The sequence below is a fragment of the Phoca vitulina genome, unplaced genomic scaffold (assembly GCF_004348235.1).
Source record: "Phoca vitulina isolate PV1807 unplaced genomic scaffold, GSC_HSeal_1.0 scaffold16, whole genome shotgun sequence".
Classification (NCBI taxonomy): Eukaryota; Metazoa; Chordata; class Mammalia; order Carnivora; family Phocidae; genus Phoca; species Phoca vitulina.
In genome coordinates this window covers 7031051-7175229 of record NW_022589719.1, presented here as the reverse complement: position 1 = coordinate 7175229, position 144179 = coordinate 7031051, and the positions used below count along the sequence as shown (strand labels likewise).

The 144179-nt window shown below is 38.4% G+C and overlaps 2 protein-coding genes and 1 pseudogene across 3 annotated transcripts; all 3 read right to left on the bottom strand.

Moving 5' to 3' along the window:
* Positions 1-26424: 26424 nt before the first annotated feature.
* BBOX1 (gamma-butyrobetaine hydroxylase 1) lies at positions 26425-86061 on the bottom strand. Of its 2 annotated transcripts, XM_032414419.1 has the most exons (9): positions 85748-86061; positions 85214-85503; positions 77177-77604; positions 75568-75682; positions 59662-59860; positions 40640-40745; positions 35872-36068; positions 28638-28804; positions 26425-26975 (listed from the first exon to the last, which is right to left on the bottom strand). In XM_032414419.1, exons 3-9 carry the CDS (start codon positions 77393-77395, stop codon positions 26815-26817), a joined length of 1164 nt encoding a protein of 387 aa, XP_032270310.1. In that variant the 5' UTR covers positions 77396-77604; positions 85214-85503; positions 85748-86061; the 3' UTR covers positions 26425-26814. The 2 variants fall into 2 exon arrangements, with proteins under 2 accessions (XP_032270310.1, XP_032270309.1); XM_032414418.1 differs by lacking the exon at positions 85214-85503.
* LOC116638945 lies at positions 61641-61770 on the bottom strand (annotated as a pseudogene).
* Positions 86062-127010: 40949 nt separating the features above from the next.
* On the bottom strand, positions 127011-129853 carry FIBIN (fin bud initiation factor homolog). Its single transcript, XM_032414799.1, has one exon. It carries the CDS (start codon positions 129113-129115, stop codon positions 128480-128482), a length of 636 nt encoding a protein of 211 aa, XP_032270690.1. The 5' UTR covers positions 129116-129853; the 3' UTR covers positions 127011-128479.
* Positions 129854-144179: the final 14326 nt, after the last annotated feature.

Genomic DNA, 144179 nt, shown 5'->3' with positions numbered 1-144179 from the left:
GGTGGCTGAAAGAAAATTGGGGGCTGAAGACCTTTCTTTCTTTCCAGTGTCTGATGCTCAGTTAACCCCTCTTTCCCTCTGCATTTCTTGCAGTCAGTAGCAGGGGCCATGTTTATCACTCTGCCTCCTTGCTTCTACCCCTTGGTCAGGACTGGGAAGAGGGCAGCATTATCCTACCATCCCAAATGACTAGACCAGGTGATTCCTGCAGGATCTCCCAGGAGAGCCTAAAGTACTCTGAGTATTTAAAACACAGGAAATTTAATGCGGGTAATTGGTTATACAAGTGATAGCAGAGCTGCAAAGACTAAGAGGGCAGGAAGGCAACCCAGGATTAATAATAGCAAGAAGTCATTACTACCTCTGGGCTTGAAGGGACAAAGGGAGAAGGAGGTGTGACCTGAACCCAGGGGCTAGGATCACCAATCAGAGCTTGGAACCATAGAAACCCTGACAGCAGGACCTGGAGCCATGGGGAAGATGGATTCCCTCCCTGAGATGCCACCCTGGCAGAGTAACAGGGGGAAATTCTCTGGCTTTCCCCTTCGTTGGCTCTCCAATCTTTCAATAAAGCCTTCCATTGTCCAAACTCACCAGAAGCCAGCTGACAGGGATCCTGGGAAATACCAGGCCCCTGGCTATAGAGCAAAGCAGAGAAGGGCAAATGGGTCCAGGAAAAGTACAACAGGCGAACATCCATACCAAGTAAGACCAATCCAACATTTTCTCCTGGGAATTAGGATGGGCTACGAAAGCTAGTGTCAGTTGCTTTTGAATATTGTAGCTGGGAGGTCCTACAGAGCTAGATTGTGGTCTCCTGTTAAATGTTTTTGCTAAAAGGGAGACAGTCAGCATGGAAAGAGTAAAGACAGGGGGGAGAGGGCTGAGTGAGGGAGAAGATAATAGAAAGGTGTATCTAAGAGGATGAGGGAGAAGCAGAGCTGTTGGTGGTCTTCAGGTACCGGGAGATAAAAGTAGGAAATCAGGGCCTGCCAAAGGACTAAATACTTCAAATAAAAGACAAAGCACAGTAGGAAGTAAATAATGCTTGGAGTTTCTCTATCTTTGATGGGGCTTCTAATTTTAATTGGGTATGGCTATATTCTATTCCAAAATGGAATGAAAACAAGAAGGCCAACAATTTTGTAGCATCTAAACCTGGTGATACATTTAAAAGAATTATACAATTTTTTTGATCACTGTTGCCTTCTAATAAAGTACTTATTAAATACAGACATTTTAAATAAAAGTAAAAAGGGAGTATCTTTGGGCACATTTGGGCTGAATTTTTATCCATTTAATCCAAAAAATATAGAAAAAAGCTAATATCTTCTATTTAGCAGATTTTGCTCTGAGTTTTCTAGGAAACTCAGCACCTGTAGAGAAAGTATTTTTTAATTCATTGTATAATAGTCTACTGAGAAAAGTCAATTAAAGGTGTCAAAGTATTAACCATAAAATGTAATTGTGAAGTTTGCAGACAATTTTATGAAAAAATTAAAGAAAACATTACGTAACACAAAGTGTTCGGTAGCATACCAGTGACACGGTATTAGACACAGGTGTATGTTCCAAAAATATTCTGCTCATTTTTTTAATGTTCATATTGTCAACTTAAGGAAACTTTAAAAATTATTCAATGTACACAGACATATGTTATCTTAACTTTTTAAAATGAATTAAAAATAGTTTTAAAATGAATCTATTTTAGGGGCGCCTGGGTGGTTCAGTTGGTTAAGCAACTGCCTTCGGCTCAGGTCATGATCCTGGAGTCCCGGGATCGAGTCCCGCATCGGGCTCCCTGCTCAGCGGGGGGTCTGCTTCTCCCTCTGACCCTTCCCCTCTCATGCTCTCTGTCTCCCATTCTCTCTCTCAGATAAATAAATAAAATCTTTAAAAAAAAAAATGAATCTATTTTATAGATCCAGTAATGCAATAAAAGCAGTTTGTTGATCAGTAAATAAATATTAAAATAAATAATCAGACCCACTTTTCCCAAGGAGCAGTCAGGCTCAGAATACTCTTTGTGGACTCTGAGCTCCCCAGCAGCACCTCTGAGGGGAAGACAGAGCTTCTCACCTCCTACTTCCCTTAATACATCCTTGTGGACATTTTATCTCCCCAGTAGGAGGGCTTAAACTCCTATTTCTCATTGAGACTCTATATTGTACTTCATGTTCATTCTTCACCCTGACAGCAGACTGCTAGTAATTCTTCCTAACATTTCAGAAATTACCTGTAGAACAAATCGGTTGGTCCCCGGAGGAGAAAATATTGTACTCTTTCTCGCTTGGATCACAGGTTATTCCTGCAGATGATATCCTTATGCTTTCCAATTATATGTTAGATAACCAGAACAGATAAAACAAACAAACAAAATAACTCCAAGTAGGAAACAAAAAAGAATGTTAAAGCAGTGAAAATTATAATAAAACAGTCAGGCTAAAACAATCAAATGAAATTAAACCATGGTAAGGTCCTAAAAAGAATGAAGACAAGAAAGCAGTATAAATAATAATAAAAACACAGAGTAGACCAAAAACAATGAAAATACGGTAAAAGAGTAAAAATGAAAGGAACAAAAGATTCAAAGAATAAATGAAGCCAAATGAGATAGAAAGTAAGTTCAGGTTTTGATTTATAAGAACTAAATTAGTTGAAGATTGGATGAGGACTCGGCCACATTAAGAGTTCTTTGTCTCACCCTGTCATGAAAAAATAATCTTGGCCTTGGGTGCCTGGGTGGCTCAGTTGGTTAAGCGTCTGCCTTCGGCTCAGGTCATGATCCTGGAGTCCCTGGGATCGAGTCCCGCATCGGGCTCCCTGCTTGGCAGGGAGTCTGCTTCTCCCTCTGACCCTCCCGACCCTCCCCCCTCTCATGTGCTCTCTCTCTCATTCTCTATCTCTCAAATAAATAAATAAAATCTTTAAAAAAAAAAAATAATAATCTTGGCCTTGCTGGCTAAGCCCGACCTGGAAATTCTAGAGCAAGACTCGGGATAGAATGCTAGCGCAGGGGGCCTTCAGGGCTATGGGGCGGATGCCAGAATGCCCTTTAAATCTATGAAGAGAAACCTTCTCTGAAGCCTAACTGACTATTTAGATCACAGATCATGGTACAGTAAATGGTTCCTTAGAAGAACAATCTAGGCCAATCTCCTTTGTATAGACTTGCAAACTAGAGCCTGTGTTGAAGAAAACAGTATAATTTCAGTGATGGGAGTGGATAGATGGAGACATAGAGGACCTTTCTTGGCAATACCATCTGATTAGGAAGCCTGTCTAATTGAAGAAGATCTTATCCTCAGCACCTTTTTAAATAATCCTTTTTCTGGCACCTGAAATTTTTGGAATTGACACAGGTTTGCTTGATATGCCTGATGACCAGTTAGCCCTTTTGGGATCCATTCCCTGGGCTGACTAGATTGGTTGTAGCTGCACAGCTGAGATGTGTCCAAGAACAGTGGTTTCCCATCAAGGACACAGGAAGCCCTGCTGGCCTGGGGTGAGTCAAGGCTGATGCAGAGGAAGGGAGTGGAGGAGGATAGTCCTGCAAAACCCTTGGCTGGGTTTGGTGGAGCAGATGGAGAAAGCTCTGAAAAGGGGAAAAAAATTGCAGGAGCTGCGATGATCCTGGGCCAGCCCCAGCCTGGCTCAGCTGCTCAGGTAGTGCCAGGGATCTCTGCACAGCTACCTCTGGGAAAGGGGCCCCAAGCACAGAGCTAGTGGTGGGTTAGGACATCTATGGTAAGACCCAGGGGTCTGCAGGCCTCTTTACTTGTGACAGTTCTGGAGTGAGGGACTGTATTCATTTCCTATTACTGCTGTGACAAATCACCACACACTGAGGGGCTTAAGACAACACAAATTTATGCTCTTACAGTTCTGGAGATCAGAAGTGTGAAATGAATCTTATGGGTCTAAAATCAAGGTGTCGGCAGGGTGAATTCCTTTTGGAGATTCTAGGGGAAAATATATTTCTTGCCTTTTCTAACTTCTAGGGACCACCTGCATTACATGGTTTCTGGCTCCGTTCTCCATCTTCCAGCAAGGTGGTGTCTTCAAATCTCTCCACAACTGGCTCCCCTCCCCTTCTCCTTTTCTGTTTCCCATGAGGCCTTCCTATTCTAACCCTCCTACTTTGCTCTTATAAGGGCCTTGGTGATTACATTGGGTCCACTTGGACAATCCAGAATAATCTCCTCATCTCAAAATCCTTAATTTATCAGAGCTGGAAAATCCCCTTTGCCATGCAAGATAGCACATTCACAGGGTCAGGGGATTAAGATGTGGATGTCTTTGGAGAGTCATTTTTCAGCCTACCACAAGAGCTTCTATCACCTGTCATGTCAGGAGACGGCGCAGTGTCCTTGCAGAAACGCCCACATTGAAGATGCCTATCGTCAGCTCCTGGTCCTCACCACTCTCCTGGTGGGAGGTGAAGGCAGACACAGCCTCAAGACTTCAGTAAAGGGTGAGTTATTGAGCCAGCTGCTTTAGGGCTAACACGGGACTCCACTTTCTTTTGCAGTTCTCTGCAGCTTAGGCCTCTGGTTGCTTAGGAAGAACAGAACTAAAGTTTGGCTGTAAAACTTTTTAGTACCAGACATGTTCATTGAGCAACTGTATACTCAGTACTTTCTGGGTACTGAACACTGGGCTGGAGAACAGAACCGGTGAGTAAGACCGATTGCTCTAAGATTTTATTGATTTTGCTTGTTGCCTCCCCACATGCTAGAATCTAAGCTACATTAGGGCACAGATTTTATATTATTTACTACTAAATGCTGATGCCAACTTCTCAGGGGTTTTGATGGTAAATTCCCAACAAACTTTTGCTGAATTAAGGAAAGATATGATTTTGACCTTAGTGAATGTGTAATTCAATATACTGGACAAGAGGTTGATAAATTCTGGCCCTTAGGCCAAATCTCATCTACTAATTGTGTTTGTAAATAAAGTTTTGTTGTGTCACTGCCATACCCATTTATTCAGATATTGCCTTTGGCTGTTTTGTGCTACAATGGTGGAGTTGAGTGGCTACAACAGACTGCATAGTTTGCAACTTGGGGCTAAAATATTTACCATCTGGGCCTCTACAAATCAAGTTTGCCATCCCCTGGGCTGACAGATAAATGGTAACTGCTTTGAGTATAAGATCTATGATAGGAAATATAGGATGCCTTTGGTTATTCTTGGAGTGTCTCATGCTCCCAAGGTTGTGTCTTCAGAGAGGCCCTTTAGGGTATCAGTCAGCTGTCCACAGTGGTTGTCATGAAGGATCCATTGCTTCAGTCTTCATGGTCCCTGCAGGTTTATTGTTTCATCACCCATGAGAATCTTTGTTGAGGTGGGAACTCTAGCATCTAGGATCTAGATTCCCTGTATAGGCCAGTCTGCCTTCCCATCCAAGATCTCTCCACCTTCCTGCTATAAGGTGGGGGAGTAGGGCTTGGACTCTACTTCTCCCTTCTCCCTTCCCTGAAATGTCTTATGATTATTTGCTATGACCTCATCACTTCTCTCTTTCCCTTACCTTCCAGAGACTCTAATATAATCTAATGTCTTCAAAAGGTTTAGATATTTACAAAAAACTTAAATTTCTAATTTTTTCTCATCAGAATCCCTAAGGCAAGAAATTGCAAAGTTTGGTTGCTGGTTTGGAAAAGGTATTAGGTAGAAATGGTGATAACAAAAAAATACTGCTATTTTGGGGAATTGTCCTGCCTTATTTGCATTGCTAAGCTGTTGGACTATATCCTGAAAGCAATAAATTTTAAAGAGAATCAAGAGAGAATGCTTTTAAGGAAGAGAGTGACAGATGAGCTAAGGTGATCATGCTCAATATTTAATAGGTGGTGTATGCAATAACCATTCCAACAACTATTATGGCAAGATGGGTACATCTTGGCTGAGGATCAGCTGGATTTGTATGTTGGAAGTTGATCTAGCTGTCAAGGGCAGAAGAGATGGGAGGCATCCCTCCAAGATTAGAGGGAGGCTAGGGAGGAGAGTATTACAGTAGTGTAGGAAACAGATGATGAGGCCTCTACTTGGAGAGTTGCAATGGGAATGGAGGGGGAGTGTATAGCAGCTAACTTGATTTTAGGTGTGGAAGCAAAGGGGTTAGGTGAATGATAGATGCTGAGACTGAGGGAGAGGGAAAGTCATGGATTGCTTATAGGGCTTGGGTGAGGGGGTGGCTGATGGAGTTAGGAGACAGTGTAGAGAAGCAAGCATGAACAGAGGGGAAGATGGGAAATTAACTTGGCTGGGGGATCACACCTTCTGGCTTACCTCTGGAGTCCTTCCTTTAAATGCTTAGTGAATGACTTAGGCATCCCAGGAAAGAGAAGACCCCTTATGCAGGAATGGCAGACATCTTTGCATCAAGGGAACCATTTCGTTCTGTGCAAGCCCAGCCCAGGGGGCTAGGAAGGGGGACCTAAATGTTTACTAAGTCATTTTTTTTTTGCCATCCTGCCAGCATTTTTGTATGTAGATTTTATTTTATTAAATATGGAGTCCTCCAGTCTGAACTCTTTCTCCTCTATTTTAGGTCCAGATAGTTTTATGTAGCATTTAAAATCACATGAAATCACACACACACAAAACCCTTTTCCATTCTGATTCTATTAGGAATTATGTTTTGTTTTGCTTTTTTTCCCTTCCAAAATAAGTTTTCCAAACCCCATAAAATACAACACACGACACATACTGGTTTCATTTACTGTGATTCTACAGAAAGATTTCCTGACCGGACAATGCAGATAAGGCATGTGGCAAAATTGACATTTGGCCTATATTTTGTTCTAACCCCAAATATCATGAATAATCCCTCTCCCATAAGGACAGTATCTGACAATAGTAAAATGGCCGTTTTTTGGCTATCAAAGTATGATCTGCCATAGAAGCAGAAGGCAAAGTAATAAAAAGGGAATATTTAAAAGTACTTTCTCCTCCCTCAGTGTCCCCACTTCCCCATCCTGTCCTTCTCTTCCTCCCTCTGTTCCTCCTCCTCCTCATCTTCCTTATTCTCATGGGAGTAAGCACTGATGACCATACAGTAGCCTAAATACGCTTTTCAGCCTAGAGTTCCCAAAATAGAAAATAAGGAGAGGTTAAGGGTTGCATTTATGATGGAAACTGTTAAAAACTTTTCCAAGTAAAATTTAGTTTTTCATTCAGTCCAAATTCTTTTTCACTTAAGTGGTTGGATACAACTTAGGATCTCTTCAGAGAGTAAAGTAAAATATTAAAAAGTAAGATCCTTCCGGTGATTTAACAATACAAGAGCCTACTGTCTTTGTCTTTCCATTAGATCCATAGCCAGAGGATAGATGTGCTGAACGTGTAAATATGCTTTATAGACCATTTGTTTTTATTTTTTTAATTAATAAACTGAATTTTTTAAAGCAGTTTTAGGTTCACAGAAAAATGGAGCTGAAAGTACTGAGAATTACTGTCGCTCCCTGTACTTACACATGAGCAACCTCCAATACCACAAGTGGTGCATTTGTTATAATCCATGAACCAACATGGAGTCATCATCACACAAAGTCCGTAACAATTTACATCAGAGTTCATGCCTGGTGTTGTACATTCTATGGGTCTGACAAATGTATAATGATGTGTATCCACCACTGGAGTATCACACAGAAAACTTTAGCTGCCCTGAAAATCCTCTTCCAGAAACACCTTCACACACTCACCCAGAAATAATATTTTACTAATTGTCTGGACATCCCATGCCCAGTCAAGTTGACACGTGAAATCAGTGATCACAACAATATTTGCTTTAAACATTTATATGTGTTTTAAAGACATTAAGAAAGGAAGCTCATTTTTCAGTTTACTCTTTTTACAATTTTGGATACTTTTTGCTCATTCTTAAACACTTGTATTTACCTATGCTACCAAATCCTTTCAGTCTGAAGAACTTCTTTTAGTATTTCTTGTGTGGATTTGCTGGCAATCTATTCTCTCTTTTTTTTTTATGTTCTGTTAGCCAACATATTGTACATCATAAGTTTTTGTTGTAGTGTTCAACGATTCATTAGTTGTGTATAACACCCAGTGCTCATCCCAACACGTGCCCTCCTTAATACCCATCACCCCCCTTCCTTCTGTAACCCTCAGTTTGTTTCCTGGAGTCCAGAGTCTCTCATGGTTTGTCTCCCTCTCTGATTTCTTCCCATTCAGTTTCCCTCCCTTCCCCTGTGGTCCTCCGTGCTATTATGCTAAGTGAAATAAGTCAGGCAATCTATTCTCTTAATTTATTTTACATGAAAGTGGCTTTTTTCACTTTGATTCTTGAAGATATGTTCATTGGATATAGAGTTCTAGGTTGACAGTTTTCTTTTAGCAATTTAAAGATGTGGTCCTTCTGTTTTTTGGTCCCTATAATTCTTGATAAGAAGTTCATGGCTATTTGAATCCTCATGCCCCTTTATGTAATATGTTTATCTCTGGTTGCTTTCAGTGTTTTCTCTTCATCTTTGATTTCCGTAGTTTATGATATGCCGAGATGTGATTTTTATTTATGCTCTTCCTGTTTAGTGTTTGCTGAGGTTCTTTAACCTGTGGATCAGTATTTATATATCCTCTACTATATTTAGGAATTTTTCAGTATTCTTTCGTCAAATAGGTTTTTCTTTCCGTTCTCTTTTCTCCTTTTGGACTGAAATGATCCATATGCTATCCATTTCCTTGTTCTTCACATTTGAATAATTTTGGATTGTGTCAGGACTCTGTATACTGTTTTAATGCTCCAAAGAGTGTTGATATTCTAGCAGGCAGCTAACTTGGTGAAACTCAAACTGGAAAGTCTGTCTTAACTGTGGTGGAAGTTTAAATCTCAGATTAATTCTTTCAGTTCTAGGTGAGTCATTTGAGTGTGTCCAACTCATAAAGTTCAGAGTTCTTACACATAATTTGGGGCCCCTCTTTCTTTAGACTTCTTCCATCTGAGATTGCCTCTTCCCTTTCTGGTACCTGTGGTTTCTCTGGGATCCACTACTCAGTTCATCCGGTGAGCAGGATAGAGGGGTTTCTATCAGAGGGCCAGTCACCCTGCATCATGTTGTGACTGCAGCTTGTCCACAGGCCAAAGAAGCAAAAATGGAAAAACTCATCCTCTTCCAGTCCCTCCTCCCAAGCTCTAATATCCCTTCAAAATTTGATTCCTCTGCAGAGACCTTGGGTAGTTTTTCTTTTTGACTCTGTGTTTTCCCATGTTATGGTCATCTGTTAAAGAACCGTTTTGTTAGGGGCTTACTCTACCATAGAGAAACGTCACTTCCCTCCATTTTGACTACATTTTGTTTTTCATTTCTTTCTTCAAGGGTTCACTAGATCCTGCAGCAGGTTCTCAGAGCACCAAGAGTCACAAGGCATAGGAATTAAAATACAGACTTTGGGGTAAAAAGACTAGATTTGTACAGTGACTCTCCACCTTAGTCACCCAATGACCTTGGGCAAGATATTTACCATCTGTTTCTTGACCTGTTAAAGAATAATGGAAAAACATAGTGTGGAATGCTAAGCAGAGCCTTTCACACTAGAGGTACTCAGGAAATGCTAGTGCATCTCACTTTCGGTAACTCCATCCACTAAAGGAGATTATGTATATCAGATAAATATAATGCAAAGTGAAATAACTTGATAGAGGGCTATACAGAGGAGCAATGAAGGACCACCTCCCACCATATGAAAAGAAATGGGAGAGCTTTCTGAAGCTGAGTTGTTATTTAAAAATTAATTTGTAGTTTTTCATGTTTTCTCTGTAATGTCATTTGTTAAATCTTTGGCAAATATTTTTTCAGTCCGTCATCTGACTTTTGTCTTTATTTGTGTCGATGTTTGCTATATAGAAGTTTTATGTTTTTGTGGTCCAATCTTCCCCTTGTCTTCTAGGTTTTATATCTTGTCTATGAAGTCTTCGCTACTCCCTAATTATAAAATGCTCTCTGATAGTTCTTATTGTATGTTCATATTTTGTACATTTATTATAACTCCAAAATCTGTTTGAAGGGTTTTGTGTGTGTATTTGTGCATGTGCATGTGTGTGTATGCGCACGTGTGCACTTGTGCGTGTGTGTGTGTGCATAGTGAAGTCTTGTGATAGAGATAGTCTGAATTTAACACTTTCAAAATGAATGGCCAATAGTTTTCCAATATTGGAAAGAACATCTTTCCCTATTGGCATAAAATGTCACTTTTATAATAAATAAAATTCTAGCTATGTTTCTGGACTCTACGCTATACCATGAAACAGTCTTCAATTCTTGGGCTAACATCATGGTTTCTGCTACTACAACATAGTTCTCTTTGACATCTGGTAGGATAGAAGGCCCTTGTTCTTCCTTTATTCTGTTTTTAATGTTCTTTGCTATTCTTACACATTTTATCTTTTATGGAATTTTAGAATAGCTTGTCAGAGTTCATAAATGATCCAGTTGGAGGAGACAACTGGGTGGCTCAGTCAGTTAAGCGTCTGCCTGCTGCAGCTCAGTGCATGTTCCCAGGGTCCTGGGATCAGCCCTGCATCAGGCTGCCTGCTCAGCGGGGAGTCTGCTTCTCCTCTCTCCCTCTGCCCCTCTTCCCTGCTTGTGCTCTCTCTCTCTCAAATAAATAAATAAAAATTAAAAAAAAATGATCCAGTTGGAATTATGGTTCTAATTTCATTTTATTATGAATTAATTAACTGGAACAGAACTGACATACTTATCGCATTGAACTTTTACACTCAGGACCATCATTTATTTTTACATTGTTTAGGTCTTTCAAAGTGTGTTAGTAAAGTTAACATTGTTTTTTATTTGAATCTTTCACATTTGTTGCTAGATTTATTTATTCCTATATATTCCAGGTTTCCTTTTAAATTGCTTCCTCTCATTGGTATTGCCAATCTTGTTTTGGCAAGATTTTATTTGTCTCAGAGAAACTGATTTTTTTTAGTCATATAAGATTCTGTTATGCTGAATAATATGGTAACATTAATTCTAACTAGAAAAAAAGTACTAGATTTAGAATCACAAAAAGTGGGATTGTGCCCCATCGCTTCTCGACCTTTTGGCTAAGATCAAGTGAAGTGGGATTGTGCCCCACTATTTATTATATATAAATCATTTAACATTTTTTTTGTTGCTCTCCGTTCTCATCTGTAAAATGGGAGTAAATATTTTAACTTCATACAGGGTCATTATAAATATCCAATAAGTATCCATTTGGGAATATGCTTTATATTAATGTAAGTTATCAGTAGAATTCTTACTTTTACTAAAATCCTTGGATAAAAGGTAAGAGTCAACACTTTTATGGATTTAAGAAGCTCTGGGAGATTCCTATAACTGAAACAACCCTACATGCTACAATATCCTTGTAAGTTAAAGAGAAATAAAAAATTGGCTGAAAACTTTTTCAAAAAGCCCATTAGAACCACTGCAGAGGTATATTTTGAGAGCTCCAGGTTGTAGAATAGCTCTCCTTTATTGGACACCTTCTATGCTTGAGTTTACACATATTATTTAAATTTACAAGATAGGTATTATTACCTCCATTTTAAAGATTCTTTCCTTTCTCCTTTCAAACTTACTGAAAAGTTGCAAGAATAATAAAAAGGATTTTTGTATAATCTTAACTCAGATTCTCTAAAAGTTAACATTATCTATTTATATAAATGTTTTAATTATTATGTTTGCCTTTTTTTTCTCCCCCCTCCACATATTTAACCTATAATTGTTATAATTGTATTATTATTTTTCATACTTTAGAGAAAGAACAAATTGAAGATGTAATGCCTTATTGCTCCTTAATGGAAGAACCTCTCCTACAAAATTGAAGAACCCTCTCCTACAAAATTACTGGACCATTGTTAGAGGCAAATAATATTGATAGAATACTACTATTCGAACACAGAGCCCTTGGCCCATTGTCTCAATAATGTCTTTGTAAACACATCCATTCTTTTTTCTCTAGGATCTAGGATCACCTGTTGCATTAAATTGTCATATCTTTTTAGTCTCCTTCAATCAGGAAGAGTTTTTCATTTTTTTCTTTGTCATTCATGACCTTGACATTTTTGAGAAGTACAGGCAAGAAGTACAAGTGCTTTGTAGAATGTTCTTCAGTTTGGGTTATCTGATGTTTTCCCATGTTTAGATTAATGTTATACACTTTTCCTTTGACAAGAATAGCACAATGATGCTGTGTTCTTCCTACAAGGAAGCAGATGGTGTCTATTTGAACCATCACTTTGGATGTTGACTTTCATTACTTGGTTAAGATGGTGTCTGCAAGATTGCTCTACATTAAAGTCTGCTTGATATATATTGTACTTTTTCATTAATACATAATTATATTAATAAGTAATTAATAAGTGTTTTATGGGCAGCTATTTTGAGACTATGTAAATATTCTGTTCCTCAACAAATTTTCACCTACTAGTTTCAATATTCATTGATGATTTTTATCGGAATCAGTTATTACTATCATGGCAGTTTAATTCCATTATCTCTTGCACATGATTAATGGGCATACTGAAAGGTGGAACTTTCCATTCACCTCCATCTATTTATTTATATTAGTATGGACTCTGGAATTACTCTTATGCAATCTGTAGCCATAGTCATTTATTTGAGGTTCAAATTGTCCCACATTTGGCCAGTGGAATACCTTCAAACTGGCTCTCATTTATTTATAGAATTTCAGTTATAATGGGGCTTATTTTTGCCATCCTATTTTAGTTAAAAAAATTTACTGTATTGTCTTTTTTAGTTTGATCTAATCTCCCTAATGATAAATTTCCTAATCCATTCTTAGGTGAACTCATCCTGCTGTTTGTCTCATATATTTTACTCTTTATTTCAACAACTATGTTTTTTATATGTTATTTTCCCTAACTTTTTTTTTAAGGATTTTATTTATTTATTTGAGAGAGAGAGAATGAGAGATAGAGAGCATGAGAGGGGGTAGGGTCAGAGGGAGAAGCAGACTCCCCGCTGAGCAGGGAGCCCGATGCGGGACTCGATCCCGGGACTTCAGGATCATGACCTGAGCTGAAGGCAGTTGCTTAACCAGCTGAACCACCCAGGCGCCCCTTTCCCTAACTTTTTAAGTGAATTTTTATTATTGCTTCATATTACTATTATCTTTCCTTATCTCCTTAATGATACATTTTCATGTTTATTCTAAATTATTGGCCCCTTTGTTCTGGCTGGTTCTTTAGTTGCTGCTTTGCCTCTCTTTCACAGTGGTCATATCCTTAGGTGAATTGTTATTTTGTCTTGTGAGATCACATTGCCTAGAGGTAACAATTACTCTGGAAATGAGTGTTAATTAAAGGCTAAGGCCAGGCCTTCATCTCTGTCCACCTCAGTGAGTTTGTGGAGGGAAGAATGACGTCTTGCATCACTTTTAACTCTTAGGAAAAGATAGCATGGTGAGGAGGTGATGGTTATAGGTTGTAATATTGCCAATCCTGGGGATTTTGGAGGTAGAGGGTAGGATCTGGGCAGTGGTATCCATTTTCAATAATTCTTCACCCGATTAAGGCTTTTGAGCTAACTCCTGTCACTCTGGCTGTCATTGATTTGGGTGCTGAAGGAATAAGCCATGATTTCCCCAAGGCTAGCAAGACTGAGACAAGAAGGGAGTTAAAAAAGATTTTCCCCAATGGATCTCTTCACTGCTTTCCAGACCATTTCCGGCCCATGCTGCATTTACCCATTTCCTACACAACACTGGCCAAGATAGTCATCTTTCTCTCCAGGGCTTCTTGCGTTTTCTTGATGATTCTGGGAATCCACATTTCCCCACTTATGTCTGTGGTTTTATCAGGTTTGACATTTGGCAGGGAGCCAGCAGCAGCCCTTGCTGGTTTGTACTCAGACAAAAAACTTGCAAAAATTTGCTCTGTATAGTCGAATGGCTATAATTTCTATTTTATAACTTCAGGTTTTCAGTGCAGATTGTACATGCAGTCTCCTAGGTTTATTTTCAGGATTTTATTCTTTAAAAAATATTGAAGTCATTCATCTATCTATAATTTGTTTTTGTGGATGGTGTAAGATCGCGATGGGGAAATTTCTATGTTTATTTTTCCAGAAAGATAGTCTGCTGTGTCATTATCAATAAATAATCCATCCTTTTACTTAAGAATTGAACTATCAAATTTGTCAATACAATAAATTCTTTTACATGGTAGGTTTTATTTCTGGATTCCCTATTACATTTCACTGATCTGTTTGGCTATTTCAGTACCAATACCATAATGAATAGATTAAAGAGGCTTTGTTATTAAGGTCTTGAACCACTAGCAGCTCCCCTATAGTTACTCTCAGGACTCATTCTGTCACAAAGGATGAGACACATATCCAGAGTCACCAATGCTGGCTATGGCTCCCTATTTTAATTGGAAATACTTGTTGGATCACTTTTTGTGTGTGCCAAAATACGAAGGATAAAATCTGCCAAAAATCAGCATTCAGTGTAGGGGCTGTCTGGTTTGGTTGGTTTATTAGATAAGTAAATCATACTCTTTTCTATTTTTTTTTAAATACCACACTGTTTTTTAAAATTAATTTAAAAGGCTACATAATTGATGGTTGCTGCTAAAGGAAAGTAAATGGCATCTTAGTCTTCCTTAAGAGGTTTTCCATTTGGATCCCGGTTCAGTTTCTTCAGAACATAATGCCAATGGGAAACAACGTGGTGGTGGTTTCAGATGTGGTCTTCAGACTTGAGATCAGGTCTTCCTTTGGTTCCTGGGAAAGAAGGTACATTATTCCTCACCACCAATACTTTTAGTTGTATCCAAGAAAAAATACAAGACTTTCTGCAGATTGTTAAATGTTAGCTTTCACTAGAGTTTCATAATTGAATTTTTGTTGAATCCAATATTTCAAAGACATTGCCTAAAATTTTAGAGCAAATTGTATAGGGGAAAAATAGAAACCACTAAATAAGTTTTCTTTAATGTGCATATTTATATTCATTGCATCTTTTCTCCCATCTGGTCCTGCCCTACCACTGGTCCAAGAATTAGGTCTCTCTATGCATGACTTAACTCAAAACAACTAGGATTGCAATTTTGCTCCAGTGTATTAGAAAGGAAATGCTATGATTTATGTCTTACAATGAAACCACGTATCTATATGCATTGCATCTTCTCTACCCTGCTTCCCCACCACCAGCTGAAGAATTAGGTCTCTCTGTGTATGATTTAACCCAGAACAACTCTGGTGGTAAGATCTATAATTTTGCATAAATGTATTAAAAGGAAAACCTTGTGATTTGTGTCTTTAAATATATAATGGACACTATGCAGCTGGGTCAGCACTCTGATATTTCTTGGAGAGAAATCATAGCAGTATTTGGGTTCATCAAGCATCATTGACAGTGATTGTTTCCATATGGCTTCCTGAGAATGTAAAGCTTAGGCAGGGCCACTACTTACATCATACATAAATAAGCCAAAAGCACCCTTTTTGCACTCTTTGTAAATGTTTTCTCATTATATTCATTTCATCAATTTGAGAACATTTATAACCAGCATCTTCCTGGACACATCATAGGATGACCATTGGAAATGCCACTTTCTCCAAAAATGAAGGAAAACATTTCCTCTCTTCTACCAAACGTGAAATTTGAATTATTTTCAAAAGAAAAAAAATCTATACCCAAAGATGATACTTTGCTTGTTTAATCAGCAACTAATCATTGAGTATCTCCTGGCTCCCACATATACTGCGTATTGTGAACATAACAATGTCCAGGGGAAAAAAGATCCCAGATAATTAATTATGCAGAAAACCCTTTGATTACAGTGATGGTAAATGCTTCCAAGGAAATGTTCAGTTTTTAAGGAGAGTTGGTGACCCCTAATAATATACAATAGGGTAAAGAGACTGTTTTTTGCTACTGATGTACCAAAGGAAAAGAAGGGAAGTCTTGAGCAAGGAGAATGGAGCAAGTGCAGTGGCTATTAAAGGTCCCAGGGCCCTTTTCGGTCAGGACTGGAATGCTTCTTTGGGATCATGTGATCAGAACACTGTTTCTGAAAGTGTGGTCTATGGGCCACCTACAGCCCTATCCCTGGGATGCCTGTTAAATGTCGAGATTTGTAGACCTAGCCTACTGGAACCAAATGGAGCTATATCGGAAGTCAGCATTTTAAACAAGCTTCCAATGTTCTTTTTCTGCACTCCATAATTTGAGCACTTTTGTACTGATTTAGATTCTCATGTTTATTAAATCCTCAAATGACCTTTGTACCCTTTCACTATTGTCTCTGAATCATTTCTGGGATTACTTCACAGGGTCAGACATTTAGAAATAGCAAGTAGCCAGCCTAATTCCACATGAAATTGAAATACTCATAGTGTAGAAAAGTGGATAGAGAACTGAACCAGAAATCCAAACTTGTGTTTGAATTGTTCATATAACAATATATGAAGAATAATACATGTTGTTATATATGGTCATGGAAAGAAATTTCTCCTCTCCATTCTGTTTGCTTGTTCATAAAATAATCAGCATTTTCCAAACCTTGATCAGTGCGCTACCACCTCCAAAATAGTACCACCTACAGTATTAGAAATATTTTTCTTTTAATGGTTACTTAAGTTTCATTTTTTAAAAAGCTTTATACCATTACCATAAATGGAAACCAATCATCACTTACTATAAATTAGAAAGTCATAACTATAAAATATATAACAATTAAAAAAATTTAAAAAATCTATCCCTGAAGTTCTAAAACAATTGTACTTACTGTTAATGATATTGTCATGATACTTTGGGAAACAGTGAATTAAATACTATTTAAGACTAGTTTCTGCTTTAAAAATCTAAGTGTTTATTAGAATCTCATGCAAATGGTTATTTCATTATTCCTGGAAGAAAAGAAGTCCAAATTTATAAAGCAATTTCCTAAAAACCAACCATCGGCGATTATCAGGAGAAAATTCTATAATAGAAGCTGAGAAAAAATGACCTTTTTTCCTCAAAAGAAATGGCACTTAATGTTACTCAAATATTTAATTAAATGACTATATCAGATACACAGTATTTAAGCAAAAATAGTACATCTGCTAATTCCATCTGTTTCTTTTTTCAAATCATTAAAACTAGAGTAGAATTATAAAAAATATTACACTTTTAGCAGAAATGAAATTCCAAATCTGTTCACAGTATACTTATTGTACATCATTTTTTATCAGCTTTATTGAGATATAATTGACATATAACATTGTATAAATTTAAGATATACAATGTTTTGATTTGATGCATTTGTATATTGTAATATGATTACTACCATAGTGTTAACACTTCCATAACGTCACATAATTGCCATTTCTTTTTGTGGTGAGAATATTTAAGATAGAATCTCCTAGAAAATTTCATGTATGTAGTACAGTATTGTTATCTATAACATAGAGTTTGTCTTTCTTTTCTGACTTATTTTACTTAGCATAATGCCCTCAAGGTCCACTCATGCTGTCGCAAATAGCAGTATTTCCTTCTTTCTCATGGCTAAATAATATTCTGTTATATATGTACAAATAATACAGATACATATATATAACATGCACATATATGTATATACATATATATTATGTAAATGGAATATTATATATATTATAGTTTTATACATTATTATATAATATGTATGTTAATACATATATATATCATCTTTATCTGTTCATCCATTAATGGACACTTATGTTGTTTCCATAATTTGGCTATTATAAATAATGCTGCAATGAACATGGAAGTGCAGATGTATCTTTGATATCCTGCTTTTCTTTTCTTTTCTTTTCTTTTCTTTTCTTTTCTTTTTTCTTTTCTTTTTTCTTTTTTTTTCTGCTTTTATTTTCTTTGCATATATACCCAGAAGTAGAATTATTGAATCATATGGTATTTCTATTTTTACTTTTTTAAAAAAGATTTTATTTATTTATTTGAAAGAGAGAGAATGAGAGAGAGAGAGAGAGAACATGAGAGGGGGGAGGGTCAGAGGGAGAAGCAAACTCCCCGCTGAGCAGGGAGCCTGATGCAGGACTTGACCTGAGCCAAAAGCAGTTGCTTAAGTAATTGAGCCACCCAGGTGCTCCTCTATTTTTAATTTTTTGAGGAACTTCCACACTGTTTTCCATAGTGGCTGTACCAGTTTGCATTCCCACCAGCAGTACACAAGGGTCCCCTTTTCTCCATGTCCTTGCCAACACTTAATCTCTTGTCTTTTGGTTGATAGCTATTCTAAGATGTGAGGTTATATCTCATTGTGGTTTGATTGCGTTTCCCTGATAATTAATGATGAGCATCTTTTCATGTACCTGTCAACCATTTTTTATGTCTTCTCTGGAAAAATGTCTATTTAGCTCCTCTGCTCATTTTTCAACTGGATAGTTGTTGGTGGTTATTGAGTTGTATGAGTTTTTTATATATTGTAGATATGAACCCCTTATATGAATCAGAGTATCTAAATACCTTAAGCAGATACTAAAAGCTCTGAAACAAGAAAGAGACAATAATACAATAATAGTAGGGGACTTCAATACCCTACTTCTAGCAGTGGATATGTCATCCAGATGGAAAATCAAATCAATTATATTCAAGTTGTAGCTGTCCCACAGTCCTTGGATATTCTGTTCTAATTCTTTTCAGTTTTTTTTTTTTTTTTTTTTTTGCTTTTTGCTTTTCAGTTTTGGAAATTTATACTTTCATATCCTCAAGCTCAGATATTCTTTCCTCAGCTGGTTCTACTCCACTTATGAGCCCATCAAAGATATTCTTCATTTCTGTTATAGTGTTTTTGATCTCTAGCATTTCTTTTTGATTATTTCTTAGAATTTCCACCTCTCTGCTTATACTAGCTATCGGTTATTATGTGTTGTCTACTTTTCTATTAAAGATCTTAGCATATTAATCATAGTTTTTTGTTTGTTTGTTTGTTTGTTTTTTTAGAATTACTGGTCTGATAATTCCAACATGCCTATCATATCTGACTCTGGTTCTGAGACTTGTTCAGTCTCTTCAAACTCTGTTTTTTTATCTTTTAGTAAGCCTTGTAATTTTTTGTTGAAAGGTGGACATGATGTATAAGGTAAAAGGATTGGTAGTAAATAGTCCTTTAATAAGGTAGTGATAAAATGTAAGTGGGGAGGGGAAGTGCTCTGTAATCCTATGATTAGGTCTCAGTCTTTTGGTGACCCTGTGCTTGTCAACTGTGAACTTCAGTGCTTCTCAATTTGTTCCTTCTTTAGGTGGCTCAGGATGGCTGAAGGAGTCTAGAGTTGTGTATTTTATATCTTTCAGGTAGGTTAAGCTCTGATATAGTCTGATATGTTTTTTTTCTCTTAGACTTGTCCATATTGCGCCTTCAGCAGTTTGCCAATTATAATTCAGGTCTCCCTACCCTGGCACTGGTACCTGTAGAAGTTTCTACTCTGGTACGTTGTGATTCTCTGTATTTGCTTTCTGTCTGTACAATTTTCTTTGTACAGACAGGGCAGCGATTCCCCCTATAGCCTCATTTGTCTGACAGATCTAAGATGAGTTGTTGATTTTTCAGTGTGTTCAGCTTTTTTACTTGCTGTGAGGATGGAGCAAGGACTGGAAACTGGAAGTTCCTTTTCAAAGTGTTTTAAATTGGTGAATGGACTGATTCTTGGAAAGAGTGGGAAAAAGCGGGAAAGCTTTTGAGGCTAAAATTTGGTATGTGCATAGGTAAAATATGTTACACAGTAGAGGGGGAGAAAGAAATGAGGTCCTGCCTGACACAAAAAGTTGAGACTTTTTTGGATGACTGAGATCCTGAGGATGGGACCTAATTTCATTGAGGATGTAAAATAGAGTACTCCACCACCCTAGTTCCCCTCACTTATTCCACAAACATTTAGGCACTGGAGAGACACAAATGAATATATCTCTGCCTAAAGAGTTCACAATATATTAGACACTGTTGGTTGCCTACCTGGCTTCTAGACTCATGGCCTTCCTTTATTTCTTCAAGGGCACCATGCTGCCTTCCATGTAAGAGTCTTTACTCTGTTTGCTCTCACTGGCACGCTCTCCCTGCCTGCTTACCCCTTCCCCTAGACAAGTCTCTCTTATCTAGCAGAGACACTGGTGGTTGCCCACATGCCATCTAACCTTCATGTTCATCCCAACTTTTTAGTTATTCACTCCTTCTCCACACAATCATGTGCACCAGAGATAGAAACTACCTCTTCAGCCCAAGGGAAGGTCCTGGCTTAAGTTTGTCATGGAAATCCCATTTCCTTCTGTCAGTAGTTAGTTTAGGAGAGTGTATTTGACCTAATTCTGGTTGAGAAGGCATGAGGAGAAGCCTGTCAGAGGAGTTCTGGGAGGGGTTTCTATGCTTCTAAGAAGGAGATGTAAGAAAAATCTGTTTCTTTCTTTCTCTTTCTGCAGTCATGTCTGAATGTGAGACCTGGAACTTCGGTAGCCATTTTGCCAGCTTTACCAGAGGATGAAGCACACACTTGAAGGAAGACAGAGCCAAAATAGCTACACAGAGGTGGGAATGGGGATATACAGTATGGGGAAGCTTCTGGACTTCATGTTTTGTGAGATAAAAAATTTCCTTATTGGGGTGCCTGTGTGGCTCAGTCGGTGAAGCATCTGACTCTTGATTTCAGCTCAGGTCAGGACCTCAGGGCCATGAGATTGAGCCCCGTGTTGGGCTCCACGCTCAGTAGGGAGTCTGCTTGATATTCTCTCCCTCTGTCCCTCCCCCTGCTTGCTCTCTCTCTCTCTCTCTAAATATATAAATAAATAAAATAAAATATTTTAAAAATTCTCCTTACTGTTAGATTTAGAGTTTCTGTTGAGGCCAAAGTATCATCATTGTATATCATTCTTCATCAAACAGCTCAAAAGCTGCTTCCTCGGGGAAGCCTCCCCTGAGCCCCCACTTTCTTCTTATTCGTCCTATCCTTTTATTTTATGCTCCTGTGGCTTCTTGGACTTTCCACCTATAGCATTTGCCATAATTCAAATTATTTATTTCTGTGATTATTTGATCAATGCCTGATATTCCCACTAGACCATTAACTCTAAGAGAGACCTTATGTCTGTCTTGCTCATCACTGTATTACCAGTGCACTAAATAGTGTCTGGTACATAGTACATGCTCATGAATATTTCTAGAATAAATGGATAAATACACAAACCTGTATGTAAGGCTCAGTGAAAGCCCGAAGAAAGGCCACACTTAAGCCACACTAGAAGAATAAGGAAAGGTCTCACAGTGCAGGTGAAATTTAACCTAAATTTTGAAGGAGGAGGAAGAATTTTCTAGGTTTAAAAGACAGTAGGGAAGAGTATTCCAGGCAGCTGTGCAGAGACAGCTGCAAGAGATTTCAGTTCAAATGTGTCCTCAAAATCATATTTAACATAAAGGGGTATTTTTGTTTATAAAATGTTTCCTGTTTCCTAGTTTCAATTCCTGAACAGTGAAATTACCCTCAGTGTCACTCAGTTTCTCCATGGAATTCCTTCTTTCGCATAAATTCCCTGTACCAATATTCACTTGCTCACCTTTTAGTAGTTGGCTGGAGGGAGAAATAGAGACCAGTGAAGATACTTTGTGACATGTCATTCTCGTGACCTGTGGAGTTATTCCGATTAACCAGCCAAGCAGCTAATATTCTCCAAGTCAAATCAGAGCAATGGAACAGGAATCCCTGCTGCCAAATATGGGTAAATTCCAGTCCAAGTTACCTCAGATCTATTATGAGTTTGGGGGAAAGTCAAATCTTTAGACCATTATATCCAGGAAACCCAATCATCTTTAGTCGGCACCAGCTGCCGTAGCCCATAATATGTCATGTCGTATATAACACTTCAGAAATTGTTGCAACTGCATCCAATACTTCTGTCCTTCCTTTCCAGGGCAGAAATAATTTCTGACAGAGAAGGAAACAGCCAGGCCATGGGGTGCTGGCTTGGAATGCTGTCTTCTAGCAACAAAATATGATATGTAAGAGGTCTAGCTGAGTTTGAATATAAGCCACTGCAAATTCTTTATGTCTAAAGTGTAACTGATTCCACAAACTAGGCCAGTATCACTAGCTTATCATCTTACCGTGAGGCTTGTGACCTTGGTCACAATCACTAAATGTCTCCAGGAAAACAAGTGATGATTTCATCTGCCATCTATATACTTTCCAAATGGAGCTCTCCATTCCAGGAGAGCTTGTCTGTCCCAAGCTGTGTGTGTGCATATACATCCTGCTGCCAAGTGGACTAACTCGGGGGTAATTCAAATTTAGTCTGTTCAAAAGTGGATTTGTTTTCTTGCCCACAATCTTGTTTCTGCTGTTGTGGTTTCTCTCCTTGTACTTGGAATCAATGTTAATGTATCTTTCCCAAGTAGAAACCCAGGAGACGTCTTAAACATCTCCCTCCTTCTTCATGTGCCATGGGTCCTCAGGTCCTCTAGACTTGGCTTCTAAATATCTCTCCTCTCCTTGTCCCTCTCCCAGGCATTCTCATTCAATCCTTCCTAATTTCTCATCTGACTGCTTGCAGTAAATAGATTCACAACCTCATAAGTGAATTTATGGTCTTGCTCATTTACAATTCCGTCCACAATGTAGCCCAATGCATCTTTAAATAATGAATATCTGATCAAGCCTCTTTAGTACTTAAAAACTTTTAAATGGCTCCTCATTGCTTTCAAGATAAAAATATCTGCTCTTTAGTGCAACATACATTTCGACATTTCATGACTTGGCCCCATCTCTGTCTCCAGCTTCATATATCTCTTTTTACCCTAATCTACCCTCTTCCTCTACAACCTCTGTTATTATAACTGATAATAGTTAACATCTGTTGAGTACTTACTTTCAGCTAGAAACTATACTAAATGCTTTACATCAATATTTTTCAAACTTTTCTGATGAGGCATATCACCTGGGATCTTTGATAAAAATATAGTTCCTGGTCCTTATCACAGACCCACTGAATTATAATCTTTAGGGAATGAGTCCAGGCAGTTGTATTAAAATACACACATTCACAGAACTAGAACAAATTCTAAAATTTGTATGGAATCACAAAAGACCCTGAAGAGCCAAAGCAATCTTGAAAAAGAAAAGCAAAACAATTCCAGATTTCAAGTTACATTACAAAGATGTAGTAATCAAGACAGTATGGTACTGGCATAAAAATAGACAAACAGATCAGTGGAACAGAATAGAAAGGCCAGATATAAACCCACAAGTATATGGTCAATTAATCTTTGACAAAGCAAGAAAGAATATGCAATGGGAAAAAGTCTCTTCAACAAATGGAGTTGGGAAAACTGGTCAGCAACAATAAAAAAAAAAAAAGATAAAAAGAAACTGGACCACTTTCTTACACCATACACAAAATTAAATTCAGAATGGATTAAAGATCTAAATATGAGACCTGGAATCATAAAAGTCCTAGAAGAGAACACAGGCAGTAACTTCTTTGACATCAGACATAGCAACTTCTTTCTAGATATATCTCCTGAGGCAAGAGAAACAAAAGCAAAAATAAACTATTTGGGCTTCATCAAAATAAAAAGCTTCTGCACAGAGAAGGAAACAATCAACAAAACTAAAAGGCAACCTATGGAATGGGAGAAGATATTTGCAAATGACATACCTGATAAAGAGCTAGTATCCAGAATCTATGAAGATGTTCTAAAACTCAACACCCAAGAAACAATCCAGTTAAAAGATGGACAGAAGACATGAGTAGACATTTTTCTAAAGATGACATCCAGATGGCCAACAGACACATGAAAAGTTGCTCAACATCACTCATCATCAGGGGAATGCAAATCAACACCACAGTGAGGTATTGCCTCACACCTGTCAGAATGGCTAAAATTAGTAACACAAGAAATAACAGGTGTTGGCAAGGATGTGGAGAAAAAGGAGCCCTCATGCACTGTTGGTGAGAATGTAAAGTGGTACAGCCATTGTGGAAAACAGTATGGAGGTTCCTCAAACAGTTAAAAATAGAATTACCCTATGATCCAGCAATTGCACTAGTGGTATTTACCCAAAGAATACAAAAACACTAATTTAAAGGGATACATGCACCCCTGTGTTTATAGAAGCATTATTTACAATAGCCAAGATATGGAAGCAGTCCAGGTATACAAAGAAGATGTGTCTGTGTGTGTGTGTGTGTTTATATATATATATATATAAATATAATATATATATATAATATAAATATAAATATAAAATATATTTATATATTAAATATATATAATATATTTATATATTTATAAATATATATATTTATAAATATATAAAAATAAATATAATAAAAATATAATATATATATATAAACACACACACACAATGGAATATTATTCAGCCATATAAAGTGAAATCTTGTCATTTACAATGACATGGATAGAGCTAGAGTGTATTATGCTAAGTGAAATAAGTCAGTCAGAGAAAGACAAATACCATATGATTTCACTCATATGTGGAATCCAAGAAAACAAATGAGCAAAGGAAAAAGAGAGAGAGAGGGACAAATCAAGAAACAGACTCTTAATCAGAAAGAACAAACTGATGGTATGTTAACTGGAATTAAAATAAAAACTTAAAAAGCCAAAAAAAAAGGTGTATGTGTGTGTGTATATACACACATGCACACACACACATAAACTTAAAAAACTTAAAAACAACACACACACAAATCAACGTGTGACTCATTTGAGAAGTTTGGGAAAACATTGCTTTACATGAACTTTCATTTAATTCTCATAAAAATTTAATGAGATGAGAACTGTTACTAGTCTCACTTATAGATAGAAAAACTGAAGCTTCAGGGAAGATGTTATATGTTCAAATACACAGTTAACTGTCATCATTATAGTTTGAACCTAGGCATCCAGTCCCAGAATTTACGCCACTGTAAATGGTGTAAAAGCTGGTCCATGATTTTTCACTTTAAGTCAACACGTGCACTCTGTTCACTCTCAGTTCTCTGTGCCTCTTCTGTCCTTCGACTTGGACAGCTATGTTCCCGTCTTTGCCTGAAAAACTACTATTGACACCCATTCAACTCAGTCTGAAGCTTTGATCAATCTTCCCAGTCTGGCTTGGTTGCCTTCCTGTGAACCATTCTGTTAATATAACGTATCATCATCTATATCCTTATCTGTTCCCCTACCAGACTATAAGCAGGCACGTCTCAAGTCCTTCTCTGTCCTTAGTCTAGCAGAGTGCATGACGTATACCAGCTCTATGGTAAATATCTGCTGAATGAATAAAAGTATAATAAGTCACTTTAGCCTGGCAAATGCCTAGGGTTTAGATGCTGTAAATGGATGAAGCTAGGGTCACTACAGAAAATTATTTTTAGCTATTGAATGCTGCCTTTTAGAATCAGGCTGTGCCTCTGTTGAACTCACCTGTTCAATAGGAGTGCTTTACGAGAGATGGGATTGAGAACCCAACCCATTCCTTTTAGTTCAGAGACACTAATCATACACGATATATTACCATAACCTTGATCAAGACGATAGGAAAGGACAACAAAGGCCCAGAAAAAGGCAGGTTGTCAGGGAAAGGGGAGTCTGGGCTGGTGATGTGGACTCACTACCAGAGTTTAGAGAATCAGAGGTGTGTGCTGACGTGGGCTCACAGCACCTGTGATCTAGCCTCCCAGTGCCGCGGACACCCAGTGAGTTCAAAGTAGAAGTAACACATGGATGGAAGTAGAGTTTTCATTTGGTCTTAAGGCAACAGGTAGAGCTCCACAGTGGTGACAGTCATTAACACTTTAAAAATAAAAGGGCTGGTTACGTCCCCACAAGTATCAACTAAAAATCTATGTATTACCATGATTTCAGTAAATGGTAATTTGCTTTCAGCAGGGGTAGGGAAGGACTGGGCTTAACAGGAGCAGGACGCTCATGGCTGGCAGTGATACCTGTGTTCCACCACTGGGGACAAGGAGGGGACAAGGAGTGGCCGTAGAGGAAGGCAAGATCAGCCGGTGAAGCTGTTCTGAGGTTAGCAGACACCGTGTCTGTGTTTGGAGAGTTGCGTGCACCTTGGTTGTACCTTTCCTAGTTATTAGTTGAAGGCAAGGGATGAGAACTGATTCACAGACAGGTGTAAGCTATTCTGGAAGTCCTTAGGAATGTTTACTTAGGGCAAGAGAAACTTAACAAGACTAGGTTTTTTTCTTAATTTGACATGTTTGGGTTTGGTGTCATAATTCAGCTGTTAAAGAAAATGTTGAGATCACATGGTGTTGAGGTCTGAAAATTTGGATAATAGAAATCTATAATAAAAGTGAATAAAACAGATCTTTGAAAATATGAAGCCTTCTTCCAATCACGCTAGAGACAGTCACATGCAGTCATGAAAACTGAGATTCTACAGGCAACAGAGCAGAAACATGTTTTATTTGAGACAGGTTTTATTTGAAACACAACCTTTATTTGAAACAAAAGCTTTATTTAAAAAAGGCTTTATTTGAAAAAGTTTTATTTGATACAAAACTATTTGTAGGCATTCTGGAGACTCTCATATACAGGCAAAAGAAATTAGATCATACATGCAATAGAGCAGAAGAAATGCTTTATTTGGAAAGAACACTGCTAAAACATCTAAAAAATTGGCATTATATATGATTATGAAGAAGAGAAAACCTGTCCAAGAAAGGTGACATGTTCAATGTGAAAGAAATTAATATGTAAATGACATGGATCCTGGTCTGTGAAGACAACCTTGCCATATCTTATAACTGGAATCTTAACTGAAATGATAGACAGGAGATTCAGTTTCTGTTCTGGATACTCTGCCGTAAGATACGAAGCCTTGACATCACTACATCCCAGTCGGCATAAGCTCCTTCTAGATGGCGGGATATCTCAGTTCCTGCTTCATAGCTACGTCGGCCATGAAGTAAGCGCCAGTTATCGAAAGTAATCACATCACCTAGACAAAAGATTTTTTTCAACATGAATAATCATGAGTTTAAATGATTTGCAGAGCTAGAAAATGTAAAATGCAAAATAACATTGCTACTTTGTTCACATCAAGAAACAGTTATGTTTCTTTATTTGTTTGTCTGGGTTTTTTGTTTCAAGTTTTTATCTAAATTCTAGTTAGTTAACATATAGTGTAATATTAGTTGCAGGAGTAGAATTTAGTAATTCATTACTTTCATACAACACTCGGTGCTCATCACAACAAGTGCCCCCCTTAATACCCACCACCCATTTAGCCCAGCCCCCCATCCACCTCTGTTCCAGCAACCCTCAGTTTGTTCTCTATAGTTAGGAGTCTGTTTTATGGTTTGCTTCCCTCTCTGTATTCCCCCCGCCATATTCATCTGTTTTGTTTCTTAAATTCCACAGATGAGTGAAATCATATGGTATTTGTCTTTCTCTGACTGAAAACTATACATTTACTTTTTCACAGAAATCAGGCCATTGGACACAAACTGCTTTAGACCTTTTGACATTTAAAGTACAGGCATCTGTAGACACTTTTATAGTGTCTACTTAAAATATTATCTTTGTGTAAAACTTTGAATTGTTCTTCCTTGTTGTTATTTAGCTCTTACTTAGAAGTGTTTATTTCCAGTTTAACAGCTTCAAATAATTTTAAGGATAGTGACTTGGTTTGTCTTCTGTGTTGCCAGTATTTTGTATACATTATTTCTAAGCCTCATAAAAATCCTGAAAAGAGTTTTAGCTCATCTTTTCGTGTGAGGAAACTGAGGCTCCAGGAAGTTGAGGAATTTGCCTGAGGCTACACTACCATTAAATAGTGGAGCTTGGATTCCAATTTCTATTTTTTTGGTATTTTTCTCTCCTGGTATTTCAATTTCATATGTTACTGCTCTTAAAATCAGCCTGTGGTGATATCCACTGCATATCAGTGGATTTATAGAGATTTCTAGTATTACTTTATCATGCCAAAGATCAATTCAAAAGATAATCAGAAGTTAAAAGTATCTCCCACTTGGCCAAATCAACAGTAGAGAGAAATCCTGCTTTTTACTAATAGATATGGAAAGGCTCAAGTTTGAAGTCGCTTCACTGAGTAGAGGTGGTCCCGAACAAATACAATGCTTTCTGTTCCTTTATTTCACGTAGCTGGACTACTTCCAATACTGCTTTATTTCAGGTGGCACTATCTCTGCCAGATCAGGTAAGTTAAATGAGTAAACGTGACTCATGTACTTCATGAGTGAGAATCATGGGGATAATTTTATTTGTTTACTGGGATAGAAGAATCAAATAGAAACCTCAGTTCATATTGACTGGCTATCAGGACAGAAAATAAAAGTCATCAGTCTTGACCTCAGACATGAGATTTCATTTGGCTTGTAGCTTGTCTTTCACATATTTCTTCTTTAGGTTGGAGGTTATTAAATTTCGGTGTGCTTAAAGATTCCCTAAGAGTTTGTAAAGAATGAGTATTTTTAAGTCTGGAGACGCAACAGAGCAGGGGTGGGGGCTGCTCACAAAGATTCTGTTATAAGTGTTCCACATGCCGCATTTGAGAAAAACTGCTCGAGATAATGCTCTACATGGTTAAGGTTGAAGAACATCCATGTTCTCAGTTGTTTAAGAAAATATGCTCACTGACCTGGATTCATCTTGAAAGTAAACTTGGATTCTTTACAGTTCATGAGATCAACAAACTCCTTCAGAGCAGCATAAAAAGGCTGAACTCTTTCAACAGGTACATCAAATACCGTGTCTCTGGTTGCATTATTGAAGTTGATGCGAACCACTTGGCCTTTATCATCTAATCTGTTTTTTAAAGAGAAAAAAGTTAAAAAGCCATGAAGTATTTATTTACATTTCTGAGGGTTAATTTGTCTTGGAAGATGTGTCTGAAATATAGTATTAAAGAATCCAAAAACATGTACAAAAGGTATTATGGCTATCTGTGGTATGATGTATTCATTTGTTCTTTATTCATTCATTTAGCAGTTTTTAAAGGATTTTAAATCCAGTATAGTTAACATACAGTGTTATATTAAGCTTTATGTGTATAATATAGGGATATGGCAATTCTATGCATCATCCAGTGCTCATCAAGATAAGTGTGCTCTTAATCCCCTTTACCTATTTTGCCTATTTCCCCGCCCCCCTCCCCTCTGGCAACCATCAATTTGTTCTCTGTAGCTAAGAGTCTGTTTCTTGGTTTGTCTTTTTTTTCCTTAGTCTTGTTTCTTAAATTCTACATAGTGTAATTACTGCATTGTGGGGTAATTCTATTTTTAACTTTTTGAGGAACCTTCGTACTGTTTTCCACAGTGGCTGCACCAGTTTGCATTCCCACCAACAGTGCACGAGGGTTCCTTTTTCTCCGCATCCTCATCAACACTTGCTGTTTCTTGTGTTTTTGATTTTAGCTATTCTGACAGATGTGAGGTGATAGCTCATTGTGGTGTTGATTTGCATTTCCCTGATGATTAATGATGTTGAGTATCTTTTCATGTTGGCCATCCATTTAGCAGGTATTCTTTGAAGACTTACTACTACATAAATGCCAGAATGATTCAAATTAATTTAAAATAAATGTTACTGAAAGATTCCAGTTAAAATTTTTTTATATATTTCGGGAAATGAATTCATTCTTCATTTTTTAAAATAGTAGCTTTTATGTATTAAAGTATTTTTAATGTTACAAGTTCATGGGTCAACCACTTTATTAGGGTTTTAAGTATAATTTTTTTGAAGCATGATTGGGAAGAAAAATCTATTTTCTAAAAGTTTGAAATTCACTCTTCTAATTCAATCCCTAGTTTACAGGTAGGGAAACCAAGACACAGAGAAAAGAAGAATCTAGCGTGGGATATGTTTTTTGTATCTCTCTATCTATACTATGTATCTTAGTATATAGGCTTCTAAAAGACCAATACTCTATCTCATTTAATGTTGTATTCTCAGCATTTAACATAGAGCCTGCACATAGTAGGCAGTTAGTAAATATTCATTGCATATGTGATTCTCTATACTTTTTTCAATACCGTGGGAGAATACCAAGGTCTTTTTAGTAATACCAAGGTCTTTTTACTTTTGAGATAGTATATTGTGATCTCTCTATCCTTCCTTAGAATATGCATCATGATCATGACAATGTAAGACAATATTACTTTCGATGTAAAAAAAATACCATTATTTTTTAATTTAAGCTATGCTCATTATTAGTAGCACAGCATGAGCACTGTCTATACACAGAAGCAAAAGGAAGATATATTTTTAAACTTATTGGGAAGGTAAACTTTCAGCCAGTCCTAAAACATCTACCAACTCTATCCTTTCTTTAGATAGAAAAAAGGAAGGATGGATAAAAACTGAAGGTGGGCAAGGATGGTGGCCAAGTGCCTAGAGTTGTTCCTGGGCCAGCCCAGGAGGTGGTAGTATGATCCTACAGCTCTCGGGGATCCAGACCTGATGGGTCAAACCACAGAGACAGTCGCATGTACCCAAGGGCTTGGTGACACTGATTTGGAGTCTAGATCACACTTAGCTGACCAATCACACAGAGTAAACCATTATCAACAAGCAGGGTATAGGAGGAAAATGTGATTGCCTGTGCTATATAAATTGTGGCTCTCTGGGTCCCTGTGCTTTGTGACTCAGATTAATATTCAATCCTCTGAGCCAAAGGCAATTATAATGGTAAACTCTAAGAACTGGTCATTAGCCCCAACGCTTTGCATTTTGGTAGTGATGGAAAATTACCTATTGAACCCACCCTGGGGAAAGAAAGTGAAAGAAAGGAACAGGTTTTCAATAAGGCTCTTGGACTCTTAAAACCAGAATTTACATATATTGATTAAAAAGCCAATATGACTGAATAAGCAAGGAGTGCCCTCCCTCCTTCCCGCATCCTCTCCACATAGACAAAGAATACTCTGTGGCCTGCAGGTTGCGGCTTTATGAACAAAGAATCAAGGAAAAGGTCAGTCAGCAGAAGAGACTGTGGGCCTCCAGGTTTGAATGGCACAAAGGGCAGTACCTGACCTTTCAATTGCCCTGTTAGAGTTTACACTGCGGGTTTCAGACCCTTTCAGTTTGAGGCCATTTTGTCTTTTAATCTTAAGATTTTAGCCTTATGGTTCCCGACTCACTTTCCCTCCTCTCTCCTTTTTCCCTTATCCTATTTTCTGTACATATAATGATGACACCCTTTGTGCCATCCTCTGTGTTACAGACAAAGTTGTCATGACTTTGAAACTTCTTGGAGGTCTTCTGCACAAGCACTCTGGTGATCTGTTTCTTTTTTAATTTTATTTTATTTATTTATTTATTTATTTATTTTTAAAGATTTTATTTATTTATTTATTTGAGAGAGAGAGTGAGAGAGAGAAAGAGCACAAGAGGGGGGAGCGGGAGAGGGAGAAGCAGACTCCCTGCTGAGCAGGGAGCCCAGTGCAGGACTCGATCCCGGGACTCCAGGATCATGACCTGAGCCGAAGGCAGTCGCTTAACCAACTGAGCCACCCAGGCGCCCGATCTGTTTCTTTTTTTAATTAACACTAGAATTCCTTGATGGAAATTGTTATGCTAGTAATGAGCTCTCTCTTTTAGAGTCCATGTGTGTATCCTCACATATCATGAAAAGAATTTTGTGACTCATCAATTTAAGGAAAATCAGAATTGTGTGCCCAATGGACCATTGTATTACACTTTCATTTCCAAAGAGTTCACATATGTAGATAATAATAAATATTTTCTCTCTCTCTCTTTCTCTCTCTCTGTGTGAGAGAAAGAGAGAGAGAGAGATCAAGAGAGAAACAGTCTGTCTCCTTTCGCCTGGTGTTTACTTTCTATCTGAGAAAACAAGACACAAATTCATTATTTAGCATTTTCAGCAATGACATGAGGGGAAAAGAAAGAAAATTTAGTTTTGAGGTCTAGAGAAGACATTATTCTAAGGATTGAACAATGTTAGAGGAGATGATTGGTTGACATCTTGAAGATCAAACTAAAACGCAAACTTGAGTCTCAGTAAGCGTTCTGTGTGCAGCCACAGAATGAAAGGGAGGTCCCAATGCAGGGCTACATGCTCAGGAAGGGTAAAAAGCCTCCAAAGACAAATAGTTAAGTGGTTACATTCTAGCAGTACATAAGGGGCACACATTTAAACGTTAACGAGCAGTCTACTGACTGCAAATCAGCAAAAGCAAAATGTCATCAGTGATGCCAACAAAGGAACCCAGTGAAAGGACTGTAGAATCATTTCCTGCAATCAGATTTGGTGCTGTGAATACTCCTTGTTAGTTACAATAGTCTGTCTCATTGAGAGTTGTGATATTTGATGGGACTACTTGATTTTGTTGTGGGTATGTCACTGTGGGGCTGCCCACCACATCACATTTTACTGGAATCTGCAGGAAAAATTTATTTCACACTTTAGAAGTGTCTTGAATCTTGCAAATGGATTATGTTCCCTCCTTGCTTTGGTCTGTAGAAACTCAGAGCTGAAACTGAAATCTATCACTAGTACTTGTGTTGGACTTTATAGAATTTTAGCTAGCTAAAAAATTTATTCTGCTCTTTCAGAGCCAGGCACTGCGGTAGGGGAGTCTATCTATTGTCTCTATAATTCCCACTTTGGTTGTATGTGGTAGGCATTAATATTATGACTGTAGCTTAGCAAGTCTGAGTCATTAGACCATGATTGCACCACTAATGAGGCAAGGAGTAGGAATGGTATTCATGGGATTGAACTTGTAAGCATGAGGATGCACTGCTGTAGCTTAGTCTCACCATTACTATTTTTCCTAGTTTCTTTATCTGTTTATTTTTCATTATACTTCATTGTACCCTAACTCTGCCAGCAGCCTCCAAAATCTTTTTATACTAGATAGGACATAAACATCTCAAAGGAGTTAAACATTTAACCATGAGGAATATTAAATTAACCCAAACACCCAGGCAACCAAGTCCCTCAATTAATTGAAAACCCTATTCGTTTCACCCCCTGTTGTTAAAAATACATTTTTGAGTGGATTAACATTAACCACTTGATATTCTCTAGGGATATCCCCTGAGACCTTAACACTTGACAATGACCAAATTCTGGAATTCTACTACAAAAAATAACAAAGACAAATTATGATTCAGATGAGGAGCATTCAATTAATCTCACTCAATAACTAAGGGTTTGTTTATTTGTTTTGCCTTCATTCACTAGCCTTGCAGAATCTGCAATTATATTCTGCCACAACAAAATTATGCCATCTGTTGTGGATTTTTAAGGTAATTTTTGAATAGTTAAAACTGTCATGTTAAAACTAGAAATCCAAGAGTTATTTCTTCTCTTTTCCACCTTGGTGACTGACCTCTCAGAGAACAGCATTCTGAACTAGAATTTATTTTTGATGGCTATCTTTCTCTTACACCCTTCATCCCATCTGTCAGGAAAATATGCTGTTTCCCATAACACATCCTTAAACACTTCTCCACACTGCCTCTACCACCACATGGACTACTCACGTTCAAGTTACCCTCACCTCTAGCCTACTGTCCTGCAGTGGCTTCCTGACTGGTCTTCCTGTTCCTGCCCTTGCTCTTCACCATATTCTGCACAACAGCCAGGGTGACCCATTTAAAATGTAAATAAATTTATATAAATATAAATGTCTCTCTTCTGCTTGAAATCTCACAGCAGCTCCCTATTTCACTAAGAGTGAAAGGCAATATGTTTGTAAACAATGGATAACAAGGCTTGACATGAACTTACTCCCGTCTGACCTCCTGTCTTAAAACTGTTCCACACCAGCCTCCTTGCTGTCCTTTGAACACACCAGATGTGTTCTTAGAGCGTTCTTAGGACACTTGCTCTAGCTGCTTCTGGAAACTGCTCCTCTTCTGGACAAACTCCTTCAGTCCTTTAAGTTTTTAAAGATTAAATTTTAAGATATGCTCAAATATCACCTACTCAGGAAATCTTTTCCTCACCACACATGAATAATGCAAGTTCCATCTTCCCTAAGTCTGTGGTTCTATGGATTCCCCTTATTCTCCCCTACTTCTTTTTTCTTAAATACTTAAAAAATGTTTTAACGGTCACTGTAATTTACTCATTTGTTTTAAAATCTCGAATTTCCTCTTCCCCCATTAGACTTTAAGCTACATGAAGGCAGGAATCTTTGTTTTGTCCATGGATGTATCCCAACCACCAAGAAGAGTAGCTGCTTTCAATAAAAACTTGTCGAATGAATAAATGAAGGCTATATGTTTATATAAGAAAGATGAGTTTGTATATTGGGGATTTCATTATTTGTTAAATGAGTTAATTTTCATATTATTTGGCTTCTACTAAAAGAAGAATACAAACTCAACTCTAAAGTTGGAAACATCCCTATGACCCAGCAACTGCACTACTAGGTATTTACCCAAAGGATACAAAAATACAGATTTAAAGGCATACATGTACCCCGATGTTTATAGCAGCATTATCAACAATAGCCAAACTATAGAGAGAGCCCAAATGTCTGTCGACTGATGAATGGATAAGGAAGATGTGGTATATATACACATTGGAATATTGCTCAACCAACAAAAAGAATGAAATCTTGCCATTTGCAATGACGTGGATAGAGCTAGAGAGTATTAAGCTGAGTGAAGTAAGTCAGGCTGAAAAAGACAAATACCATATGATCTCACTCATATGTGGAATTTAAGAAAGAAAAAAGATGAACATATGGGAAGGGGTGGGGATAAGGGAGAGAGGGAAATAAGCCATAAGAGACTCTTAAAGATAGAGAATAAACCAAGGGTTGATGGAGGCAGGTGGATGGGGGATGGGCTAGATGGGTGATGGGTATTAAGGAGGGCACTTTTTGTGATGAGCACTAGGTGTTGTATGTAAGTGATGAATTACTGAATTCTACTCCAGAAACCAATATTGTGCTGTATGTTAACTAAGTAAAATAAATAAATAAATAAGATAAAATAAAAATTGGAAACACCTCAAAATTCATGAACTGAGGTCTGATTAAATAAATCAATTCCAAGAAAGCACAAGGTAAGATAATTCTTGAATAAAAGGATAAATCTGTGGCCTTTGTAGATACTTAGAAAAATTATGTTAAAATAATGTTAAATGAAAAAATAATAAAATGTCCTATGTAGGGAAATATCATTTTTGTTGGCATCAATTTAGGCAGACATTCCTGTTTCATTCTCACAAATGAGACTGACTTTGCTCCGGAGATGAACATGTAATCCAGGAATGGCCGGTTGAATTCTCTGACTTCCTGGCCATGGTGATTACCTCAAGGATGGACTTAAATACAAATCTGGCAGTGAGTCATCTAGTTTTGTTGTAACTATTGGGAAATAAGGGCTTTCTGTGTATGTGATTACCAGCTCTGAGGACAATGAAAATGCAGAGCTTCTCCTGACATCTTTGAAAAGGAAACCAACACAGAGGATGGCAAAGCTAAGAGATGAAGAAAAAAGAGATCAATATCAGATGACATTGCTTATCTATCAGCTCTACCTAATTTGAATTAGATTCTTTTCCCTTCTGGCTGAAGGATTCTGACTACTACAATCGTACTGATTATACTTATGTAGAACTTGTATGTGAAAAAAATCAAATGTATATAAAGTCTTAGTTATTTCTCTCATAATAATTAGGAAGAGAGAGAGTTCATGGAATTTGATAATGATTTTTTTATGGTGAAAATATTCTGTTTTTTCTTTTTCCCTCTAAAATTGGATTAAACTGTTAATAAAAAATAAGCTCTGGAGTTAATTGAAGCTTTCTTCTGTTTAAGTTTTAGGTTTAGGGTAATGAAGTTTTGTAGTCAGCTATTTAATTGCTATGAGAAATTATAAATAGTACTTACTCTATAATCTTGTGTTTAGATTGTACAGAGAAATCACAGTAATCCACTCCAATGTCTGTAAAGTCCACAAAAGTGGAGGACAAAATCTGGAATGCGTGAGGATTTTTTTCCTTGAGCTTTCGGCATACGTTAAACCCATCTACAATTTCTGAATCACCCCCAGTGACTGTTTGTTTTATGCAGTGCAGAAACTGAACCTGTAAAAAGAAATAGAGAAATGTGTTTTAAAATGATAAACATTTACATTTTTTAACACTGTTAAAGATTCAGAAAGTTATGAATGCACTAAAGTCAAAAAACCTCTTAAATCTCTTTTGTGTCAGCAAGGAAAGGGACTGGAGAGAAAAAAGTTGCTTTTAACCAGTATTCTGTAGTTCAAACATTGTTTCAGTGTGAGACATGAACATAGGCATAATAATGTTCATTAGTAAACAAAAGGCACAGATCATAATAGCTGCAGGGAGCGAACACTTCATGTTGGAGTATTTACTCACTTCCTGTTGGTTTTACAGGGGAGGTGGGATTTCAACTGGGCAAAGGAGGATGGATAAGATTTTGGATATGCAGAGCAGAATGGAGAGAGCAAATCAAGTGCAGTGATAAAGGATGTGCAAAAATGCACGCCTCACTAGGTATCAAAAAGTTTGGTTGCAATAGAGGTTCACGACTAAAAAGAATAAATCCAGTTGAAAAGGTCATTGAAGCTTTCATCATGGAGTCTTGAATGTCAGATGAAGAATATTGGACATTCTCTTGTGCACAGAGGGGAATTGTTAAAGGGTTTTACATTACAGATGTAATGTAGCCAAGACTGAGTTGAAGAATATCAGTCCAGTGGTGTTACATAGGATACATTTTTTTTAAAGGAGGGAATTAGTGAGACAGTGACTACTTGAGATTTTAAAGAGACAGTTCAGGTATAAAGGATAAGAAAGGAATGGAGGTTGAGTGGGGGCTATGGGGATGGATAAACCCAAGAAACACTGGGAATAAGAAACAAAAAGGATATTTATTTTTACTAAGATTTAGGGGGAAATATTCAACATTATTTCATTTTGAAAAGCAAAAAATAGTAAAATGTAGAAATATATTTTTTGGATGGAGTTTCTATGACTCCTTTAGTTAGCATGAGTGAGTGATTTTGATTACCTAAGTTTAGAACCAGACTTTCTGCTTAAAGAAATGAACACTATTCAGCTGTGACAACTTTATTCTGAGTTAAACAAAAATAAGAAAGAGGCAAATATGATCAAACATCCAGAATAGGGGGAATATGAGTGGGGAAAATATCCACTTGGTTATTTCCATGAATGGTCTAGAACAGTGCTGTCCATTCGAACTTTCTGTGGTGACAGAAATGTTCTTCTTATATAGCCCAGTATGTAGACACTAGTCCCACATGGCTATTGTGCACTTAAAATGTGGTCAATGTGACTGAAGAATTGCATTTTAAATTTTATTTAAACATAATTAATTTAAATTAAAATTTAAATGATCATATATGGCTAGTGACTACTATATTGGGTAATGCAGATCTAGAACACAAATCCTACCTTCTTCCCCAAACCGCACACATTTTCTCAATATTTTAAATCTCATACATACTTGTTCTCAAATTATGATTGTACATTTATCAATTCCTCACAACAGTCCTTAGAATTTCATACTTTCCTCTCCATTTTATGGTTGAAGAACCTGAGACCCAGAAGTGAGAAAGTCGGCCAGCTAGTAAGACCTCAGCTACACATGGCGAAACTGACATTCAAACCTTTGTCTGTTTGCCTCAAAATCATCGTACAGCAAGTTCTTTTCCTATAAAAGGGGGAAATTCTTTTATGGGACTCAATAGTTTAGTATCGTGTGGTGTGTGTATGTATGTGCTTTGTAAATTTAAATTCCCATTTCAGGTTGATTATGCCTTATTTTCTGATGTTAGGAGAGAACTGATCTACATTAATAATTGTTCCAACCTTAAACTGATGCCAGTTTTTTAAGCTTGAAAAAATATGTGCATAAGCTGACCAGTCACTGTAGAAAACCATCTCATCAGCAGGGTGATAAAGGGTGAAGCAGCATGATTAACAAGAGGATAAAATGGAAACATCAGCCTCAAGTCTACCAAACTCCAAGCAGGCAGAACAATGGCACAACTCTGTCTTTGAGAGAATCAGTGTTCTTTAAATCCTTAGATTTTGCCATAATGAAGTCACAGAATATTTCAAATATAAATCTTTAAAAAAAAGATCAATTGATGTCTTTTACATATATGACAAGGCCAAGTAATAATCTTCTTTTATATATTTATATTTTAATGCAATCTTATGAAAGAAAAAATATGATGGTGCTGGACAACACTTCTGTCACCTAATTCAAACAGTACATATACACCTGATATGTATAAAATCAAATTCTATTTCACGTAATTCATTCAGAACCAAAAATATTTTCTTTCTAGATGTTACTTTATAGCAGCATGGGACTTTTGGCCTAAAGACAGTGAGCGAAGGAACATCTGTGTTTCTTTAAAGACGTGTCACCTCGGGGCGCCTGGGTGGCTCAGTCGTTAAGCATCTGCCTTCGGCTCAGGTCATGATCCCAGGGTCCTGGGATCGAGCCCCACATCGGGCTCCCTGCTCGGCGGGAAGCCTGCTTCTCCCTCTCCCACTCCCCCTGTTTGTGTTCCCTCTCTCGCTTTGTCTCTCTCTGTCAAATAAATAAATAAAATCTTAAAAAAAAAAAAAAAAGTGTCACCTTATCTCTGCCCCACATGATCCAAATTGATGAAATTCAACTCTCAACAGGTAACTCATTATTCAGATCATTTCATCTGCAGTGAAAAGTGACTTATTCTATTTGTTATAAAAAAGCTCAAACTTTGGTACAAAGATCCCTAAATGATTCCAAATGGAAACTTGACCAATAGCACAAACAGCTGCCTACATTCTAATTATTCTCCTACTACAATCTAGACATTTTAGGAATCATCTTTCACTTAAGAAGCATCTATCAGGTCACTTATCTTTGAATGTTTCATTCGCTGATGGAGACAGGTACAACTTTGTGGTGTTTCTTTGCCTCTTTACAGCATATTTTTGAAGTCTATTATGTGAAATGTGCTGGGCTAAGTCTTGAGATAGAGAGAAGTGGAAGATTCAGTTCCTGTATTTAAAGAGTTTGTAGTGTCTGATGATGTCTATGCTCATCACATTATGTAAATTATGGTAATTAGAAAGCCCAACTCAAGACCAGCATGGTATGGTGAAAAAACTAACTAGTCAGAGGCCTGGGTTCCATTTTAAATGTCCTTTTATCCGATGTCACTCGGTGAAAGCATTTAACGTTGCTGTGTGTCATTCTGTCATCTAACATAAAAAGACACGATCAATCGTCTGCCTTACAGGAATGTTAAGAGGGATCAGACAACATAATATATATAGCAATACTTTGAAAAAGTAAAAAATACTATGAAAATGTCAAGCATTATATTGTACTTCAAGAATATTTACAAAGCCATGTAATCACTTTCCCTTAGGCTTTCAATTTTAACCTGGAAACAAAACCTAAACTCATAAGAAATAGCAGATAATTAAAATATTAAATTAGAATCTTTAGTTTTCTAGTCTATTATTTTAAAAGATTTTATTTATTTATTTGTCAGAGAGAGAGAGCAGAAGCAGGGGGAGCGGCAGGCAGAGAGAGAAGCAGACTCCCCACTGACCAAGGAGCCCGATGCGGGACTCGATCCCAGGACCCCGGAGATCATGACCTGAGCCAAAGGCAGACGCTTAACCAACTGAGCCACCCAGGCGTCCCTTCTAGTCTAATTTTTTAAACTTTATTTCGTCCATTTGACATTGTGCTGATTACTAATGTAGGTCTCAAGAGGCCTTTATGTTTTGGCTTGCTCTCTGAAAATTCACGTAAGCCTGGTCTAGCCTGCTGGAGGATGACAGATCAAGTGGAGCAGAGACAAGCCACCTTAGGTTTTCCACCCAAGTCAATCAGCTCCTAGTAAGCCCAACAGCAGAACTGCCCAGCTGAACACAGCCCAAATTGTAAAAACATGTGCAATATTTTTTACATAAGAATATGTAAAAACATATTCTTCTATTTATTTTTTTAAAAGATTTTATTTATTTATTTAAGAGAGAGAGAGCACAAACAGGGGCAGCAGCAGAGGGAGAAGCAGGCTCCCTGCTGAGCAGGGAACCAGATGTGGGGTTCGATCCCAGGACCCAGGGATCATGACCTGAGTCGAAGGCAGATGCTTAACTGATTGGGCCACCCAGGCGCCCCAGTGGTATTCTTTTAAGCCACTAAGTTATCAAGTGGTTTTCATGCAGTGATGGCTAACTGATAAGATTAGTGGCCATGTGACTTAATGGGAAAACCCTACATTGTGTTCCCTGGTTTCATTTTCTCTTTTAACTCTCTTGGGAATGGTAAATATGCAAAAGGACCTCAAGATGTACTGCTATCATAAAATTTGTCTAGACAAAGCAAAAAGTGCCAATAGTTATTTCCAAAAGGAAACAAAGAAATGTTTTTTAAAAAATACACCAAAATCTTCTATCCCTTGGGAATGTCAGGCTATTCAGGATTTTAGGCACAGAGATTTCGTGTTTGGATTATGCTTGAAGAAGGATCTATGTAGGACAAATTAGCTAGTGAAACATAGTGTCTTTAGACTCAAAATATAGGAGGATATTGGTCCTTGGATATTGGTCCTTGGCCTGCCTTGTGGAAAATATGTTGAGGCTCACCTTACCCCAGGTGGATGATGGAGGGCTGGATAATCAGTGTGAAAGCTTAGCTTCCCGGTTGTGTAAGCCACATTGTTTGCGTCAATTTTGTCTTGCACTTGCCAAGTATGTCTGTAAAATACAAGAAACATATGTTTAAACGGGCTGTCAGTAAGCCAGAGGAAATGTGTTAGAATGAACTGGATACATGGGGGAAATGGAAACTTTTCATTTTATGAAATAATTACCATAATGATGTGAGCCAGGAAGAAAGCCCAACCTTTCCTTGTCCAAAGTTACCATTTGAGAGTATGCACTCCTCCTTTCTTGTCTCTTCTCAGAGAAAAGTACATTTACACATTAGTCTATCCTACAGAGTTTATGAAGAGGTATGTGTGGGATTGTAGGTTATGTTTTTTAATAGCTTAGTGCATTTAAAATCATTTATTGAAGTGAAATTCACATAACATAAAATGAACCATTTAGTGGACAGTTCAGTGGCCCTCAGGACTTTCACAGTGTTGGTAAGCATCAACTCTATCTATCTAGGTGCAAAACATTTCCATCACTCCACACGGAAACCTCTTACCCATGAAGCATTTTCTTCCCATTCTGCCCTCCTCCCAGTCCCTGGCAAACACCAGTACGTATTCTGTCTCTAAGGATTTACCTATTTGGGATATTTAATATAAATGGAATCATACAATGTGTGACCTCTTGTGTCTGGCTTGTTCTACTTAACAGAATATTTCTGAGATTCCTCCACGATGGACCATGTATCATTACTTCATTCCTTTTTATGGTTGAATAATATTTTATTGTATGGATATGCCACAGTTCATTTATTGACTCATCAACTGATGGACATTTGCACTATTTCTACTCTTTGGTTGTTGTGACTAGTGCTGGCATAAGCATATGTGTGCATGTACTTATTTGAGTGCCTGTTTTCAATTTTTTGGGTAATGCCTAGGAGTGGAATGATGGAATTATATCATAATTCTATCTTTAACTGTTTGAGGAGGTGCCAAACGGTTTTCCACAGTGGTTGGATCACTTTACAGTCCCACCAGCAATATGTGAGGCTTCCAATTTCTTCACATCCTCATCAACACTTGTTCTTTTCTGGGTTTTGTTGTTGTTGTTGCTGTTGGTGGTTTTAACCATCCTAGTGGGTGTGACGTGGTATCTCATAGTTTTGATGTGTATTTTCCCAATAGTTAATGATGTTGAGCATCTTTTCATATACTTTTTGGCCATCTGTATATTTACTTTGGACAAATGTCAATTCAAGTCCTTTGCCCATTTTTAAATTGAGTGGTTTGTCCTTTTGTAATTTCTATGAGCACTTTAGATAGCCTAGATACTAGACCCTTAACAGACATATGATTTGCAACTATTTCTTACCCTTTCTTTTCTTTTTTTTTTTTTTTAAAGATTTTATTTATTTATTTGACAGAGAGAGACCCAGCAAGAGAGGGAACACAGCAGGGGGAGTGGGAGAGGGAGAAGCAGGCTTCCCGCTGAGCAGGGAGCCTGATGCAGGGCTCGATCCCAGTACCCTGGGATCACGACCTGAGCTGAAGGCAGACGCTTAACGACTGAGCCACCCAGGTGCCCCTATTTCTTACTCTTTCTGTAGGTTGTCTTTTCATTTTCTTAGTGATGATCTTTGATGCTCAAAAATTTTTAATTGTGATGAAGTTCTATTCATCTATTTTGGTTGTTGTTTGTGTTTTTGGTGTTATATCTGAGAATCCATTGCCCAATCCAAGGTCATGAAGATTTACACCTATGTTTTCTCCAAAGAATCTTATGGTTTTATATGTAGGTCCTTGATCCATTTGAGCCAATTTTTGTATAATGTGTGAGAAGGGCCCCAACTTCATTCTTTTTGCATGTGCATGTACAATTGTCCCAGCACTGTTTGTTGAAAGGACTGTTCTTTTCCCATTGAAAGGTTTCAGCACCCTTGTTCAAAATCAGTTAGCCATAGATGCATGGGCTCCCAGTTCTGTTCCATTAGTCTGCCTGGTTATCTTTATCCCAGCACCACAGTATGTTGATTACTATAGATTTGTAATAAGCTTTGAAATCAGGATATGCATCCTCCAACTTTGTTCTTGTTTTTTATTATTGTTTTGGCTATTCAGAGCCCCTTGCAATTTCATATGAATTTGAGCATTGCTTTTCCATTTCCACAAGAAAGCCATTGGAATTTTGGGAAGCATTGCATTGGATCTGTAAACTGCTTTGGGTAGTAATCACATCTTAACAATATTATGTCTTCCTATGAATGTGGGATGTCCTTCCGTTTATTAGGTCTTCTTTAATTTCCTTCACAATGTTTTATAGTTTTCATTTTATGTTTTTCATCTCCTTGGTTAAATTTATTCCTAGGTATTTTATTCTTCTGGATGCTATTGTAAATGGAATTTTTTAAAATTTCTTTTTCAGATTGTTCATTGTGAGTGTATATAAATGCAACTCAATTCTGTGTACTGCTCCTGTATCCTACAACTTTGCTGAATTCATTTATTAGCTCTAATAGCTGTGTGTATTCTGTGGAGTTTTTTATATATAGGATCATGCTATCTATGAGTAGAGATAGACTTATTGCTTCCTTTCTAATTTGATGCCTTTATTTCTATATCTTGCCCAACTGCCCTGGACAGAACTTCTGGTACATTGTTGAATAGCAGTGGTGAAAACCAGCACTCTCATCTTGTTCCTGATCTTAGAGGGAACTTAATGAATATTTATTTTATTTTATTTTATTTGAACTTAATGAATTTTTAATTACACTCTTGTAACTACTACTCAGATCAGGAAATATAACTTTAAGTTTATATGTCCTGTCCCAGCCAGTCTCATCTCTCTCTTCTCCAAAGTAACCATACCATGACTTCTATATTTATAATTTCTTTGCATTTTTTGAATGTGCATCCTTAGACACTTTGTTTAATATTGCCCATTAGCAACAATTGTTATGTCTTTTAAATCTCTTAATCTACAGGTTTCGCCTCCGGCCTGTTCTTCCTACAATTTATTGTTTGAAGAATTTAGGGACTTGGGCCTACAGAGTTCCTCACAGTCTGGACTTTGCTGATTGTGTATCATGATGTGGTTCAACATGTTTCTCTGTTCTCTCTGTTTCTAGAAAATTTGCAACTAAATGCAGAGGCTTGGACAAATTCTATTTCCTCTCTTTGGCAAAACTATAGATGGCATTGTACTCTTCTGTTAAAGACACAGAATGTCAAGATGTCTTTCTTTTTGTGATATTTGTACATACTTAGGCTCAGTGGCTAGATTCACTAATTCATTGGGGGTCCCAAATAGTGAAGTTAATAATTTCTTTTAATTTCTTTTTCATTTGTCAGTACTTTTAAAAATATCTACTTTCCTTCATCTAGTATTTGGTTACCCCATGTAGTAGCTACCTAGGGATACTGAGATAAATACTTGATTCTTTCCCTTTATTTACCATTTTATAATGTAATGGATTAGTTTTCTACCACTCCAAGATGAATAATTAGTTTTTTTAAAAATAATTTTATTAACGAGAATGCATTAAAACTAGATAGAGGTAATGGTTTCACAACATTGTCAATGTACTAAATGACACAAAACTGTACACTTTAAGATTGTTAATTTTATGTTATATCAATTTTACCTCCAGGACCAAAAGAAATAACTTGACTTAAAAGTTAAGAAAAAAAGGTTAATAAATGAACTAGGGATTACTTGCAACTCTGTCAGGAAACTAAATCAATATTCAGATTTTGTAAGGCTTTTCCCTCGGCAGATTGAGACAATGGGTAATTGGAAGGAAGTTGTGTTTTAAAATAAGGCAAAGCTGTTTTGAAAAATGTGTCACCATATATGCTTGTCATTTTCTTGCTGTCATAATATCTACTTATTAATTTATGTTCACTTTAATCAAATCATTTTTCAATAAATCTATATTGATTACTTATTCTATTCCAGGCATTGTTTTAGCATTAGAGATATAGCAGGGAACAAGAAAGACAAACAAGTAATTACCAAATGTAATAACAGAGATAAGTGCTATAAAGAAAATAAACCAAGGTAAGGAGATAAGGATTGGGGGCCAGGAGAATATCATGGCAGAGATAATGCTTTGGGAAGTGCTCCAGAAGACCTCTAAGAAAAGGAGAATGTGAATTTCTGGGTGATGTATTTTAGGGAGAGGAATCTGAAGTGAAAGGTAGGGTTTCTTCCCCATTCTCTGGGATTGAGGATGAAACTATTTGGCTCTGTTTTTTTGTTTTGTCTTATATTTCATCTAAATGTAAAATGGAGGGGCCTTGGGGTGGCTCAGTCAGTTAAGAGTCTGCTTTCGGCTCAGGTCATGATCTCGGGGTCCTGGGATCGAGCCCCGAGTCAGGCTCCCTGGTCAGTGGGGAGTCTGCTTCTCCCTCTCCCACTTCTCCCTCCTGCTCATGCTCTCTCTCTCTTTCAAATAAATAAATAAAATCTTTAAAAAAATAAAAAAATAAATTTAAAATGGAAAACCTGGTAAATCTTCCACCAAAGTTTAAAGAACCATCTCTGTGGCCATAAGCTGGAAAGAGACTCCATGAAAGAAGAGTATATATAGCCTACTGCAACTAATTTCAAATATGAGTCAGACAATCCATTATACTGTTGACTGTAGCCAGGAAATACATGTTCTCTATGAGCCTCATGTCACTCTGTGACCCAAACCTAATGTAGATTCTGCCTGTTGTCACAATCAGCATTCTAACAATAATCAACATGTAGGAAAGGATTTAAGGATACAAAAAAAGTAATTCCATCAAGTTGTGGAATCTATAATGTCTTCTAAGAAGACGATGCTTTTGACATTGTGAATAGGAAATGACTATATTTAGATTTTCTTTTCAAGAGTGATGATGGTTTTGCATTGATTCACCTACATTCCCTTTCCTGGGTCCTCCTATGATCAAGGGTAAACTCACTGAATTTTCATGCGGCCAAGAGCTGGCTGAGATTCAAGGTGCATGTTTTAGCCAGGGAATGGATCTTTCCTTTGTTTGACATTAACTGGCTTGTACAGGGATGGGGCCTGTGACTTGGCATCATCGGAGCAGTTCTCCAGCCCTCTGTGCTAACTGGCAGGGAATAATAAACATTTTTAAGCCCTAAAGTGTCTGAGGCACGGTGTGGGATACATAGCCTAAAAGTCTATGCTCTCACATAATGATAAATCCCAGGAGAGGGGCTTGCCAATTCCAATCATAAAACATTCTCATAATTGTCTAACATAAGTCTGGAAAAATCCTAGAAATGTCATTTGGTCTACCTTTCTACCTCCTTATAGAAATGAATCATGCCAAGAAAGCTGCTGCTGATTGTTTATGACCCTAAGCTTTCACGTTTCCTTCTCAAATCCAAAGGAAAACAGCAGAAATAAATGCAAATGTGATCCATTGGCCTGTGGAGAAACTGTTTTTTAAAAGCCCACTCGTGGGGCCTTAGTGAGATGAGGGTGTATTTATAAGCATCTTTCATTAGAAGCAGATTCTAATGCTCCTCCAAGTAAAGCAGCTCAAGCAGACTGTCAGAAACTGTCATGACCAAAGCAGAGGTGCAGGACCCAATTTTTCTAAAACTCAAGAGGCAGGCTCAGCATAGCATCTTAACCCATTGGTATAGACTTGCCTGGTATTATGCTGGGACAGGCAATTGAAACTGTGCTCATAATTCTGCTTTTGCCAGAGATCCTATTTTAAACAAATCTAGGTATTTCCACTGAGCTACTTGTGTCATTCTCAAAATCGGATAAACCAAAACACAGACTCTTAACTACAGAGAAGAAACTGATGGTTATAATATAGAATTCTATATTATATATAGAATTATTATTATAATATATTATATTATTATAATATATATAATTATATATATATAATTATATAGAATATATATTACTATAGATTATATCATGATGCACACTGAGTGATATATAGAATTGTTAAATCACTATACTGTATACCTGAAACTAATACAGCACTGCATGTTAACTATACTGGAATTAAAATTAAAAAAAAGAAATTTCTTTTATATTTTCCATTTAAGGATTTTGTCAAAAGCTCCTGTACATTAAAATCATGACTTTTAGAGACTATTTTGTGGGCTTCGTTTGAATACTTATTCACTAGATCCACTCCAGTCTAGATGGCCAGTCATAGATATTCATGATATTTCATGAAATTAATAGTGTTTTGTGACAAATTTGATGGAATGCTTAAATATTGTTTTTGCTAGATTTGTTCTTTATACCCTTGGTGTGATAGATTTTATAATCTTTTGGTTAGCAGCTCACACCTGGAAAACCATGTTAGATTTATTTTTAATCTTTTTCTTTTCTGAAGTACGGCTTACGTGAAAAGATGTTCTACAACTGCAACCTGTATTTCTTATCACCAACAGCTACAATCTCTAATCTCAACCTGCTGCAAGCTGCTCTCATCAGGTAACAGAAGAATGCCTTCTTTTGACTATCACTATTTGTTCTGTTAGATCTAAAACATAATGCTCATACGTTATTTTTATTTTTTAAGTTCTAACATAGACAATTATCTCCTAGCGGTGCCTGGGTGGCTCAGTTGGTTAAGTGTCCAACTCGTGATTTTGCCTCAGGTCATGTTCTCAGGGTCGTGAGATCGAGTCTGTGTTGGGCTCCATGCTGAGTGGAGAGTGAGATTCTTTCTCTCCCTCTCCCTCTGTCTTTCCCCTCCCCTGGTCTTGTGTATGCATTCATGTGAGCACATGCTGTCTCTCAAATAAATAAATAAATCTTAGAAAAAGAAAATTATCTCCTAGCTAAAATAAACAAAAACATTTATAATCATCCAAAGGAATATTACACTGTATATCATTTCTTTTTAATTTTTTAAAAAGATTCTATTTATTTATTTGAGAGGGAGGGAGTGAGAGAGAGAGAGCAAGAGCAGGGGGAAGGAGAAGAAAACTACCCACTGAGCAGGGAGCCCGATGGGAGGCTCGATCCCAGGACACTGGGATCACAGCCTGAGCTGAAGGCAGACGCCTAACCAACTGAGCCACCCAGGTGCCCCTATCATTTCTAACTGTAGTTGGGACAAATCCCCATATGACTTCCCAGATGCAGTCACCCTTCTGAGCTTCAGATATTTATTTTTCCATTATCACTTGTTAGACCCACACAATGGGCCAGGAACTGAGGATGCAGGTGTGAACCGAGCAGACATGGTACTTGCACCTCATGGAACATACGATCTATGGGGAAGAAAAATCAGTGTGACTTACCTTCCAAAGCTGAAGTACAAGGTGTTATGAGAATAAAGAAGTGAAGATTAGGTCGAGACCTGAAGATTGAGTAGGATATACCTAGAAGGGGACAGGTCATTGTGGGCAGAAGAAATAGCATGTGAGAAGGTCCGGTGGAGGGAGAGAACACAGCCTCTTAGGGGAAGTGATAGAAGTCAAATATGGGCCAGAGTGGGGATGGTTTGCTCTATGGTTATTCCTGGCTTTGCTTCAAATTTCTCCTTCCCTTATTGTCCTGTAAAGTCTTACCAAAAAAAAAAAAAAAAAAAAAATCTCATCAAGTTAGGAACTGAGTTGAAACATACTCTTTATCTCATAGCATTTAACCCACTGCCAAAAATATTTGTTGAATGAAGGCATGGACTGTAAGACAGTAAATTGTGTTATGTTCCCGACTGTCTGGCTATTAACTTTAGTCCTGGCCAAAGCTATATGTTTTAGGTATATTTAAATTATGAATAATTTGGCCACCAATCATTCCTGTTGTCTGATTCCTAGGGGAAGCGTTACAGTTGTTTGTAAACAATACTTGGCAAAATTGCTAGAGTTGTGTTTTAAAAAGCCATCATCTTTTCAGTTCTACTTATATTGTGGACACTCATTTTTACATTGCATTTATTCCTGAAAATGAAAAACTCCATACCATTTTTGGTGAGAATTAATATCCCCACTATAAACTGGAAGAACAAAAGTAACCTGTCTGATATCTAGCATTGGTCTTACTCAATCCATTAAACTCATATGGAAATCTCCATGAAGCATAAAGATACAAAGCAAACAAGGAGGATCCTGGGGTGATGATGGTGACATAGTTCTTAATCTCTCTGAATTTTCTTCATAGGACATCTAGTGTGCAGACCCAAAAACTCAGGGACAACATCTAAACCAAAATTAGGTGACAAGATATATCCATGAAGCCCAAAATATGAGTGGGATATAGAGACGACTTTCCAAAGCCACAATATGTGGCATCAGAAACGGTGCAGAGGAGGAAGCAGAGGGAAGCAACTAGGTACTGGATGGATCCGAAAAATTCCCAGAGCACTAATGACAGGTACTGGAACCTGTAGACAGGCACCTTGAGAATAGCAGTCAACCTGGGAGGTATGTTCACCTTCCAACTTAGCTGCCTGTGAGGGGTCCGTGGTAAGGGACTGGATTAGTCTGGGCCCTCAGGAACTCGAAATACTTAACAGATAAAACTCTCATCCATGAGGAAGCTTCCTCCTGAGAAAATGACGCCAAACTGAGCATTCCGGGGACAGTAAGGACAAAGGAAAAAGAAGTTCCAGATAAAAGTAAAGGAGAGAAACCAGGAGGTCTTAGAAGGTTATCAGCCATTGTTTTGAAATACAGCTTAAAACCATAACAAAATGTTTCCGAATCATATCTCCTTTTAATAATTAAGAAAAAAATTCACATAAAAATTAGAAATAGCACATGATTAAGGTTTAGTTTCATAAAGTTATTTTAAGAGAAAAAGAGAATGAATAGCAAAATAACATACCTATAGATAATATATGCCAGAAGGATATGCCCCCCAAAGATAAAAAATGTTCTAGTTTTTCTAACTTCTATTTTTCTATTTATACCTACTTCTGTTGAGTCCAGAAGACATTAATGAAATGATACAATATATGAAAGAATAACTTACATCAGAGATAGAAACTCAGAAAGGGAGTGATACACTCAGAAAGGAAAAATTTTAAAAATCATTAAAAATGAAGACTAAGCTAGAAGGGATGCAATATTGAATAAGCACAACAGATAACACCTTTGGATGAGGAGAAGATAAAAAGGAGAAAAACTTAAATATCAAAAAAGACAAGAGATAAGAAAGATCTGAGAGAAAGTAATAAATTTTAATTAACAGAAGATTTAATATACACATAATATGAATCCTCAAAAGAAGAAATCCAGATTAAAGAGAACAATTATTAAGAACTATAATTAAAAAAAATTCTTGAAATTAAAAAAAAAAAAAAAAAAAAGATTTGAAACATTGAAAGACCAAACCATACACTCCCTGAAAAAGTTACCCCAGAATATCCAACACCGAGATATCCTATAAAGTTACTGGTCTTTAAAAAGAAAAATCTTTTGGGCGTCCAAGTAAAAATATCAAATTATTTATAAGGGAAAGAAAATTAGATTACCAATAAAACTGTAGTGACATATTAAAGATGATGTGAGCCAAGAATTTTATATTTAGCCAAGCTGATTTTCAAGTATAAAGATCTTAAATTGCTGTCAACATGCAAGAATTTAGAGAATATTGTTCTCTTGGGCCCTTCCTGAGGAATTTACAAGAGCATAGGATTCAGACAACCAAAATGAATAGAGATACGTTCACACAGGCACTGGTCTAAGTAGTAAATTTTATTTACTCACAGAACTACTAATGGGGAGAAAAAAATATATAAAAAATCTAAAAAATTGGGAAACCAGGGGCACCTGGGTGGCTCAGTTGGTTAGGCAACTGCCTTCAGCTCAGGTCATGATCCTGGAGTCCCGGGATCGAGTCCCGCATCGGGCTCCCTGCTCAGCGGGGAGTCTGCTTCTCCCTCTGCCCTCCTCCCTCTCATGCTCTCTGTCTCTCATTCTCTCTCTCTCAAATAAATAAATAAAATCTTTAAAAAATAAAAAAAAATAAAAAAATAAAAAAATAAAAAATTGGGAAACCAAACTACTGTTAAAAAAAAAAAAAGGGATGCTCAGGAAAACAAGGTAGTGAATACCATAAAATTCAGGAGAGCTATTACATTTGGGGAGAAAAGAGAGGTTTGTGATTGCTTAGGGCATGTGGATTGGTTCCAGAGTGACTGGCAATGTTCTATTTCTTGACGTGGATGGTGTTTCAAGAGCACGTGCCTTACAAAAATTCATTTAGCTATATATTTGTCTTATGTGATTTTTCTGTGTCTGGATTGTATTTTACCATGCGAAGTGCTTTTTTTAAAATTTATTTTGAAAGGTTAATAATACTCCCAATAATAAAAATAAAGACAGGTAGTGATAGAAAGATGGCAACCACCTCTAAAAACATAAAGAAAAAAGTTTTAGCAATTTCCTCCAAAGTTCTAAAGTGTTTCATTATGAAAAACTAAGAATGCAGTGCATTGCAGAAGAAAAAAAAAAAAGCTTATGAGAATTCCACATTAAGCATATTTAGTTTTTTGGGGGTGGTAGGTCAAATTGTGCTTAATTTATTTCAACAGAACAGGAGCTAGATGCTGGTTTAGATTTTTGATGTGCAAGGTTAAAATATAAACTTCATTTTCTCTTGTCACAAGTTATTTAATTCCTTGTCAATTGTCACTTTCCCTTTGCATGAACAGTTGGCTATAATTTGAACTTAATAGATGGGATGGGAATGAATATTCTGGTGCTGTTGTTATGACTTAGTTTGAGAAATTTCTATATAATCCTGTTAAAGTGTTCCCTTGCATCTGAGCTATAAATATGTGTGGAAGCCACATTTGGTAGTTAATAATTCTTATGGCATTAGGAACTATGGGGGGAATGCTAGATAAACCACCATACAAGTACAGTGCCAAGGAAAGACTGCAGACTGTTGAATCAAGTAAACTTGGGTTTGAAGCCTGATTCTTCTACCTCAGTTTCCTTATCTCTAAAATGGGAATAATGGTTCTTATTAGAATTGTGAAGATTCAAGATAATGACTGTAAAACATTGAGTTCAATACTTGGCACATAAAAGGTGCTTAACAGGAAATTATTTTGTCCCAACCCAATGCTCAGAGGAAAATCGAGGAGGTAAGGGGGGGTCAGGGCTTGTGGAGAAGCAAGTGGTTTACTAGGGTCTCAAAATTTCTTCAAGTGATTTCTAGGGGAGCATGAGACACAGAAATTATTTTTCCTTTCATTCATGAGATGATCTCATACTCAAGTGGTTTTGCTGGCAGCAACTTTAATTACTGCGAAACTGAGTATTACAAAGGGAACCCCAGGGACTTTCTCTTGGCTGATAACATAAGCTGGGGTTCACAATGGCCGAAAGAACACAGCTTGTTACTTTGCTTGGGAAACCCTAAAACTCACAAGAATACACATTTTAAAGGTTCTCCCCACCCCTACTCAAACACTAGGGTCAGTACTAAGTCTAAAACAACTCATTAAGAAATCCCAGTATGAAGTTTTTACAAAGTAGGATGGAATTACAACTAGATTCAGAACTCAGACAGGTTTTCTTTGTTTTCTTCCCAAGTCTAAATTGCTTTTAGGTTGGTTTTTCATAACTCAGAGCCATTTTTATTCAAGAAGGGCTATGTGGTTTTCTCAAACAATTTCTTGGCTAGAAACTTCACCAAAATGGATAAACTTGTTTTTTCTTTCCCTGTTAAGTCTCCACACTTCACAAATGTTTTCTAGTAACATGTATATCAAACAAGTAGCTGTTTCAAAGTCAGGTTTGGAGGCAGTGCTAATGGTAGGAGCAAATTCTAAGGGGCCGGAAGCCAAGGAATAATAATATTTTTCACTCATATACCCTCAATCACTAATACAACCGAATGTGTGAAATGCTGCTGGGCTGGCTTACAGAAATACTAGCAGAAATCCAGTGAATGCTGGAAAGGATATATTCTTGCACTCCCCAGAGGCCATTTCAATATTGTTAATTCTTAACTGGCCTGGCTGGTGTATTTGACAAACAGCCCACTAGAAACATTTTTGGTTTGACATGATTTTATTCATCTGATGAAGCCTGCATGCAAGGCGCTCATGCAGATGCAAAACTGGGCAGCAGGAGTAGCCTCTTATATTTTCCAGCAAACTTTCATCTAAAGGTTTCAAAGGGCATGCCAGGTATTAAAACGGTCCTGTAGAAAGAGAGAAGCAAGTCCTCAGTAGAGGAGAATCATAGAGCTCCAGGAAATTACATGAAAAGCTTAGATCACCTTCTCACCTACAAATAGCCAGTGGTGGAGCCATGATTCAACTGTGTTTCTCTATTGGTCCTACAGGCAGCTCTCTGAGCAGTAATGTAATGCAGATGCTCTGGGGCGTTGGGTTCTCAACTCTCCCCCCATTTTTTAGGAATGAAGTGTTCCAAAGTATTTATTTAAATTTCCCCACTACCATTTGTAACCTTGTAAGTTTTATTCAGTAATTGTACAGCTTCCATGCTTGTCTCCACAAGATAAAATCTGACTACTACCAGGATCCATTAAGTTCCTTTTACCCCTTTTTCTCATTGTCGCTGCCTATTTTATTCCTGATGTTGGTGTTTCAGAAAAACATATTTTTCATTTTCACCTCATTATTCTTATTAATCTAATAAGAATATGGTAATGTGGTAATGCAACTTGCTTATGCCAGCAAATAAAACATTCTTAGAAAGAAGAAAATCTGAAACTTCTGGACTGTATTCTAGGAAGAAGGCAGTCTTGCTAGCTAAGGTTGAAATTTGTATTTTCTTCTGCTTGACTTTCTGACGAAGAAGGGTTGCTCAGAGTTGCTCACAAGGTTAATTTTCTCACTAAGGGTTTACAATGCTGGGGCGCCTGTGTGGTTCAGTCGGTTAAGTGTCTGTCTTTAGCTCAGGTCATGATCCCAGGGTCCTGGGATTGAGCCCCACATTGGGCTCTCCGCTCAGCAAGGAGTCTGCTTCTCCCTCTCCCTCTGTTCCCTCTCTCTAGCTCTCACTCTCTCTCTCAAGTAAATAAATAAAATCTTAAAAAAAAAAAAAAGTCGACAATGCTAAGAAAGAATTTTTGATGTCTTGACCAAATGAAGTCCTCAATATCTTAGCATACATTCCCTTTTATTAAAATTCCCTGAGTGCTCACTGTGTGCCAGGCACTGAGCTAGTACTGAAGATATCATTCTGATTAGGCCACCATTTCAGTCTACAAGGAGCTCGATATGACAGCAATGATGGCAATGAGATATGCATGCCTTATTTTCAGAGATTATCCTGTTACAAGCAAAACAGCTAGTTAATACACAATGCTGGTGGTAAATACTTTAAAAAATCGACACTGAATCTCTTCCTTCTCTCCGTGTCACATGCATGTACACACACACACCATTACATGAACTTATGTAAATAACAAAACCCTGACCTGGCCCATTTAATTCGTTGTCCAACCAATTGGAAAAGGAATATTTTCATAGTATGATTTTGCCCTTTTAGGGAAGAACATTTGATCTTCTCAATGTTTTCTTACCAGAAGTATGGTTTCAAAAGCCCATGACCAGTAAGCATTACTAAAACCCAGTAAACAGACAGTAAGGATATCTTACAGCAGAGCGGTTGATTTTCTTTCACACTGCATGCATCTCTGCTAGAAGCAGAATCTTAAAAAAAAAAAAAATAGAAATTGCCTTACTAGATGTTATGAATATGCAGGAGAGAGGAGAATTTCCACTTCTCTTTTTGGCTAGGTCATTCAGAATGCAAAACGGGGTCATTTGAGTGAGGAGTAAAATGCTTATTTTGTTTTATTTATTTGCCTGGGCTTGGAGATGAGGTGCTGGTAGTGATCTCACAGAGGGTAGTGATCTCACAGAGGGAGAGGGTTATCTTTCCTAGAGCTACAGAGGCTTTTTCGTAAAGTAGAAACCCAAATCTAGGTCAGAACAAAATGCCTAACACAGTGCCTTGCACAGTGTAGTGTACAGATGGGTAAAACAATAATACTGCCAATCAAGACATTCAGTGTGATCAACAGCGACTGTACTTCCTTTCGGATTTATTTTGCTGGTAGCATTCTTGAAAACATTCTAACTTGGTATAATCATTGAGGATGGCAGTGTATAGAAAAAGTCTAGTTTACAATGACTATTTCCCATTGGGTTAGATTGTATCATAAATTCAGATAATTTCTTCAATTAAAAAATTATCATAAAAACCACAATGAGATATCACCTCACACCTGTCAGAGTGGCTAAAATCAAAAGCATGAGAAACAACAAGTGTTGTTGAGGATGTGGAGAAAAAGGAACCCTCATGCACTGTTGGTGGGAATGCAAACTGATGCAGCCACTGTGGAAAACAGTATGGAAGTTCCTCAAAAAGTTAAAAGTAGAACTAATTCTACTACTGGGTATTTACCCAAAGAAAACAGAAACACTAATTTGAAAAGATACATGCACCCCTATGTTTATTATAGCATTATTTATAATAGCCAAGATATAAAAGCAGCCCAAGTGTCCATCCATAGATGAATGGATAAAGAAGATGTGGTGTATATACAGTGCACATAAAAAAGAATGAGATCTTGCCACTTGCCACAACATGGATGAATCTAGAGGGTAAAATGCTAAGCAAAATAAGTCAGTCAGAGAAAGACAAATACCATATCACATGTGGAATTTAAGAAAAAAAACCAAACGAACAAAGAAAAAAGGAGACAAAGAAACAGAGTCTTAAATATAGAGAACAAATTGGTGGTTGCCAGAGGGGAGGCTGATGGGGAGAGCATGAAACAGATAAAGGGGATCAAGAGTATACTTATTGTGAGGAGCACTGAGTAATGTATAGAATTGATGAATCATTATATTGTACACCTGAAATGAGTATCACTCTGTATATTAATTAAATGTAAATTAAAAAATAAATAAATAATTAAAAAAAAAATTATCCAGAATGATATTTTGGCTTTTGGCCAAAAAGTCAAAAGGCTTTTGGCCCCACTCTGTAAAAACTATATCGATCCAAATGTAAGATCTAAATCCTTCTGAAAATGTTATCTCATTACATACTGTTCTACATGTATATATCTGACAAAATTGACAATGAGAGCTTCTTTACCAAGTCTTATTCTTTTCTCCCAGGAGTGCTTTCATCATCAAGGCAGTAAGGTTGCTGATCATTTCACAGAGTTGCATGAAAAAAATATTGTCTAGATGATGCACTGACAAAATAATGATAAGCATCTGAGAAAATATAGACATGGAAATGATATATACTTTTGTCCTCAAAGCTATTACCATTTTGATTTAGTATTTTAACATAATTTTATGATTATGAAATGCTCTGATAATTTTTGCATTCACCTGTTGCTTTATAGAGTTTTGAAAACATCTAGGTGTGCATCTATTATTAAACATTTATTCCTTACCTACTATATGCTAAGACTGTGCAAAATGCTGGAATCTACTGTTTTTACTTCTCTGACCAACACTTTAACAATTGAGATGACAGCCAAGAACCAAAAATAGATATTATAATTCTCACTTTGGACCCATGCATTCAAATTCTCCAAACTAGTAATCCTATTTGAATGGAAAAGTGCTAGGTGGATATTTGTTTCCCAAGGGAGGCATGTGTAAAGTGGTATTATTTTTGGCATCTAAGCAAGAGTAGAAACCAGGCTCCTTGAAAAATCTACATGGAATGCAAGGTTAGCCTTTAGACTTCCTCTTCCCGCTTTCCTTTCCCTATCCTTCTATGTCTGGCAATCCCTCCTCTCCATTATTTATTGCCTTCATTTATTCATTGCATTCGCTCACTCACCTGTCAATTATTTTTCAAACAAGAATAAGGCTCTTTGCCAATGGAGAAACAAAGCTATGAAAGAAAGGGACCACGTTGCAGGCAGCTGCTGATTCTGTTATAAAGATAAGTCATGTCCAGGCATTACCACATCACAAAGAAGAACATGAAAAATGCCACTTGGTGTATATAACTATAAGAGCTGAGAGGATGTAAAGCACCCAAATTCTACACCAACTGAGACCTGCCTTCTCTTGAAGTAACCCCTCCTCTCAACCAGAGGTTTGTAACCTTAGCTGCACACAAGAATCACCTGCAGAGTTTTTAAAAGTCCTGATACTCAGGTCAAATCCAAATCCTGTTTTGAAAAATCTCTGGAGAATGGACCCAGATGTCACCATTTTTAAAATTGGCTATTCCGATGTGTAACCTCAGTTGAGAACTATTGCTCTAAATATCCCTTCTTCTTTTGAATCTCATGTTACAGAAATTTTAATATCACTTTCCACATTACTGTGGAAAGGGGCAGAAAAGGGAAATCACTTCAGGAAAACATTCACTTTCCTCATTCTCTTAACAAAAAACACATAAGCAAACAAAAACAAAGCAACAACGGCAAAACTGTCCTCTTCTGTAAGTTCTTGAGGTAATGAATTAAAAATTAAAATTAAAACAAAAAACAAAAAGCCCACAGAGATCTTGGTAATCAGTTGTGGAAGTAGCAGTAAGGTGGCTAGAGAGGCCTTTCTTGGCATGTGGTATAGTTTGAGAGATTCAGGGAAGAAATGTGATCCTCTGCATGGAAGATGAGATTGAGTAGGTTAAACCTGTCTGGTTAGATGTAAAGGTCTTGGAAAAAGGAAATACAACAGTAGTGGGAGGTCTGATTTGTTTTTGACAACAAACCTTGAGTATTTATTCCAGTAAATTTCACAAGATTAGATCAATTAGATCAGTGGTCAAATTATCAAGCCATTTTAGGATTTGTGACAACAAAACAAAACAAAATGCAAGTCATAAATCAGGACTAAGAATCTGACCCTGAATATGATGGGTGGGGGTGAGCATTAGGAAACTCTAACAAAGAGCCCCCCAAATTTGGCTGCTGTTGTGAAATTGTGACATTTGTTGCATAGATACAAAAAGTCTGTTGTCAGCAAATAAAAACTAGGTAGAAGAATATAGAAGAGATTTATTTTGAAGTATTCTCTTTACTTCTGGTGCCTAAAAGCATCCTTTCCATGTTCTTCCTTAATATCATTGATAGTGACGTGGATTAGGAAGCCCGTGGATAAAACAGACCCGGATTCTAACTCTGGTTCCTTTTCTACTACCTGTGAAAACTTGGGTTATAGTTTAATTCTCTGGACTTCAGATTCCTTATCAGCGAACTGGGGGAAATTACCTATTTCAGAAAATTGTGAACATTAAAGAACAAATAATTAGATTGAGGCTCTTAATAATTTCAAATCTTTTTCCAACTCTTTGTTTTGTCTGTTGTTACTGATATAATCTCTAAAACAGCTTAAATTTTTTTAAAGGTTTATTTATTTTAGAGAGAGAGAGAGAGAGAGAGAGAACAGGCACGTGCAAGTGAGTGGGGGAGGGGCAGAGGGACAGAGAGAATCTCAAGCAGACTCATGACCCTGAGATCATCACCTGAATCAAAATCAAGAGTCAGCTGCTTGACCAACTGAACCACCCAGGTGCCCCAAAACAGCTTAAATTCTTGCAGATGTAGGGGAGATAAAAATTATGTAGGACACAGTGTGCTAATGGTAGCAGTAAGTTCTTGGGGTGGGGGTGGGGGCTGGGTCATCTAAGCCTACACGTGATAGAGTCTTCTGCCATGAATAAACTTGATCAAATCATTGGGGGCAAGAGATTAGTTATTTTTGATCCTCTGTTTATCTACAGACAGGTTCTTACTCTAGATTAGGGGTGGCAAACTCAAGGGCAGGCAGGGCCCTTGCAGGTCTGGGGGGTGGTGGGGCCACAATTTGAGCAACTGGAGCGTGAGAACATGCTCTCTTCAAGGGGCAGCCTCCGCATACATCAAGCAGGTTCCTGGCACACAGGGATTTAGTCTCAGTTGTTGCCAGATTTGATTTTTCAAGAAAAGTCAGATCCATATTTAATGTAAAATCTCCCAGTTTTTAAGTGTTGACAACTAATTCTATTTTCTTTCAACATCCTGTGGGCCAACCAAAACATATCTGAATACAGCCTGTGTGCTACCTGTTTTGCAACCTTTGGATTTTAAAGGTCATTTTCACTCCCAATGCCCTCTGCTCCGTGAGCCCAAGAATCATTGTATACGTCCCGCATGAAAGGTTCACCCTACAGATTAGAAATACAGTCATACCCCCCACTTCCAAATAAGTATTTCCTGTTGTTAGTGTTTCATTATCCATAATGAATGTTACCTCCCAGGCAATTCTTATGCAAACAGCTTCTTGTTCCAAAGTTAAAATCAGATACATTTCCTGTTACTTGCCAAAGTGCATAGACCTAATTTTCTGCATGTTAGTTTTATCTTTTTTAACACATCTGGGGGCTGCTTTCACTTCCCCAGGGCCCTACTTTATTTTGCGCCAAGTCTTGGGCGGTAAAACTTTAATGAACTTCAGCATTTATAAAAGTCTTGGAGAAACACAGTCTTCCATCCTACCTGCTGTGAACTGAACGGCGCTCTCCCCAAAATCAAGTGATGAAGCCCTTACCATCAGTGTGACTGTATTTGGAGATGGAGCCTTTAAGAAGGTGATTAAGGTTAAATGAAATCGTAAGCCCTTCTCCAACAGGACTGGTGTCCTTATAAGAAGAGGAGGAGACACCAGCAGTGCAGGGGCAGAGAGGAAAGGCCATATGAGAACCCATCTCCAAATCAGGAAGAGAGCTCTCGCCGGAAACCAAACCTGCAACCACCTTCATCTTGGACTTCTGGCTTTCAGAAGTCTGAGGAAATGAATTTCTGTTGTTTAAGCCACCCAAACTCTATGGTACTCTGTTATGGCAGCCCTAGCAAACTAACACACCCTCTATAACTAGCCTGTCTTTGATGTCTGTTGCCCTTGGGCTTTTAGAATCCTTTAAAATCCCAGTTAGGGATTTTAGGCACGTCTTCCCATTTGACTTCCTGCTCAGGGCATTATGGAAATTTCGTATCTCCAATCATAAGTGTCTCCCTTCTGGGAAATATATCAAACTTTATATATAATGGCAGAATACAAACTATTTGGTGACTCACCCATAAAATGTGAGATAAAGGAAACCAATCCTTTTCCCAAGTTTTAAAACTTGTCCTCGTTTGTCAGATGCTCCTGTGAGTCGTACTATGCCTACTTTCTTGAGGCTGGAGAGCCACTTGTAGGCATGTTCATCATTTTTTAAAACATCTTCAAAATCCAGTGTAGGTAGCTGGAGCTCTGTGCCCCAGTACTGACATTCTGTGAATAAGAAAAAGAAGAAACCAGATGGGATTATGTTGCTTTTATATAAAATGAGAACCTCCGAGAAGGGACTAGTTCATTGAAGTTGACCTTTGATTTATCATGGGATTTACGAAATTTCAGTCACATTCGAATTGCCCAAGCCACTAGATTTTCTTCCCTGGGGCCATGCCAATCTACTATATACCTCCTGCCCACCACTGCCTGACCCATGACAGGTATTCACTAGACCTTATTTGTCGAGAGAATGTTTAGCTCATGGATAGCTCTTGATCTGTACGTCCTTAGGGCTTCTTTGCCTGGACTCTGCTTAGAAACGTCTCCACTGAGACCCTGTGTGTTTTAATGGCCGTGTTACATTGCTCAACTCCAAATAGATGATAAAATCTGAATGATGGACTTAGAACAGCATATGCACATTCTTAGAGGTGGGAGGAGTGTTTGCCTTGGTCGGTACACCTCCTTCTTCCTCTTATTTCACCTGATAAGAAGCTTTCTCTGAGGTCAAATCATTCTTTGGAGTCAACAAAAACTGTCCATGGGGAAGAAAAGATGAAAGGTGTGGTCCTGGGATGCATAAAAAATGCATTTTGCATAGATCCTTTGATGACAACACCACAGTAGATAAAATCAAATGCCTTCATTAGCTTTCTGATTCCTCATGATCAAATGCTCATGAAAAAAGTTTACTTGAAGAAACAGAAAGGAAATCAAATGGAAAAAATAATTTGCTTTGCAAATCGGGCTCTCCCAAAGGAGGCAGAACACAGAGATGTCATTTTGCCAAGGGAAATAACTCAGATATTAACAACTGCATTCAGGAGAGACCTAACTCGATCTAATCCATTTGATTTCTTCAGTTTTGGAAGAAAGAATCTGCCTTAGGAAGGCAAACCTTCCCAAGTGACAGAACGAGATCTTATAATCTCAGTATCATCCTGAGCCATGCCTCACTTCTCAAACGGGGGAATATACATCATGTTATGGAAAACAGCCCCAAGCCCACAGTTTAAGAATGAGGACTGGATCAATGTTGTGTAGTTGTTGTCAGATAGAGTTGTTGTCAGATAGAGACTCTCAGGAGTCAGATAATAGCCTTAGAAGTGAAAAAGTGCCTGCAGGTTGAGGAGGCCACCTCCTGCTCTCCCACCAGCTAATCAGCCACATGCAGCTAGTACTGTATGAAACAGGATATGAATAGGGTAAAGAATGGAGGCACAGGGCCTGGGTTTGAATCATTGTCCTGCATCTTACCAGCTAGTTTCTTGGTGTCTTTTCTGAGCCTCCATCTCTTAATTTATAAAATAGCCACAATTATATTTACCATGCAGGTCATTTGTTGACCATGCAAAGAGCCTAGAATAGTGCTTGGCACATGGTAGACAACTGCTATTCCGACCACCTATAGTAATAGCCAGTATTTGCTGAGCCCTTTCTAGATGGCAGGCACAGTGCGAGGTGCTTTCCATATGTTATTTATTTTAATGTCCACAATAAAAATAGATGCTTTCAGCATTCCCAAGTTATAAAGAAGGGAGGAAGAGAGATCCAAATCATGCAGAGCTAATGATTTGCAGAGCTAGTTAGTCAAATCCAGGCAACCGTCCAAAGTCTATAATTTTGACAACTACACATAAAATAAACAGGTGATGCCTTGAAATACTGTTGTCACATGTGTTTTTATGCCCTATGTCTGAATGTCCATTTCTTATTCTGTCCCTTACAAAGGAAATCTACTAGATAAAAAAATAAAGCAAAGCAAGTTACACTTAGGACCACTTTGTCCGAACTTGTTCAAGCAGGGGTGTTTAAAGATAAATCTTGAATATAACACTGTGTGTCAATTATACTGGAATTAAAAAAAAAAATTACTACACTTGATCTTAGCCAAAAGGCCAAGAAACGATGGAATTAAAAAAAAATTAAAGATAAACCTTGACTCCTAGTCAGGATTTTATATGCAGAAAAAACGTGATGAGTAGGTTTCATTTACAACGACATTGCTGTCCACTTTTGTGAAATGAACCAAGGCTTAAAAATCAGCGAGCTTCTCTTCTTAATTTATGCCAGTGTATTTCAGGGGTCCAAGTCGGTTTGCTTTAACTTAGGGCCATTATCACTTTCCAGAGAGTGTCAGTGACCATGTGTCAGGGAAATAGAATACACAGAGATTGAAAAAACATTTTCCAAGATGTAAATGTTTTAAAAACTTCAAGTTCATATTTTGACTACTTTGTGGATTTAAGGAGGGCCTCCTTAGGGCACATACCATATACATCTATATACATTTATAGCATGTTTTAATGAGTTTTTTTTTCCACATGAGTCATTTTCCCATTATATAATAACACATGTGTGTGCACGCACACACACACACACATGGGCACACACACTATTTTTCCTTCTAAAAACACAGAACGAGTTAGGTTCTTTCAATAAATCTGTTACTCGTTACATGTGTAAAATTAACCATGTTCATGCTGAGACTCCAATATAAACCAAGGCTCTCAGTACTACACATAGTGTAGTCTCTACTATAAGTAATCTCAGATTTACAGGATTTTACTATCAGAGGGCGGTTACAATGCCTTTTAAGTTCTGTAAAGTTCACTATTTTCCAACTCCAGCTCTCATTCTGGCATGCCCTGGCAAGGACTTGACAAAAATCAGCAACCAAGGGCCAGAGCTCATTATAGAACCTGTGTCCTAATATGAGCCACTCATACACTCAGTTATGTTACAAGTGACTTTCCGAGATAGCACTGTGACTACCCAGTTTCTAAACTCATCATAACATCCACAATATAAAATATTCTAATTTGTGGGGAGAAATAAACTACGTTTCAATAAATCCACTAGTAAAATCATTTCATGATATCTGCACAGAAACTTCAACATTGAAAAAGCAATTTAGAAGCACCTCCCCAGTCTCCCCCAATCACAGAACAGAACTACCATGGACTCAAGAGAAAACATGTTTGACTAGAGTAAATCATTTGTCAGGTGAATACATTAAAAGCAAATTTAAATTTCACACTTGGGTCTGGAGACATAAACAGTATGGAAAATGACGGAATATTTAAGGCATGAACCACCCTTTCTAATTTAACTTATGGCCTACTAATAAATACTTCCTTGAACATGTGCTTCACACATCATAAAATTTATGAACATGCTACACGCTGGCTTTCAAGGAACTGTTTGTACAAGATTTCCTTTTCGGGGTTAGGCATCACATTCCTGGATCTTGAGTTGTATTTCAAAAAAGGAAAAGACACAAAGAAGCTCTTTGGTTAAAGATTCCTGAGTGCAGCATCCTGGGTTGCAATGTGTTATTTTGGGTTTAGAACCTTCCGTCCACCTGCGCTGAACTGTTCTTGGCTCTGAAATACCAAGTCTAATGTGCTTCAGATCAGCCAATCACTTACTGTCTCTTCCAGTGAATACTTAGCAGGGCCCAGACAAAGCCAAAATCTGACCCTTGTAGAGGAAACGTACCTGGGTGTAAATAGGGCTTTGAGTCTCTTCCCTGGGCTAAGGGGATCCTGCCTCTCTGGATATTCTTTAACTTCTTGTCTAGTGAATTTGACATGTCTCAAGAATCTGATCACTGCTCTCTCTTAGACTGAGATCTTCCAGAAGCTGACCTGAGATGAGGATCTGAATGCAAGCCATGTATTAAGGAGGGATCCCTGGGAGAACTAATAGGAGGTGGGGAAGTAAGACAGGGAAGGAAGCCTCTGGAAATCATTTTAATGACTAGTTAAATGAACTGCTGGGCCTTATGGCAATACTGTAGACTATACTTCAGGGTTGTCCCACCCAGGGCAAGGAAGCTGGGGTGCACATGCCACCCATGCCTACCTTTCTTTGGCCGCTTCTCTAGGCACTTGTGGAGACCAAGGCAGAGAAACCCCTTCAGCCGAGGGGCAGTCTGTGCTAGAAAGTGGCTGGCATGCATGGGAAGAGTACTGCAGGGCTGTGGGGGCAGTGGGGGGAGGGGGCACGGCCAGCCTCTGCAATGCCCTCCTTTAGGGTCTATAAGACTGAGCTAGATGGCTATCTTCTCTGGTCCCCCGGCACTGAAACACACCTCAGCCTCAGCGCTTGCCATATTGTGCTGAAATGATCTTGCACTTATTCAAACATACTTGTGGAAAGCCTTGCTATTCAAAAGAGATCACATTCGTGAATAAAAATGATGTGATCGCACATCTGTTTTGTGAAGGGAAAAGTGAATAAGCAAGGAAGCAAACAAGTAAATACATAAGAATGAACATTGTAGCAAGTGCTCCGAAGGTAACAAATGGGGTGCCTCTGCAAACAATTATTGGGAGCCAGATGGGGAACATATTTAGACATGGCAGTTAAGAACTATCTAGCTAAAGAGACACTACTGAAGCCAGACGCCAGTGGGTGAGAGAAGGCGAAGACGCAAAGGGCAGGGAGAAGAGTGTCTTGGCAGAGAGACCGTAGGAAGAGGGAGAATCTCTCATCTTGTTGGGGGAACTCAAAGTTTCTAGGGCTAGAACCCAGGCAAAGAGGAGGGTAGCAGATGAAGTGTAAAAGTTAACAAGGGTCAGTCAGGCAGGACTTATCTCTCTTTCTTCCACTAGATTACAAGTTCCTTGCAAGGGACGGAGAGCATGTCACATATCTTTAATTCCTCACCTCTACTGCCTCCTTCTCCCTCCACCCTCCAGCATAGAGCCCAAGGCTGGCACGCAGTAGATTTCCAGAAAACTAGTATGTCTGTATCCTAAACAAATCTTCCCTTATTTTCTAATGGGGACTAGAGACTGGAGGCACACCCTGAAAGATGAGATTGTGTCTGAACACTCTTTAGTATTTTAAAAGATGGAGAAATCTATAAAACCTTTTCCCTAGGTGATAATCCCACCAAACTCAAAAAGTCTCCCCAAGGATGTATAAAACACACTTCTACACAAGTTTATGTTGCTTGAAATGAGAGAAATACATTTTTGGACTATTAGGTACTTGGTATATTCTATATGCTCAGTCCTATGACAACAGTGACCTTCTTGTTGGAGAATCCAAGAACACACAATAAAACAAGGCAGGGACATGAAAAGGCAGGGTGTGGTGAGTTCTTGAAAACGGAGAGCTAACATTTATGGAGCGCTTAGGATTCTAGGTGCTCTTCTGAGCACCTAATATGGATTAATTCATGTAATCCTCACAACAATCACATAACAGAGGTCCTAGTATTGTTCCCATTTTATAGATTAGGAGACAGGCCTAGGATCTTAGATAATTTGTGTAGAATCACACAGCTAGTGCTCGTCAGAGCTGGGAAACCACAAAAATAATTTGATTACAGTTTACAGAAAAAAAGCATATGTTGAAGGAAAACAATCACGTAAGGTGTCAGAAAGGGAGACGATTATCTCAGACTTCCTTAGAGTTTCAGGGCAAATAGAAAATTCAGTTTTACCTTCTGTTCTTGCTGTGACTGTTCCCTAGGATATCCATGTAAAGGTTATGGAAAACCCTCTTGGTCACTTTCAATTATGTACACTGCACACATCTTCCTATGGAGCAGCCCTTATTGGTTCCAGAAAGCTCCAGTTTTCATAAGCTTCCTCCTTATGCTAAGATACAATCTACCTCTGTCACCTTTCTTTTAGGCCCTAATTCTGTGCTCCATAATGCCATAGAATATGACAGTCTTGGAGATGCATATAAGCACAGCAACTGTGCTGTTTTTCTTTCTAAGTCCAAATAGCCTTTTTATTCCCCATGTTTTTTATGTCTTATGGCTTCCAATCCCTGCCCTAGGCTGTCTGCTCTTCATTGTGTGATGTGTTCAAGTCTGCTGATACTCTCTAACAGCAATGATATCTTGAACCAGACATAATACTATAGATGTGGTCTGGCCCATGCCTGCATGGTAGGCTCACTACCACATTTTCATTCATGCAACCTAAACCTAATTAATCTTTTTTGGCTGTCTCAACTCTGTTGACTCAGATTAACTTTTCAATCAGTGAAAATGTGTAAAAATTGTCTATCAGTCACATCTTCATTTCCGAAGGTAGTTCATTGAGAATGTGTGAAGCATGTGTGGAGATGGGGATGCAGGTCCAATTTGATTGTGTCACACATTGTGTCAAAGTTAATAACTCGAGGTTTGAGGGTGACAGATCTGGATTCAAACCTGAATTCTGATACTTCCCATCTGCAAGAACGTCAGAAAGTGATACACTCTCACAGTTCAGTTACTTCATTCAGAAAATACAGGATGAAAATGACTTTCAGGGTTGTTATGAAATTTAAATGATATGCTACCTGTAAGCAATTTAACACGGCATACCTGATTAAATCTGCATGTGAACCAGAGCAGCTGAACATGACTGAAGGAAAACACACCATGATAACTGATCTTATTGCATGTCTACTAATGTCTGCTTAATTCTCTCTTACCAGCTGACCATTTCTCACATTCTCTGTCCTCAAATCTTCCACCTCCTCCTCCTCCTTATACTCAGCTGACAGCTTTGTCTCTTATTTCCGTGGAAAAATAGAAGCACTCAGAAGGGAACTTCTATACATTTCCTCCACCACATCCACAAACCTTCTATACATTTCCTCCACCACATCCACAAACCTTCCTTATGGCACTTGATTAGATGTACTTGTAAATTTATATATATTATATATGGTGTGTGCATATATATATGTATATATTTTTAATTTATTGATCTCTTTCTCTAATAGAATGTAAACTCCCTATAGATAGAGTCTTTCTGTTTTGTTCACCACCGCATCCCCAACACCTAGAAGACTGCCTGTTCTAGAACATAGAAGACACTTAAATATTTGCTGAATAAATTCATAGTGCATGGTAGGTACTCAATAAATGACACCTTTACTAATATTAGTTATTCCTCAGACTGGGGAAGACAGTCAAACACACAATGACCATTCAGTGCAATAATTGCATTGACACAGAGACAGAAGCCCACACAAATTGCAGCAACCACCTAGAAGAGGTGAGAGTGATAGAATGGTATTTAATAGAACAGATACTCTTTAGTCAAATCTTGGCTTCGCTATGTATTGTCTCTTTGATTTTGGACTACTTACTTAATTTCTATCATGTGTAAAATAGTTATAATGTAATGCTATTATGAGGTTGTTGCTAGGATTAAATAGAGCAATAAATATTAGGTGCTGAGCTCAGTGACTGGCATAGAGCAATGCTTTTAAAATGTGAAGAAGAAGATTGGTGAAGCAGTAGGAGAAGAGGTGGAAGAAGAAGAGTGTGAATGACATTGGTAGTTCAGACAGAGATTGGTGGTGGAGGTAATAAGATGTGGATGGATTCTAGATTATTTTGCTGATAGGGCTAATAGATTTTGTTGATATACTGGAGGTGTAGTAAAAGAGATAAAGAGGAGTCAAGGATGATCCTGCCGCCAGAGAGAAGGAATTGTATCAACTAAGATGGGAAAGAGTGGAACAGGATTCCCTAAAATCATCTGTTCCCATCAGGGGGGCTGTCTTTCCTCTGGTTTCCTCATTTTTTTTAAAAAAAAATTGCTCCAAACAAATCACTTTATAAATCCCCTTTTGGTTGTCCATTGTATATTTGGCTTGATGAATTTATTCTGGGCTAGAAACTTCTATTATGCTCTATTAAAGTTAGAGCTTAGAGACTCTGCACTTCCTTCTTGCATGAGCACACCATTCTCTTTCGATAGCTTCCCTTTACCTTTGTTACTGAGATTATCTGCTTTTATGTGATCATGAGCTTGCAGCTAGTTTGGGCCAGGGATTTTTTCATTGAAGTATTTAGCTTGTACATGAAAAATATGTCACCTGATGGTTGGTATACTCATCTGTAGCAATCCTTAGCTAATAGATAACACAGCCATTTTCCCCAGAGTTTGCTGATCACCCCAGCCTCAGCAACACATTTCTATATCCCTGATTGGAATTAGGTTCATAGTTGACCAGCCCTTTCACTGACTTCCTTAAATTTATTTAAATGAAACTATCTGCCAGGTAGGTGAAATTTTGGTTCAGACTTCAAACCAGTGTCTGAGCGATTAAAATCCTTTTCATGGCGACAATTCACCTCCAAGCCACTCTCATGTTTTTAGTCAGGAATAGAACATGATTATTCTCCACGTAAGAGGAACTCAAGCATAAGATATTGTCATGTCACTGTTGTTTATTTCTCCTTATGTCCTTGCCCAAATACTCTTTGATATGCCTCTGCTCCTATGTTCATCTATGTTCATGGCTGTCTAAATTGGAGGAAAAAGGGAGCAAGTACTTTTATCATTTACTCTTCACATTCCAAAACTGAGAGGCACTGCCTTTTTTTACACATGGAGAAGGTGAGGTTCAGATCATTTATGAAACTAAGTCAAGTTCACAGAGCAGAGAGCCAAAGCCAGCTCTGCTGACTCCAAAGCCTGTTCTCATTCCATAACACAAAGTTGTTTCACAGGTGAAGAGCTTTCTTGACATACCACACTTCACTTTCTCTCCTAAGGTCTGTTTTCTGGGCTTTCTTTCTTATTTGTAGTTTATAATTTGGCTTAGGGATAATATAAATATAGGGTGTAATTTTTGGCAAAGGGCTTCACTGGGATGTGAGGTGGGCCTTGCAGAATGGATAGGTGAAGTCTGGCCGGACAGAAAGAATGGAATAAGTGATCCAGGAAACAGGCAGGGTTTGGACAAAGTCTACATGTTCGTGGAAGGGGCACCAGGCTGTGGGATGATTAGAAAGCTCCAGTGAAGACTTAGGACTTTATCATGCCACAGTGAGACAGCAGAGCAAGGGGGAAGAGAGATCAAGGTGGGCATCAGGAAGATTACCCTGCAGGGTTGTGCCAGGCGGGTGGGAACAGAGGCCATGTTATTTCAGTAATCTAGATATGAGATGATAAAAAGCTCCAGCTAAGTTGTTGGCAAGAGGGACAACCCATACAATCGTTTCTCCCTATAACCTGTTGAATATCAGTCTTTGGACAAGCAGGCCCTGTGCATAGAAGCCTGACAGCCAGTGGGAGTAAAGGAGAAAGAATTTCACTAATAGAATTCTGCATTTTTAATTTTAATTTTTTTTGTAAACTGATACACTGTTCAAGAACAGCTCAGAGCTGTTCTCTGGTTATTTATAGTGCTTTCGAGGGAGTGGTGTAAAGATGAAGTGAATTTATATGTATAGTGCGACAGTGCTTTTCACCCAACCTGACACTACTTAAAGGTAATTAGGTGCTATCTCTATCATACAGATAAAGATTTTGGGGTATAGAAAAATAAGTTGCTCAAAATCGCAGACCTAACAAGGCCTAGGGTCAAGAGCACTCTGATTTTAGTGCTATATTGTTCTTTTGATTAAGAGCAAAGTTGCAGATTGAGAAGAATACAAAATTTTGAGAAAAATAATAAAGTTAGTGAATCCACTGAATGGAGTAGAGCTTAAATTATTTTTTTTTAATTTACTAAATTCGAAATTAGGCAAATCAACAGAATGTGTAAATAGCAACATCATTTGTTTTAACCTTTTTTTCCCCCTAAGGGATAGAAACATTGAAAAAAAATTAATCAAATTTTTTCCATGGGCACATTTGAAAGTTTGGGGTTGGAATTTTAAGGAAGAAATTTAAGTATAATGAAGATATCTATTATCCTGGAACTAAAGTTGTGTATTTCAATGGTCTGCCATCTTGAAGAAGCAAAGTGAAATCAGAAGTGAGAAGTAACAATTTTTAAATCAGTCGTCCTCCATTTTTTTTTTTTTTGACTGGTGAATCTCCTGGTGTGTAGGCCCTAGCAAAGATGATAGGTTAAATATATAACTCATGTGTAGGGTTGGTAAAAATGAAGTCAGCATATAAAGCAACCCAATTTTACTTCTTGAAATTGCTACCATTTGGAATTTTCTAAATTTATAAATTCAAAATTTACAATCCAGCTGCCTTATGCTATAAAATTCATTCCCAGGCTGAAAGAAAAAGCAAGACTAGTTTTTGAGAAACAAGCTTTTCACTCATTGAAGAAAGCCCATTCTACTTTTATTCTCTTTGGGGGAAAAAAAAAAGAAAAGGAAAGGAAAGAAAAGAAAAGAAGAGAAAAGAAAAGAAAAGAAAAAAATAAATATACTTTGGCATAATAACAGAAAATTACTTTTCTAAGAGTAAAAAACGTTAGTATCTTTTCCTTAATTTTGGATGTGGTAAATATACTGAGAAAATATGAAAAAGAAACATTCTGCAATAATTCTTCCTTAAGATACATTTGCTGTAGGTTCTCAAAAATATCCTCAGACTTTTTCAAGACTTTTAAAGACACCAGCTTTTCAAGGTCCTGTTTAGCATTAACATTGGATGATGCAACGATACTTTGTTTTATGAAGTTATCATTTTATCATTTTTTAATTAAAAAATCATTTCTTAGAAAGAATGTAATTAATGTTTCTTATCTAAGAATTCTTAAAAGGAATAAAAGAAGATACATGCTTTTTTTTTCTTTTTCTTTCTGCATTTCTGTCATGTATCCAGTTGTAAAATAGACTTCTCTTTAATATTTATCTCTGAAAATGTGGTTATGTGTTTTCTTGTTGGAAGTACGGATGGAGATAAGAAAGCGTGAAAGGAAGCAGATTTTACCTAAAGTTAGAAGTGATCCCAAACTAGGCAGATGAGTGTGGGAACGACCTCCAGGTCAGTGGCATCTGCTGCAGAGAAGGCGCTGCAGGACTTTTCTCAAGCTGTGAGTCTCCCACCTTGGGCTCACCAACAGGACAAGGGAGGCCCCATCCCATGTAGGGACGTTACATTCTTTAGCTATTATGCCCAGGTTTGTCAAGTACAACACAGACATTGAGTGGGCTAATAAATGACAGGTAATTCAGAAAAAAATAGGGCACATTGGAAGACATCAATATGGCACAGAGGAAAAATGAAGCAAAATACACATTTGTCAACTCACAGACATTGAAGATACCTGTATTCATTTCATCAAAACCCCAAAGACATTTCTCTGGAACTCAGTAGGTCCATTTCAGATAGGATAGGCAAAACAGAACAGAGACTTGCTTCTTAAACACACGAAGACTTGGAGCTAATCTCCCACCTGTGCATCAGAGTGTGAGCCTGGATAATGGCAGGCAAGGGATGTTGACTAGGTCTTTCTTGGGAAGGCAATACATTTGGGTACATGACACGGTGGCTAGATTGTTCTGAGGCAGTGGGTTGTTTTGTTTTTGTTTTTTTTAAAGATTTCTTTATCAGAGAGAGAGAGAGAGCACATGAGCCAGGGAAGGGGCAGAGGGAGAATCTCCAGCAGACTCCCGACTGAGCGAGGAACCCCACAGCCCCAAGACCACGGCCTGAGCCTGAAATCAAGAGTTGGACACTCAACCGACTAAGCCACCCAGGCTCTCCCGATGCAGCTGTTTTCACAGAGCTGTTCCAAAGCCATAAGGACCTGGCAGCCCTGATCCGGTTGGGGCACTCTGAGGCAGCCTGAAAAAAATAAGCTCCCAGCCCTTTTTATAATTACCAAGTAATATATGAAGCAAATACCCTCACTCCATCCCTGACTTGCACTGCAGACTCCCATCTCTGGGGGTTCAAGAATGGGTGAAGTGTGGAGCAAGGCTTAGGGACATGGGTGAATTATCAGTTGGAGTTAGACATACTTATTGTGTTCATTACTTGCTAATTAAAAAAATAGTGATTTTTGCTTTTTTTGACAAATTTCTGTAAACATAGCCTCTGCACTAGACCAACCCTGTTCTTCGTGCCATAATAAAAATTTTCATTTTCAAGGAAATGCATGGCAAGAAAGGGGGAACTCTGCTTCCCTACCCCTGCCCCCCCGCTATGTGAGAGGCACAGAAATTTTAGAGGGCCCTGACAGTTACATGAGAGTTTTGACTCCCTCTTGTGTCATGTGCCTCTTGAAACAAAAGAGGGGCTTATAGCTATGAAATGATGGGTGGTAATCCAATTAAATAGGCAGGTGAAGATTTGTTCTGCTATATCGAATTGAGGGGAAATGTTCTTTTCTGACTATGCAATGTATTCAATCTCTGGACTGCTGAGAAAAGTGAGTAGACTGCTTCCATGGAAAAAAGATTTTCTTCAAATTACAATCTTTTAAACCTCAATTTGAAATAACAAATATTATTAAAGTCAGAGAATAGTATACAAATACTGTAGTACCAATTCAAAGAGATAGGAAAATGAACATTCATTCTCACACTGAATGTTAATAAAAAGCACAAATATTTAGGTTCCTATATATAAGACCAAACTATATATGGATTTTTCCCATTTTAGTCCTATCAATTATATTTTGGGAATTTTGCATCTCAAAGTTAAGCACAAAAATGAGAGTATAATCATTCCAATTTGACATGGAAGCTAAAATATAATTACATTAATAAAATTCTTCATATTTCCAATGTTTTATTAGAGTTTTCAATTTTCATTCATATGTTTGGAAACATTTACATGCTAGGCTTCAACAGTCAGCTTTTAAATTGGTGGAGAATAGAGAACAAGGCCAGCAACCTCCTATCCTACAGGCCAATATTGTTTCTTTGAATACAAATTCTTCCGCATCATCTCTGCTACTTCCCTAGCTTACGTTCTCAATGCCTCTTGTAGGACTATTTCTAGGCCATGCTACGGTCACCCTCTTCCCTGTCCCACTCTCCACGTCAGCCCATCCAATACAGATGACCATTACCAAGAATTTCCAACACAGATCCAATCACTCCAATCTCTTTTGGAAAATAAATACAAACCAAGAACCAAAGGGACCTACCGGGGCAGGGGAGAATGCAACCAGAGAAAGAGGAAGCCAAGAAGATATTCACAAGCTTGTAAGCATTTGAGAAATTATATGCATCTGGTCAAAATCAGAACGATATAACTCTGAAGATGAAAAATGCATTCGAAAGAAAATAAAGCATCCTTCTTAAACTTATAAAGATATTGAACTCATTTCTTTGGTCCTATAGGAAGAGAATGAGCATGGAAAACAAATGGAAGGGAACATACCTGAGCTCTATGTTGAGAAAATGTCCTTGCCACAGGGTTTTGGATTGAGCTCCTTAGTAGGGCATGAAGTCGCTTCATGGTTTGGCCCCTTCCTTCTTCTCTGTTGCCTTAACAATTTTAACTTCACCGATATTAAACAAATTGCAGTTTCCAAGCCTACCCTCCTATTTTATACATCCATGATTTTCTTCATGCCCTTTCCTCTGTTGAGAATTTCCTCACTATCTTTGCCTAACAAACTGTTTCTTCAAAATCCAGCTCACAGTATCACCTGGCTTCTGAGGATTATTTTCTTGTCTCTTCAGATTCCTTTCTCTTTGTTATAATTAACCTTCTCTGCATGCTTTCATGCACCTAAAATAAAATATTATACTTATTTGTTTTCATGGCTCAGGTCCCCCTCTTAGACATGATAAATGCTCGAGGACAGAATCTGTGTCTTTTTATAACTTGGTATTTCCTTAGAATTTCTGGCACAAAATAGATGCCCAATATATGTGCAACTGAATAGAAATTTATGAGGGAATGACTATTATCCATGTCTTTCCTTCCAGCTGTGGCTGTCCATGGACAAGAGTCTTTTTCTGGCTGATCATCATATGTCTTTTCATTTTTGAGTTCGACAGCTAGTGTCAAGGGAAGATCAAGGAAAAGTGGTCTGCATCTTGATGCCAGATTTTAAGTTTTTCCTCACTCTAAGGAAAGAGCAGTAAAGGCAACATGGCCACTGAGGACAAAAAACAAAATCCCTTCACAAATGTAACTGAGTTTGTTTGCATGTTCTGGAGTATAAATGTTTGAAAATATGTGACGGGAGGACAATAAGGTGTCAAATTCTGCAGGCAAAAAGCCATAGAAGCAATACTCCAAAAATGGCCTGTTGCTTTCTCCTTTACCCCACCAACTGCACAGCTTGAGAATATATTTTAAAAATCTGATCTTGTTTTAAACCATTAAAGTATTTTCCAGTGTCAAAATAGCAGCCAGGTCTCCTTATATTATTCATGACCGCAGCCTGTCCGTGTGACTGGTTTTTTCCACTACTTAACTGAGTGTAGTATCATTTCCCTTTTGCTACTGCCTGATAGTACTGAGAAATGTAAGCTATAAAACTGCATTCGTCAAGAAATATTAATGGAGGAGGGTGGCTGTATCTTTTTACAATGCTTAAAAGCTTAAGCTGTAATAATAAAAAGTTGGCTTTTGTTCCCTGAAGTAATCAAAAGAAGAACTTGAAGGAAATGAAAGCAAAATCCAACAGGATTACAAAATTAGGGCAGAGTTAAGGAAAAATATTTTGAGTACCAGAAGAAATCTAAAATAAATAAAAAATAATAATACATTCGTGAAACAGCTATTTGACCCAGACAATTGCTACTCAGTTATGTAACTGGAGACTCCTTGAAGAATCTAACAGTACACTCTCTGGGGAAGGGCAGGATAAACATCTTCCCCTGGATGCCCATCTGGATTCCACCAGCTAGCTAGGTAAAGAAGAAAGTGGCTTCCTGGCAGTTTAGACAGAAAGCACTAGAGCAAAACCTTGTCCGTTGTCAGAATGATGAGACTAAGGACATAGAGGAACCTAGTTCCTGACAACACGGCCTGTGCCTAAACGGGAAGAGGACAATATCATGCCTATCTGCTGATAACCATAGGACAAGGTGGAGCTGTGTGGTTCAAGCTAATTAATTAGTAACATCTCCATACCCAGGAAACTAGCATTTAAAACCACTTACTATACATGTTTGAGAATTTCAGATCTGAAAGGAGTAGGTGAAATCTCTATCTTGGTGTGTGACCCAGAATCCTCAGAAGGGGTGTTATAGAATTTAACAAGGCTGGTCCAATATATCTGGTTAACAGTGGAAAAGAAAGTTCAGGGAGACTTGCCTTGTTAATGTGTGCGTAGAAGTCAAAATTCTGGTAAACACATAAGAATCATGATATTTTTAGAATCTGCCTTTGACCCACATAGTCTTATGATACAAATGTTCAAGTTACACAGAGTCAATAATTAACTTTTTACCTGTATTAAGTATTTCTTTTATTCTGTCTCTCAGCTCAAGAATAGAGTCTTTTTCCACCAAATCCAACTACTGCAGATTTTCTGAACATTTTTGTGGTTACAGATTTTCTTGAGACCCATTAATCTCTCCCCACACAAACGTGCTATGCACACACATGCACACATGCACTCACACACACACTCCCCGTGCTCACTCAGTGCCGTGTATACCATCCCATGGGGTTCGGGGATCACATAATTTTATTTGTGGATACCAGGTTAGGAATTCCTGCTTTGTTGATTTTGTGTTGTTGTTGCTTTAGATAAAATTAAGAAGTCCGCCTCATTCGCCCTACTCCTTTGCAGCGGTCACTTAGGGAGTATCTGGTGTGCCAGGATTCGTGGTAGATGACAAGGATACAAGTTTGCTGCACTTTTTTCTCTTCCCGGCTCTTTAGAATGTCTAGAACTCCTCTATATTTCCTTTCATCTCTACCCAAATGATCCGTGTTGGTAAATCATTAAACATACCGCATAAATTACAATAAGGTTTTAACCAAAGCACAAGGGTTTGAATTTGCTTCTCTGAGCAAATTTCTTACCATACAAGTTTTAAAAGACATTGACGACCACGGCAAGGTTACCTGGCAAAAATAACTCTCTTTGGAGTTTTTCTCTGGCCTGCTGTGAAAAGCATCTTTTCTTCAGCCAGTCAGCTTCAAATTCGCTGTAATGCTCATTTGGCCACGTGATACAAACCTTGTAACACAGAAAGCAAATATCATATGTATATGTATATTATGTATATGTATAGTATGCTTCTATGTACTTTGGTTTATTATTGCTTTTTGTTTTGTTTTATTTTTTGGTTTTTGGGTTTTTTAAAGATTTTATTTATTTATTTGATAGAGAGAGACACAGCAAGAGAGGGAATACAAGCAGGGGGAGTGGGAGAGGGAGAAGCAGGCTTCCTGCAGAGCAGGGAGCCAGATGCGGGGCTTGATCCCAGGACCCTGGGACCATGACCTGAGCCGAAGGCAGACGCTTAACAACTGAGCCACCCAGGCGCCCATACTATTGCTCTGTTTTTGAATGTCAATCTAAGATATTCAGGGGATCCAATTAGCCCTTAGTCTTTTATTTTTATTTTATCTTATTTTCACTTATGTACTCACAGGCATAGAATACACTTTTGGAAAACAAGAAAACTAAAGGCCAAGGGGATACATCTGTGGTCTGAGGTCCCTTAAATATCACACAAGAAATAAAAGCTGGCTAGATTGGAAGTTCTTTTCTTGTTCTATGTCCTCTAAACCTGTTGTTTCCAAACTTTCTGTGATGACTTAAATTCAGGTATCACTGGATTTAGTATTCCTTCCAAGAGGATCAGAACTAGGAATGATGATGATGAGACAGATTGTCATCATAATAAGTAACAATGACAACAGCACTTGGAGTGCATCCTGTGTAATGAGCACAGCAGACATAACTCATCTAGTCCTCATACAAGTCTGGAAAGAAGGTATTGCTGGTATTCATGTTTTTCAAGTGAGGGACGTAAGAGTAAATAACAATTCTAAGGTCACACAGCTCGCAAGCCGTGAACCCTGGGAGTAAAGTCCTTGAGTCCAGGTGAAGACAAGAAGGGGGGAGAGCCATGACCTCGCTGGTCACACTTGCTCTTCTGATAACTATCCTAGTGAATCTGGAAGAGAGAAATGCAGGCTGGTGGCCGCATCCAGTTTGTAGTTTTGAGAGCTGTGTTTTTGGGAATCCTAGAACAAGCCTTGCATTTGACTAAAAATACATTAATCAATACACGTTTCTGAGTGCTCACCACATGCCAGACACCATGTTGAACATTTTACCCATATTATCTCACTGAATCCTCATGTCATCTCTACGAACAAGTTCTGTTAGTATCCCTATTTTACAGGTGAGTAAACTGAGGCCCAGAAGCATTCTTTTTGTTATAGAAATCACCTGTGTCTTCAAGGCTGTCCACGTACTGAAGGAATAATGAGCAATACTGCAATTTTTCTTCAAAATAGAAGTAATAAAAATAGCAGTAACAGTAACAGAAGCTCCCACTCACTGAGCATGCTTACTTTGCACCAAGCCACGAAGCACATGTACTTCCAGATGGGGCTATACATACGATCAAATGAAAAGTAATTCATCGTGTAAGTTATCGGAGACCAGCCCCTTCATTGAACTTGGGAGAGAAAGGAGAGATCATTGAGAGCGGATTACCTTTTTTCTGTCAAATGTCAAGCTTTTAATACCGATGTTCACATCAAGAGCTTCGATGAGAAGTTTCCGCGCTTTTGCAGAATCCAGGTAGCAGTCGGAGCACGGGCAATTGTCTCTCAGCCATACAGCTGGGTAGAGAGACTCTGAGCTGTCATGCCAGAAGATCTGCATCAGATGAGCCCCATCCAGCACCGCTGCATTTTGGATGGCACAGTGCATGTTGCCGGTCCTTGCAGGGAAATCTTGTCAGCTACCTGCTCTGACAAATCCTGGTTGAAAGGGATCTCAGGCAGATCAAGTCTGAACTTGACTTCTAAGCCTGTGAACAATTCAAGTGGACTCTGGCTCCTGCCGTTCGCTCAGCTGCCAGAGTTTGAGGTTTGCCTATCAGCACTGGGACCTTTGTTCTGGTGAGAGTATTTCATATGCTGTAAACAGAAACACAGTGACTAAAAGTAAATAAGATAAACATGCTGAATCAGGATCCGGATGAAAAGAATGCTTTGTTTTTTTCCAGAAATTTTAGATAACGAGTTCAGAACCAATGACACGGGCACTTTAAAATTATGTTGGCATAAAAGCTCTGAAAATTTTTTAAGGGAGAAAAATGCTCCACAAATTGAAAGTATCACTAATGATAACTGTGCTATTTTAACTGACATCCAACTGCATGTGCCTTTTGGAAAAAAAAATGTTTTTATGGCACTAAATTAGTAACTTGTTCTACTGAGGGAAATTTTAATGCAATTTATTTATTTTAAGAGGTACTATAATCCAGTACATTGTGCTATTTCTATTCTATCATTTACTTTTTTACTTATACAATTCATTTTCTAAATGCCGTATAAAAGTTCCCAGACTCTGCAAGCTTCCCATTCCTGTCTTGCTTGATTTGTTCTCTGGGATTTTCTGTTTATTAAAACAGAAAATAGTTATCTATTAAGAGTGTGCCTCGATATTGTGGTTCATTTAATTTAAACCTTCACTGAGTATTTTCATGAACCTTCACCTTACTTAGGAATAATGAATTCTTTTCATTAAGAAACACACCAAATTTTGAGGGCATGAAGTATTTATAAGAGAGGAAATCAAGTGAAAAGAGAGGCACAAGGTATCACAGACTGAACACCTCGGTGTTGATTATGTCGGTGTTGATTATGATTCCATTAATGACTACATGCGGGGGGGGTTCTTCTGAAATTGTGTCAATGTTCTAAATCTCACTTTTTTCATGTATAGTTTGCCAGGACTCTAAACTTAGATTGAAGAAGTAGAACTTAGCTGGAAAATGTAGAATTTATATGGAAGAAGTAGAACTTCTTCTTTTTTTTTTTTTAGAAGTAGAACTTCTTAACCTGTTCCATGTAATGATTAGCTCATTAACAGAAGGTGACATGTGATGATAGAAACAAGACCTCACTGTCTTGGGATGAAGGGGAGGCATGCACACGTGTGCACGTGCACACATACATATGCGCCCATGCGTGCGCGTGTGTGCGCACACACACACGCACACACAGTGACTGCTAAACAAATTCCTTCTGTGTATTAGGCATTGCAGTAGACACTGGAGGGTTCAGTGACAAGCAGGACAAAGCAGCTCCCTGTCTTCCTTGAACTTACAGATAGGAAGACTTTATGTACCATTAACATAACTTTCAAAAATACTTTACACTACATTAAAATAAAACAACTTTTAGGTGATTGTTTTACATATACTTCCTCAAATCATTAACTTGGATTATTTAGTCAGGTTATGAAGCCGGGCCAAGACAAGAAAAGATTGCTTTCTCCAGTTAGCTCAACCACACTGAAGTTACCTAATGATAAAAGAGAAACACAGTTCACAGGGCTTCATGGTGATGCCTACTCAGGAACTCTCATCCATTTTTTTTCTTAATAATTTATATAGAAACAGGGCAGCACTACTATTTAGAAAAATCATCGGAAATATTATTAGTTCAAACTTGGGTGTTTACCTCATAGATTTCGAGTAAGGGGCCCTCAGAAAGTTCAAACATAAGTTTCAGTGCGGAATGGGTAGAGTGCTTAATTTCTCTGATGGGAGAAGGGGAAGCTGGCAGGTTTTTTCTATGTGTGGTTTCAGAGGACAGTGATGATTCCAGTAAATATAGAATAATCTAACCAGATCCTTAAATAACATGGTACACACAAGGGCAAAAAGGAGAACTGTAGTAACTCTTTATCTAAGTCAGGGTTGACACATATTTCCTATAAAAGGGCAGACGGTATATATTTTTGGCTTTCCAGGCTATCTAGAGTCCCTAGCACATATTCTTTTTAATTTTTTTAAATTTTTGTAAGAATGTAAAAAGTAGTCTTACCTCACAGGCTGGAGAAAGCAGGCTGCAGGCCATACTCAGCCTGCAGGCAAGAATTTGCTGTCCTTGACCGAGTGATATAAGGCATGCTTTTATTACAGTGGTAGACAATCATACTTAAATACAGAAAATAGTTCTCTTCATTTCTCCTTATATATAAAGTTAAACCTATTCAAATAATACTAAGCATCTTCTTTTTGCCTGAAATGCTGTATCAGAAAGTTCAGATTTCACCATGGAGCTCCAGAGTTCAAGAAAAAAGTGAGATAATTATGAACGTAAACAAGAAAATAAGGCTGGGGACAAATAGCACTGAGAGTTGTCTGAGAAGTTCCAGGACACCTGCTTAGAGAGGATGTCTATTTGAGGAAGTCTTAACAGGATGTGATCAATGCTTCTGAATGCATATGAATTCCTTGTTCCTATAGATAGCCATATGGAGATGTGGATATGTTTACCAGACATGAAGGTGTAACAAGTCTTCTTAGTACAAGGCTATGTTTTTTCAGTGGGTGGCAAGCAGATGAGAGATAGAAAAAGTTCTGGTTTCATAGCAAATAAATATCAACATGGGTAATGGGGAGTCCACAAGAAAAATAGAAGCGGGAAAAAAAAATACATGCATGTATCCTAATACGTTTTTCTTGTTATTTATTCATTTTGGTACTTAACCTGATCTATTTATAAACTGATGGATTATTCACTTGCTAAAATTACTTGCCAAGAATCAAAGGCAAAAGATACCTCAAAATATCAACACACACAAAATAAATATATGTAGCTTTCAAGCTCACCCTCTTTATATTGAGAACATAGCTATGTGTTGGGGGGGCGGTCGGGGGGAGGGCAGAGAGAGAAGGAAAGGGAGAGAATCTCAAGCAGGCTCCACCCCCAGTGCAGAGCCAGACGTGGGGCTCAATCCCACAACCCTGAGATCACGACCTGAGCCAAAATCAAGTCAGGACATTTAACCCACTGAGTCACCCAGGTGCCCCAACATAGCTACCATTTAAAATACATTTGACATATTGGCCCTGATCTGATTTCAAAATGGTATAGGATGTATTTATCCCACTGTAATAGTCCTTCAGATAGAATGAACTAAAATCATGTGTCTCCTTCATTCCCTCTCTTCTCTAAATCTACTCCATTTTTCAGCCTATTCTTTATAATATGTGATCTCTTGATTCTGTACCTTTCAGGATGCATGGTTACTTTCCAGTTTTAAATGTCCTTCAAAATGTGAGACTTCAAATTATACAATATAGCACAGATGTAACATTTCTAATATAAGGAAAAGAGAAATTAGTACCTTAATGAGGAAAGAAGTTTTTTAATTTTTAATTTTTTTTTTACCTGAGAGTTTGGAAGAATAGTGGTAACTGTTTATAGGATCTTAAGAAAGAATAACTAGTTTGGTTGTACAATAAGAATATTGGTTTTAATTATATTGCTGGTAAGATTACAATATTAGTAATAACAGTAAAAGTTTACATTTACCAAATGTCTTCTTCATGCCAATCATATACTAAGTGCTTGACATACAATAACTCAAGGAATCTTCATCACAACCCAATGAAAAATGTATTGCAATTACCTGAATAAGCAGCAGAAGAAAGAGGCTAGGGAATATCAGCATACAGATGGTAGCAGAATGCATCTTAAGTTCTCCAAGGGAGTAAGACAATTAAAAAAATAAATTCTTTTCATTTATTTTTATCATCAAAATTCCATGAGTGTCAGTGTATATTTCAGACTCCACTCATTTTTTTTTTTAAAGGTTTTATTGATTTATTTGACAGAGAGAGAAAGAGCACAAGTAGGCAGAGCAGCAGACAGAGGAAGAGGGAGAAGCAGGCTCTCTGCTGATCAGGGAGCCCAATGTGGGGCTTGATCCCAGGACTCTGGGATTCTGACCCGAGCCGAAGGCAGACGCTTAACCGACTGAGCCACCCAGGCGCCCCTCCACTCATTTTCTATAATGGGTTCATTAACGGGTTTGAAAAGGTTTTGGTTGAAAGGATTTTTATAAAACTTGAAACTTGATACATTGATTCTAAGTCAACACATTTTTTCCACTATAATATACATTGTCCCTGTACTTAAAGATGGCACTGTGCCCATATCCCACTTACTGTTAAAGTGATCACGCCTTATAGACATCTGTACCAACGAACAACAATTACATTCCAACCTGCCATCCGAAGCTTTCCATTTCTCTCTCTCTTTTCTTTTTTTCTTTCTTTGTTCTATCTAACATGTTTGAACTGGAAAGGAAAAACCACACTTCCAGATATAGGGGAACCTGACTCTTCCCCCACCTCCCCCCAAGCCTGTAGCCTGCTTGGCCGAATGGAGATCCTGGGGAGGGTATTTCAAGAGAGGAGGTGCTTTCGGGACCAGAGGCTGATGGGAGCTGCCCGAGGCACCCGGGAGAATGTGGAAGAACTGGAAAGACTTGGGTGTTGCTGAAGTTAAATTGTTTGGGTATCTATGAAGGAGCTTCTCAGGTCATTTCTATTCTTCACAATCCCTTTCTCAGTTTATGACAAAATGTGATTGGTAATCCAAACAAAAACAGAGAGAAATGGGAATATGGTTTCCCTCTTTAACTCATCTTGTTTTACTTAAAGCTCTATTGGGGCAAATGTGATGAACATTCAAAAAGAAAGGAAGATCAAGGATCATCAGCATTTAAAGGCAAATTCTTTCTGAAAGTTTGTAGGCTTGTACATAAGTGTGATTTGTTGAAATCCGTTTTTCCATTTAGTCCATGTGACCTGTTAAAATTGAGCCCTGTTGAAGCATCATAGACTTGTAGCTATTAGATAAACTGTTTCTTTGAAGAAGAGAAAAAAAGAGAAAAAGAAAAAAAGTAGTATTCCTAGCTCTCTCTATATAGCTTCTCTATATATTATATATAATAAATATATATATCTCTATGTATTATATATCTTTTATATATAATATATAATAAATATATATATATTCATATATATATGAATATATTTTACCAGTGGGTCCTCTTTGCTAAATTAAAGGGCACCTATAAAACAAAAATGTTTATTTATTTTAGGACTTAATTATTATTTGACTTCTTACAATTATAATTTGGTTTATGAAATATCAGATTGGTTTGGGTGGGAGGGAGTAGATTTGCTTGTCCTGGAAAACAAATCTTGGATTAAGGGGATTTCAATCTGATAGGACAGATTTCTTTTAATTTAATCCCATCACTTAGGGGGGTGGTGTGTGTGTGTTCCTTCCTAACTGACTCACCATATTTTTCCCCTTCAGAGTTATGGAAGTTTATTTGGGACTCCTGTTTGGCACAACTAAATGGTCTGTTTTAGAGATTATCCTACTTCAGCAATGGGTGTGGTTTTGTCTTTTTAAAAATTTTATAAATTCAGGTTCTTTCAGCTGGTTTTCTCTAGCACTGTTTAGAAACTCAAGAAAGTAGCTCTGAAAGTTATTTCATGCATTGATCTTGGAAATAAAAGAACTTAGAACTAGAACTCTCAGAGCCTGAAAGAAACAACTCATGATATCACTGGGCTCAGTGCCCTCATCTGATATGCAAGGATAATGGAAGCTCAGAGATGCTGGGTGTGATTTGTCCAAGCCCGCAATGCTGGCTAGTGGGAGAGGTGCTCCAAACCTAGGTTTGCCAGTTCACTGTGCACATAAAAAGTAAACATTTCCTAGTTCTAATAAAAGAGAGTGCAAAATTTCCTCAAACACTAATTAATTATACTAATTTGTACGATGGGTTTTGGATAGTATTCTCAGGAAGTTGATGTAGAAGCTCCACAGTTACTATACATAAAATTTAAATTGATGGAAATTAATAATATACATCTGAGAAGGCTGATTCATCTACTAGATTACTGACCCCTAAAACAAAAGGCTATAATTTTTGACTGTTTTTTTCTTTTTTTTTTGTAAGAGAAGGAAAGAACAGAGTGGACTCATGTTATCAAATGTCAGTATCTGTTAATTTCCATCTTCTCTTCCTTAGGTTAAGTCATCAGACCTGCTATGATCAGATATCAGGATTCTCTAGTGTGTCTGTCCTCCTGCTTCTAGGTGGTAGGATCAGAAAGTGATCACAATGCAAGAAACATGCAAATTGTATGGGAATGTGTGTGTGTGGTATATGTATAAAATCATTTATTTAGCACTTATTATGTTCTGGCCCCTCTGCTAATGCTTTTGATTATATTAATTATTTAATCCTCCAGAAACACTGGGTTCAGTGCTATCACTTCTATTTTACAGGTGACCTTGAGTTTGGACAGGTGAAGTAACTGACTTGAAAGCAGAGGAAATAGGAACCCCACCACTACACCGAACTACATCATGGAGAACCTGTGGCTGAATAATTTCCCAGGTAATAATTTTAATTTACCAAAAATGTACTATTAAAATAGTAGCCAAATCTCAAGTTTGTTGGTCATTAGTTGACCTCACCATCTGACATTTCATCACTGGAAGAAGAGGACAGGAAGTTTTCCAGACATTACACCATAAAGGCTTAGGAAGTATTACTATTCTTTTATATATCAACCTTTAAATCATAAAACTCAACTCATTTCCGTTTGGTAAGGTAAAGGTCGACCAGACTGTATTTGGGTGTTTGAGTGTCCGAACGTTAGTATCATTTGAATACATGCACACTCCACTCATTACACCTGCTACTTAAGGGCCTTCAACTTAGAGCCTGTGGTTTTTAATTTTTTTTATATTGATTTAGTAAGTGGCTGAGCTACTTAATAATTCATGAATATACTCCTGTGGATAATGAATTCTATAAAGCCATTAGAAAAAACAGTCTCCATTCTCTTGAGTAGGTTTACCATTCTGCCTGCTACCTTGTTTAAAGTATCAAATTTTGTGTAAACACTTCCTTCCTAAATTATAAACAAGAAAACTTTTTATAAAAAGCTTCACCCTGGTAGAACTACCACATTCAGATTGAAACTCCTATATCAAAGTATAATGTAATTATACTTTACATTATATATATATATAATATACATAATACATTATACTATACATGTAATGCAGCATACTGGGTCTATATTTTAAGATTTCTAAATCATTGAACCAGGACATATATTTGTTATGAGAAATCCTATGTTTTATAATAAAATCAATTCAAAATATCTGTCATGTCTCTTCTTGAGCTACATTTGGGGAACAGCTGAAAGCACACACAAAGATCGGTCTTAATTGACCAGTATTCTAGAGAAGCATGTTCCATTAAGTTTTTGGACTTAACAAAGGGCCAAGGTATGATACGCAGTCCCTGTCTTTGGGCTGGGCTGTGGATTATTCAGTGACTGTTTCCAAATCCAGCCAGAACCCTCCCTTTCCCACCACCCAGTCTGCTTTTGAGACAGTATCCTCTCTGTCCCCTCTGTAGGTTTTCTGGATCAGCGTAGGGACTGTAAAGTAACTTGACTACTAGACTAAGCCAAACATAATTGGGAAAGGAAAGCTGCCAAGAAGCAATCAGATCCACTGCATTCCAAAATCAAGCCATTCCAAATGCCTGATGGACCATCCCCTTCGCAGCCCACATGGCTGTGAGACACATGTGCCTGGATTTCCAATTAGATGTGCCCCCTCCCCGCCCCCAATCCACAGACCTGAAGCTCTTCAAATAAGGCAAAGTTGAGCTCAGTCCTACCTGTTCTCAGATGTGCTTTAGGCGCCAAACCATGCAAAATTTACCAAGGAAAGAAAACGGTCAGCTTTGATCCTCAACGTCCTTTGGGGCGGGAGGCTTCTGGTAACCGGCACATCCCAGTTGATCTGCCCGCAGTTTCCCTACATCTGACATGTGATGTAGCACTATTACTTGGGAGCCTTTCTTTCTGCTCCTGGCAGCTCCACAGAAGCCCTGCCCCCAGACACAGCTGAGGTTTGCCAATGAGGAAGGATGTCCCAATCTGAAGGTGTAGCAACTCCTGAAGGGAGCTTGGAGGTAGAAAGAGAAAGAGAGAGAGAGAGGTGGTGGGGAGGGAGAGAGAGATAGGGAAGAAAGGAAGGACAGAAGGAAGGGAAAGGAAAAGGAAAGAGTTTTTATGGCCTGGAGGAGAAACAGTTAGAAAGAGAAAAGACTTGATATCATATTAGTGCCTGAAGCCACAAAACCCCAGGGCTCAGTGCAAAGCATTGCCTTAGTTCAGTCTTTCCTGGTAGAAGGAAGAGCAGTTCTCACCTGTCTGTTCTTCTGACCCTGAGTCAGCAGCAGCAACGGAAGCCAGTGAAGGAGACTTCTGTCTCACCTGTTCACAGTGACAGTCCTTTTACTGTCAAACTCACTTGGAGAAAAGACATTGAGATGCGCAGTTCACAGGGAGGAGCCACCAGCTCCCACCTCAGCAGAGGTGAGGTGGTATTTGCTTGCCCATAGAATATTCCATTTGAGCCTTTCTGAAGGGAGCTTGACTCTTTCTGGGGCTGGGAGGAAGGTTGGGATGGGTCCCTTTCAGCCTGATGCCCTCCTTTCTTGGCAGCTTTGGCTGAAATGAACAGTAGCTGCCAGAGAACATGGGGCTTTTCTGAAGGCACCTGGTTGCCCAGTGACTTGACTCACAATTACACAGGCCTGAGGACAACAAAAGGGAAAGGCCAGAGTGGGCGGTAGGCCAGGGACCCAAAGCCTGGCTGCCAGGCATTCAGATGGAGAGTGCCCAGTGCAGGGGGAGGGCTGGTGGACAAGTCTCAAGTCCTAGTTCCTAACAGGGTGGGGGCTTCCACTAAAAGAAAGTCTGCAGGTGGGAACTGAGGTCCAGGAGAGAGCTGCACGAGCCCTCTGCCCTCCTCCCCCAAAACCACCCTTCCCAAAAGACACTGAAGCAGCCTCAGCCTGCAACTTGTTGCTTCTTGCCTGAAGGACTCTCACAGCTGTGAGACAGACAGGCAGGAACAAAAGAGCTAACCCTGGAGAAAGAAAATGCAGCCCAACTCTCCCATGGCCTCTGCTGTGGGTTCTTGCCCAGGACAACTCCCCCTCCCAAAACCGCAGCGTCCCCTCCCTCCATGATGCCCTGTCATCTCCTTTCACAGTAAAATCTAAATGGTGTCTCTTCATTTGTGGTCCCCTCCCCCATCTCCCTTCTTCCTTTCCCCAAGTGCCCAGGTCAAATTACTGACACCCAGCGTCCAGTGAAAATAACAGCAGGTTTTGTTTCCTAAGGACAGGAGGAGGGTATGTGCATGTGAGGTGCCCTCATACACGTTGCCAGCATTTTAAAGCCCACGGTAACTGAGGCTATAGGTGTGCCAGAAGCAATCAGTTAATTATATTCTAAACATTTAGATGACATCATAGAAATACATTCAACTAATTTTTATTTCACACTTTGTGCTTTCATAACCATCACTGGAGTAAATTAGGTAAATTCGGCTCCAGCTTTAAGAAAGTTGTTGAAAAAAAGTGTTGCACGTACATGACTTCTAACAGAAGAGTAAAACAAAACAAAACAACAAACAGACCTGTCAGTAATTCTAGATTTAAATTCTGCATTTAAAGAATGAATTCCCAGACTGAAAACAAACAACAAACAAACAAATCATACCCTTGACTGTGAGAAGCCTCTTTAAGATTAAAAAAAATAAATAAATGAGCATTTCTCTGAGGGCTCTCTCCTATCTGTGTCAATCTTTCATAGTCTTCAGCTTGCTCTCACATATGGCTGTTTAGGGTACTATCCAGGAAGTAGCAAACCACAGCACTATTCTGGATTTTAGACGGAGAAAATGAGACCGCAGAGGTTCATGAACTACAGAAGGTAACCAAATGTGCAAGAGGTAGTATTGGGTCCAGAGCCAGAAATGTTGACACTTTGCCCATCTGTTTCTTTCTTTCTTTTTTTTTTTTTTCAGATTTAAGAAAAGTTTATTCTTAAAATTAAGTCCATGTTAAGTGCAGCGAATTGAACTTAAGTACAGTCAGTGTGTTACGCAGGAGAAACACAGAAATATATGATGAGCGAGCACCAACAAGAGCGGCTCTGGATTTCTTGAAAGCCTTCTTCAGTATTGCCCTAACAGAAAGAGTGGATGAGATTGAGCAAGACCCCACTCAGAAATTTGAAGGTTGGTGGTGTCTCTGGAGGAGGAAGCCTGGTGACTTCAGCGGCAGCACACGTACATCCTATTATATTTAACATATGGTGATGCTCAGGGACTTGTCCTGGGTTTAAGAAGCTATTATAGATGGCAGGACTAGTTAGCCTCAGTGAAATCTAGGACTTATGGAAAAATTCTGCTGCTTACACAATTTCCTATTTTGAAGAAGGAAAAACAATACGATTTACAAAGAATATTTACCATATAAACAGTTGATATATAGCAGCATTCTTTTTGTTTAAATTTTAGTCATTTTCAAAAGGTTTAAGAAGTTCAAAAAAGACTGGGGGTGCCTGGGTGGCTCAGTCAGTTAAGCGTCTGCCTTCAGCTCAGGTCATGATCCCAGGGTCCCTTCTCAGTGGAGAGCCTGCTTCTGTTTCTCCCTTTCCCTCTGCCCCTACCCCCGGGCCCCCTGCTCCTGTCCTTTCTCTCTCTTGCTCTGCACTCTCTCTCTCACCAATAAATAAATAAAATATTTTTTAAAAAGACTCTTTATATAATTTTATATAAAGGAAACCAAAATGGCCCATAATCCCATTGTCCTCACATTATTAAGAAAAATATAGAAAGATTAAATGAAAAGTAAGTCTTTCTTCTCTTTCTTTTTTTTTTTAAAGATTTTATTTATTATTTATTTGACAGAAAGAGAGATAGTGAGAGCAGGAACACAAGCAAGGGCAGTGGGAGAGGGAGAAGCAGGCTTCCTGCTGAGCAGGGAGCCTGACGCGGGGCTTGATCCCAGGATGCTGGGATCATGACCTGAGCTGAAGGCAGACGCTTAACAACTGAGCCACCCAGGCACCCCTTTCTTCTCCCTCTTTTGGGTTCCTTTTCCCAAATATAATTACTGTTCATATATATATATATATATTTTTTTTTTGGCCTATACTGAAGTATTTACTATACAAATGTGAAACCCAGCGCTGTGCTGGTAAACAATGAACAAGCAGTTCTTGGTGCCCACATGGTCCTAATCCTCAAGTAGATAACGAGAAAGTGTTTTTATCACCCATGGTGACAGGTCCCATGAGTAAGGAGCAAGCCCAGTCTGGAATTTGCAAAAGGATTCAGCCAGGTAGTTTACAAGGAACATTTGCATTGAGTGGGAAGCTGTCCTGAGTCTGTCCCATAACAAATACTGTGATGCTAAATAAATATTAGTAATCATTTTGCTACCTAAAATCAGTAGCTAGAAGATGGCAGAGGAGTAGGAGACCTTAGTTTCGTCTGGTCCCAGGAATTCAGCTAGATAGCTATCAAACCATTCTGAACACCTGAAAACTCAACTGGAGATCGAAGAAAAGAATAGCTGCAACTCTACAAATAGAAAAGTGACCACTTTCTGCAAGGTAGGACGTGCGGAGAAGTGAATCCAGGGTGATTCATGGGAAGATAAACCACAGGGGGAGGGAGCTTCTGTAAGCCGGTTACCAGAAAGTGATAGAGCAGCAGAGCACAAAATCGAAACTTTTAGAAGTCTGTTCCAGTGAGAGACGCCCCTGCCTGAAAGGTGCTCAGGTAGTGAAGTGGGGGTGGAATCATAGGTGGGACAGTGTGGTCTCAGGATCCTCAGGGTCACAGGAAGCCTGGGGGTGCCTAAGTATAGCAGAGCTCCCAGGCATCAGAGTGGGGAGCCAGCTGCAAAGAGTGAGCCCAGGAGTGGGCTTTCAGCTCGGGGTTGCCATAAACCGTGATCCACGGCACAGTTGGGTGACTACTCTTTGAGCAGGGGCCCAACACAAGGCAGAACCAGTGAGACCCCCCCTTCCTCCCTAGGGAGGAGTGGTGCGGGAGCACACCACAGGAGTTTGCAGGGTTTGGAGACTCGAAACAAGATCGTGTGCCAGATATAGAAATGCTCGGTCACAGGCTGGGTGAACATGGAGTGTGGACAGAGACCAGGGAGACAGGAGTGATTGACTACTTGCACTGAAGAGTGGGGCCATGAGCTTTTGGCTCCTCCTGGGCCAGAGATTGGGAGGCCACCATCTTCATTTTCATCCTCTAAAGCTGTACAGAAAGCCTTCAGGGAACAAAAGCCACGTAGAGCAAACTGGAGGGGATTACTTAGCCTGGCCCCTGGCAAGGGCGGTGCAATTCCACCTGGGGCAAATACATTTGGGAATCAATGCAACAGGCCCCTCCCTAAGAAGATCAGCAAGAACATCCAGCCAAGACCAAGTTTACCGATCAATGAGAATTGTAAAACTCCAGCGCTAGGGGAATACAGCACATAGAATTCATGGCTTTTCCCCCATGATTCTTTAGTCTTTCAACTTTAATTTTTTTTAAATTTTTTCAACCAACTTTTTATCAACTCTTTTTTAAAATCTTTTTAAATGTTCATATACATTCTATCCCTTCATTGTATTTATTTTTGTTTTTGTATATATATAAGTTTTTCTTTCTTTACAATTTTGGGATGCAAAATCTAGTGTATGGCTCTGTTCTATTCACCTGTCTGATCATATTTTCTTTTTTGTTTTTTTATTCTGTTAGTCTTTTTTAATTTTCATCTTTATAGTTATATTCTATCCTCTCAATGTATTTAATTTTATTTTTGTATATATGTTTTTCTTTCTTTACAATTTTGAGATGTAGTTTCTTCTAAGAAACTGACCAAAATACACTCAAGAGATAGTGTATTGATCTGTTCTATTGACCTGTCTGTTTATATCCCTTCTTTTTGGTTGTTGTTGTTATTTTATCTTTTGTTTTTTCTTGTCTTTTAATTTTCATTTTTACAGTTGCAGTCTATCCTTTCATTGTATTCATTTTATTTTTGTATATATATATATATATATATATATATATATATATTTTATAATTTTGGGATCTAGTTTTCTAAAAAACAGACCAGAATATGCACAGAATCCAGTGTGTTGCTCTATTCTGTTCACCTGTCTGATTATATTCTCTTTCTTCTTCTTTTTTTTTTTTTTTTTGGCTTTGGGTCCCTTCTGATTTGTTTAGTCCATATTTCTCTGGGGTCATTGTTGCCATTTTAGTATATTGTTTTCTCATTCAACTATTCTTCTCTCGACAGAATGCCAAGATGGAAAAACTCACCTCAAAAAAGAGGACAAGAGGTAGTACTGACTGCCAGGGACCTAATCAGTATGGACGTTAGTAAGATATTGGAACTAGAGTTCAAAATAACGATTATAAAGATACTAGCTGGGCTTGAAAAAAAGCTTAGAAGACACTAGAGAATCCCTTTCTGGAGTAATAAAAGAAAATCTAACGAAGTTGAAATCAAAAAGGCTATTAATGAGATGCAATAAAAAATAGAGGCTCTAACTTCTAGGATAAATGAGGCAGAAGAGAGGATTAGTGTTTTGAAGACCAAATGATGGAGAATAAAGAAGCTGAGGAAAAGAGAGATAAACAACTACTGGATCATGAGGGGAGAATTTGAAAGATCAGTGATACCATAAAGTGAAAAAATATTAGAATAATTGGGATCCCAGAAGAAGAGGAAAGAGAGAGGGGGACAGAAGGTATATTGGAACAAATAATACTGTAGAACTTCCCTAATCTGGGGAAGGAAACAGGCATCAAAGTCCAGGAGGCACAGAGAACCCCCCTCAAAATCAATAAAAATAGGTCAACACCCCTACATATAATTACAAATCTCAGAGACAAAAAGAAATCCTGAAAGCAGCTTGGGACAAGAGGTCTGTAACCTACAAGGGTAGAAATATTAGACTGGCAGCAGACCTATCCACAGAGACCTGGCAGTCCAGAAAGGACTGGCATGATATATTCAGGGTGCTAAATGAGAAAAATATGCAGCCAAGAATACTTTGTCCAGCTAGAATGTCATTCAAAATGGAGTGATAAAAAGCTTCCAGGACAAACAGAAACTAAAAGAATTTGTGATCACCAAACCAGCCCTACAAGAAATATTAAAAGGGATCCTCTAAGCAAAGAGAGAGCCCAAAAGTAACATAGACCAGAAAGGAACAGAGACAATATACAGAAATAGTCACTTTACAGGTAATACAATAGCACTAAATTCATATCTTTCAATAGTTACTCTGAATGTAAATGGGCTAAATGCCCCAATCAAAAGACACAGGGTATCAAATTGGATAAAAAAGCAAGACCCATCAATATCCTGTCACAAGAGACTAATTTTAGACCCAAAGACACATCCAGATTTAAAGTGAGGGGGTGGGAAACCATTTATCATACTAATAGACATCAAAAGAAAGCTGGGATGGCAATCTGTATATCAGACAAATTAGATTTTAAACCAAGATTGTAATAAGAGATGAGGAAGGACACTCTATCATAATTAAAGGGTCTATCCAACAAGAAAATCTAAAAATTGTAAATATTTATGCCCCTAATATGGGAGCAACCAATTATATAAGCCAAATAATAATAAAATTAAAGAAACACATAGATAATAATACAATAATAATAGGGTACTTTAACACCCCCCTCACTGCACTGGACAGATCATCTAAGCAGAAGATCAACAAGGAAATAAGGGCTTTGAGTGACAGACACACTGGACCAGATGGACTTCACAGGTATATTCAGAACATTCTATCCTAAAGCAACAGAATACACATTCTTCTCAAGTGCACATGGAATGTTCTCCAGAATAGATGACATACTGGGTCACAAATCAGATCTCAACTGGTACCAAAAGATTGGGATAATTCCTTGCATATTTTCAGACCACATTGCTTTGAAACTGGAACTCAACTACAAGAAGAAATTTGGAAAGACTCAAATACGTGGAGGCAAAAGTGCATCCTACTAAAGAATGAATGGGTCAATCAGGAAATTAAAGAACAATTTAAAAAATTCATGGAAACAAATGAAAATGAAAACACAACTGTTCAAAATTTTGGGGATGCAGCAAAGGCAGTCCTAAAAGGAAAGTATATAGCAGTACAAGCCTTTCTCAAGAAACAAGAAAGGTCTCAAATACACAACCTAATCTTACACTTAAAGGAGCTGGAGAAAGAACATCAAATAAAGCCTAAACCCAGCAGGAGAAGAGAAATAATAAAGATTAGAGCAGAAATCAATGAAATAGAAACCAAAAGAACAGTAGAACAGATCAACAAAACTAAGAGCTGGTTTGTTGAAAGAATTAAGATTGATAAACCCCTGGCCAGACTTAACAAAAAGAAAAGAGAAAGGACCCAAATAAATAAAATCGTGAATGAAAGAGGAGAGATCACAACCAACACCAAAGAAATACAAACAATTATTAGAACATATTATGAACAACTATATGCCAATGAATTAGCAATCTGGAAGGAATGGATGCATTCGTAGAGACATATAAACTACCAAAACTGAACCAGGAAGAAATAGAAAACCTGAACAGACCCATAACCAGAAGTAATCAAAAATCTCCCAACAAACAAGAGCCCAGGGCCAGATGGATTCCCAGGAGATTCTACCGAACATTTAAGAAGAATTAATACCTATTCTTCTGAAACTGTTTCAAAAAATAGAAATGGAAGGAAAACTTCCAAACTCTATGAGGACAGCATAACCTTAGAATTACAGACCCACCAAAAAGGAGAATTACAGACCAATATCCCTCATGAACATGGAAACAAAAATTTTCACCAAAATACTAGCCAATAGGATCCAACAATTATGTTAATTAATTGAATTTAAATTTTAAAAAATTTTAAAAAATCTAAGTTAAAAATAAATACATAAATAAATAAATTTTTAGGAAATAAAATCAATAGCTAAGCTCTGAGTTTTTAGTTATTTGGTTTCCAAGAATTTAGTAATTTCTGATAAATAATAAGATATCAATAAATGGTAAATATTAATATTTTTTTTCACTTGGGCTGAAAAAAAGGGTGGTAATATAGCCAATTTGACCTTGGAAATAATTTGTTTTAAACAATTAAACTGTTATATTTCCTCTTAGTGGAACATGAATTCCATGAGGGCTTTGGGACTTCTGTATTTTGTACCATTCTTAGAACGGGCAATAGTGCCCTGTGTTTTAGGGGGCTCTACTCTGATGCTCCTTCATCTGTACCATGTGTGATCCATCTGTGAGACCAAGGAACCCACCTAGAACCTACACTATCCCTCCATCCTAGATAGTGCTCTGCAAGCCCAGACCCTTAAATTTCAGAACTGCAAAGACTTGTGCCTGCTTCTAGGGTCTGTGAGTGATCTCTTCTCTTTCTCCAGGCTACTGAGGTTGTACTACAGCCCTAGTATATACACACTGAGGCCCATGGGATGATCCAGGGGCAGCAGTGTATGTGTGTAGGGTGTATGGATAGATGAAGCATGGATGTGTATTTTGGAGTATCCACACAGTCTCCCTCCTTGTGCAGGATAAAACTGGGATAGGATGAAAAGTGGAGGGGTCTGTGGCTCTCAGCCTGCAGGCTGGGAACTACAGTCTAGGGACTAGCCCTCCCTCCCCAAATTCTGGTATGGAACAAGGCATCTGGGAATTCTATTTTTTTGTTGTCGTTGCTTCAAGTTTTTATTTAAATTCTAGTTAGTCAGCATATAGTATAATATGGCATCTGGGAATCCTAAGTTTTTTTATATTTTTCGAGGATGGAGGATGGAACATATTTTATTTAATAGTTTGTTATAAGCAGTGGTATGCTGGTAAGTGTTCAACAAGACACTCCCTGAAAGCAACACCCATCACCACCCAATTTGTAGCATTTGCCGTTTGTTGTGGTGTATAAATGTTCCTGCCATGGCTAATTTCAAGGTACAGATGCAGCATTACTGAATGTGAATTTGGGAAGAGATAAATACAGTTGGCTCTTCTGAACTGCAAAAAGCTGGATCCAGCACATCACTGTTTATAATTTTAAATACTTAGACATATGGTATAGGGGCTTCAATTTATACTCTCATCCTTGGCCCTCTAAATGTTAATGATACACCCCAGTGCATCAAAAAGTGCTGGCATGTAGTAGAGCCTTAATGAATACCTTTTGAATAAAAAGTCCTATTAGTTGTGTGACTTCAGATAAGCCATTTATCTATAAAGTAATCCGTACTCTACAGAGTTCCTGACCAAATTATGCAGTTCATGTGAAAGCATCTGGCATAGTTCTTGGCACCTTATATACAATCAATAAATGTTGTTGAAAGAATGAATAATTGACATTCAATAAATTTTAATATCTTTTATTATCATATTTGGTAAAAATTCAAGTTTTTTATGTTAAGCTATTCTTAGGTGTTTGTAATTTTCTGCAGTTGTCTCTAGGTCAAGACAAATGTCCATTTCTTTAAGGATTTTTCTTGGAGAACCCTTTGAGATAGACATCTCATTTTTACACAGTTCCCAAGGGAACAGTGCTCACACAATGTTACTCATTTTAGAAAGTTTGGTAAAATTCCATTTGGCTACAAGTCTGTTATCTGAGCCTAGGGGAGAAAGGCTATGTTTTTTCATGCTCTGACTTTGTTCTCAGCTGTCTTTTGCATCCTGGGACAGTGGAGAGAAAAAAATGGCTTTGAATTAATACTTAAGATTTAGTCATTCCATATGTTACTCTCAGTGAGGAATATATTGAGTTTTCAAGATGAATACATGAGAAATTGGAAGCCTAAAGGGTTCAGCAGTGGCATTTTCCCTCTTACCTGTTTGGTTAATTGCATGAAACTTAATGATGAGTGATAATTTCTACTTGAGAAAGCTGTCACTCACAAACATATTCCATTGGCTGGTAATTGATACATTTAGTATAAGAATTATTTCTTTTCAGTAATTCCTAAATAGCAGGTATCTTATTTCTCCTGAGGATGTTTTCTTCCTCCCCAAATATTTCAGCGTTGCTATCATGTGCTCAATGAGCCATTTTTTCCCTCTCCTCAACATGTTTTTAGCAGTTAGACAGACATCTTTTTCCCTTTACAGGGCCACAAGGAGTCTTGTTTTACCTACCAATTCCTACCAAAAAGTTGCTTAGCTGAGCTCTGTTTCTATAAACTCAAAACTTTGGAAAGAAATCTCTTGTAAACATAGAAAAGATCTTGTCTGGGAATCTTCCCTTACACTATTAAAAAAAGATCTCCACAAAGGAGTATTCTATGATCAGATCACAGAAGAGTTGAAACTCTTCTGAAAGTCTGTTAATGAAAACACAGATTCATCGATATGAACATCAACTTAAAGGCAGAGCTCAGGAAAATTAGTAAATGCAGAGTATAATTTGCCATTTGGAAGAATCTTAGACATCTTTTGATCTAATAATCTTATTTTATAGATGGTGAATATGAAACATTTCTAAGCTAAAAAAAACAAAAAGAAAAACAGAAAACCCAACAACCCAGATAATCATCAGGGGATACTCTAGAGATTTTCACTTCTTTATTAGTGAGAATAGGTTGGGTTATCATGCATAAATAAGTAACTCCAAAAGCTCCGCAACTTAAGATGTTAAAGGGATGGGCATTTCTTACACACATGACATGCCCATCATGGGTGGGAGTTGAGATGTGCTCCATGAGCTCAAGGATCGAGATTGATGAAGTCCTGGAACATCACCAGATGCTGTGGCAGAGGGAAAGGAAGAATGGCTAATCATGCCTAGAATTTAAAGACTCCCACCTGTAGGTGTCACATATCAATTCTACCCATTTCATCAGTTAAGCAAATCAACAGTCATGTATCCCTTCAAGGAGGTAGTGAACTGCAATCCAGCTATGTTATTGGAAGGAGGAAACGAATATTTGTGAACAGCCCCAATGTGTACAAATCCTTATTACTCCTATAGTCATTGACAATTTTCAAAAGTGTGAACTCAGTCATAGTATGTGAACTCAGTCATTCCATAAACATGGAATATACTAAAGCATAATAAGACCTTTCAAAAGATGCTTAGAGAATGCAATTATAGAAAACTAATTCTAGAAAATTATAATGGAATTTAATGGCTATCTGGCTGAAAAGTTTCTTCCATCTCTCACCTAGCTAAATTAGTAAGACAAGCAGTTGGCAGGAAATTGATGTTAAGATATCTAAGGAAGGGATCAGTTGAAAGATGAGGGAACATTAAAACAACAACCACAACAACAGAAATTAGAAGAGGAAAGCTGATATTGTCCCTCCAACTCCATCAAAGGATCTGGCAGTACAGATGGGTGCCTTAGTGTCTGGTAGCACATCCCTGATAACACTTAACATGCACAAATAGTTTTCTTGCTCACCAAGCCATTTTTACATCAAAATTTGATTTTCATGGATTTTTTTCTAAGAGGGACTTCTCGGCTAATGTGAATATTTGACATTTTGAACTTAAGAGTTCTTATTCTTTTTTTCTTTTTTTTTAGATTTTATTTATTTATTTGAGAGAGAGCGTGTGGGCATGTGAGTGGGGGGGAGGGGCAGAGAGAGAGAGGGAGAGAGAATCTCAAGCAGACTTCACCCTGAGCAGGAGACCCAAGATTGGTTGGATCCCACCACCCTGAGATCACTACCTGAGCCTAAATCAAGAGAATGCTCAACCGACTGAGCCACTCAGGTGCCCCGAGGGTTCTTATTCTAATTCAACAAGTTGGTCTCTAGTTTATACGCTTTAGTTTGGATATTACAAGGCAGCCTCACTGAGTCTTATCAACTCTGGAAGACTGACATTTCTGGATCTACAGGGCTAGTAACTGATTGTGGGAAATTCACTCAGGAAATGCTGCTGGATACGACCTTCTACTCACCAGTCAAGTAATCTTCTGGCAGCATCTGACCTCCTGTCTCAGTCTCCCAAAGACTGTTCTTGCCTTCTCCATTGGCAATGTTCTCTTCCAAGTATGATGTGAAAGGTGCTAGTTAACTTGCCTTCTTAATATGATCTCATTTTTGCCCAAAGAAAGTCCAGTTGTGGTGTTACCAGGTAGTGAATTGTACAATTCCTCAGCCCTTGACTTCTTCAAAGAAAGAATCCAGTGATGAGACTTGATAGAGAGTTAAACCAGTGAAGGTTTTATTTAGCAAAGTGAAAATACTCTCCACAGTCGTAGGAGCAGCCTGACCGGGGGGTAGGTAGCAGCCTGCTGAGTTCCACATTGGGTTATTTTCATGGGGGGTCTATTGGGTCTCCTCCTTCCTATCTTGTCATTGCCATGCCACCCTCTGGATCCGCCCGGGTCTCCTTCCCTCCAACCTTTGACGCAGGTTCATGTACACCGTCTTCCCACGAGCACCTAAGCAAAACCCACGGGGCAGGGGAGGGGTGGCTAAAACCACAGTGTATACGATATTATAATGATATTAAAACAGCATTAGGGTTACTAGCAGACACGGTTTTCCTTAAGTGCGCATGCTCCAAAGTTGGGCCAGTCACTGTGGTCCGTATCTCCTACTTACCAGGCTGTGCTAAACCGCAAAAGGGGTTAGTCTAAGGGAGACCGGGTAGTCTCTGGGCAGAGACTGGGTAGTCCCTGGCAATCTCCTATCTGCCGTCTGGCTTTCTTCCCTCCTGCTCAGGTCTAACTGCCTACTCTAGCAGTGGTGGGAGGTGTCCTACTGTCGGCAAAGCACAGCATCTCCTCCTTAAGATTGAGTCTCTTCCTGATCTTTTCAAATATAAATGTCCTTTGAGAGAAATCCATTGCTGTCACTAATGTTTACTGAGCATTTCTTATAGAGCAGAAACTTTGGTCCGTGTTTTATGCTTTATTTTGTTCAATTTTCACAAAACTCAGTGAAGTAAATGCTATTATTCCTACTTTACAGATGAGTAAACTGAAGCTCAAAGAAACTTGGTAACTTGTCCAAGTTACTAAGCTGGTAATTAGCAAGGGTAGAATTCGAATGTAGTTCTGAGTTCAGAACCTGAGCTTCTCATTGCTATGTAGCAATGTAGAGACTAAAAGCAACTGCAATAATCATTTACTCATTTATTCAATAAGCATGTTTAAGAGCCTACTATGAACTCTTCAAGATTCTCCTCAAGGAGCTATTATTCCATTGAGGAACACATGCAATAGCAAATAAGTTAATGAGATAATTTCAGTTAGTGATAAGTGATATAAAAATACTAAACAGGGTAATCAGATGGAGAGAAATTTGAGTGAAAGGCTATTAGTGTGCTGGTCCAGGGAAGTTTTTTTTTTTCTTTAATTTTATGGAGAAAATGCTGGAGCTGAGACCTGAAAAACGAGACAGAATCAGCTTTTGGGAAAGGTTGAAAAACATTCCAGGCAGAGAGAACAGAAGGACAGGAGGCAGTGTGAGAACATTCCACGCAGGGAGAAGAGCAATGCAAAAATGTTTGAGATAGAGGTCAGTGTGGTGCACTTGAGGAACAGACAGACCCTTGCAGATGTACAGATAAAGGGAAAACCGAAAGAGTTAAAGTTAGACAGATGGGCAGGACTCAGTTAAGGCAGAAAAGAGGGGAAAACCATCTACTCTTGGATGTAAATAAAAGGCTCAAGAGGAAAAGGTGAAGAGTCTTGGAAGACAGAAGTTTATATATATACCTATATTTCTTTCCAGGGGCTAGACCTGCTCCTAGGAATTCTTAACTTTTATCCCTCAAGGCTCAGAGGTATATACCACAGTTTTGGTTTTAGATATGCAAACCATTGCATTCCTTTAAACATCTGTTGAACACAAGACAGGAGATTGTCTGTAGTACTGACTGCAGTTGGGTCCAGCAAACATTCTGTTTTTTTTAAATTTCTTTTTAAACGATTTTATTTTTTTATTTGAGAGAGAGAGCATGAGTGGGGGGGAGGGGCAGAGGTGGAGGGAAAAGCAGACTCCCCGCTGAGCAGGGACCCCCCCCCCCAACGTGGGACTTGATCCCAGAACCCCAGGATCATGACCTGAGCTAAAGGCAGATGCTTAACTGACTGAGCCACCCAGGCAAACCTCCAGCAAACATTCTTACAAACAGCTGGGCCTCAGATACTTCCACCTCTCTGAAAGTTAGTGCTTAGAATTTTTACATTTAGAAGGGTATGTAAAAAACTGATGGTGGCTGAGGTTAACTCAAAAAGCTGGAAATAAGATTAAATGAATGTTACCTGCGGATTTGAGTACATAAACTGATAAACTATTGCCTTCCTAAGATTATCAAATGGTTCACAAACCAATATTGTAGCATTGGTAACATTGGTCTGAATCGTATTGGTCTACCTTGAAATTAATGGATTTCTTTTGAGTCTCAGTACAAAGGTTCAAGTGATCTCAATGATGGACCATGTCTTTTATCCTTTAGCTAAATTCTAGGAGTCCCAGTGGGACCCAAGGAAAGTTTCCATACTGCTTTCTTGTAAGTGTATCTCCTGCATGAACCTTTTCTGGAAACCAGCAATCAAATTACTTCAACAAAGTAAAAAATAATTCTGTTTGTTGAATTGTTGTTTAACAAATGAAGTACTCTCCAGGCTGTTTGAATACCTCAACAAAACACTTCAACATATGCCTGGGAAAATGGATTTAGGATTTGATAATATGCTGTGGAAGATGAATTTAGAATGTGGAAGATGAATTTAGAATGTGACTGGGAAAAAAAAAAGCTACATTGAAATCTCTTCAAGAACATTGTCCAAATGTGTGTAATTCATGGGCAAACTTGCATTTGGGAAAGCATATTAATGTCTTTTGCACACTTGAAACTAGATCCTAAATCTTATATTCTTATCCAGATGTATTTACAATATGTTTTATTTGTTCTTAACTTTATAGGGTTCTTTGTTTTTCTTTCATGATCATTTTCCAATTAGCTCACAAGGCTCTGATTGCATTTTTGGCTTGCAAGAGTGTAACTCCGTACTCACTGCATGACTGGAACAATGGGGGAAGAGGACACACTGTTTATATAAAGCATTTGAAAAACAATGATTTGTATGTTCATTATTTGTCTAGCCAAGTATCAATTCCTCAAAATATTTGATTTTTTTCCTACTTTAGAGAATATGTCATCTTGAGTATCAAAAGCCACTAAAAAAATTCTTCATCCGGACATGTGTACTTGATTTGCAAATGTAGGAGTAAATTTCAATTGTGAGATTCTTTTGGGTAGATAAATTGGAGATATAAAAACATCTCAATGGAGAAATTGTTTTACTCTTCTAGTAAACTAAAGGATTAGGGTGGTCCATTAACGGCTTTAAAAAAAAAATGATAAATCCAGAGCTCTGAGACTAACAGACTCCTGAAATACAAGTGGAAATCTGGACTCATTTTTCATTTTTTTTAAAAAGATTTTATTTATTTATTTATTTATTTATTTGAGAGAGAGAGAGAGAGCATGAGTGGGGATAGGGGCAGAGGGAGAGGGAGACGCAGGATCCCCGCTGAGCAGGGATCCCAACTCAGGGCTGCATCCCAGGACCCTAGGATCATGACCTGAGCTGAAGGCAGATGCTTAACTGACTGAGTCACCCAGGCACCCCTGAACTCATTTGTTTTAGAGTACATTAGCACTACTTTGTTACTCCCATATGCCCAGTCACAGATATATCTAGAATAAGATTTTTAAAATTTCATTCCTCTGTAATTAATAAGAAGATTATTATTACTGATTGCCTTATCAATAAACAATTTTTAAATATTTTTGATTTATAACTTGCCATATTTGATATGTTACTAAGTTAAATAACATTAATGTAAATGTCAAACACACAAGAATTGTGATATATCACATGACTCTGCTAACTTATTTCTCAGTGAGGTTAAAAATAAAAGAAATCATTAAATGGAGATTATGGCTGCATAATTTGGGAAAATGAAGATTTTTGTTTTGCATTCAAATAAACATTTTTATCTGTATTGCTTTCTTTTATTATAAAATCTTACATGATCATAAAATTTTAAACAATACAGAACTAATAAAGTGCACAGCTAAAATTCTCTTTTTATTTCCTTGTCCTCAAACTAGATTGTAAGAGAGAATCATGGTAACAGTTTGGAGAATATTTTTCCAGATTTAAATGTTTATATAGACTTACATAAAGGTATGCCCACACACGCACACATACACGTGCACACATTTATACACAAGGCATGTGTAAGTTCATATGTGTATACAAGAAATGGGATCATATTACATATAGTTTTTTTTTTTTTTTAAAGATTTTACTTATTTATTTGACACAGAGAGAGAGAGAGCAAAAGCAGGAACACAAGCAGGGGGAGCGGGAGAGGGAGAAGCAGGCTTCCCGCGGAGCAGAGAGCCCGATGCAGGGCTCGATCCCAGCACCCTGGGATCATGACCTGAGCCGAAGGCAGGCGCTTAACGACTGAGCCACCCAGGTGCTCCTACATATAGTTCTGCAACTTGATCTTTCACTTATGTTGTAGAAACCCTACCACGTGTGCATACATAGTAATGCTTTACTATTTTCAACCAATGATATTGAAACAATGAGATTTTTTTCCCCCCTCAGTATGGTAAAATTGTGAAAGATTATTAAGGCCTGTCCTTGGGAGGGCATGGACAAATAGGCCCTTTTATAGCCAGTGGGAGGGAATGTCAATAGTGATGATATGAATAGTTACAACAGCTTTCCAGGTAATTTTGGCAGTGTAAAGCAAAGTCTTAGTGTGCAATACCTTTGACCCAGAAATTCTTTTGCTAGTTATCTAGCTTATAGAAATAATCCCTCATATGCACAATGATACATGGAAAGATATGTTCATTGAAGCAAATTCTGAATTTAAAAAAATTGAAAGGATAAAAACCTAATGCTTATCAGTATTGTAGAATGGCTAAATTAACTCATATCTGTCCATTTATTTCTCACATTGTACCAGTTGGCTGGGCTCCAGCTGTTCCAGACTGGGCTTGGCTGTAGTTCCTGAGTTGGGTTCATGTCCTCTTCAAGTGTCTCCCATTCTTTTCGGACCAGTGACCAATTGAGGCATGTTCTTCTCATGGTGAAAGGCAGGAGTGAAGAGGGGCCAGCCAACCCACATAAATGCTGTTTAAGTTCTTGCTTATACCAAGTCTGCCAACATCCCATATACCAAAGCAAGTGCCATAGCCACGGCCTACATGAATGGGCAGGATTCATGCTATTCTCCTCCAGCCTATGGAGGAGGTCAAGGGGGAGGGACTGACCATTTGCAAATAATCTAATGACATCTATTATGTTAATAATCTAAACTATTTTAGGCAGATCTGACAGGTTTCCAGTAAATTTTAGATACAAGGAAGTTCAGTCCAGTCTAGTTGAATTTAATGCCTCAATGTCATAGTCAATTTATTGCTTTTGTCCTGCTCTTTTGCACCCACTTCAGACTGACCCAGGGTCAGAGACCCTTGGTCTCTCTAGTATGGAAGAAGATGGAATAGGACAAGTGTCTTTAACTTAGCAGGTCACTTCAATTCTGCATGTCTCTTGGCAGTCTCTGAGTCTCTGGCTAAGACCTGTTGGCTGCTGATGCAAACATTCAATGTTGGCTCTATTGTGGGATGTGAGAGGGCCCTTTGAGATTTCCTTATTGCATAGTTTTCTAATATGAGATTCTTTCTAATTTAACTTTCTTGAAACCATTCAGTTTGTGCTCCTGGCAGTTTATCCCACAGCTTCTTGATGCTCTTGATATCTTACTGAGTGCCCAGCCTTCTTGGACATATGTGTTACCAGCAAGATATTTCCTGTTCAACTACCTCTTGCAATGTCCACTTAACCTTGATATTTTCACACACCTCTGGAAGTCTCACCATCAATGCCCCTATCTGCTTGTTGCCATCTTTCCTTAGTCCCTTTCCCTTGTTGAAATAGGTAGATTAGCATGTGTATTGCTTAAGCAAAAGTCCAACTGAGGAATGAGATGATAATTCCACACTACTGCAGGCACCCCCAGGTTCTAATGTGGTTCCCCGAGTGCCCTCTTGACTTGGTTTGGGGTGAAGTTAGGGGGCACCATCCCCCAGCCTAATGACTCCTTACTCCTATATACCTCTGGCTCTTTCTCTTTATTTAGGCTGGAGGTTAGAGGGAATGGGGAAAGGAAGATGAATTCATGTAGCTGAAACATGGTTGGGTTTGGAAGAGCCAGGTTTATTGCTTTTAAATAAGTCTTAGAGCCTGGCTCAACTTTGCTTTTTATTCTTCTAAAAATGTCACTTTTTCATTGTCAGCATTGGGTCTTAAGAGTCAGTTCTAAGGAAACGGGAAAAATTCCATTCAATTTCATATTACAGAGTGTATGTGAAATGGATTTCCAGTCAAGAGCAGCCATGCTACTAGGGAAATTGTTCATCCTGCAGGATATAACTTGAGTGCCATCAAAAAGATCCTGTATTGGTTAAAAACACACACTCTTAGGGGATCCTGGGTGGCTCAGTCGTTTAAGTGTCTGACTCTTGATCTCAGCTCAGGTCTGGATCTCAGGGTCAGTGAGTTCAAGTCCCACATTGAAAAAAAAATACACACTCTTAATATTCTAAACTGATGGGAGCGTAGGGGTAAGTGTTGTTTCCATAAGGACTAAACCAAGAGAATATCTCAATCTCTTCTATTTTCAATTCAGCTGTCAGGCACCCTGTATCTTGGGTAGAATTGGGTAGATAATTGTAACCATCTTGAGATGCAAAGTGCAAGGATATTACTTATACTCACCATATATATAGTACCAGCTGTAGCCTTCCCAGTAGAAAAACTCGCATCAAAATAAGGGTATTGTCTACATTGTGAATAACATTACTAACTCTGAGCTAGACTTCTGGCTGCTTATCATGATGGGGAGGAATAAGGGGTGCTGGAATGAGAGAAATCCACATTATAACCCTGATCTACCCTACTTCCTAGCTCTGTGATTTTAGGTAGTTAACCTTTCTAAATTCAGTGTCTGCATCTGAAAATTATGAATCCTAATAACTACCAGATGGCATCATTGTGGATAAATGGCACAGTGTATATAAAGCTCTTAGCACACAGTATGTGCTTAACAAATGGTTACTATTATTATTTATAAAAGTAAGAAAGCAGATAACCGATTGAGTTAGTAGGGCATGTACATGCTTGGCTAGACAATATCTGCTACTGTCTCCTAGTAACTTAGACTTCAGAAATTGTTTGAAAAGCCCTCTCTTTTTACAAGTCTTAATTTTTAAGAACCTACAATTAATATTGATTATTCTTGAATGCATTAGACTCTAATTGACTATCTGGCCAAAACTAAAAAAGAGAAAATAAAAATTCTATATTTGGTGAAGCAATTCCCAGGAAAGGTGGTCTTGGATGACAATCAACATATACTGATTTTCAATGTTATGATTGTTTCCATTTTTCATTGTTTCCCTGTGTTCATTCCAACACGCACACACATACCACGTCAGTCAGTGTAGTTTCTTCCACAGGTTACTAATTCAAGGATGATTAGCTCTTTGTATAATACAGTTGCTTAGTGGGAATCCATGGATTCAAGCATAATGAAGAAGCACCTCACAGCTTTGCTTGGGTTATGTTTTTTATACTTTAACAAATTCAGTACCCAAGGAGCACATGTGCCCTAGCATCACAGAACTTGTTCCTCATGGCCTGCCATTATCAAGTGATTGTCCAAAGTCAATTTTGATCTTTGGCACTTATCTTTACAGGAAGCAACCTACGTTACATTGGGAAGACCCTGATATTTGGAACCTGTGGTGGAAGTCACCAGCTGTCCACTCAAATTTACTCTTCCCACATTTGCCAGGCTCCGCCACAGTTAAGTGTGCTCAAGTGACACTTTCTCTAATGCAACTTGAGTAGGAATAATGAATATCACTCTAAACCTGGTATACAGCTCCCTAGTATGTTCTTTCATGTTCTTTCCTACATACAATGGTAAGGATCTAGAGGGTTATGGAGACACAGGTGGAAGGTGTTTAGGCCACTGGGTGACCACACAGAGCAGAGCTACTCCAGTGACGCCTGGGACTCTTAAGTGGATACGTGAATATATATTGTGTTAAGCCACCAAAAGTTTGGAGGTTAGTGTCACTGCAACATAATCAAACCAACACATAATCAGATAGAGTTACATCCAAATCTGATATTTAATTTTTATTAGATACTTAGTATTGGGCTGTTGACTTATCCTCTGTGAGCCTGTTATTTTGTGCAAAATATGGATATAAAAGTAGCTACATCACAAATTATTATTAGAATTTTAGATGAGGTATATAAACCATCCAAGTTAAGGGTATATAAAGTCATTTTTTCTTTTGTGTTGCACCTAGGAGCATAGCATTGGATTAATCATAGTCTTTGGCCATGAAGCACTCTTATCACTGACTGATGAACTTGTTTAGTTGTTTGCTTATTTGTTCATAATTACTTATTTATTTTCAAAAATACAACAACCACTTAAGGATTCACCACTCAATATAAGAACCAGAATTTTTACTTGCAAAGTCCACTTTGGCCACTCCATATGGGGTAGGTCACAGTTATCTGGCATAGGCAGATGTCAGGCTATAGAAGAAGATCCTGGTTCTTGGGTTGTAGGGCTTTTAATCTGTACAGTTAGGTCACAGTTATCTGGCATAGGCAGATGTCAGGCTGTAGAAGAAGATCCTGGTTCTTGGGTTGTAGGGCTTTTAATCTGTACAGTTAGGTCACAGTTATCTGGCATAGGCAGATGTCAGGCTATAGAAGAAGATCCTGGTTCTTGGGTTGTAGGGCTTTTAATCTGTACAGTTAATGATACTCCAGCTCCTCTCCCAATGTGATTAGAATACAAAGTAAAATAGCCAAGTGACATAGCAGAACTTTTAGTCCAGCCCTGTCTTGCTGGTTGAGTGTTCCTAGTAGATCGTATCATCAACGCCTCTCCTGCAGTGATCAAGAGGTCAAGTTCCCAATCTATCACTTGTAGCTGTATGATGATGTGAGTGAATGGCAGAATTTGCTGCCTGACATGAGTGTCCATGTTTCCAGAATCACCAGTCCATCACGGGGCATAATCAGGGTGTTGTGGTCTAAGCCTTGAGGTTAACTAGAATCAGTGTCACGTTAAGTATTTGACCAATGCTAGTTTCCATGGTGCTTTGCAGGAGGCCAGCTCCACTTCTGGGAGATCAGCTTGTGGTGGATTGGTCTTTGAAAGTTAATCTTTACCTCTCGATCCTATTCATCTAAATTTTTCTCAACACTTGGTAATTGCTAAACATTAGCATTAGCATTTTCATTATTTTGCCAGTCAAAATGGTCTAAAATGGTATCTTACGTTGTAATTTGTATTTTCCAGATATCTGATGAAACTAAATCTTTCTTTGTATATATGTTGGCAATATGTTTCCTTTACCTCCAAGTGCTTGCTTGTGCATTTGACCATTTGTTATTGTGTTATTTGTGCTTTTCTTATGATTTCCAAATGTTCTTTATATGTTGTTATTAATCTTTTATTGGTTATACATATTAAAAATATCTTCCAGTTTAACAAGAATTTTCTTTTTTCTTTAATGTGTCTTCTCATTAACAAAGTAGTCTTGATTTTAATATAGTCAAATTCATCCATTTTTTTTTTCACCCACATTGGCACATTTTGTGTTTTAAGAAATCCTTCTCTCCCTTAAGGCCAGAAAGAAACTCACCTATATTTCTCACTAAAATGTTCACTTTTGACACTGAGATCTTTAATCCATCTGGAGTTGATTTTTGTGGGACTGGCAGAAATCTAATTTTACTTTTTCCTATATGAATAACCAATTTGTGGTGGTTTATCTATTACATCATTGGTAATCTCTGGAATTTGGGTTTGACATTCTATGGGTTAAACTCATGCATGGCACAGAATGGATCACACAGCCTTTATTCCCTGAGACAAAGTCTCCATCATTACTCAGCTAAGAGGGGGAAGGTTGTCTCCTCACCAAGGCTTTTGTTTTTTCTTTAGCTAACCCAGTTTAACTTTCTTTCTTACATTTTTCTTAGTGGCGAAATTATTTGATTTGCTTTGCTCTAAGCCATTTCTCTTAAAGATGTTCTTTCAGGGTGATTTTCCAGGAATCTGGCCATATATTATTGCCCCCAAAACCTCCCTCCCTGATCGTAATCGGTGACTAAAGATGAAGCATGCGTGCCTTGAGTGTCGCCATCTCCCTCCGTCGAGGTTTCATCAATGACATTCCAGGGTCATTTTGACACTTCAAGGCTTGAGTGTTCTGCAAAGTTGGGGAAGGACACACTGGGTCGGGAATGAAAAACTGCTGAGATGGTATTGTCTCCACCACATCTGTGTGCCCGGTAGAAGTGTGGGGTGGTGTTTAGTGAGTTCTGTGGCCTTATTGATGAAATTCAGATCTCTGTGGATAGCAAGAACTAGTGGTTTTCTATGGCAGCTCTTTTCAGGGAGAGGTTCATTGTCAGGAAGAAGTAAAAATACTCCTTGACAAAGTTAGCACATAGTCTTGTTTTGGTAAACCTTTGAGTCACATAAATACTGGTCGTTTTTTTTTTTTTTAATCAAAGTCGATTCTTGGGTCCTGGGTGGCTCAGTGGGTTAAGTGTCTGCTTTCGGCTGAGGTCATGATCTCAGTGTCATGGGATGGAACCCCGCGTTGGGCTCCCTGCTCAGCCAGGAGCCTGCTTCTCCCTCTCCCTCTTCTCCCCCCCCCCCCCCCCGCCGGCACACTCTCTCTCTCTCAAATAAATAAATAAAATCTTTTTTTTTTAAAAGTCGATTCTTAATATTTTTAAAATATATTTTACTGAATAAGTTGCTTAAGAAGAAGTTTCCCAGGAACACGACTGCAATCTCTCATTTTTATTTAACAGACTTTTGCACAACTGCCAAATAGAATTGATATCATGCTGGATAAGGGAGGTACTATAGAAACCTTGTAACAGAGAGAGAAAACACTTTTTTTTTCCTGTGCTTCAGAAGGCAGAAACCATCCCACTCTATTATCTGCAATTCTGATTCAGCATACATTCTTCCATCTGATTCTGCAAACCAGTGTTGCTGTTGAGTCGGAGTCTGGTGAAACCGGAAGCCCAAACCAACAGCACAGTTCCTTACAGCCACTTCACAGTGACACACTGCCGACAAACACACGCGGTTGCTTTGGAACAACAAGACTTGTAGCTCCTTGCCAGAACTCCTAGTAACAGTGCGACACATAATTTGTCTAAGAAGTGTTTAAATAAAGAGTTGCTGAAATCTTATTTGTCAAGATTCCAGAATGTAATCTTGTGAGTACAGTTTTCTGAATGGTGGTGAAATAGTCTAGTTTTGTAGCTGCTATGGGTCTGAGAAAAGCCCGTTCAATTCATTTCAACTCCAGTTGCTGAATACCTAATAAACAATAGGTTGATTATACAGACTTTATTGAGCACCTATTATATACAAGGCCCTGTGCTGGGGAGGTGATGAGAAGCCATTCTGCTGCTTTCATAAGGAGACTAAACACTTCTTGGCAGCAAGCAATAAAAACCCACTGCTTGAAGCAAATGGATTTAGTAGAAGAATTTCAGGAGATCATAAAAGCAGAATTATTTTCTCTTGTCATTTATAATGCCCGTAAGAGCAAATAGCCATATAAACAAAATTCATATAACCACTAATGACTTAAATGTACACTTGTCATTGTACATCTGTCCTTCTCTCCATATATTTGTTTGTGTGAGACGTATGACAATATAAACATCAAAAGTTTATAAAAACAATTTTGACTATATGCATCGTTGTTTATACCTTTCAGAAGCCAGATAAAAAATTTGAGAAAAACATAAGTAATGGTATATAAATGTTATCACCTTTGAAATAACCTGAGTAATATTACTAAAGATCTAGCAAACCGGGGACATGTGTAGAAAATTAGTCTTTTGTTGTTTTATTCTGTGAAAAAAACCTATTGATTTGTACTATATATTAAGCATTTATATTTGGTGTTTTTCAGAGCTAATGAGATTGTTAGATAGGAACAGCTGAATAAAGTGTTGAAATAGTCAATATGCTGGAATTTATAGTTTTGATAAATCCCATAACTGGCAATGGGGTGCAAAAGGACTACCTAGCCAAGGTTTCAAACTCAAGATCTTATTGAAAATGTCCTCAAATGCAATGAAAGTGTTTTATAATATTTTTTAAAAAGGTAGTAGAAAGACAAGGCTTAGGAATGATAGAAACCAATGTATGATATACGACATAACCTAATGTAATATATAGCGTAATAGATATAATACATAATATATAGATTGTATAATATAGTATATATTATATACTTTACATTTATTATATAAGTATATATGTGTGTTTATATAATACCCATTATATATGTGTGTCTATATAAATGTCGATCTACATACATCAATCCAGAGGCCCAAAATGCATTACGCTTGGGCCATTTGGCAAAAATCTGTAGCATTCTGTATGCTGGTGTTATTGTAGTGACAGCTACTCTGTCCTCCCCTGTTATAAGAATGACTGCCCCTCAAAATCCCAAAAGCTTCTGATTGATTGAGATTTGGCCACAGTCCGGCACTGGTTGAACCAGAGTCTGGTCCACAGTTGGAGGTAGACATTTGCAAGCCAGGAATTACATTTCCACCAACTTTAGATATAAGGAGGACAAGGTGATTCCCCCACAAGAAATTGGGGGACCATTGAGAAGAGAGATAATGTTGGGAAAAGTCTACTGCAGGCAAGGTGGACATTGTCATGTTGCATAGAGAAGGAAGATGAGAACAAATAAGGGGCCATCGATTCAGAGATGAATTAGAAGACCATTGCTGTTGGTGAAAAATGAGGTAACAATGAAGGACCCTCTAAGAATACACAGAAAATGAAATAGGATGGCCATGGAGAGTTAAACCATGAAACGAGCACTTGAGGTTTGATGGAGCAGAGACAGGCAGGGTTACATAAAAGACAGTTGCTGTCCAGGCCAGTTAGACAGGATTGAAACCTGATTGAAGGCATTACCTTATCAAAGGAAAGAACGTGTCATTCAGAAGGGATGTTGGCCAAAAAGAGAGAAGCAGACAGACACAAGCCAGAGAAATGAGTGCCCTGATTAGATGGTATAAACATCCATTTTTTCACAGGCAGATGCCTCCTTATCCTGGAATCAGACACACTGGAGTCATTAAACATTCCAATCACCAGAGTTGACTACAAGAGATCCAGTTCTTTGCCTACTTAGGTACCTTCTGATAAATTGGCTTCCATGTGACTTTTCTACTGGGAAAGAAGATGCAACAGAAATAGTTTGTCTATTTCTCTTTTTAAACATATACCCCGGGTTCTATATCCAAATCAGCACGAGTCATCATCGCAAATGTAATCAACTCTGAGAAACTGATAAGACCAAGTTTATGAGTAACTTTTAAGAGAGGAGTCTCAGAGAAGTGTTGGTTGGGTAAAGCCAGACTTCAGGGGGTTAAACCATGAAAACATCTTAATAATAACACTCTTGTATGCTTTTGTGGTGTCTTAAAGTTTTCAGAACACTTTCACTTATTTATCTCATTTCACTATTTTGTGAGGGAAGCAAGAATTCCAAAACTCTCTTGAAAGTAAAGATTCTGGCCTTTAGAGATTATATAATTTTCAGGTGAGTGGTGTGGAGAGAGAGCTATTTCTTCTACCATTTTAGTGTTTTCCCTTTGGTCTACACTTCCTATAATTTCTTAAGTATTGTGGTGATCACCGTGGGATTGTAAAAGGTGGGTGAGACACTGTTCTGGCCCTCAAAGAGCAGGCGGAGCTACAAAGCTGCATGCTTACAAAATTTATTTTGTATTTAAGCCTTAAGAGGGATCAATTCAGTCATCTACTAACCCAGTCTAAGCACCAGAACTGTCATGGGGAATACACAGATAAGAACTTGCCCTCATCAACCTTTCAAATATGGAAGGTACTGGGTGTCTACTTTCTGTTTGCTTTAAGGCCAAGGGGCTTGGAACTCTAAATTATTGACTGTGTATGACTACACACAGTGCCAGGGACATTGCATGAATTATTTCGCAAAATTCTCTTAACCACTTGATAAGAGAAATTTGCTAAATGAAAATCTTTTGAGAAGATTCTCAGCTCACTTATCATCTTCTTTGCAGATGTCTCTTTCCCCGGACAAACTATAAACTCCACGAGGGCAGTGGCTAGCTGTCCTGCCCACAGCTGTATTCTCAGAAGCTAGCAAAAGCTAGCAAGGAAGGTACTCCATAATATTTCTTGAATTGAAGGGAAAGAACTTGTGTTTTAGAGATAAATAGCTAAATAAAGTTCCCAGTTTCTAGAGATTGCAAGTGGTGAATCAAAGATTCAAACAAAAATCCAAATGAATCCAGAGTCTGTGTTTACTTGTTGATCTGAATCTTATCTCTCTGTATATCGAGTGATAGTATTTTTTGCTCAAACTCAACTCAGAGTTATATAACCATGAATATCCATTTCGTTTATGCTAACAATTTACCTAATCTTCTGTTAAGACAGACAAAACTAAGCTTTGAATAAAGATCAAAATGGTGATTTAAAGAAAGATTATAAAACAGATAGAAACCCAAGATGCATATATATATATATTCATAGATTCACATATATATGCATGTATATATTTATATATATGTTCACATGTATTTTATTTATATAAATATATATGCATAGATAAGTATGTATATATTTATATGTACATGTATATATATTTTTATATCTATGTATTGTATGTATGTGTATATGTGTATAAAACCAACATTTATGTGCCTGGGTGGCTCAGTTGGTTAAGTGTCTGACTCTTGGTTTCAGCTCAGGTCATGAACTCAGGGTTGTGGGATTGAGTCCTGCATTGGGCTCCACACTCAGCATGGAGTTTGCCTGAGATTATTTCTCTCCCTCTCTCCCTGTCCTTCCCCCTGTTCACACTCTCTCTCTAAAATAAACAAATAAATCTTAAAAAAAAACACAAAAACCCAACATGTATAAAATATATAAAAGTATGAGGAAGAAAATAGACAATTTTACCACCACCCCAATATATATTTTACACACACATCTAAATTTACATTAGCTGCATTATTTCCTTTTCACTTTTATTCTTTTTCTCTTTTTGATCTTCATTTTCTTATCTTCATTGTTTGGCTTTAAAGGAAGGGTCTTGGTTGCTTACTCACCAGCTCACTCACAGCCCTGAGACAATGTGTCCACAGCACTCTGGCATTTGGGTCACACAACTTTGGACCTCTTCTGCCAGCAAAGAAACATTTTCTAGGAGGAAAGAGATATTTCCATGTTTCTCTCTTGCTGACTTCCCTTTTTAAGAACACTTTCTTTTTCTATGTGAAGAAATTGCCAAATGAACTCTGTGCCTAGGAAACACGAAATGCTCTTTTAAAAATTTTCCTCATATTTAGAAAAAAATATTTCTTCAAATTAAGCAAGAATTTTCCCTTTAATTTCAATTTCTAGCAGAGGAATAGAGCAGATTCCACATCTTCTTTTCCTGAGCAATTTTTGCAAAATGAATTTCTGATAGCTCAGGGGATTCCTTAACTTCTTAATTAATTAGTAGATGGAACCTTAGAAGGTTGCTTTAAAAATTGTTTGAAAAATATTCTATATTCTGCCTCCACAAAAAGTTTAAAGTGATAATGTCACTTACGAGAGAATAGTTAATTGAACAGTAACTAGAAAGAAAATAATCCCCACTCTCCTGCTAGACATAATCATGTGAAGATTTTATCAAAACAAGTCATATCTTCTCTGACTTCCCTCACCAGTTCTAATCCCTTATTTATTTATTTATTTTTATTTTAAAGATTTTATTTATTTATTTGAGAGAGAGAGAGAGAATGCACAAGCAGGAGGAAGGCCAGGGGCGGAGGGACAAGCAGACTCCCCACTGAGCAGAGAGCTCTACACGGGGCTCCATCCCAGGACCCTGAGATCATGACTTGAGCCAAAAGCAGATGCTTAACCAATGGAGCCCCCCAGGTACCCCTCTAATCCCCTCATTTAGAAACCGTTACAGCAATATCTGCTTCTCATTTAACTCATCTGTCCTAGTTGCAACTATCCATCTATTCACTTAATTTACAAATATTTATTGAGCATTCTGCTCTATGTGAGGCATTGTTCTAGGCACAAGGGTTACAGCAAGAAGCAGTACAGGCAAAGTCCCTGTTCTCACTGTTTTTCTCCTGTTGGGGGAGACAACAGAAAGTAAAGAAAATAATTTTAGGTAGTGATTAGAGCTTTAAAGAAAATAAAAAAGAGTAATGTGACAGAAAGAGAATGTGATAGAGGTCTACCTTAGATATGACCTATTTTTGCTATCACTGTGTAACAAATGACCTGCATACTTTGTGGTTTAAACCAATGGCCATTTAAATTTCTCACAATTCTTTGGGTTGACTGGGGTCAGCTGGGTAGTTTTCCTGTTCTACATTGTGAGATGTATTTGCTGATGTGGCTACATTCAGTGGAGAGATCTGTTGGTCCTGCTGTGATCATCATGGCCTCTCATTTCCCCAGTCTCTCTCCACGTGGGCTCCTTCATTCAGTGGTCTAGCCCAATGTTCATCACTCCTTGATGGCTAGCTTCCAGGAGCAAGGGTAGAAGCTGACAGACCTTTTAAAGCTTGAGTCCAGACCTGGCACAGTGTCACTTTCAATGCAGTCTATTGGTACAAGCAAGTCACGAGGTCATCCAGATTCAAGGGGAGGGAAGTAAATGCCACTTTCTGAGGAATGACGTAGTAAAGAAATGGGACTATTTCTAATTCATCAGAAGGTATATGATTATTTGATTACTAACTTGTTTTACTAGATTTAAGTTCTAAGAACACAGAGATAATATCTATTGTTGCTCACTGTTGCTACACAGGTGTCTGGCACTGATACCAAAAATGAACGACAATGTCAATAAGTGGCAGGAAAGGATGAGGAAAGCAGATATTTGATTAATGTTACCTCCTCCCCATCTTGTAATCATGAAAGGCACTACATTATGAATCACAGAATTTTTTCTCCTTGAGCTTTAATAAGACTTTGAGGCAGTGACCCCGGTAGCTTTTACCAGTCAAGGTTCTTATGCATTATATATATCCCTTTTGACAGGATCCTCAGAGAAGACTTTAGGGAGGTAGAATGAGCTGGGCTTGGAACGATATATAAGATTTGGAAAGGTAGAAAAAAGACCTCCATGGTCAATAGTGTTCCTTTAGATGAATTAGAACAAGGTGTTCCCTCTTAACAGATAAATAATTAAAAAAAAAACCACCCAAATAACAAAAAGACAATATCCCTCTTCTGGATGGACACATTGCCTTGGGTTTGTGAGCAGACAGGAACATATGTGTGAAGAAAAAGGAGCCCCTTTCTTCAGGCAGATATCTCCTGGTCCAGGGAATATGACTTAACTTAATGTTTTTATGGGTTGCACAAACTTCCCATGAGTATAAGGCAACTGTGAGAGGGTATTTGGATAGGAGCAATCACAGGGAAACATTAAGGTTATTCCTGAGTCCTTCATTCTCAATTCTAGAGCTCCCCTTTGTTATAAGCAATGGTCTTTCAGGTTGAAGATTCATACCTACAATTCTTTATTTTAGGACCAGTTGATTCTACCCTGTTATCAGCTGGGTTTACAATGATGACTAGCAAGTATCCAACAATGATTATGATTCTTCCTTGTCAAAACCACCATGTGAAGAATGAAAGCGCCAATCAACCAGATGTTTTGTCTACATCATGCCAAACTATTAGTTAGACTAAATCAACACCTTTCATCCCCTTTAATTGTCTTGCCAACGTGTAGAGGAAGCCCTAATCAATGGAAAGAACAGAAATCCAGCTTTTTTGTCTGTGGAGGCCAAGGAGATAAAATTAGCCTGTTGATAGATCCTTTCACTTTTCAGCCAGATGTTGGGGCATTATAACCATAATAATATATAAAATATATGAATTTGCATCAGGATGCCTGGAACTCTCTGGTATCTCTATGCTCTAATATATTAGACAAACCTTTGTAATACACATCTTGCTAAAATTCTATTTTCTTCATGCCTTGAATCCTGTAATACGCCCATTACCTTTAGGAAGGATTTTAGTCTGATATTCAAGATCCTCAATCTAACTACTACCTCCCCCTGATCCCACTATATCCTTAGGTTTTACATGTTATAAGTCAGGGTTTCTCAACCTTGATATTATTGACATTGTGGGCTAGATAATCCTTTGTCGTGGGGGTTGTCCTATGCACTGTAAGATGCTTATCAGCCTCTTTGATCTCTACCCCCCCCCTTTTTTTTTTTTCATTTTTTAATTTTTTTATTATGTTAATCCCCATACATTACATTACCCCCCCCTTTTTTTTCCTGTGTCACACTCTATCCCTCAATGGATGTGGTTCTTCCACCTTGATAAAATTTTTTTGGGAAGTGGGGTAGATAATGTGTCAGTGCAGTATTTTCTTTACTACCAAGAGCCAGGGGAGAAAAAGGAGGAGGAGGAGAGGCCAAAGAGGCAAGGAAAAGGAGAAGGAGTATGGACTCTAGGTATTAATTATTTCAAGCCCATCATACTAACAAAGACTGATTGCTCTATGTCACTTTATACCTCATGAAATGGTGTAACACCTGTGCCAGACCATATACCACGCTGGAGTCTTTTATTTGGTCTTCTTCAAAATCCCAGGGAGTTTCAGTCATTCACCACAGATAGCCCTGATAACAAAATGATGAGCCATGATCAATGCAAGTCAGGTTGTCCGTCAGTCTCTCCTATATGCTATGCTAAAGTTTATAATTATTTAGGAGATATTATTCTTGAGATAGTTTGCTTTGGTTTCATCTCCCTGTTATTGCAAGATGGATCACCTGGAGAAAAAGCCAATTGAATTCCCATCTTCCCTGTGTATTTCCATTCCAGGGCTTTCATTTGCTTTTAATGACTTTCTCAGGCCTTCCTCCTGAGAGTGAAACCTTCCAGGGCTGAGCTCAGCCCAAACATGGAACTTTTGGGAAAGGGTTAGGAAAGTCTGTTCAGCTGTTTTTGTCGAAGGGAGAAAAAAAGATATAAAGTACCTTTTCTCCCATTCCCAAAATAACTTCTTGTTTGGGCTTTCAAATTAGCATGTGGTCAGACCTTTATGAGAAAGTCCAGAATTAGTTTAAAAAGACTCTTCCCTCCTCTCCCCTTACTGAGCAGAGTCATGAGCATGAAGCACACTGCTCATCAGATGGTTGATGAACTTGTGAAAGAATGGCCTGCACAGAAAGCTTGTCATCCATGGCTGCTTTGGATTCTCATTTAGGTCTTTCTCCTTCATTTTTCCTTTGGCACTCTCCTCTACAGGGTCTTCTCCAGGTTTGCTATTCATTCTATAAAACTCCCTTATTAGCACCCAACCAGGGGTTCATTCATTCATCCATTTGAATAGATTTTGAATTCCTATGAAGTGCTAGATAGGATGCTTGAGTTTTCTTTCATTTATTCACCACAACGCCCTTTGAAGTGCGTATCATCATCACCAATTTACATAAAAGTAACCCAGGGTGTGGTCAGAAGAAGTAAACTACCCTTGGAAAATAATGTTGTGAGTATAGAACAGATTCAACCCACAGGTTTATCTGTTTGCAAAGCTCATGCTTTTAACCATCATAAATCATTGCTTCCTGTAAAGCTAGGAGAACCTGGTTATTGTTAAATTACAAAAGGAAGGGTTGGAGGAACTTGGGATATTGAGCCTAGCCAAAAGAGCTGCTAGGTTTTGATTAACTTGATGTGAAAAAGGGATAAATGGGGGCTGTGGGTTCCTGGGTAAAAAAATTAAAAAATTAAAAAATTAAAAAAAAAAGAAAGCCACATGGAGAAAGATTTCAGGTCAAAATATGGAAGGCCTTCATAAGAGTTGGAACTATCCAACAGATGAATGCACTCCTCCAGAGAGAAGGGAGTGCCCCATAATTTTAGGAGTGCAAGCATGGGCTCTATAATCACTTGGCAAGGCTGTAATATTATAGGGAAGATTCAGGCAACTGATGACCTGGTGAATATTGAGCTTGGCCCTCTGAGTTGTGATTCTGTGATACCCTGGCCTTAATACCATGAATTTATCTGAACTAGAATAGGTTTCTTTTTTTTTTAAAGATTTTATTTATTTATTTGAGAGAGAGAGAATGAGAGAGAGAGAGAGCACATAAGAGGGGGGTGGGTCAGAGGGAGAAGCAGACTCCCTGCTGAGCAGGGAGCTGGATGCGGGACTCGATCCTGGGACTCCAGGATCATGACCTGAGCCGAAGGCAGTCGCTTAAACACCTGAGCGGCCCAGGCGCCCCTAGAATAGGTTTCTTTCTTTTTTTTTTTTAATTTTATTTATTTATTTAACAGAGAGAGACACAGTGAAAGAGGGATCACAAGCGGGGGGAGTAGGAGTGGGAGAAGCAGGCTTCCCGCCGAGCAGGGAGCCTGATGCAGGGCTCGATCCCAGGACCCTGGGATCATGACCTGAACTGAAGGCAGATACTTAACGACTGAGCCACCCAGGCGCCCCTAGAATAGGTTTCTTTACCTGTTTAGACTTCAGATTCTCCATGTGTGAAGGTTATTTCTAGCTCTGATGGTCTCAGCCTCCAGGGCCAAAACTATATATAGGGATATAGTTACAAGTACAGTTTTATTACTCTTTTAACCTGACAGAGGTTAACATAATGTTGAAATCTTGGGTTTCTTTCTCAGGCTGGCTGCCTCAGTCCTGGAAACTTGAGCCTGGGGTCAAGGTTCTCTCTTGCTAATTTCCTCACATTTTGTTCTCAGTTAAATACAAAGTTTGTTTTTTTTTTAGCTCCCTGGGTCACTGAGGAAGAACTTTCTCCAAATATTCTTGAACTCCTGATTTAAAGACTTCCTGGTACTTCCAGAATTAGGGTTCCATTAGAGGACAGGATGGACCAGAAGAGACTGGTGGTCAGAGAAGGGACTGTAGCAAGGCTGGAGATCGGGGAAGAGACAACAACAAGAGTTGGTTTAGGCATCAGGTGATATTCTAGAAAGGTAGCTGAGCAGTTTGCAAGCAACACTTGTGAAGGGTTGTTGCAAGGATTATCTGTGTTAAAATATATGTGACGTGTTCAGAATAGTGTGCTGAGCACATGGTAAGTAGCGTAAAAATATTGTCTGGGTTTTATTGCTATTGTTATTGTCTTGTTTTATTGTTATTACCGTTATTATTGCAATTATCACCCTCTGAATCTAGTCTAGTGATTGCACATAGTAGGTACTCAAGAAATAGTTGTTGAATGAATAGAAAAATTAATGAATAGCCCCTTTGAAAAATAATTTTTTAACAATGGTTGAAAGGCAAAGTGGTGGCTGCATGTTTTGGTAATGGTAAGGCTTTTACAGAGGAAATGAGAAAGCTCCGTAAACTCTGACATCCTGTTAATATTATGTTGTTATTGTGAATTGTCAGTCCAGATTTTTCACTGTGATTCTTTTTATGGTAAAACTCTTGGAAATTAGAGGGTCTATGGAAAATGTGATTTGGGATAAGTATTTATCATTAGTCTGCCCTTTGCCAATTTCTAAGCCTGAATGAGTTTTTGTTTGAGCCAAACAGTGAAAAATTGTTCTACTTCTGAAGTTTTCCAAGTGACGAAAATGCCTCTAATTAGAAAAGAAATACTGCTTATTCACCCCCTATATTTATTGCTCAATATATGCACATATTAGTGCTCACTGGGTCAACATGTCTGCTTTCATATTGAAGAGGACGTAGATTCAAGTCTCTTCTGGGCCTGAGCTGCAGGGGTCACCGTGCCTTATCCTGAGTCCATGATCAGTTGAGCCAAGGTCTCTTCCCTTGCAGCCCGGGGAGAGGTTACCCAGGAACAGGAGCAGGTGAGTTATAGAAGTACGAAGCTGCCTTCTTACTTCAGAAAGTCTGCAAAACTATAAATGCCCCAAGTACTCCCAGTGAAGCCCACTTGGATCATTCCATTCTATCAGCGCTGGCAAGCTCATGACCTAGAGACTCTAGAGGTCTATCAGGCGGTTGGGGACAGCAAACCACACAGAGAGAGTCTGGGGTTACATAGAGAGACTCATGTTTTCACCCTCCTGCTTTCCATATTGAGATCACTGCAAATAGGGGCTGGCCTTCAGGCTTATAGGCCTAACTACTGGACTTTTCCAAGGTATCCAGAGCCAAGTATGTAACTGATGCTCAGTAAATATTAGGAATTAATATTCTTATTCTTTCTCACCTGGTAGCCCTGTTGCCAAGTTTTGAGAGTTCTCTCACGGAAGCCACCTAGGTGCTGAGCTTCCCGTTTCATGTACCTCCCCCTCATGCTAGAGGCGAAGAGCAAAGGCACTGTTAACATTTGGGAAGGAAGGGTCAGCGAGATTCCTAACCTATTTCCTGCTGCAGAATTCATTCTCCTGGCCTAAATGGCGAGGAGTGTTTGCAGGGCCGACACGCGCATAGGAGCAACTCTTAGACGAATGGGAACCGATGCATCTTTCGCTTCTGAGGTGCCTGCCTGGAATGGGAAGGAAGCCCAATACTGGTTTGGGGGACATACATAGAATGTCCACGGCTTATTTGAAATACATTTTTAAAAAAAATTTCAACCTTTTTTTTTTTTTAAGATTTTATTTATTTGACAGAGAGAGACACAGCGAGAGAGGGAACACAAGCAGGGGGAGTGGGAGAGGGAGAAGCAGGCTTCCCGCCGAGCAGGGAGCCCGATGTGGGGCTCGACCCAGGACCCTGGGACCATGACCTGAGCCGAAGGCAGATGCTTAACGATTGAGCCACACAGGCACCCCAAATTTCAACCTTCTTAAAAGGCTGTCCCTTCTCAAAAGAGTGTCCTTTCCCAAAAGAGGATTTTCAATGAGCTATGCATGGTCAAACACTGTGGGATGAGTGGCACTTGCTGTTGTTCAAGATTATGGTAACTCCTTTCCATACATGGGCTCATCAAATCCTCACAAAAACCATGCAAACTATGTGTCACAATCCCCACTGTACAGCGGGAAGAAGAGAGGCTCTCAGAAGTTACACAATTTGCTTAGGTCCTGCAGTTAATAAATTACAGAGGCATTACGGGGAACAGAGTTTTCTGCCTCTACTTTCCATGCTCCTAACAGCAAGAAGAGGGGCAGAGAGAGCAAAGGAGGAAACAGGGAGAAAGAGTTTGGCTAAGGCAAGAAGGAGGGGGGGAAACCAGGGCAAGAGAAAACTGACACTTGACGGGTAGGCAGAAATATAATTCAGAGCAAAGCGAACCCACTAGGTTTTCTGCTCTTTATAATTTAATTCATAGTAGAATCATGTGGAAAATGTTAGTGGTTGACTCAGTGGAACTGCCAGCAAAGCATACATTTTGAAAGTTGAGTGGAGCGCCCACATTTGCTTGGTCTTGGAATGAACGCTGGGCAAAGATCAAAGCAAGAGAAGACGTTCAGGAAACACACTTCTTTAACTGCCTGCAGGAGGAAACTTTTCACAACTGGAAAATGCACGCCTTTACTGCCAACCTTGGAGGATGGAGGCTTTACCTCATTAATCATAACTGTCAGGTTCCTCTTTGTAAACAGCAAGCTGTTGACACAAAATATCTTTTAGTGGTTTTTGTGTGTGTGTGTGTGTGTGTGTAATAGCAAAAAATGGGAAATGGTGCAATGTACAAGCCTTCTGAGAAAATGCTTCTTAGAGTCAAAATAGGATGCTCTGTATCTTTACTGAATATATGGCAATGCAAAATTCTGAAGTCATCAGAAAGCCTCAAGAGAAAAGTTTTATCTTTAGATATAGCTTATCTACTTAAAATGCCTGTGAAGAAAAATGCAGAAATACAGTGATGCTGCTTGAGATCATTAATAAAGGGAAGATAGATATCTAAGCTTTAGTTCAATCACAGTTATTTTTTGTGTACTAGTCAGCTATGTGAGGCATTCCTGTGGTTGAGTGCAAATCTCCACCTTCAGAGCAGTGTCATTCCAACCCATCAAGTAAGTTAGACTGGGTGTGGGCTGGTCGGCCCCAGTTGGGGCTTTGAGTCAGAGGGGTCAGCTGGAGTCCATGTATTTCCTGATGTCGTCAGGAAAGCAGCTGAATTCAATTCGCATATATCCAACAGCCTTGGTGGGGGAGGGGAAGGTGGTCAAGAATCTGAGGGGGGCAGTACTGTCAAATCCAAAGTCGGAGGAATAGAAGAAATGGAGCCAAGAGTTAGGGAATTGGAATAATACATAAGAAGATTAAGAAGAATGACTCACATTCTTCTGGGACAAAAATCAACAATGGGCAATGTGGAAGACTGAAGTCCATTTCTGCCACCTTCACCACCACCACCTTAGAGCAAACCTCCATCATCTCTCATCAGATGGCCTAGTAGTCACCCAACCACATGGCCTTCCTGCTTCCATTCTTGCTTCCGTACAGATAATCTTTCCCAGAGTATCTTTTTTGGGTAAATCAGAACAAATCACTCCTCTCCTTAGACCTCTGGTGTTTGAAATTCAAATGGAAATGAGATCATTGAAATTTGAATAATATCCAAATATTATTCCTTAGTACCCAAATATATTAGTTATATATATTATATAAAATATATTAGTTAGTATCCAAATATATCTTCTCCTTAGAGCTCCAGTGCATTAAAATTAGAATTATATCCAAATTTCTTTTGATGGCCATCCAGTTCCTATATTACCTAGCCCGGATCTCCTCTCTGACTTCAAATTCTCTAATTCTTTCTTTGATTTGCTCTGCTCTAGGCCCATTGTTTCCCCTTCCGCCCCCCTCCCCCGCGCCTTCTCAAACTTAAAATTATCTCTTCCTGAAGGACTTTGTACTTACTATTCTTTTACCAGAAATGCTCTTTCCTCTAACATTTACTTTCTTGGTCTTCTACTCAATATTTAAGGTTCTGTTCTAATATCTCTCACTTACCCAGTGAGGTCTTCCTTAACCATCTTAACTAAAATAGTACATATCACTGCCTAATATCCCATTATATATATTTTTTCATTTATTTGTTATCACCCCACTAGAGGAGTCCTAATGAGTCATTAAACTTGCATATTTCAATATAAGATCAAGGGGAGCATGGATTTTGTCTGATTGATGTATCCTGAGCAGGGCCTGATACCTAGTAGGCATTCAATGACTGTATTTTGTTCCATTTTTAGTATACATGCTGTTGAAGCAAGAACTCGGTGAATGTGTTTTGAATGGATGAATAGATGCATGAAAGGCAGACCTGTAAGGTAAGTGGTGCCCGGACAAAGAATCTTTCCATCTGGCTTCAGTCCTGACTGAGTAACTTTTCTAGATGTGAACATTGGGCTCCCATCACCAAATGCTGAACACCACGAGCTGTCCTGGCTGGTTCAGCATCGATAATCATGTGTTGTCAAATGTGATAGTATGAGTGAAAGTGCTTGGAAAATATAAGATTTAGCAAGAAGCCGGTTGCTCTTAGGCAAAGAATCATGGAGCCCCACACATATGTGTAAGGAGATTCTTCACCCAACATAAAATCAAGCAGAGAAATAAGTTCTTTGAGAGAAATTGGGTTTGCATTTTTTTCAATTAAAGAAATCATATAAGGAAAATGTTCATTTCACAGGCCATTTAGAATAGCTAGGGAGCTAAGAAATCTTGTGTCTCCTGCCTTCCGAAAGGAAAAGCATCATTAGTGGTTAGTAGGGTGGTAGAGGAGATAGACCGCCTGCACTGGAATCTTGAATCCATTTCTGTCTGGCTGTGAGACCTTGGGTAAGTCACTTAACTTACTCTTTGTGTCTCAGTCTCTTTATCCAAAAAGTTCAGAAAATGTAACATCTACCTAGAATATAACTCTGGGAGGATTATATCAGATAATACACCAAAAATACTTTGAGCGGTGCTTGTTTAATAAATATCGGCTATTATTTGCATTTTGCAAACAAAGGGATGGAATTTCAGAACACTTAAGGGATTTATTCAAAGCTGTACAACTAATACATGGTGGGGCAAGATCTAGAACCCAGAACCTCTGCCTCCTGGAGTACCGTGGGGAGATTTAAGCATTTTTAAAAGATCTATGCTACTGAACATATTTAATACCTAAAATAGACAGATGCTACAAAACAAGGTATTACTAGGATATCATTTTTTTTCACAAAGGAAAATATAGTTACATAGTAGATTTGTATTAAAAATACTAAAACAGTAAGTACACTAAAATGCAAATAGTAGGTGTATGCTGGGGGAGTTTGAGACTATGAATGATTTTGTTTTCTTTATGTTTTGCTGTTTACATGGTTATTAGAATACAACAGTTACAGCTTATATAGTTGGAAAAAAATGTTAATATTTAAAAGCAGAACAACAATAATACCAGCAGGGATGAAACCCTTGTATCTCTTAAATGTGTGATTATACCAAATCCTTATTTTATTTATACTGCTTTACATTTCCCAAACAATTCTAGTTTAGATTCTTGCTAAGCTCCCATAGAAGCTTGTACTTTGCCAATCCCACATGATGCTCTGATTCTTTGTCTAGGTGTCCTTTTTCTCATGTGTCTACATGCCATTTTCCATCGTGGGTACCTCATACGGGGGCTCTTTAAAAATGTTGGATGAATGACATACCTATTGGGATCTTGACTCTGGAGATAATATTCCTAAGGATAACCCCAATTCCAAAATTGCTAAGATGATTCGCAGAATCTCATTCTCTATATCAGCGAATTATTGTTATGCATTTCTGTATTCTATTTCTAACCAACACTTATGTCTCCAGTTGTTTTTTTATGAAAACACTGATTTTATATGAAAACACTGACAAACCACAGTTAGCATTTATATTTCACAACCGATTATTGTTTCTTATCAAGAAGATTTTAATAATGATCCTCTGAAAAATGTCCCAAGGAAATTTGAGCATACAACCCATTTAGAGTGATTTCATATCTTTGGTGGTTTTCATGGACATTTTTATTACTTGCTAAAATAGTTTATAATCTAAGTTTCAAGGCTTCTCTCAGAAAGCTTTGAGCCTATTTCCTTAGCAGAGTTATAAACAAGAATTTAAAAGGCAATGAAAACTATGTGAACTATGGAACAGCCTCTCCGTGCTGCCTTTCATAACATACCTACACCAGCAGGCTTCTGCCGGCTTCTAGGAGTGTGGCTTTGGTGGTTGCAAAGGCTAACATGGCCTGGTGTCCTTTATCAACAGACTCTAGATAGACAGATACCTATGGAATGTTTCAAAGTAGGTATATGGAAATTTTCACATGGTCAGATTGGGAGAGTGAGGAGTAGTGGTATTTAACAATGCATCACACAGAGAAAGACTCAGCGAGAAATTCGGTAAACACAGGAGCCACTCAGCTTCTGATGGACAGAGATCAGACATCTCAATTGCTGTAGGAAGTCAGCTGACAGGCCTATAGGGACAGCATGTGCAGTAGACAGCTGGTGGCCCCAGGGGACCCCTACCCTCCACAGTCTTCTTTAATTTGATCTATACTCCACTAGATAACCATCAGTTTAAAAAGGGAGAATATAGTGAAGTGTGTAAGACATCACACAGTTCTCACCTTGGGAAAATTCCCTAGGCTTTCTGGGCCTCAGTTACCAAACTAACCATAATAGTAACATTGATTGAGGATTCACTCGGTGTCAGGTACTGTTCGAAGCACTTGGCATGGAATAATTCCTTTTCTATGATACTTCCCTCACAGTTTGTTGCTAGAATTAAGGCAAAGTAGTTCAGGCAAAGTTCTTAGCACAGGCCCTGAGTTCTCAAAAAAGTTAGCTGTTTTGTTGTTATAACTAACTGAAACTTGGGGTGCCTGGGTGGCTTAGTCGGTTAAGTATCTGCCTTTGGCTCAGGTCATGATCCCAGGGTTCTGGGATGGAGCCCCACATCAAGCCCTGCATCGGGCTCTGGGTTCAGTGGGGAGTCTACTTCTTCTGCCTCTTCCCCTACCCCCGGCTTGTGCTCTCTCTCTCTCTCTCTCACTCTCTTTCAAATAAATAAATAAAATCTTAAAAAAAAAAAGAACTAACTGAAAATTATAGCAATAACAAAAATGTCTCTTACTCAAATAAAACTCCAAGAGGCTTTTTAAAACTGTTAGTTAGATTAAGTCCCAAGGCTTTGTGAGTCCCAGAATTACCCACAACCTAATTCCATACCTGATGCATGTTAAGTGATTGGTATTTATAAAAATAATGCATATCCTAAAATGTATGGATATTTTTGTCAGATTTCTCAGGGAAGAAAGTATGTAGTTTTCTTCAGATTCTCAAAATATTATTTCATGGTCTGAGAAATAAAGAAGCACTATTGAAAAGAATTTGTCACCTGGCAAGCAAGGAGGTCCCAATAAGTATAACAAGGAAGTGGGGAGGAAAGAACTGAGTGGGTCTGTTTCCCCCCATAAGAGGATTTGGAAAAGCTTTGTGATGTTAGCCTCTGGGTTGGTATCTAGGACGGCTCACTACCCACCCCCCACCCCCCCCACCCCCCCGGAAATTCTCATTTGCCCTCTAGGGCCATTTACATAAGACTCTGTGGGATTCCTGGCTGTACCTCTAGCCTTGAATGGATGATTCAAAGTCAGATAATTTCGTTCTGGTTTTGCAGGATTCATAGAATGTTCGCCCTAGAAAGAACCTCATACACAATCTGTTTCAGGGTTTTCAAATTTGTAGCAGATGCACCACTGGTCCTCTTTCAGCACCCATGGAAGGCATCTCTAACTGGGGACAGCCCTCTTTACATCTTTAAAAGGTGCCTTATAAATCCTAGTCTAATAGTGTATGCAGCCATTATGGATTGATTGAAATTAGCATGCACAGGGAAGCCAGTTTTCTAACTGTGTCATGTGCTTAATATTCTCCTCTTACAGATGGGAAAATTGAAGAGGTGACATTTAATATGTCCATGGATTAGACTTCAGTCCTGTGAAGTGAGTGATAGGAAAGTTTTGAGATATTAAGTGTTGTGACTACAAACTACAATCATTTAAGTGCCAAATATCATCTCCTTTGCCTCTGCTGTTTTTCCCTCATCTTTCATAGAATAAAGAAGGAAACCCTTTTCAACAATCATTTACCTTCCCCCCACACACCAGTATAGAGGCAGCTAAGAAATTACAAACAATTATTTTAAGTATTATTCCATGTGTTGTTCTTTTATATTTTAAACAATGAGGTTTATGCAAAGGTTTGGGCCTCAGCATCCTTGCAAGGAGCAATGTGGGAAAGTTCTGTACTGTAAGAGACCAGGAGCTGTTACAACAAGGGTCAGCCACTTTCTGGGCCTCAGTTTCCCCTAAAGTAATAGGAGGATATATTGGACACATCATAGGAATAGAAAACTAGATTCTTCGTGCATGGGAGAGAAAAAAATGCTTCACTGTTGAAGAGTAGATTATGAACATTTATTTATTTTCTTCTGTGTGTGTGTGTGTGTGTGTGTGTGAAAGAAAAACATATTTAAGGTGAGAGTGAGGGGCTGGGGGAAGACATGAAATAAAGTGAATTTCCACCTTTTGAAATCATTAGTCAATAACATAGACCTGGCTTCAAAATTATTAAACATCGTTATAGTTCTTATAACTTAGAATGGAACCCTCCATCTGCATTATGAGGGCATATAACTTAACAAGCCTTGTCATAAGATTTTCCAGTTGTTTCTATGGGAAAAACTGGGGAAAATGGAGTTTTTAGGCAGACCAGCAGAGATCAACTTCTGGCTAGACCTAGATTTTTTCTTTTGAGGATGATAAGGGTGGCCAGGGAAGAGAGGATTGCCAAATACATAGCCATCCCTCTGCCTTCTTTATCATATACTCTGAGTAAACTGGCTTAAATCCCACCCTTCTCTTTCCTCTTGCACTGTACTTCTCTTTGCAATATGAAAGTTATGGATATCAATTAGAAAATAAGCCAGTATTATACGAGAACATATTTATTGGCTGAATAATAAAACTTAGTGAAGGAGTTATTAAAATTAGAATCCCCTCCCCACTTGAAGTACAAGTTTCCAATACGCAAACAGAAGCAAAACCCCCAAACCCAGAACGAATACATTGGTAACCTACATCATCGGCATTCAGGGGTGTGTTCAATCTATCTACTTTTTTGTAATGGACTGCAGCTCTGAGGACACAGGCATACAATGAGAGACACAACAAATCAGCTTAGCAACATGAGTGTGTACCCACCACAAAGCTTGGACTTCTTAAATGTGGCCACTTCAACTTACACTCACAGAGGCACCTTGGACATCTCCCTGCAAAGGACGATTTGCATATTTCTAGGCAATACTCTTACAAAAAAACAAAAAAACCCCGAAAAACAAACAAAAAACCCCCAAAACTAAAAACAAAACCTTGGAGACCATGGTTAATAAATAAGAGAGAAAAGGAGAAGAAGAAACTGGCGACTTCCATCTGCTGGCAGGCAGGCTGAGCAGCACCTGGGACCTCATCTGAAAAACAGACAACTGACAACTTTCAGAGCCCAAGAGCCAAGGCTGAAGGCGAAAGGGAACTCTGCACTATCCTCTCTGAGTATTTTCCCATAATCTCCAGGGTGGGGAAATGTAATCGCTCCCTACTGCATAAACTGTGTCCTTCTAGACATGGCTGAAACAGGTGTCTCTGCAGAGTTATAAAATCCTCTAGGGAAGGCAGGAGGCATGGCCATAAGTTGTTCTTTCCAAGTAACAAATCAATAGCAATTCCATAAATAATGTACAGAAACGAAACAAGTCGACTCTCACTTATTTCCTTTAAAGTTCACTTCAGATCATTCTCCAAGTGCAAATCCAGATATAAAAAATAAGAAGTATAAGGGAAGTGTTAGCCCTGTCTTCTGCCCCCACCCTCCACAACGGGGCTGACTTGATGCCCTCTCCCTGCCAGTGTGCCCTTTCACCTACACTTTAAGATAATCATTTTTCAGCCGACCTAGCCGGGTCCCATGGCTCCTGATGGTGAGGGCCAGCAGCTCGTATTTGTCCCTGAGCCCCACGGAGATGTCAAGCGTTTCCTTCAGCAGGGACCTGGTGTGGACCAGCATCCCCAAGAAGTCCTCGTTGAGCCTGCTCTCTTGCCTGCTGTCCTGTTCCTGGCCCTGCTTAAACTTGCTTTCCAGCTCAGTGAGAGACTTGTCCGAGTTGGAGTAGGCATCCCCGATCTGGTGGGACTCCCGCCGCAGGTACTTGCCATAGCTCTCTTCCCCGTCCAGGTCGTAGGAGATGCTCTTACTGATGCCCTCCAGGACACGCCCAGCATCCTCCACCTGGCGGCCCAGCACGGTGAACTCTTCCCGGAGGGTGAGGCTCAGCAGACTGCTGGCCTGGCTCCCCTCCCCCTGGGAGCAGCGCCGGTGGTCACTCACCCTGAACAGCAACTGGCACTTCTCAGGGTCATCATTCTCTTCATAGTCCCCGTCGGGCACGAAGTAGTGGTGCAGAGTCCCATTGGACATCTCCGGGTAGAGAGGGCCATCGAAGTAGCCCTGACACAGGCGGCAGAAGAAACCTATCCAGAGGAACTTCAGGAACAGCATCCTGGAGAGTCAGGATGACCGGGGACCCCTGGAGAAGACAGTTCGCCCGGGCACGAAGAAGGGGGTCCCCCTGGGAGTCAGTGCCTCCCCAAGACGGCGACAGCCTCAGTCCCCGCCGGCTTGCTGCACCCTGGCCCCCCCTCCCCAGCAGGCTTCATGTGGCTGTGTCACGGGCGCCTGGGTAGCACGGCCACACAGCGCAGGATGCACGCAGGCTCTGGCTCCCGCGCTCCGGGCTGGAACTCAGCCGGCTCCTTCCCGGCGGCGGCGGCCGCGGCGGCGGGATCACCGGCAGGAGAGGGAACCCCTCCTCCAGGGCTCGGTTGCCCCACTCTCTGTCGGAGTTCCCCCTTGCTCCTGAGAGATGGAGCCTGTAGCTGGAGAGAGAGGCTCTTGCGCTCTGATACGATTTCAACTTCTGGACTGGGTGGGAATGTGGAGCTTTTCCTTTGGCTAATGATATCCTGAGGATCTCTCTGCTCTCAAATTACAGCTGGTTTCGTCACTTGGAAGCCAGGGAACAAGTTTGGAAAGAAACCTCTCATCAGGTCTCTGCTATTAAAGGTACAGGATCTTTTTTTTTTTTTTTTTTTTTTTTTTAAGACTGAAAGGGGGACCTTGCAAAATAGAATTTAGCTTGAAGGAGGAAATAAGAACAGGGTAAACAGGATGCTCACAACAGAAAGACTGATCTGCTGTTAACATACTGGAGGGAAGAGTGATTACTCTGGAGAAATACTACTTCACATTTGAAGTAAGTACCAGTTCGATTGGATTTGTTAAGTATGTCTATATTTATCATTAAAAAGTTTGTGACTTCGAAGGCAAATTTGTAGTGTAAGACATGGCAATTTTGTTTGGAAATGGTTAGTTAATTAAAAATGTTAATAACAATACATTGAAAGCAATAGCAATATAGAAAACAGATTAATGCATGGTTGCTGGTATGTACAGGAACAAAAGCTGAAAATGGAATTTTGCCAGTTTAATAAGTAAGTGGACAACTGAGATAATTGTTTAATTCTATGCAAAACCATCCGTGCTGAGCTTCGGCAATGCATCTTTAGCCTGACACCTTTGCAGCTATTGTCTCTTTTGAGATACTTAAAAGGTTTTTTGTTTTTGTTTTTGTTTTTTTGAGATACTTAAAAGTTTTTGAAGAATGTAGGGCTGGGACTATTATCTGGAGAAACCAAGGGACACGATGAGAAACAAATTGTTTGTAGTCACAAAGTTAGGCTGTGGTGGAGCCCGCACGGGGTCTTTTCATTTAATTTAGAAAAACAAAGTTTTTTGTTTTTTGGTTTTTGTTTTTACCAGGCCTTTTTAGTTTCTGATCTATGAGTTAATTAACAAATTGCCATCCATCGGGCCAACTCATTTGTCCAAGAAATGTTTACTGAGCATTTACTATATGCTAGAGTCTATTTTAGATACCGCTACCAGAGCTGTGGAAAAAATGGAGACGAATACTTGCCCTCTTGGAGCTTACATTCTAGGAAATTGAGAGAAAATTAAACTAATATAAATAAAGAAGATACATTGCATGTTGACAGTGAGAGGGTTGGAGAAAAGACGGGGAAAGGATGGGAAAGTGGAGGCAGAATTCCTGTTTTCGTAGTTATTTCCTTTTGGCCTTGAAATGTAGCTGAAATACTCATGTGATCTGCCTGTGTTAGTACTTATCTTCCTCTCCAAGTCATAAGGGACTGGTGTCATTCAGAGCTACAGTGCCATAGAGTTCTGGGATTGTCATACTTGTTACCATCACTTTCTGACATAAACAACCCAGACTTGTGGATAGATGAGAAGTCTGGTTAAGTACCTGGATATTTTGTCACTGTGGTGCCACATGCATAGATTTTGCAAGACATGTTGACTGCACATTTAATTCTTATCCAGATATTTGACATCATGAAAACACGGACAAAAGGGGTCTTCTTAGCGATTATGCTAACCAAAAAGATGATGACTTATTTTCGCTGCATTCCAGCAGAGAACTACCACCTTCTCCATGGAGAGACTGGACTGTTGGACTCAAGAGCCATATTACTTCATTCTTTTTTTCCTGGGACATTCACAAATGACAACAGATGGATTCAAATTGGCTGCTTGGCCAAAGAAGGGAAGAGGAATTTACTCGGATTCACTCCACTTCTTGCACAATCCCTCCCTGACTTACGAACCAATTCAATTAAGCAAACCTAAATTAAGCACTTATTACTACTTGCCCCCTACTTTATGCAGGGCACAGTGTTAAGTGAGTTGTAGATACAAAGATGTGCAGTAAGAAGTTTCAGCCTACAAAGAGTTTGCTCTCTGGTGAAGAGTCAGGCCTATATACACAAACAACCATGATACGAATGGCTAAGAGTATTTACTTTTTCCTACAATTACCTCATCTAAAGAAATAAACTTCATGTCATGTATCAGGAAGGCATCACTTTGGCACAAGTAACTGAAAGTCTAATTCAATCACACTGAAGTCAAAAAGGAATTCACTGACTTACAGAAAGTCTATAATTAGATTTTCAGTCTGCGCCTGGTCCAGAATCTAGTTTCTTTCTCACCATTTTTTGGTTCTACTTCCTCAGCTTAAATTCATTCTTGGGTAGTCTTTTTCATTTGTGGTTCCAGGACAGCTACAAGTGTCTTTTGCAGCTACAAACGTCCTTGTTCCTATGTAGTAGGAATGAAAGGTTATGAATGGCAGGTCCTTCAAATCAGCCTCAGTGGCCATGTTGGTTTGATTTGGACCATTAATTCATCCTTGAACCAGGTTGACTGTAGTCAGAGGTTTGGGATTGGCCACTGCGCTTGGGACAACAAATGAAAAAGGACCCTGTTCTGCAGCTGAAGGCAAGGTGCCATGCAAACTACATGGATGAAAAATTTAAGGTCTTATTTAGGAAGGGGACAGTATGAGAATGGATTCCAGGGAAGTAACTACAAATATTCTCCCTACCCCATGCTTTTGTCTTTATTAACCATTTCTGAAAGACACCAGCACTCTTGTAGTTGTGCGCAGTCAACTATTTAACAGCTGGCTCTATGGGAGAAAAAAGCTCTTTGTAGCATTTGCTGATTTCCATGGTGTGAATACACTCACCATGCCTGGATCACTGAATACAGAGTTAGGAAGATGTGTGCAATGACACACCATTATATAGCATTTCTATTATACAGATACATTAGATACAGATAACCTCAAGAGCAAAGAAAATAGTAATTTCAAAGTGATGAGTTTTACATATACATTCCCTTTATTTTAATATAATTTATTTAACTGCAAGTATAAATAACATAATTTTCAATAATGACTGTTTAACAACTGACTTGCAAAATTCCTAAAAACCTAACAATTAGTTCTCACGAGCCAGTGCTAGTTAGCTCCAGCACACCATGGCGTTTTGCACTAAACACTTCATCTTGTTCGTTTTTAAAAGTTGTTTATTTATAAGGTCTTCATATGTGCACAATCCCGTCTTGGGCTGATCTACTAGAGTCAGAGTTAAGGTGGGCTTCTAATGATTGGCCTGAAGTGAATGGAGCCAGAGGAAATGTCCAAACCCAGATATACAGGACGGAGAACTTGGAGAAGTAAAATCGAGAAGTACGATCCGCTGATAGGGACAATAGTTGAGTCTAGGGCTGAAAACTAGAGATGAAGTCAAAGGGCAGGAACTGGATAAAATTAAGAATAAAGGAGGACCCCAGCAGCAGTGGCCGGAGTCATGTAAGTAGATAAGCACCCTCACCCAGTACCAGCTGCTTATTTGCAATCCTTGCCATGCAACGCCAGCAGGGTTGGCTAGCTTACAGCTCGTGTATCCTTTCTTCTTTTCAGCGCACTTTAAATCTTGTTGTTCCTTTGGTCCAGTTACCACTTCAGAGAGGGAAGCAGGAAATCAGGCTGGCACCATGAGCCTAAAGACCTATAAGATTTCTTAAGCTCCATGATTTCCCCCTGCCAAAGACTTTTGTGATCCCCTGACTGTTTCTGATTATGATAATAGTGGAATTTTTATAGACAAAGAGGCTTGTAAGAGATGAGGTCCCACTACACAGTTTAGAAATTCAAAGTGTGTCTCTGGGAAGTGGAAGCTCTCACTCTCAACAGCTCCTCTCCCCCAAACGGGGGGGAAGCTGAATTCAGGCTGAATCCCTAAACCATGTCAGAGAAGAAAAAAAACAAGGAAGTTAGCTTGGACCAGAGTAGGGGTTCCGGGGTGGGAGAAGAGAGAAAAGGAAGACAAAGGGGAGAAGATAAGAAAGCCCCAGTATTTAGCACTTTGGGTATTATTTTATCAATTAACAGGAAATCACTAGCATTTGTTTAGCAACCATTGTTTACAGAGGGTGGGAAGGAGAAAGGAAAAGAAATGGATGAGTAAGGAAGAAAGGTAGCAAGTAAAGAAGGAAGAAAAGACAGAAGGAGGAAAAGAAGAGAGAGTGGAATAAATTTTGATGATCTAATTTATTTGTCACATTAATTCAGTGAAGTGGTTATTATTATTTGCTATAAGAACATTGGTTAGGGGCAATTCTTAACAAGAACAATCACAAAGTTCCTATGAAATACAGGCAATACAACACACCCATGGAAACCTAATGAGAATGCTTACAAGGAAATAAGTATAATGTGGGAAGAGTTTGATCAGTTCTCCCAGTCTGTCTCCATTAGTGAGAATAGGCTGTGATATGCTGCGGTAACAAATATCACCAACATGTTAACACCAAATTCAAGTCCACTGCAAGTCAGGGTGACTCAGTAACTCTCTTCTATGACTTAGCTATAATGGTATTTCCTCTAAAAGCCCTTCCTTGATTTCCCAACTTTAATTAGTTCTCCCTATCAGTTCCTTTTATACCACTCTGTTTCTTCCCTCATGGCACTTTCTATTGTTTATGATTGTACTTTAATTTAGGTATTTATTTGTTCTAAGTTTGTCTCTCCAGCTTGGTTTACACTACAGAAAGACAGGAGCTGTGTTCCCTTCTATATCCCGAGTGCCTAATACAGTCATAAGAAGTGCTTAATGAATACATGTTAGCACCCTAGGTGAAGTTGGTCACTTCCTGGTTAGTGTTTCAGCAAGATGTTTTTTGCAACTAGTGTTTTCTTTCTTTTCTTCTTTTCTTTTCTTTTTCTCCTTTCTTTTTTTCTTTTCTTTAAATTTAAATTTAATTAATTAACATACAGTATATGTTATAGTTTCAGAGGCAGAGTTTATATAGAGAGTTTATAACATATAGTGTATATTAGTAGTTTCAGAGGTAGAGTTTAGTCATTCATCAGTTGCACTGGAGTTAGTGTTTCAATGGTACTTTTTCTTTGTTCTTCTGTTATGTGTGTTGCATTGCATTGGATTATCTATGAACTAGTCTGTCTTCCCCACTTGACTGTGAATTCCTCAAGGGTAAGAGTGTATTTTATTTACCTTTAAATTTACCTTTATATTCTCTGTGATTAGCACAGAGCCAAGCATATAGCAAGAGCCAAATATTTGTTGTTGTGATAGTTAAGCTGTAGAATTTAAGGAATTCTGTAATTTAATGATGGTCAGATAATCTATCTATTTGAATACATATTTTGTCTGGCCAACAGTCAGCCAGTGATGTCTCACACTTAATCTGGCAGCAGAGAAGGGAAAAAGTCCTGCGAGTTCCAGTATTCAGAACATTCAGAAGGGAGTATCGCTCAGAAGGGCGACTTTTGACCTGTCCTGAGTAAACTGTGCAGCAGTCTGTATATATGGTCCTAGAGTGTTCTGGTTTGTAAACTACAGAAACATCAGACCACCCTGCAGGGTACTTTATTAGCCTGGTGAGGATTTTCACTTTACTGCTATCGGAAGTGCATGTCCTGGGTTATAATCCAGCTAGGTCAGAGAAGAATCAAACCTTGTTTGTTTCCCCTCTCTGAGCAGTGTTTTATTTTCCCTCATCATTTTAATTATAAAGACCAATAGAATTGGGGGAAATGAGAAAAGGCAGAGAGATAGAGTAAGAGAGAGGATATACCAGTTTCACTTTGATACTGCAAGCCCTTTGTTCAGCAACCACATGGGAAAACAAGGAGGAACAGAAGCAGTTGTATCATCTGTTGAGGTTGCAGGGGACTCGGGGTGCAAAGAGTCTGCAGATGGAAGTATACAAGAGGATCAGATGAGAGGGACCTGCAAAGACTGTGATGATTTGACAGAGTGAAAGCTCACATCTGAGCTTGGGAACAGGACAAGTGTCATGAAATTTTTAGGCCAAGAGCCACTGACTGAGGTTACTGAGGAACAATGGGGCTGAGTCAGTCCCCTTGTTCAAGGAACTCTGCTAGTTCTGGTCTTAATAAAACTTATAAAGGAGTCCACAAAATGGCCAAACAGATGCCCCTCAGAAATCAGTTAGGGTGGGGAGTGGAGGGATGTGGCAAGATTAGTAATAGCATTTCACTTTCTTTGTCAGAAAACAGGAATATCCTCCATGCTTGTGTTTCTTGGTCCTTGGCTGCCTTTTTTCAAGATCTTGGAGATTAAAAATTGTCTTGCAGTGAAAAAGTCCTTGATTATGTTTTGAATCCAAATCCAAATCCAGTTTTTAATTCTAAAGAAATGCAGTTGGAAGAGGATGATAGGGGCTATTTTGAAGATGAGTCAAAATGGGCTTGTCAGTATTGCCTTTGGGAGGAAAAGTCTGAATACTTCAGAAAGCCTATTCGCAGATCCTGGTTCCAGGCTGGACTCAATTTCCTCTACTTCTTATTTTGCAGCTTTGTTTATGCTGCCTAATGAACACTAACACTTAACTTTTCACTCCTGTTACCTACTCCTCATTTGGCCCTTATTACTGATGACCCTAAATGTCGAACAGATGGAGGCAGAAGAATAGGCTCATAGAGACATTTGAGATATAACAATTTACTTAAATATGCTCTTTAGGTATTGAATCTGTTTAGGGTGTGCTCTTGTTTAAAACTGGGATGCTCTTCAATCTGACCTAGTTCAGAGTAGGTGTTCAGCAAATATTTGTTGTTGGAAGTTATTAAGCCAATGATTGTAAGTGGGGTTATCAATTTAATACTGACCATATGTTTTGAACCACGGACACAAGAGGGCTCAATGGGACAGACTTAAGACAATTTATTAGCAACAGACTACGGATCACGTAACTAAAGATTCTTTGGACTGGGGAAATGTACTCATTTGCCGATGACCTTTTCTGGCAAAATTTTTGTTCATAATAAACAATTTGTCAGCAGTGAGTCCGGGTTACAGCCTTCCTTGTCTTTAGCCTGTTATTGCAACTCTGCAAAGAACAAACAGCAAATAAAACAATGTAAAGATCTATAAAAAGAAAGTATGGTAGATTTGGTTACATACAAAACATATGTGAAAATTGTTATAGTCACGATTGTGAATTGGGATATTTGCAACACATTTTGATAAGAAATGTTTAATATTCTTAGTGTATACTGAGTTCTATGAACCCAAGAAGAAAAACACTAGAACCTCAGAAGATAAATGAGCAAGTGACACAAGTAGGCAGTTTTCAGTAGTGAAAACTACATTCCTATTTAACATATAAAATATGTAACCTTGTAAGTAATGAAAAACCAGAAATGAAAATAAAAATGAGATAGGATTTGTCCTAATATTAGTATAAAATAGTTATACTTCTTAATGCTATAATGACATAGACAAGTGTTCTCATATATTAAAGATGGAGATATTAATGGGTTTGACCTTTCTGCAAAGCAGTATGGTTATTTGTATTGAGAGATTTAAAATTTTTCATATCCTTGGACCCGGTAATTTTGCTTCTAGAATATATGCCAGAAACATAAATACATATAGAAATACATAGAAAGATTTATAAACAAAGACATCCACTGCTGCATTGTTTTTAATAGAAAGGTAGAAACAAGCAAAATCTCCCAAGGAGAAAAAAAAAAAAAAAACAACTAAACTAAATACATAGTGTATCCTTATACTGGAAAGATTTTACATCTTTTGAAAATTAAATTTTTTGTTAAGATTTATTTATTTAAGAGAAAGAGAGAGCGGTGGGGGCGGGTAGGGGCAAAGGGAGAGGGAAAGAGAAACTTAAGCAGACTCTGCTGAGTGTGGAGCCTTAACATGGGGCTCGATCTCATGACCGTGAGATCATGGTATAAGCCAAAACCAAGAGTAGGACGCTTAACTGACTGCGCCACCGAGGCGCCCCTGAAAATTAAATTTAAGATATTTTTAATAAAAATGAGAAAGTATTGTGATACAATACTATATGAAAAATGATTACTAAGGAAAGCAATAAAAACAATACAAAGCCAAGATGGTAATATGACAAAAGGTAGCATGCTTACTTCTATGGAGGTAATAGCTATGTTATTCTTTAATTTGGTCTGCCTTTCTCATATTTGCCATAATAGGGTATAGTATGAAATTTAGGAAGAAAAAGAGAAGCAAAGAAAGGAAAATAGTACCGAGAGGTAGAAAATCTTGGGCTACATTCTGAAAGCACCCGCTTCACAGAGCTCCTGACTTTACATTCTTTAGGCAGAAAGCTTCTCTGACATCCTGATTCTGGGTCTGCAGACAGCAGACATTCATTTGCATTAGTCTCCTAAACCGCTTGGCGCTGGAGCCAGATACCCAAACCCTTTGGATTTGGTAACCTCTGGTGGATTCATTCTACTGTCAAAATAAAAGCATGTTCTCTGACTGTGGACTCTGAGGTTAAATTCCTAGATTTTTTGGATCAGAATTTTCATTGCTAGTATTAAGGGTTGGGCTGGAGGGCAAGGTGAGGGGGGATGCAATCCCTTTGTTGTAGAGGGTTATTTTATGATAAAGCTTCTCTACACTTGGGTAGGATTTCTAACCAGAAATCCTAAAATCCAGGAATTACGGTCAAGCCAAATAATTCAAGACAACTGGATTTTAATTTTTTTCCTTTCTCGGGTCCAGGTCCCTTGTATATTTATTAAGACTGCTGCTTCCCAGATTTTGCCTCATACCACCACCTAAATGGAAGGAATTTCTATTAGGTAGCTTCAGAGACTAAATTATATCCTGTAATGTACATGAGAAAATGAAAAAAATCTACATCATTAGATACTTACCATATTTTTTCTCTTTCATTTCTTTTAATGTAAATGATGTTTTCCTTCAGGGATAGTTGAACCAAGTTTGAAAGATGTGTGGTTGTCTACATGCAAATGTTATAAGGAAAACGGGAGAAAAAGTGTAATTTTCCATTCTCAATGATGAAAAATAAAGAGGGCAGTTTTAATAAAATATAACAACAAAATTTGTCTTGGTCTTAACACAATTCAATGAAAATATCCTTTGAAGTATTTTTTTTTAAGCTGTATAAAAATAAAAATGAAGTTTGGATTTTAAGAAAGTTTGAAAATAGAGCATGTGCTACTGGGGAGGTCTGTCAAGTAACCAAGTAACTGATGATGTTTAGAAAGACTCTTAACTGTATTTAAAAAAATAGAGAATCCTTTTTTTTCCCCCCAAAGTAGGCCAGTGCCTGGTACAAACTGACAGCAAGCTATAACTTATGAATAGTGGAAAGACTTGTGACTTAGAATAACACTGTTGTGACAGCACAGTAATATAATAGGATTGAAGGTATTTAATAGAGAGAGAACACAAAATAAAAATGCTCTCAGCCTTAGAGATTTTAGTTAGTATTAGGTATACTTTGCCACTCCGCTGTGGGGTGTGTCCCTGGGTCCATGCATGTTTGGATAAGATGAGTATGGGGCTTTCTGCCTGGGATAAGCTATCTTCCTTTTTTCTCCTCCCAAATGGTTTATTGATAATGGCTTTATCTCAAAAGTAGAAGCCAAATGGAAAAGGACAAAATGATCCCCAGAGAAGAAAAATATTCCTGTCAAGAAGAATATAAACAAGTTTAAAAATAACTAAAAAGTGATTTGTCATTAAAAAGTTACTTTCCACTTGTAGAATGATTTTTACAATCTCCAATTAGAGAAAAATATTTCTTATTTTTAACCTCCTGGACCCTCCTTGGCTCAGGTATGGCTACATTCCAAAGCTGCTTAAAGAGAAGAAAGGGATTAGCTTTGGAATGGTGAATTGTCTGTAGTTTGCACTCATGGATACTGAGCTCCAACAGCTGACAGGAAAGAGAAAAAGTAAGCACTCACATGTTAGGTCTATATGAAATCAAACATCAGGCTACTTGGATACATCTAGATTTTAGATACTTGGCAATGTGTAAGCAAAATGTTTTTGTGGTTTGCTCTTACTCTAGACATTTTAATACATTAGGATCTTAGCTTTAGAATCCTAAACAAGGAGATGTTTATAGATATTTTAATTTGAGGAAAAAAGACTGTTGATTGAAAACTGCCATCCCAGATCACCCCAAACAATATCATCAGAATATATGAACTCAAATATTACCAGTAAACTTAAGACACTAGAAAAAAATATTACACTATTTTGTGCTTCTTGCTAAGATGAGATGACAGAAGATGAATATACCCTCCAACCTGAAATGACTAAAACACCTGACATAGTACATTAAATAAGAATTTCCAAGGGGCACCTGGGTGGCTCAGTCGGTTAAGTATCTGACTTTAGCTCAGGTCATGATTTCAGGATTCTGATATTGAGGTCTGCATTGTCAGGTTCTATGCTCATCAGGGAGTCTACTTCTCCCTCTCTCTCTCCCTCTGCCCCTCCCTCTGCTCATGCTCTCTCTCTCAAATAAATAAATAAATAAAATCTTTAAAAAAAAAAGTTTTCAAGACATTGGGCATCAGGCAAGGAAGACAATGACCCCAGAAAGTTGGAAAACCAGAGATGGTATAAAGAAGGGTATACCAGGTGGAGAAATGGGGCTGGAGGTCCAGGGAGGCTAGTTTGGCTAGAGTTCACAAAGCAGGGTAGTGGAGAGGACCTCCAGAAATCTGTAGAGGGTCTTCCTCAAGTCTTCAGCTGAGTAGTGATCAGCGCATGCATGAAAGGAAACTACCAGAAGTGGAGAAAGAACCACTGGAAGGATTAGAGGGAACAATCTCTAGAGCTCACACAGGGCTGAAAAGAGGTCCAATTCCAACCAGGCAGAGTAGAAAACTTCATTATTTACTGAATGTTGGGTAGATTACATGAAAGAATTTTGCCTCAATAGTGGGGAAGTATTAGCCATATTCTAAATGCTGCTCTGATCCATACTAAAAAAGCTTATAAACAAAACCTATAAAGATCAAATTATCTCCAGGTAATGTACCCATATCCCAGAACAAAACTGAAGAATATTTATAAGAATACAAAAATAGCTAACACACAAGTTAAAATTAATAATGTCTAGTATTTAATTAAATATTACCAGGCATTCCTCATCTAGGTAAACAGAACCCATGATGAGGAGAAAAATCAATCAATCGCAACCGAACTAGAATTGACACAGATAATTGAATTATTAGACAAAGACATTCAAGTTATTATAATTGCTTTTCATTTATTCAAGATGCAAGAGGAAATATTGATGATATTAAGTAGAGACATAGAAAGTATAAAAAAGAAACAAACTAAACTATAGAGTTAAAAGAATGCCCGAGATGTAAAATAAACCCTATTGGATTAAAGGTAGAGATAACTCATGGCAGAAAAAGAGATTAGCGAACTTGAAGACTTAAAAAATATCCAAAATGAAACACAGAAACATAAAAGACTAAAAAAGCATGAAGACAGTTGTCAGTGAGCTGTGGAATGACCTCAAGCAGCCTTATGTGTATGTAATTGCAGTTCCTGAAGGAGAAAAAGAAGGATAAACAGAAAAAGTATTTGGAGATACAATAGTCAGTATTTTTCCAAATTTGATTAAAACTGTAAAGCCACAGATCCAAAAAGCTTAAAAAAAAAAAAAAAAACCAATAAAATAAACATGAATCAAGCTACTTAAAACTAGTAATAAAGAGAAAACCTAAAAGTCAGCTGAAGGAAAAGGACAAATTGTGAACAGAGGAACAAAGATGGCAGCAGATTTCTCTCGTGGTAAACAATGTAAGCCAGCAGACAGTAGAGAATCTTTAAGTTACTGAAAGAATAAAAACAAACAAACAACAACCCCAAAAAACTATCAACCAAGAATTCTGTATCCAGGACAAGTATCTTTCAAAAAATGAAGCCAGAGATGATGTGGCCTCAAAGGAGGATCACTCTTGCCATGATGGTATAAATCACTGGACCCAGCAGACATACCACATGGTAAATCCCGCAGTAGGATGTTGGTAGAGTGAGAGGCCAGCCATGGTAAGGACACTAGAAGGTCAGCATAAAACTGGCCATTTACCTAGCCATCTTTCCTCCCCTTTTATATGCTCTGGTAGCATGGGAGATTGTGAGGGTCTTGTTGTCCTTCAATACCTCCAGATTCAGTGGGTCCCCTACCACAGCTACTATAGTTGTCCTGGCAAGTGTGAGATATTTCTTTAAAGTGCTTTTCATTTTTCTGGGCTGCACCCAAGAAAAAAGGCCCACAAGTCTTCTACTTTGGGATTTGAGTTCATATTAGGGGTTCTATTGTTTTCCCTTACTCCTACCCCAGGGCTCTATTCTTGGAGTCAGAAATATGCCGGCTTACCAAATCCTGTCTAACTCTTTTACTTTCTCTGAAAATCTTCTTCCTATTTCCTCCAGCCCATAGAAGTTGTGTGTATTCTCTCTGTAGTAGGAAACTGTTTCGCTTCCTGCAAATCTATTATTTATGCCAGAATCTGAACTATTGGGAGCTTAAAACCTTCAATTTGAGTTATTTTATTTTTATTTGCATTTCTTTCACTGCATCCTTTCACAAATAGACTGTAGGAGACCAAAAAAAATACCACATGTACTCAGGTTATCACTCTGTTAGAACTGAAAATATTTTCTCCTGGCACATTGCTTATGTTTAGCTTTCTTTATTCTGCTCTTTCATAGCCAGCTGAGAGTCAGAAGAGTACTGTGTGTGCATGCATGTGTGTGCACACCTACAATGAGTTATTAAGGGGAAAAAGGCTAACACTCAAGACAAATTTAGATGATGGGCAACATTTCTCGAGGGCTAGCCCTGGTTATGATATCGAGAATGCTCTCTAATGCCTTCTATGGTCTATAGACTATTATTCAGATTGGGAGCTTACAGCCCTGGCAGGAAGTTCACTGGGGAAAAATCTATTGAATCATTTCTTGGATTAAACAGGCAAATCAGTCATGTGTCTGAGCCTAGAAGTGTTACCAGAAGTTCCCCAGGAGAAAAGTCACAGGAGATTACCAAACCTTACTTGAGATGGAAGAAATAGGTAAATGACTGAATTTTTAAATTTTGTCTAATGCTTGGTCATTGTTGTACATATTGTAAAATGGACCCTGATAGTCATGGAGCAACTTTAAAGATTTTATTTATTTATTTATTTGACAGAGACAGACACAGCGAGAGAGGGAACACAAGCAGGGGGAGTGGGAGAGGGAGAAGCAGGCTCCCCGCGGAGCAGGGAGCCCAATGCGGGGCTCGATCCCAGGACTCTGGGATCATGACCTGAGCCGAAGGCAGATGCTTCACGACTGAGCTACCCAGGCGCCCCTGGAGCAACTTTAAAAGTGTAAAGTGGCACTGTCTTCTATCGATAAATATTTTTTTTTTTTTTATCGATAAATATTTTTGAGAGAAATCTTGCTAATGTTGCAGAGATATGGCTGTAACAATAGCTTACCCTTATCACATTTCATCCAGTCTAAGATGTTATCAGCTTTAAGATGTACCATCATTTTGTGTACCAAAAGGAAAAAAAAAAAAAGTCAATAAAACTCTAGCAGAATGCTCTTAGAGTATTTTTTATTTTTTTAAAGGGTATTTTTTTTTAAAGATTTTATTTATTTATTTGACAGAGAGAGAGAGAGCACAAGCAGGGGAAACTGCAGTCAGAGGGAGAAGCAGGCTCCCTGCTGAGCAAGGAGCTTGATGCGGGACTGGATCCCAGGACCCTGGGATCATGACCTATCAGAAGGCAGACTCTTAACTGACTGAGCCACCCAGCCACCCCTCTTGAATATTTTTTAAATAATTTATTGATAAAGCCCCTTTAGACTTATTTAAACATAAACTTTTATCATTTATCCATTTTGGGAGTATATTAAAAGGAAAGTACAAAAGAAATTAACTCCTTCCTTCCTTCCCTCCTTCCTTCATCCCTCCCTCCTTCCTCCCTCCTTCCCTCTTTTCCTTCCTTCCTTCCTTCCTTCCTTCCTTCCTTCCTTCCTTCTTCTCTTGTTTTTGTCTTCATGATCCTATAGCTCTGGAACTTAAGTTCAAAGTTGGAAGGAATTTTTTTTTTTATACAAATTCTTGTTTAATGCCCTATTGTGCTATGTAAAATATGAATTTGTCATATCAGCTTGTCATTTCCTTTTACCTCTTCCCTATATCAGTTTATCCTGTCTTCATTTCTACTGCTTGGTGTGTTATAGATAATCTTTTTGTAGATACCTAAGTAAGAAAACGTTAACAGCCTCATTTACTTGCAGGTATCGATGTGGTTTGGAATTCTGGGGTCCAGAGCCCATGGCCAAGAAAGAATTCTTGAGATGTTTTGGTGCAAAAAGGTGGTTTTATTGAAGCGTGGGGTCAGGACCCATGGGCAGAAAGAACTGGTGCCCCAGGATTATGAGGAGCAACTGATTGTATGTTTTGGGGTTGGGGGGAAGGAAAGATAAAGGGAAGTTTCCACAAGGATTTTCAAATGCTAAAGAAGACTCACAGGATCCTGGAGGCCTAGCTATTGTCCAGCTAATATTGTTTTTCCCTCTAGCAAAACATTAACATTAAGACAGTTGGGAGTTTCCTGAAGGAATGTTATACTCCACCTGCCTCAAGTATTTGTCAGTGGCCTGCAGGTTATAAGGACATTTAATTTTACCTGCATTTCTTTCTGCCTTTGTTCTCCCCGTCAGGTATCTTTCTTAGGTCTTGATTGTTGCCTTGCAAGAAAATACGGAATTTTGTGATTTTTCAACAATGATATTTGTCTCCTTAATATCAAATGTCACAA

Coding starts and splice junctions, on each gene's coding strand:
- BBOX1 (XM_032414419.1), bottom strand. CDS start 77,395: ATGCACTGTGCCATCCAAAATGCAGCGGTGCTGGATGGGGCTCATCTG. Junction 28,805..35,871: donor TCTAAACACAAGATTATAGA/GTAAGTACTATT, acceptor TTTAAAAAACAG/ATTAGATGATAAAGGCCAAG. Junction 26,976..28,637: donor TACTTTCAAGATGAATCCAG/GTCAGTGAGCAT, acceptor TCTTTTGTCTAG/GTGATGTGATTACTTTCGAT.
- FIBIN (XM_032414799.1), bottom strand. CDS start 129,115: ATGCTGTTCCTGAAGTTCCTCTGGATAGGTTTCTTCTGCCGCCTGTGT.